We start from the raw sequence: 142,518 nt of genomic DNA, 5'->3' as shown, positions 1-142,518 counted from the left end.
AGGTAGATTCACTCATCATCATTTCTCATCCTTTGGACTGTAACAGAAAGTAAACCGGAATTGTTCTGATTAAAACACCATTCACATGAACTTTCTGCGAGTGCTTTTTCTGGAACAAGTGCGTCGGGACCCTCGCCATTCACCTCGCGTGGCAATTTCCAAAGCAAAGAATTGCCACTTCAGGCTGTGTGTCCATAACTACAAGGTTCAGCAAGGCCTCATCCAGCTGTTGCTTCCTGGACACTGATGAAAGAAAAAATGTAGGTTACATGTGTGCAACTTTTAAATCTTATTTGGATTCAACTGAAGAATAGGTTGTATTGAGTAGTTACAATACAGTTACAATACAATACCAGAAGGGTCAGCAGGGTGAGCTTCAGCTGAGGTGCTCGGCTGAGAAGTTGCTGCATGATCATGCTTGGCACGAAGATGCCGCAACATAGAGGAGGTGTTGTTTCCATACACCAGCTCTCGTGAGCATATGAGGCACTGAACCTAAATTTAAAAAAATACATTAATAAATATATTTAAATGCAATATTGAAACAATCAAGATAATATGAAGTTGAAAATATTACAAGCTATATCATAACATTCATTCATTTTCTGTAACCATTACATTCTTGCAAGTGTCGCGGGAAGATATTTTGCAATACCATATTAAAGTATATTATATTAGGCTATATTATATTATAAAACACCTACCTTGGTGGGTGACACAAGGTCGAAGTGTTCCCATCCACGGGATCGCTTTCTTCCACTCGGATTCTCCATCACTCAAGTAGGGTCGTCGCTGTCAAAGGTCTCTCAGAACGCTATGAAGCAGGGGGGAGCACTGGGCATCTCGCGTCTCGTTATAACGAATGAAGGCGCGCCAAAACTTCGAATCAGTCACCTCATTTCCGGTGGTTCGTTGTGACGTATGAAGCGTCAAACGTCATCGGTCACGTGATCGCGGAGATTTGATACAAGCCTCGACACAGCGTTTCGAACCAGCCTGCTTCAATAGAGTGAAGCAGGCTTCGGAGTCTCGGTGTCAAACTAATTAAATGGAAGAAGTTTGGGACGACCACAACTCTTCCTAGACCTGGCCGTCCAGCCAAACTGAGCAATCGTGGGAGAAGAGCCTTGGTGAGAGAGGTAAAGAAGAACCCAAAGATCACTGTGGATGAGCTCCAGAGATGCAGTAGGGAGATGGGAGAAAGTTCCACAAAGTCAACTATCACTGCAGCCCTCCACCAGTCGGGGCTTTATGGCAGAGTGGCCCAACGGAAGCCTCTCCTCAGTGCAAGACATATGAAAGCCTGCATAGAGTTTGCCAAAAAACACATGAAGGACTCCCAGACTATGAGAAATAAGATTCTCTGGTCTGATGAGACTAAGATTGAACTTTTTGGCGTTAATTCTAAGCGGTATGTGTGGAGAAAACCAGGCACTGCTCATCACCTGCCCAATACAATCCCAACAGTGAAACATGGTGGTGGCAGCATCATGCTATGGGGGTGTTTTTCAGCTGCAGGGACGGGACGACTGGTTGCAATTGAAGGAAAGATGAATGCGGCCAAGTACAGAGAGATCCTGGAAGAAAACCTCTTCCAGAGTGCTCAGGGCCTCAGACCTGGCCGAAGGTTCACCTTCCAACAAGACAATGACCCTAAGCACACAGCTAAAATAACAAAGGAGTGGCTTCAGAACAACTCTGTGACCATTCTTGACTGGCCCAGCCAGAGCCCTGACCTAAACCCAATTGAGCATCTCTGGAGAGACCTGAAAATGGCTGTCCACCATCCAACCTGACAGAACTGGAGAGGATCTGCAAGGAAGAATGGCAGAGGATCCCGAAATCCAGGTGTGAAAAACTTGTTGCATCAAAGAAGACTCATGGCTGTACTCGCTCAAAAGGGGGCTTCTACTCAATACCGAGCAAAGGGTCTGAATACTTATGACCATGTGATATTTCAGTTTTTCTTTTTTAATAAATTTGCAAAAATGTCTACATTTCTGTTTTTTTTCTGTCAAGATGGGGTGCTGAGTGTACATTAATGAGAAATAAAACTAACTTTTTTGATTTAAGCAAATGGCTGCAATGAAACAAAGAGTGAAACATTTAAAGGGGTCTGAATACTTTCCGTACCCACTGTATGTATTTTTTTTCAGGTCCATACAACCTCTGGTTGCCTGCTGTCAGTTGCCCACATTGCTCCTGCAAGTGGACGCCAGGAATCAGTGACTTCATCAGTTGCAGATACTGGCCAGCAACAGCAAGCTGCCAAATGCTGTTTAAATTTGATGTTTTTACATCATTTCAGCAAATGAAGTTGGCCAGCCCAGCTACATCCCAGAAAGCATTTATCAGAATGCTTGAACATCGGGCCCATCGCACAGGACGGGTGAGAACTCTTGCTATTTGAAATTTTGAATTCCAAATTGCAAAGTTTGGAATTAACCAAAATAATACCATCCTTGTTTTCAGACGGGCAGTATTTGCGGTGATACCTTTCACAGGGTATATCGCGAATTTGCCTTCTGCCACTGGAAGAAACAGCATCTGTGCCTGGTTGAGCCCTTCAAGTGCCCTGCATGCACACCAGACATGCTTGCCATATCTGCAGATGGTAACAGAAAGCACTACCGCTTCAAAAAGTCCAAAGGGTCAGCAAACTATTTTTCTAATCTTAGTAATACCTTTTTGTTTCGGTTCCATGGCCCTAATCCATGGCCAATAACTTCAGTAATGTTATTTATTTTTACCTCCACAGTAAATCACAGTAATATTTAACTACTCCGCTAATGTGAAATATCAGCATTCATTTCGACAGGTGACATAAAGGCTGTAAAAAATGTAGCCCTTGCTAAAGTAATGGGTGTATTTGCATTTTGATAACAATATAATGTACAGATTCATAATTCATGTGAAGTTCATTGTTTATTGATGTGTTTAAAAATGCATAAATATGGTTAAAATACAAAGGTTAAAAAAGTTAAAAATCTACAAGAAGTATGTGTTAAAAGTATAACTTCATGTCATCTCATGTCGTGTCCTAAAAGAAAAAAGAGTAAGTTCATCTGAGACAGTGTTTAAGTGTAATTACGTTATTTACACAATATTATTGGTTTTAAGAGGTGTCGATCACAAAAGTCTTTGCTGTGATTGGCTTGTGCAGAAGACTCCGGCCAATGGCGGGAGCAGTCTGACGTGAGGGGGAGGGACTTAGACTGTGTTGTGATTCCGGGAAGAAAGCAGGGAGAAGAAAAAAAGAAAAAGGGAGAGACACGAGTTAGCGCAGCAGGGGAGTGTTATCAGTCCTACACTGTTTACAATAATGATAAATGACATTTTCAACAACATACCAACAGGAATGGGAAGATCTCTGTTTGCAGATGATGGGACAGTATGGAAGAGGGGAGGCAACATAGATCACATCGTCATGAAATTACAGCAAGGGATAGATCAAGTGGAAAAATGGGGAGCAGAATGGGGTTTCAAATTTTCAGTGGAAAAAAGTAAAGTAATGTTCTTTTCAAAAAAGAAAATCAGTGAAAATAAAAAGGTAAATTTATATGGAAGGAACTTAGAAAGAGTAAACAGCATGCGATTCTTGGGATTAAGCTTTGACTCTGGATTAACGTGGAGAGAACATGTGAAGGGAATAGTTCAAAAAAGTAAGGTAGTATTGAATGTTATGAGGTGTTTGGCCGGGCTAGAATGGGGGGCGGACTTTACGTCACTAAAATATATATACATTGCACTAATACGATCTAGAATAGAGTATGGTAGTGTGGGATATGGATCAGCAGCTAAATCAGTCCTCTTACAGCTAGATGTCATTCAAGCTCGAGCACTGAGAATTTGTTTAGGAGCAATGAAAACAGCACCAGTCTGCTCCCTTCAGGTTGAAGCAGGAGAAATGCCATTATGGCTCAGAAGAAAACAGCTTACAGCCAATCACTGGATACATCTAAAAGGACACAATGAAGAGCATCCAACAAAGAGAGTTTTGGAGATGTGTTGGGAAAAGGGGAAAGAACAAAAATCAAGCTTTGGGTGGGTCAGTGAGGGAATAGCAGAACAACTAAAAATACAGCAAATAGAAGTCAGCCCAACAGTTCTGTGGACGCAAATACCAGTATGGATGCTACAAGAGACAAGCGTAGACCTAGAATTATGGAACATCAAGAGAAGAAATAAAACAGCAGACCTAGTACAGGAATTTTATAACTACACAGAGGGAAAGTATGGGGAATATGTGCACATATATACAGATGGATCAAAAGAGCCGGAAACAGGAGCAACAGGTGCAGCAGTGGTGGTTCCCAGTCATCATACCAAAATATCAAAAAGAACATCAGACCACCTAAGCATATATGCAGTGGAGCTATGCGCAATATTAATGGCAATAGACTGGGTGGAGGACAGAGTGGACAGGAAGACAGTCATATGCAGTGATTCAGTTTCATCACTCTTAAGCATAAAAAACAGGTCAGCAAAAACACATCAGGAATTATTATATGAAATACTGTTAAAAACATCCAGATTAACACAACAGGGGAGGGAAATAACGTTCATGTGGGTGCCAGCTCACTTGGGGATACAAGGAAATGAAAAAGCAGACAAATCTGCTAAGGAGGCAGTAAAGAAAGAGGAGGTGGAAGTGAAAGTGAAATTATCAAAAGCAGAGGGGAAAAGTTTAATATGGAAGGAAATAATTAATCAATGGAACCAGTATTGGAAGAGCCAGGAAAAAGGGAGACATTTATATAAATTACAGGGAGTAGTAGGAGAGATGGGGGGTTATGGAGACAATAGAACAGAACAGGTAACAATGAGCAGATTAAGAATAGGGCATACCAAACTGAACAGCACACTTAATATCATAGGGAAGCATGCAAATGGTCTGTGTAATTGTGGGGAGAGGGAAACAGTGGAACACGTGGTGATGGCATGTCCTGGATATGAAAGTGAGAGGGAGAGGATGAATAGAGTGTTGCAGAAGGTAGGAGTGAGGGAAATTAATTTTAACAGTATAATAGAATGTGGAAAATCGAGGGAAGGAAGGAGAATCATAATAAGATACCTAGTAACAACTGGGTTAATTAAAAGGATACTTAGTGTTGCATTTACCGCCATCTGCCAACTGCCATTAAAATCCGCCAATGGCTGCCAACTGCCATTAAAATCCAAAGAAGAAGAAGAAGAAGACACGAGTTAACCCAACCGCGTCGAAGTTTTGAGACTTTTTTTTAGAGGCTGAAAGTTCTTGTTTTAAGGTGAACGGACTGTTACCGGATAACACAGACTTTTGTGCCCTGTCAAGAGGATCTGCGCCCTCCGGTGTGGACGAGAGCTGTCGGACGGAATCGTTACGAGCGGACTGTGAGTTTTGGCTGCGCCTGCCGGCGAGCCGCCATTTCCCCCTCATCCCCCCGTTTCCCCACGGACTGTCGGGAGCGCATGGACTGTTGTCGGGAGCCGTGAGTAACTGTTGATTTGCACGTGCCTTTTATTTTGCTTTCAGAGAGCGAAGCGGCCAGTGTGTTTTGGGTCTCAACGCACACGAGCAACGAAACAGGCCTGCAACGGGGTTTTGGGGTAGCTTTTCCCAGACTGTTGTGGACGGTGGTGTGTGTGTGTGTGTGTGTGTGTGTGTGTGTGTGTGTGTGCGTGTGTGTGTGTGTGTGGGTGCGTGTGTGTGTGTGTGTGTGTGTGTGGGTTCATTGCATTATTCGCTCGCTTTATGTTTCATGATATTTGGTGTGAAGAACCAGTGATTGCCAGCATTTAAAGTGATTTAAAACGGGTATCATTTCTGTTGAATATTAATTTTATTGTCACTGAACCCAAGTGGTTATTTCACATTTTTTATTTTTCTATTTTGAACTAAAAAATCCTCTAACTAAAAAAGTATTTACATTTAAAGTGCTATTGTGTGTGGTTTTCATTTACTCAATTCATATTTTATTTATTAAGCATAACAAAAAGGGGAATATCATAAGTTTAACCCAGGCCCGCCCCATAGGTACATGAGACGGGTGTTACAAAAACAAGGAAATTCTTCTGATTTAACAGGACAGATGAACCACCTCTCTTTGATGGCCTGTTCATCGCTGAAGATGCCAAAGTGTCTGCCTTTGTGGATCATATTAGAAGCCAAATGACGATTGTAAGGTTTTATCCAACCTCCTACCACTTCTTTTTCTTTTTTTAACTTGTCTCTGGGCTACATATAACAGATTGTGTCTCCTTTCAGAGGACTGGTCATGACGTCTGTGGGCCGGCAACTTTTACAGCAGGGCGAGAAACCTCACGAAAGTCCAGGGCCAAGGTGGACGAGGAGGGCCTGGAAATTGCCGTTTGCAGACATGGCATTCTGCTTCAAGGCTTAAACCACTACCGTGGTGAAATCTATGCCTACCCATTGTTCCTGCAGAAAGAGCTTGCTGAAGCTGCAAACATAACGTTCTTTTGTATGGACCTCACTTGCAGGTAATCTTAACCCTTTCCAAGTCATAAATGAAGTTTTCACTGGTATTTTGCACTGTATTAATTCCTTGTAGATTGCCACAACAGGCCTAGAATCATGCCTTTTTTATGGCTGTAGAAAGTTAATATAGCTTATGTGGTATAACGTCCATGTCCTCCAGATATAAGGCATTATTATCTCTAGCATTGTTTTTGATACATGTTGTTCTTCGGTTGGTAACAGAGATTTTACTGGTTACTACCTCTGATTTATCTCCCTATAATCATGGCAGTATGCAACCTAAGCACTAAGTGGTTTTCTCTACAGGTATTGGCCATATTTGGAGAAGATGGCAGTGAAGTTGCCTGAGCTCCAAATACTTACAGCCATGAGGCCTTTCCTCTCTGTAATGCATGCCAAGGCTCACACTGGCAAATGTGAGGTACAGTGTGCAAGTTAAGAGTTTGTGTCATAAGAAGATTGACCACATTAGTGAAATCACTTAATATGTTGTAATCATGTTACGGGCTTGTCAAAGTTCCTGTAAGGCCAGAGATATACTTGCTTTTAACTAGTGTTCACCATAGCTACCTTTTTTTGCATAGTGTCATTTTGGACAGTTCTTTTGCAGCTCCTCAGAAATAAAGATGTTGTTAAGGACACACATGCTTAAAAAGGAAGTATATCTCTGGCCTAACAGTTACAACTGGTGAGGAAACAAGTACAAAAACATGCCCGGACACTTTGGTGTAAGCAAGAGAGCAAGTAAATACAGGTATTTTATAAGCAGTGCATATATTTATGTATATGTTTGTTTATTTTGGAGCAGGTGAAGTGGAGTGGCAGAAACCAGGATGGTGCAGGAAATACTGTTGGTGAGGAGGTGGAGCAGGTCAACAGTTTTCTCTCAAGGGCAGCTCTGACCACAAAATACATGACCAAGTCAGGTTGGTTCAAAAAAATGAAGTGGCATGCTTTGAAACGACACCAGATAATAAAATTGATTTGAATGTGCATATTCTCTGTTTTGTTTTATACAGGCAGAGCTGATATGATAACAATGCTTGCAATGGAATGGAACAGCAGGAAGGTGGAGAGTCTCCACAAGACACTGGCAAAGCGATTTGTCAAAGTAAGAAGTCTACACTTTTTTAACATTTACATTTGTCATTGAATGGTTAAATGGATGGTAAATGGAATGTATTTATATAGCACAGCTTTCTAGTGTTTGTGACCATTCCAAAGCTTTACAAAGTATGTCCACATTCATCTCATTGTCACACACATTCATACACGTGAATACACTGGTGACTGAAACTACTGTACAATGTGCCAGCTCCTCATCAGAATATAATTCACCTAGACAGCAATATGGGATTCAGTATCTTTCCCAAGGATACTTTGACATGTAGAATGCAAAGTATTAAGCATTTAGCAGCAGATAATTGAGTGAACATTCTTCTGACATTGTATTTTTCTGCTGAAAACATTCTAAATAGACTACACAGAGAGCAGAGTTGGAAGCTGCAAATCTTCAGCATCTCCAGGAAGACCTCAACATCACACTGGATGACACAGAACAGTGGGTGGAGGATGTGAAGCAGTGGGCAGCCACTGGTAAGCAACATTGTCGCTGACAAGTCAGTTTGGTACTGTCATTCATTTGGCTTCATTTGGTTTTCAAACTCTGCCTGTTTCTATTTTTCAAGAGAATCATGGTGCTCATAGTAGCCAGGAAGAGCTCCAGAGAGAAATAGATGAGATCATCTATTCCCTCAGAAGGAAGAAGCATGATCTCTATCGACAAAATGGTATTTAGTATTGCATCACTCAACAACTAATGCTTCTTTGTTATTCTTACTAATAATACTTTTTTTAAACTAACAGACAGCAATCAAACAAGGCAACGGAAACGGAGGAGACTGGGTGAGCTCAAGAAAAAACTAAGAGAGAAGATAATCCAGTTCAACACTGTTGCTGCTGGTCAAGACACAACTGACATAGAAGCAGCATGCAGCCTGTCTGATAATGTGGTTCTGCCTTGGGAAGTGCAAGGAGATGGTAAGCAAAGTCATCATTTTGATATTGAGCTGTGAATATTGGTTTAAAATACACTGACAAAGTCCATACATGAAAACACATTGGCCGATACCGATATCAATCCAATATGATATCAGTACGAATCATACATACTTTTATTGCTTATTTTGTAGTATGGAATGTTAGAAAAGGCTTGATTAAGTGATAGAGATCAGTCAAATAGAGAACAATAGTCAGCAACAGTAGGTATGAGGAAAAACTGACCCATTCTTTTATTAACCAATGGGCACATGAACATGGAACATGCTCAAATGTTTTGATTCTGTCACATCTGTTCTCTATTCTAAAATAGTGGTGAGCCTCCGTTCGAAGAGGCGACTTTTCGACCAAGTCATGCTGGTCGGGCGTATGGAAGAGGAGAAGCTCATAATTGTGAAGGAGATGACCCAGCATTATCAGTGCCTGAGAAAGGCATTAGATAATCTGGAGAACCTCCTTCATCACACTGAGGACAACATCAGGAACCACAGTATGTTCTACAAATATTCTATTTATTTATTTATTAAAAGAGGAGCATTCCCAATGACTGACATTTTTTTTTATTTTCCTTTTGAGTAGACAAAAACACAGCCTCAGAGTTGGGCATTCAAACTGCATTACATTTCCAAATGTATCTGCCTAATTTTAAATCTCATTCCTTTTCACTTTTCCCTCAAGCCACTCCTTGGGATATGACCGAGGCCGGATACAGGGGACCGCACGCCTGTCTTTTACAGAGAAAAGACTTTCTCCAAAACAAACTGAGTGCAGTCACAGGCACCTACGCCACTGTCAACACAGAGCCCGGTTTCTTCACAATGGAGGAAGACGTGGAAAGTGAAGAGGACAGCAGTAGTGAAGATTCTGATGAAGAAATCTAGTTGGGAGGAGAGGGAGGGGTGGGGTGGTTTACAAGACTCTTGTTTTGTAAAAATCCCACGGCGGAGGAAAAAAATGTAGATTTCTTGTAGATGTTATTATCTATGTTGTAAATATATGTTGTATATTGAAGCCATGGAAAGCCATGCCTATCAAAGCTTTTGACATCCAAACTAATCAGCGCCTTGGCGGCTACATTCATTAGCTAGCCTTTCCTTCATGTTAACTTGTCTTCAGACTTCAAGCTTCATTTTGTCAACAGGTGCCTGTTCAAAAATGATATTTTTATTCTTTTGCTATTCTTCTTTAATCAGACTTGCATTTATATAGATTTGAAAATGACAATGTTTTTTAAAAAAGCATTAAAAACAAGTTTATTATAACTTAAATATAAGTTTAGTGAATGTAGGTGAACTCTGACCTATGCTGGTTCTGAGGTCAAAGCAAATGTGTTATTTCATAAGTGTTTCAAACTGGTCGCCCTTTGTCAGATTCACGACCCAGGAAGTATCTCTCAGGGTCAATAAGGTCGGTGACCCCTGGTTTACAGTGTCATTCTTTAATCTGTCTGGAGGAGAACTTTAACATCTGGAATAAATACATGTACATTTAATCCACAACTGTGTCTTTTTTGAAACCCACCTGTTTGATATAAAAGCATCTAAAGTTTGAGTTTATTTGCACATTAAAAATGGAAATAAAGCTCATAGGCTACATGATGGCCACTAAATCTGTCCAAACTACACAGAGAAGCACATCGCTCTCTTGAAGTATGTTCACAAGCAGCAACGTTAGCTAACGTTGTTAGCTAGCGTTAGCTAACGTTGTTAGCTAGCGTTAGCTTCACTAATAATCAACCTGATTGACGTGTGGGGCACAGTCTCGATAGCCACATTATATGTAAACAAACTTTAAACCACATTATTACACCAGAACAACAACAATAGATCCAAATTACGAACCCCAGAAGTTCTTTTTTCAAACGTTGATCGAACAGTTCTGTCTTTAACGTACCCCTGTTAGTCTGCGAAACGGAGCGACAAGAATAAGTGCTAAAATAGCGCGATTAAATGTTTGTGTTAATGTATTTATTTACAAAGGCTTTCTCAAAATATAAACATATGTGACGTGGTTTGACTTTTTATGCTAAAAAATAAGCGGATAGATAATTTCTAAACCCTACGTTTAGAAACCTAACCTAACCCGGAAGAATGCTTGAAGAACGACAGTCTGGTCACGTGGTTGCTATGTGTGTGTGTGTGGTGCGCCATTTTTAATGTAGTTTTAAAGTGTTTTCCCTATTATGTGACGAGATTACAAGGAAGTTTGGAGGCTCTCCAGATGTTTTTGGTAGTGGAAAACACATATTTATGGTCAAATCTGATTTTTATTATAATTAAGAGGTTTAAATCTTGTTTTTTTCTGGGTTTTGACCCATACAGTTGCGCCCCCTGTTGGATTACCCTCTGTTATGGTAGTAGAGGTCAAGACCTTTCCAAAACTGTTGACCCCATGTTTGTAACACATTTCGTTCCCGTCCTGTAAGCATTCATAAGTGTCTCATTTTCAAGGTTCAAAGGTCACTCCTGAGAAGCAGGAACCTCACACAGTTCTCATACTGATATATGTTACTCTCTAGGCCAAGACCTTTCCAATGATATTTTCATTGTTGTCCTACGTCAAAGTTACATTTTCCATCTTGCTCCAAGCCAGCCCCTTTGAGATGGAGTTTCTCACACCCCTTTCAGGTCCAACTTGGATAAAATCAGAAGTACATCTTTTCAGGGGTATTTACTGGCCAAATGTGTTTAAGATATTGATGACTGACCTATTCACAATCATAATTATCATTTTTACCAAGTTGACATACATTTTTCTCCATCAGCAACATCATGTCTATGTAGTATGGTTTGGCCTGATCAATGTTCAAACGTCTGTATTTTATAGCAGGGGCCATTTAAAATCTTCATCCTGACAGTCAGAGAACCTTCTTCCTCCCTCTTCAACCGCTTATCCTGGATAGGGTCGCGGGGGTAACAGGTCCAGAACCATTTCATTTCATTTATGTTTAAGAAGGAATACAGCTAGCAACTCGTATATGTTATTTCAAAATATTTTATTACATATCTATCCAGATGAGGTGATGCACTGTATAGATCCGTCAGATCATTTCCTTCTCCTTCCTCTACCTTTTTTGCAGCCAGGAGACCACAGTGGAAATCAGTTTCTTGCACACATCACATTGTCACCTTGTTAAAATAATTGCCTTAGTCACTTTTTGGCAAAAATGAGTTTTTTGCCTAAATGGTCTCCACGTGTTGCTGCCAGCTGGTAAAATCACCTAATTCCTCAGTTGACAAGATCATAAAAATTCTTCCCCTTTTTCAGAACGGCCTGATGTCAAGAGAGTGTAGAGCAGTATTATTTAGTATAACTTGCAGTAGAGATGCCGATTCCCATCCTGCAGGTCTTTGGACTGTGGGAGGAAGCCGGAGAACCCGGAGAGAACCCACGCTTACACGGGGAGAACATGCAAACTCCACACAGAAGGAGCCAGGGCCGACCTGGGAATCGAACCCGGGACCCTCTTGCTGTGAGGCAAGAGTGCTACCCACTACACCACCGTGCAGCCCCCGATTTTAGTCAATTACTTTAATTAAAAATACTGGCGGTAAGAGTCAAACAAGACCACAGCATGGAGACCCAGGGGAGGATTGGCCATAGGGAGTACCGGGAGTTTTCCCGGTGGGCCGGTCAATAATGGGCCGGCAGTGGCTGCCTTTTTTTTTCTCTTTTTTTTTTGCTGCAGCCCAGGGAGAGAGACATGCACCGGCCCACAGAGCTCAGCTGCAGCCCACAGACACATTAGAGGCCCAGTGGCTTGTCTGTCTAAAGAATACCTGGCCCAGTGGCCCTATGATAGGCTACAGAGGCCCAGTAGTCCCACCCATTTTCCAGACCCCTACTAACCTGATTAATAGTTGCTTTTATTAACCACTATTTTATATTTTCATCAAAGCATGCCACACATTTGCAGATCTACAAGCTTAAAACTCACATGTTGCCATGTGGTGTGGTTTGACCACCTTGCTATCAGCCTGCCAATGCCATGAGTGAGTTAAATAAACAACACTCTTGAATCTTAAATCCTTTCTCCAGTATCCTTCTTAAGAGCAAATGAGCAACATACTGTGTAGTCATCATTTATGTTATTCAAGGCTCCAGAATATAAAGGGATATTATTCAGTATAGTAGTGTTATTAAGGGCTTGTGTGATTATATGTACAGTACATCAACGGGCCGAGTTGGCACAGTATCTGTGGCGGATTGTGGTGGGCCAGTCTGGACCAAAAAGTCCAGGGCCGAATTTTTGTCCCAGTCCAGGCCTGGGGAGACGTGCTAGGCAAGAAAGCACAAGGACTCCGGGGGAACATAGAGAGAGAGAGAGAGAGAGAGAGAGAGAGAGAGAGAGAGAGAGGCTCAGTGTGCCACTATAATCCCCCAGCAGTCTAGGCCTATAGCAGCATAACTAAGAGCTGGTCCAATGCAAACCTGAACCAGCCCCAACTATAAGCGGTGTCAAAGAGAAAGGTTTTAAGCCTACTCTTAAATGTGGGAACAGTGTCTGCCTCCCGAACCAGAACCAGAAGACGGTTCCACAGAAGAGGAGCTTGATGACTGAAAGCTCTGGCCCCTGTTCTACTTTTGGAGACTTTAAGAACTACAAGTAAGCCTTTATTCTGAGAGCGAAGAGCTCTAGCAGGACAGTATGTTTAATGAAGTCGGCAGGTCTAATGATGTCCCCAGGACCAGACTCAAATCCAGGGGGGACCGAGCCTTTGTGGGGGCTGCACCAAGGCTCTGGATCAGCCTCGGGACATTAGATCTGCCCAGACCCTGGAGGTTTTTATGTCCTCATTGAAGACTCAGCTTTTCTCTCTGGCTTTTGATTCAAACTGAGCAAGACATCCTTTTATTGTATGTTTATGTGTTCTGTCTTATATTATTGCATGATGTCTACTGTTTTATTTATTGTCCAGAACAGCACTTGTCAACTGTTGGGTGTTTTAAACACGCTTTATAAATAAAGTTTGAGTTGAGTTTGAAGGCTCTGTTAGAAGTGAGGAAACAAAGTCAATGTGCCGCTCCTCTTCCTGGAATGAACGCCAGCTTGAGAACGCCTCCCTCCTCTCTCTGCTCACACACACACACACACACACACACACACACACACACACACACACACACACACACACACACACACACACACACACACACACTTCCTTGTTCCTCCCCTTTAGATCTACCATGTGAGGAAAGTGAAACTCAGACAGTCGTCGTCGCTGAGAGGTGAAATGGCGCAGAAAGGAGTTCAGCTGGACCGGGAGACCTTGTCTTGTTCCATCTGTCTGGATCTACTGAAGGATCCGGTGACTCTTCAATGTGGACACAACTACTGCATGAAGTGTATTGGAAGCTTCTGGGATGAGAAGGAGATCCACAGCTGCCCTCAGTGTAGGCAGACCTTCATACCGAGGCCTGTCCTGCAGAAAAACACCATGTTGGCAGATCTGGTGGAGGAGCTGAAGAGGACTGGACTCCTAGCTGCTCCTGCTGGTCTCTGCTATGCTGGACCTGAAGATGTGGCCTGTGATTTCTGCACTGGGAGGAAACTGAAAGCCCTCAAGTCCTGTCTGGTGTGTCTGGCCTCTTTCTGTGAGAAACACCTCCAGCCTCATCATGAATCAGCAGCATTTAAGAAACACCGGCTGGTGGAGCCCTCCAACAAGCTCCAGGAGAACGTGTGCTCTCGTCATGATGAGGTGATGAAGATGTTCTGCCGTACTGATCAGCAGTCTATCTGTTATCTCTGCCCTGTGGACGAACATAAAGGCCACGACACAGTCTCAGCTGCAGCAGAAAGGACCGAGAGGCAGAGAGAGCTGGAGGGGAGTCGACTAAACATCCAGCAGAGAATCCAGGACAGAGACAAAGATGTGAAGCTGCTCCACCAGGAGGTGGAGGCCATCAACCACTCTGCTGATAAAGCAGTGGAGGACAGTGAGGAGATGTTCACGGAGCTGATCCGTCTCATGGAGAGAAGACGCTCTGACGTGAAGCAGCAGGTCAGATCCCAGCAGGAAAGGGAAGTGAGTCGAGTCGGAGAGCTTCAGGAGAAGCTGCAGCAGGAGATCAGTGAGCTGAAGAGGAGAGACGCTGAGCTGGAGAAGCTCTCACACACAGAGGATCACAACCAGTTTCTACACGACTACCCGTCACTGTCACCACTCAGTGAGTCCACACACTCATCCAGCATCAACGCCCGTCCTCCTCGCCGCTACTTTGAGGACGTGACGGCGGCGCTGTCAGAAGTCAGAGATGGACTACAGGAAGTTCTGACACACAGATGGACAAACGTCTCACTGGCAGGGACTGAAGTGGATGTTTTACTGCCACCACCAGAACCCAAGACCAGAGCTGGATTCTTGAAATATTCACGTGAAATCACACTGGATCCAAACACAGCATTCAGATATCTGTTATTATCTGAGGGGAACAGAAAAGCAACATGGAGTCAAAACCAGCCTTATTCTAGTCACCCAGACAGATTCACTGTTTATTATCAGGTCCTGAGTAGAGAAAGTGTGACTGGACGTTGTTACTGGGAGGTGGAGTGGAGAGGACGTGGAGTTGGTGTAGCAGTCGCATACAAGAGTATCAGCAGAGCAGGAGGAGGGAATCCATGTAGGTTTGGATTCAATGATAAATCCTGGTCTTTATATTATGACAATAACAGTTATTACTTCTGGTACAACGGTGTTCAAACTCCCGTCTCAGGTCCTCCGTCCTCCAGAGTAGGAGTGTTCCTGGATCACAGAGCAGGTATTCTGTCCTTCTACAGCGTCTCTGAGACCATGACTCTCCTCCACAGAGTCCAGACCACGTTCACTGAGACCCTCTATGCTGGACTTTATGTTAATGTTGGATGTAGTGGTGAGATCTGTAAACTCAACTAGACAGAAGTCATTTAAGAGCTGAATGACTTCACCTTCCTCCTCCTCTCCCCCTCTCACCTCCACCCTCCTCTCCCCCTCTCACCTCCTCCTCTCCCCCTCTCACCTCCTCCTCTCCTCCTCTCCCCCTCTCACCACCACCCCTCCTCTCCTCCTCTCCCCATCCTCCTCTCCTCCTCTCCTCCTCTCCCCCTCCTCCTCTCCTCCTCTCCCCCTCCTCTCCTCCTCTCCCCCTCCTCTCTTCCTCTCCTCCTCTCCCCCTCCTCTCCTCCTCTCCCCCTCTCACCACCACCCCTCCTCTCCTCCTCTCCCCATCCTCCTCTCCCCCTCCTCTCCTCCTCTCCTCCTCTCCCCCTCCTCCTCTCCTCCTCTCCTCCTCCTCCTCTGCTTAGTGATGTACTTCTATGTTCTCCTCCTCTCCTCCTCTCCCCCTCCTCTCCTCCTCTCCCCCTCCTCTCTTCCTCTCCTCCTCTCACCACCACCCCTCCTCCTATCCTCCTCTCCCCCTCCTCTCCTTCTCTCCTCCTCTCCCCCTCCTCCTCTTCCTCCTCCTCTCCCCCTCCTCTCCTCCTCTCCCCCTCCTTTCCTCCTCTCCCCCTCCTCCTCTGCTTAGCGATGTACTTCTATGTTCTCCCCCTCCTCTCCTCCTCTCCCCCTCCTCCTCTGCTTAGCGATGTACTTCTATGTTCTCCCCCTCCTCTCCTCCTCTCCCCCTCCTCCTCTCCTCCTCTCCCCCTCCTCTCCTCCTCTCCCCCTCCTCCTCTGCTTAGCGATGTACTTCTATGTTCTCCTCCTCTCCTCCTCTCCCCCTCCTCTCCTCCTCTCCTCCTCTCCCCCTCTCACCACCACCCCTCCCCTCCTTTCCTCCTCTCCCCCTCCTCCTCTCCTACTCTCCCCCTCTCACCTCCTCCTCCTCCTCCTCCTTTCCTCCTCTCCCCCTCCTCCTCTCCTCCTCTCCCCCTCCTCCTCTGCTTAGCGATGTACTTCTATGTTCTCCTCCTCTGCGTGGCTCTTTGGTGGAAACCAGCAGACCTCCTTAATCCCAGCTGCTTTGTTTTCTTTCTCTACGTTAGTAAAGAAATCTAGAATCCCACGTAGAAAGTGATTGTGTGATGAAATCATTGATCCTTTAACAGACTTCACTGATGAGATCTGTGGACACACTGAAGCTTTCCATGATGAATAAAGCAGCGTGAACAAAGTGCTTCCTCCTCGTCTTCATTCCAGGGTGTCATACAAAGCTGCTGGAGAAGAAGCTGAGTTCAATCCTGACAAGAACACACATATTGTTCTTCTGGTTCTGGTTCTGTTGGTTTTCATGCAGAGGAACGTTCAGAATGAGGCCGTCATGTTGGTTATCATCATAATAATAATAATAATAATAATAATAATAATAATAGTAATAATAATATTAATATTAATATTAATAATAATAATAAATGGAAGTAGCAGAAAAAAAGCATCCGCACACTCAGATCTGAGCAAAAGTCCTTCTTCTAAAGGCAGCTTCCCCTCAGAGACCTTCTTCAAGTCTAGAACGGTAGCAAGACAATGTAGCAGCACAAAAGGTTCAAGGATCATCACTTGATGATGCCACGTAAAATGACGGAGCGGGGTCAGCGATGCTGAGGCACAGAGGTCACAGAGGTCACCAACTTTCTGCAGAGTCAATCACTACAGACCTCCAAACTTCATGTGGCCTTCAGATTAGCTCCAGAACAGTAGAGAGCTTCATGGATGGGTTCCATTAGGGGGGAGAATCTTTGGCTTCACAGCGATTCCATTAACGATTCAGTAGAAATGTTTATTCTTTTTATTAACGATTGGATTCTGTAACTTTTAACCAAAATTCTAATTCGTGACAAGGAGTTGATCTCAGGGGCATCAGGTTTTAAGGACAGGGGGGGGGGGCTTAGCCCCCAGGAGATGCACAGAATGTGAGCGAACGTTTGGGGTGGTGTAGTGATTATTAATAATGTATTATTTTTATTATTATTATTATTATCATCATTATTATTATTATTTTCCACTGATGACAATCATACGTGAATGTGCTCAGCTCTTGTTTCACTGTGTGCATCCATGCGTAAAGTGAGAAACACAGCTGATAATCCAGAAGGAAGTCACCCCATAAAAGGAAGTCACCCCATAAAATTCCAAGACTGCCTGCATTACAAATGACTCACCTTTCCAGTAGAGGTTTCTCCCCTCTCACTCTCTCTGCTCCTCTGCCCTGACTCTTACAGGTTTGATTATTATTAGTGTATTATTATTATTATTATTATTATTATTATTATTATTACCGTATTATCATCATCATTATTATTGTCATTATTATTATTATCCACATAATCATATGTGAATGAGCTGGTTCACGGTGTGCATCTGATGCTCCAGAAGGAAGTCACCCCAAAGATAATATGAAGAGTGCACACCTAACTCTACAAACAACCAGGACCTTCACATTGCATGTCGGACTAACTAGCTAGCTACTGTAGCAGAGTCCTTTTTGAGCTGAAATGTAACTTTTGACTGCAAAACAACAAAGGTAAGACGTGCACAGAGATATACAGCATGCATCTCATGCTGCCTCCTGTACAGGGGGCTCTCAGCTACAGAGTGTGCAAGCCAGGTTTTTTTTGTCAAACAGGGAGCATTTGGCAATGACGTGGGACTTTCTGCTGTTAGCTGGGGGGCTGCAGCTAACTTATTGTTACTATCAGCAGTGATGAATACTTACTCTCTTGAAACAATTCCGTATATCCATCACGTCACGTTCTTCTCCTAATGCTGCTCTAGTCGGTTCTGTGTGCTCCGCTCCCGGTACACACACTGCAGGTACCCAGGTACCGAGTGCAACCTAGGTTGCAGGGAAAACGTGGACTGGGCTTCAGTGATGTGGGCGTGTTCTATATGAACAAGTGGAATGGACTGGATAACGACACACTGACTCTGACTCTCTACCGCTTCCACTATGAAGTGAAGGGAAACTAAGATTTATGATCACATTTAACAGATGTAGAGATGTAACATTTTTAAGCAGCTACTGAACAAAACAGCTTAAACTCATACTGTACGACACCCTCCAACAAATCCTGCATTATATCAACTGCAAAATGACCAGTGCACTGAAAATCCTGTCATGAACCAAGCACACAAGGGTTTAACCCCATAAACAAAAGGTAGAGCAGGATCTTCACTTAGTGCATTACAACGTTCAATATGAAGCTCTCTGGAGCGCAGACTAAGTCCTGGATCATCCTCAGAACAAACACACGGAATTTCTTCCTCATTTGTCAGACAGAAGCTACAAAAGTATGTTGCACTGAAAGATTCAACAAAGCCGAGCAAACTATTCAAAGCAAGATTATCTGCCGTGACTTGAATTACAGAGCCAAACACTGGTTCATCAATAAATGGGAGTTGATTCCTTCAGTTTCTAAAATGTTCAAATCGTCATTAAGAGGCTTTAATATTTCTTCAAAACCGTACGTCTTTAAATCCTGGGTGTAGAAAAGAGCTGCAAGATGTCTGTTCATTAGCACAGAGTTCACCTTGGCTGGGAGGTTTTTTAAAGGAAAATAAACACAACCAAGTTTGTGGATCCCCTTCTTAGAACCCAATGCATTAGCCATTTCTAAATCCTCCTAATAAAGTAACATTTGTAGAGCATGTCTCTGTTGTGAAGAAAGAGGATGGTTTTGGAAATCAAACCCATCATTAATGTCTTTGTATGTCCCCTTTTTACAGTGTTTCTCTTGTAAGAAGCACTCTCTTGTCTCACTGTTTCTGAAAATGGATGTAGTGTACCTAAAATGGGTACATACATGAACTTGTCTGTTACAGGAACCTGACTATATGAGTTCTATGTCTACGTGTATCCACTCTCACACCAAGGACAAATTCTTTACAATCAACTATTTCCCATTTTTCATCATAATATTTTTGGCTCTTCATCCATGTTAAATTTGGAAAAGGGCTTGTCTAATGGATTTAAACAGTGCTCTACTTTCTTATACATTTCTGACTCCTTAGTTTCAGAGGGAAATGTTTGGAGAACTGCTTCTTGTGCTCGACCTTGAACATCACTAATAACTTCCTCCATGGAACCAACTATGGTTTGGATAGTGCTTTGAGAACAAGCAGAGGTTTGTAAGTGTGCAACAACTGAACCACATTCTTTCAAGAGAGTTCTGTGTAATTACAGGGGGAACCTGTAACATGTCCCCCAGGTCCATGCTCCTATGATTTCAGTTCCACCTCTGATCACCATACATACAACACCGGACTTGGACCTCATATTCACACCAACACTTCACCCATTCCCGTAATCATTACACACCACCACCACATCAGACACTACCACACCCACTCTGTGAACTTTCATCATCTCAGACCACTCACAGAACAATCCACCACTCCAGTCAACAAACCACCTGTCACCATACACTTGGCACTTTTTAATGTTCGCTCTCTTTTAAATAGAACTTTTTTAATGAATGATGTGATTTTAGATAACAAGTTAGACTGTCTTCTTTTAACTGAGACATGGCTTGGCACTGACGCACCTGCTGTTCTCACCGAGGCTTCCCCACCAAATTTTAATTTGTAGAGAGGGTAGAAGAGGAGGAGGCACGGCATCGATTATAGATAACTCATTGACCTCAAATGGAGTGTTTTTTAACAGTTACTCATCATTTGAGCACCATGCCTTTACTTTTAGCAGTCCTCCAATTCTTTGCCTTACTATATACAGACCACCCCATCACTCTAGCTCTTTATCAGTGAATTTTATGAACTTTTATCAATTATCCACACCTCTCATAGCAGGATTTTAATAACTGGTGATTTTAATCTACACGTTGATGTTACCTCGGCCCCGATATCCAGAGAGTTTTAAAATCTTTTAAGTTGTCTTGATTTTAAGCAGCACGTCGCTCAGCCAACTCACAACAGAGGACACACCCTGGACCTGGTCATAACCCATGGCCTGTCCATCGGTGTGTCCTCTGTTGTCGACCTGGCTGTGTCTGACCACTACTGTGTATTTTTTTAACATCACCAGTTTTAAATCAAATCAAATCAATTTATTTATAAAGCACATTTAAAAACAATCAAAGTTGACCAAAGTGCTGTACAGTTCAGTGAACACACAATTACAAACAAGGTACAAAATACAAAATAGCCATGGCTGGGACAGCCAGAATGAAAAATGGCACACACTTGAGACCATCAGGGACATTTAAAGGCCTGGGAAAACAAAACGGTTTTTAGATTTGCCTTAAAGGCAGCTGCAGAGGAGGAGCACCTCATTGAAATGGGTAGGCTGTTCCATAGCCTTGGGGCTGCAATGGCAAAGGCACGATCGCCCTTTCCTTGTAGCCTAGACCGGGGAACGGTCAGGAGCAGTTGATTCGAGGATCTAAGAATCCTTGGGTTGGAAAGGGGGGAGAGTAGGTCACAAATGTATTGGGGGGCCAAACAAATAAAATAACTTTAAACTCTGTCCTGCACTTGATGGGGAGCCAATGAAGGGATGCTAGTATGGGTGTTATGTGTTCTTGCCTCCTAGTTCCTGTTAGCAATCTGGCAGCAGAATTCTGAACCAACTGTAAGCGGGATAGAGATGACTGGCTAATACCTAAATAAAGTGAGTTGCAATAGTCCAGCCTAGAGGTAATCAGGGCGTTGGTAACTGTATTAAGGTCAGAGAGGGAGAGAATTGATTTAATTTTTGCAATGTTTCGTAGTTGGAAAAAACAACTTTTCACCACAGAGTTTATTTGTGTTGGGACCTCACTAGAAGGACTACACAATGCGGCCTACAAAAGCCTACACATGCGGCCAGGACAACAGGACAAAGGGGATTAAAAACTACACCGCCATTTTAGTTTCACATCTCACCCAGGTGAGAGATGCGACGCCACACAACTGGTGCCCTATTGGCTGACAATCTTCAGGGAACCCCGGGGGTCCCCTGGAGCGGCCTGAGCTTTAGAAACCGAAGCCGCCTGGAGAACGCTCTCTTACTCTTACTCTTACTCTGACTGCTACTCTGGCGTCTCTTCCTACAACCGGCGCAACACCACGTTGCAACGGGAGGCGACCCCTCCTGCAGCGCACCGCTGCAACAAGAGGAACCAAGCCGGTTCCTGCCGTCCAGCTACCAGACGCTGTCTGAAGTAAGCTGACTAAACCGCCAAGCCGCGATTATATCGCCGCTCGTGGAAGGAGGAAACACCAACTGTTTTCTTTATTTGAGTTTGATCAACGAGAGGAAACCCGCTCCGCTCTCGTCTGGACGAAGCCGACTCATCACGTCCCCCGCTGACGCCGGGGCCCACGAACTACCTAAGAGGCTATTGTTGTGGAAAAAATAGTAAGCTTGAATATTGAGCTTGAATATGGATATTAAGCTCAAACATACGAGGAGAGTTTATAAGTTGTATCAAAAACAGCGCTTTATTAGCACAAGTATCAAGAAAGCATATTCCGGCAGTTAAACGTGCACGGACCTAATAGTCAACTCAACATAGGGTTGAGTTCACTCAAAAAGGCGCTTACAAAGAGTGCGCAGTTCAATATATCCAAAACTCCACATGAGTCTGATTGGCTCAATCAATCGAAGCAGGCGGAGCGTAATTTTAGCATTGGCGCGGCCTGGTTGGAGCGCTGGGTATTTCCACCCACACTGGCTCATACGATTCGTCCTTCCAGGCGTTGTCATCTTATGTGTGTGTGTGCATGTTGTCGAGGTGCATCTCTCCCGGTGCCATCTCTGCTAGGCACTGTATCAGTTTGCTGGCCGCTAGCCCTCACCCTTGCTCTCCCTTGCTGATGTTGGTATGTGCGTGGGCGCGTGTGTGTATGTGTGAGATTCGGACGCCATCTCTCTTGTGTGTACTGTCTCCTACATTGTAGCATGCAGGTGCCGTGCCCTGACGCAGTTTCTAACCCTTACAGTAATTTTCCACTTATCTGAACATCCGAGTCTATGTGTAGTAATTTAAAGCTGCGTGATTAGCTTATGTATTTACATTTTTCTCCACACACAGTATATAGAAAAAGTAGGCTAATAGGTTATTACATTTTTCTTCCACACTATCAGTCTGGGCAGAGACATAAGTGATAGTGTAGGACATGCTTGTAATTCTTGTTAATGTGTTTTATGTTCTGATCGCGGACCGCCGAGTCCGTTTGTTCATGTGCTGCTGTATTTGAATGCTGATCGTGATCGCCGCTGGGTTGATTTCTGTAACAGTGTTTTCGACTAAACCTCAGCCATACTCGCGAGCCCGGTAAGCGTCTACTATCAGTTAAGAGACCGGTCCCGTTGAATGGGCGCCAGTTCATTCACGCGCCCGTGTGGTAGTAACACACCTCCCGAGCCTTAGAGTATTGCGCGCGCATTCTCTCTCTCTTTGTTTGTGTCCCGCTAACGCACATACACACATTCGCCGCCCGCACGTGTCCTAAGCCAGCTGTTTCCAGCTCCGGACGCTGAGGACATAGCTCCACCTCTCGCTCTCTCTCTCCCTCTCGCGATCCTGTCGGACGTCAGTCCTGAACGCTGTGAGGAATAGCTCCATCTGGTGGCCGCACATAGCCATCTCTCCCTCTCGCTCTCTCTCTCTCGACACACACGCACCCACACACACACGCACGCACGCACACACCCACGCACACACACACTCCACGTGTGTCTCTCCTTCTGTTTAGCTTAGTTTTGTGTGTTAGGTAGTTAGGTAATAAGGCTTTGTTAATTGCAGCAATTAATTACGAGATTTTACGTCAACAACTCAAAACCTACAATAATACAGTCAAAAAGGCACAAATTTCTCATTTCTCACAACTCATCACCATCAATAAAAACAACCCCCGGTTCCTCTTCTCCACTTTTGATATTTTAACAGGCACTAATTCTAATAAAGTTTTAAAGACACCCACAGATGATCTTTGTGAGAACTTTGCAGACCACTTCAGAACCAAAATCAAGGACATCAGATCCTGCCTTTTATCCCATCAAGTTTTAACTGTTAACACTGAACTGTTGTCCTTGCCTGAGGTAACACTGGAGAGTTTTGCCCTGGTTGATGCAAGGACACTTGGTCGAGTTTTCTCCCAAGTAAACCCAACAACCTGCCTTTTAGATCCCATTCCCACATCACTTTTAAAATCGTTTCATGGATTCTTTGAGGAAAGGTTTTTAAACATCATGAATTGCTCTCTTCAGATGGGTGTCTTCCCCAGCGCCTTTAAAACGGCGGTGGTGAAGCCCCTTCTGAAGAAGAGCAATTTAGATCCGAGTGTTTTTAATAACTACCGATCTGTATCCAACTTACCATTTTTAAGTAAAACTTTAGAAAAACTGGTTTTTAACCAAGTTAACGACTTTTTAAACAGAATTAACATTTTAGAGAAGCATCAGTCTGGTTTTAGGAAAAACCACAGTACCGAGTCAGCACTTTTAAAGATTTTAAACGACATCAGGTGGAATTTTGATAATAAAAAGCTCACAGTGTTGGTTCTACTGGATCTAAGCGCAGCTTTTGATACAGTAGACCATCACATTTTATTAAATAGGCTCAGACACCTGGTGGACTTCTCTGGTACTGTTCTTAACTGGTTTTGTTCTTATCTCACAGACCGATGCTTTTATGTAAGTATGGATACATGTTCCTCAGGAACCCATGAAATTGGATGTGGGGTTCCCCTTGGGGACATCATCAGGAGGCACGGCATCAGCTTCCATAGCTACGCTGATGATACACAACTGTACATCGCCGTGTCTCCTGATGACACAGGGCCAATTGACGCCCTTTTTAACTGCATTGTAGACATCAAGTCATGGATGGCAGTGAACTTCCTACAGCTCAACCAGGACAAGACTGAGGTTTTAGTTATAGGTCCTGAAGGCCAGAGAGAGAAACTTTTACCAAAACTACAAGATCTTAAACCAGCACAGTCAGTAAAAAATCTGGGCGTGATTTTTGATTCTGAGCTGAATTTGATCCCACATATCAAAAATATGACGAAAATAGGTTTTTATCATCTTAAGAACATAGCCAGAGTCCGCCCGTTTCTCTCCCAGGCCAGTACGGAGGTGCTAATGCATGGTTTTATTTCCTGTCATCTAGATTATTGTAATGCCCTGCTCTCTGGTCTTCCCAAAAAGAGTACTCTAAATCTCCAATTATTACAAAACTCAGCCGCACGCGTGCTGACGAGGACCAGAGGGCTGGAGCACATTACACCAGTTTTAAAATCACTGCATTGGCTCCCCGTCCGCTTCAGGATCGATTTTAAGGTTCTTTTACTAGTTTTTAAATGTCTTAACGGCCTTGCGCCCTCTTATTTAGCTGACCTGCTTTTACCATATCAACCCTCACGGACCCTGAGGTCCTCCGGCACCGGCCTTTTATCCATACCAAAACCCAGAACTAAAACCCATGGTGAGGCAGCATTTAGTCACTACAGCCCCCACCTGTGGAACAGCCTGCCAGAGAGCCTCAGGACCGCAGAGACAGTTGATATTTTTAAAGGCAGGTTAAAGACACATCTTTTTAATCAGGCTTTTAACTAGTATTTTAAATTCTTCTTACGTTCTTATGTGATTCTATCTTATTTGATATTTTTGCTTCTATCTTGTTTTTAAGATGATATTGATCTTAAATAATTTTAGTTGTTTTACTTATCATTGGTATTGTTTTATTTTATTATCTTATATATTTTTATCCTTTTAAGCTGGTCACTCTATTTACTTATTTTGTAATCCTATCTTATGCTTTTAGTTTTTAGCTTTAACTCCAGTGTTTCCTCAGAGGGGTCTTCCACACTGGGAGCTGTGTCTGGGCTGCTGCAGGGGGCGCTGTCCCTGGGTCCCTTCGGCTCGGCTGACTGTTGTCTGTCGGGGTCGGGGGGCCTGGGTACTGGTGCCCCCTGTGGCACAGCGTACAACTCCTCCCAGTGTGGATGGCCCCAAAGATAGCGTTTCCTCAATCATCAGTGTCATGCCATGTCTCCCTATTGTCAGTAGTGAGACTGTGCAGGTGTGTGTGTATGTTGGTGTGTGTGCGTGTGCGTGTGTGTAGTATGGAGGGCGGGAGGGAGGGGTTTTATTTGTAGTTGTTTTTTCTATTTTCTTCACTTTGTGTTACATGTTTATGTAGGAAAAGTGCTCTATAAATAAAGTAAAGTTGAAGTTGAAGTTGAGAAGTTGTTGGCAGTTCACTTAAAGATTCAAACTCAAATGTCTTTGTGTGGCCACTTCCTGGTTAGTATGGACCAGTTCTTCATGGTTCTTATGAACAGTCTGTAGGTGCTTTCTGAAGTCATTGTATGTACAAAAAGATGAAGGACATCCTTGCTCTCCACATTTCAAACGTACGTTTTTAGCTGGATATAGTCCATGCTGGCATTTTAAATGTTGACAAAGAACTGAACAATTGTTGTGGTGCTTTTCAGAAAACAAAGCATGTGAACACACTCAGACAGTTGTTTCCACTGTGCTCTGACCTTTGTGAACTGGTGACATTTGAATGGTCTTTGGCCTTCAGGTCCTTGACTCGTGGGGTTTCCTTTGTGGTTCCAACATCCATGTTGTACATCGTTCCTTCCTGTAGTTTGAATGACACATTATGCATAAACTTAGCATAACATACTAGATACACAGAAAGAATTATTCTTACAGTCCAATCTGCACCTCACACTTCTGACACGGTAGTACAAAGAGTTGATGGTGCATACCTTAATGAATCTGACAACATGATTGGCTGCCTGTGCTGAGCTCATCTTGGGAGTTTTGTTCTTTTGATGTAGGGGCAGGAGATGCAACAGCAACAGGAGAGCAGACATATCACTATCACAGCCTTGAAGACAAATATTTGAGACAGACAACAAAAGCATTGTAAACCATTATTTCTTGCTTACTATGGATACCATTTACCATTTAACTAAAATGATTGTTTTTGTTGAAGAACAAAACTCAACTTCATATTGGTCATTATTAAAATGACTATAGAGATCAATTCATTTCTTTCAGGACCACAAATTTAGCTTGGGATGACTGTTGCATATTGGATTTATTGAAATGGGTAACAGATTGTATGTTGGAGACAGAAAAACTTCATATTTACCGTCGTCATTCTCGACCTCAAGATCAGAAGCAGCCAACAGCTCGTCAACATAAGGACTTGAGGGAAGACTCTGGCATTCTGTGATGACTCTGTGCTTGAAATCTGAAGACCACCTCGCAAGAAACCTTCCAGATACATGGTCCCCCAACATCATGGAAAAATGCTGTTCAATCTTTAAACAGAGGCACAATGTCCATATACAGCTTACTAAAATGCACTTTGCATTAGAAGGAGTCAGTTTTCAAATCATTTATCCTGAAAATAATAATCTACATATTCCTACCGGTCCGGCTGTATCAAGAAAACGAGGAAAGACGTCCAACACTGGAGCTGTTGCATCCTGGTCATGAACCAGCTTCTGTCTGTGGTCAAAGGTGGCTCTCATCTTCTGTCTAACCACACACACATTTGTCCGTTGAGTGTCTCATTATGGAGAGAGCCTCCATGCACTCCTCACCAAGGAGCTGATCACCAGTTAACAGAGATGCTCGTTGGGTTGTCGGACTGTCCTGGAAATCAGGCCTGGAACACTCAAGGAAGCCATCATGGGTGTTGCGTTGGACTGTCTTGAGTCTCCATGCAAGAGAGCCAGTATTATCCTGAGGATCATAGTAGTGTTCCTGCATGCACACACATCAGATATACAGTAGCAGAGATTGCAGATACTCATTCTGATAATGTGGGCATTTTTGACCTGATTTCAGATCATCTCTTTCCTGTAGTGAAAAAAATACATGATGCCTACTCATACCATGGTGGCCCACTGGTAGATACAGACAGAAATGAAAGGCTTTACAAAACACTCACTGGGCAGTGTAAGGACACTACTTCAACTTAGGCTATGGCTTTAATCATTGTGTGGGGCATTGGGGCATAATATAAAGCATCACTTTATTGGTTTGTCATATCAGCAGAGATGTTAGTTTTGGGCCGATGGTGATATTTCATTTGAAAGTCATTATCAGCTGATATCAAGGATGTGCCAGTAATATTGTGCATCTCTTACATAAAGCAGAAACATGGCCTAATGAAATAAGTTCTACAACACATTTTGAACTTCAAAGGCACATTAAAACGTATGTATCCATATTTTGAGTAAGGATCTTGGAGATATGGAAAAAGGGTCACAATTCCAAGTGCATAACTGGCCCGGACATGCATTTCTGGAATCCTCCTTTAGGAACAAATGATTTATTAGATGTGTCCAGTCATGTATTCCTGTGCCATTATATTAAAAATGATTTCCGTCGTAGACTGAGTACCCATTAAGGACATGAAGTTCGTCTGCCTGTCAGCAAGCCCCTGAATCTCCTGGGTCAAGGTGAAGATGTGGCTCTTAATCCTCTGTGCATGTGCCTGCAGCACAGAGCCAGTGTCCGCTGGGTCCATTGTGGCCAGTTTGTTCTGTTACAGAACGTACAGAAGACGACCCAAATGCAGGACACAGACAGAAATGTTTATTCCAAAGAAGGGTTCGGTACACGGGTAATCAGTCCAGATAAGCAAACAAGTCCAAGGGGTAAGGCAGAGGCAGGGTCGGAGAAAACAGGCAAACATCCAGTAACAGAGAGATACACTAGGACACGAGGAATAAACGCTGGAACGATAGACAAACTAAAGGAACTGGCACCGAAGGTGAAGGGGACGAACTATTTAAGCACACAGGGAGGAGGGACAATGAGACACAGGTCAAACACATCAGGTGGGGCAGGTAATCACACAGGAGGGAAGGACACAGGAACAGGAAGTGACGGACCTAGAGCAGAGACAAAGGTGAGTACCAAAATAAAATACATCAAGCACAGGACAGAAACTAACAAAATAAGAGGGGAACACTTAGCTGGGGCGATGTGACCGTAACAGACCAAATGGTGAACTCAAGGCTTCAAAAGAGTAGTCCACGAACCAATGTTTGACATCACCATGACTACGTCCACGAACCAATGTTTGACATCACCATGACTACGTCCACTTCTATACAGTCTATGGTTCCATGACGTTTGGATGAAAGATGTTTCCCATGTTCCGTTTTGCCTGCTGTCTCTCCATGTTCCCAGTAGGTGGAGCGACTGATTGACTGGGCCGGCCCCGGTAGAAAAGCCTGCTGAACCAAGATGGCTCTCTCTCTCTCCCTCCCTCCCTCCCTCGCTGTGGCAGACGCTGGCTGGCTCGCTGTACTTAAATATTTCCTTTGTTAACTTTGGTCTGTTTTATTTGTACGTATTGTTGATCTTTAATTTGATGGTTTGAGCGGTTGCATATTTTTCATTTTTCTGTCAGCTGGTGCAGTAGCCGTGTCATATTTTCTTATGTCTCACGTTTTGATTCTCAGGAAGTTTGAATTGTCCGAGCTAAAAGTCAAATAAACAAATCCGTTTGTTTTCCCCAAAACTGTTTTGGTTGTGGCTTATCATGTTATTCGTTCACAAACTTTAATGTGGATTTGTTACAGGCAACATTTCTCAAAATATGTCAACAAGACAGAGCCGGGCTCGTCGACTACATTGTTCGGGGGGCCACTTTTTCAAAGAGCTGAGGGACCGGACAGTTCCCCTGACGCCCTCGACCCTTTTCTGGCTTCATGAATTCACAACTTTTACTCTTTAAAAGTCACAGTAAATATCTGTGTCAACGACCATGTCAGTGACATCAGAATGACAAGGCCTTGTGTCATGGTGAACAGATAAGACAGTCAAATTGCTTAGTCATGTTGTCAGTATAACAGTGTACTCTGGAGGGTGTTCTGATGTAAACTATGGCTAAAGTTCTGATGACAATTATTGTAAATTGTAAGTTACACCTTAGTGTATGTGGGAGATTGATTGCAAGAGACTGGACAAGATTCACATTAATGCTTTGACTGTTTGAACTGTCATTTGTTCTTACGTTATCGTTACTGCAAAAACCTGTGCAAAAACATGTGTCGCGTTACTTCATTGAAGGCAGAAAAAAACAAATGTTACGCTATATTAAACAGAGACGTGTCAAGCACTAGGACCAAGCAGAAAACGGCCGCTGAAGCTGAAGCCTGTGATTGGCCGTCCCCGCTGTCACTCCTTCTTGCTTGCACACCGGTCTGCTAGTCTGCGGTCAGGAGTCCTACAGGAGTCCGCTACTGTAAACTGCCTGGTTCACGTCAGCTAGAAGGATTGTAATATCAGAGGTTTCATTTACATCAACGTTTGAATCGGTGTCCGTGTGCGTATGTGCGTGTGTGCGTGTGTGTGTGTGTGTGTGTGTGTGTGTGTGTGTGTGTGTGTGTGTGTGTGTGTGTGTGTGTGTGTGTTTGGTAATTAGATGCAGCCAGGATGTCTAAAAAAAGAAAAGTGGACATAAGAGACTTCTTTAGAAGTCAAAGTGTAAGTTACTCAAAGAAATGCGTTACACCCATCCTGCAACACCTTCACTGGCTCCCAATAAAGCAGCATATCCACTTCAAGATCCTCCTCATCATCTACAAAGCTCTCAATAATCTGATCAATAAAATGTATTATTATTGTTATTATTACTAATGGATTAGCATTGGGTGATAATGTTTTCCTACATGATTTACAACCAGTAAAACCACAAAAGGGAACAGTAGCCTAGACTTAAAAGCAATAGAAAACTAGAAGGACTACTAGAAAACACAGTGAACTGTAGAGTTAGTTTTATTAAAAATACTTTTGTCCCCCCCACCTCTGAAATCAAAATTTCGTCCTTGCACACAACATTACATAAAAACATACGTACAGTATGTCTACTGTTTTTTCCCCCTAATTTACACTACAAGAGTAAATATATTTATTATTTTTTTCGTACATTGCTTAATTTAGTTTCCAGAGACGGCGCCGCAAAATCTTTCAAACTGAGTGTTGTCGATCTAAAATAAAGACAGATTCAGCAACTGAATAGCTTATTTCTCGCCTAAAATGTTTTCAGAAACACATTTCAGTGAACTATTTTCGTAAAATAAGAGGGAGGTGGGAGGCTGCGAGGGAGAACAATGGGGCTCGGAGGAGCACAGAGGGGAGGGGTGTGTGTGTGTGTGTGTGTGTGTGTGTGGGGGGGGGGGGGGGTTTCAACTTTTCAAATTGTAGAATACAGCTTTAACAGTAACAGGGTTAATCACTTTAGAGATGGAAAATGGTCCCACAAACCTGGAGGAAAGCTTCCTGGATTCCACAGAGGTAAGTTCTTAGTAGAAAGCCACACTTTCTGTCCTACCAGATAAGCAGGCCCTAGAGCAACGCCTGTCCGCTGCCACCTTATACTGGTCGGAGTGGCGCAGTAGAGAGCGTCTGGCAATGTCCCATGTACAGCAGCAACAGTGGACCAGGGCAAGGGCAGATGGGACATTGTCCTCCTTTTCCAGGGCGGGGAAGAGAGGAGGCTGATAGCCATAGACACAGTGAAACGGTGAGAACCCGGAGGAGGAGCTAGGGAGGGAAGGAGTCACGGAGGTCAAGATGGATGGATGGATGGATGGATGGACAGACAGACTGACAGACAGACAGACAGACAGACAGATAGATAGATAGATGAGGTCAGCAGGTCTAATGCTGCCGGATGTCCCCAGGACCAGACTCAAATCCAGGGGGGACCGAGCCTTTGTGGGGGCTGCACCAAGGCTCTGGATCAGCCTCGGGACATTAGATCTGCCCAGACCCTGGAGGTTTTTATGTCCTCATTGAAGACTCAGCTTTTCTCTCTGGCTTTTGATTCAAACTGAGCAAGACATCCTTTTATTGTATGTTTATGTGTTCTGTCTTATATTATTGCATGATGTCTACTGTTTTATTTATTGTCCAGAACAGCACTTGTCAACTGTTGGGTGTTTTAAACACGCTTTATAAATAAAGTTTGAGTTGAGTTTGAAGGCTCTGTTAGAAGTGAGGAAACAAAGTCAATGTGCCGCTCCTCTTCCTGGAATGAACCCCAGCTTGAGAACGCCTCCCTCCTCTCTCTGCTCACACACACACACACACACACACACACACACACACACACACACACACACACACACACACACACACACACACACACACACACACACACACACACACACACACACACACACACACTTCCTTGTTCCTCCCCTTCAGATCTACCGTGTGAGGATGAGTGTAACCAACATGGCGGTGAAGTGCAGCAGCTGACAGGCCACATTCACTGCACACACACATGTTGTTGAGATCAGACCTCAGACCAGTTTCACTTCTCACAAAGTGAAACTCAGACAGTCGTCGTCGCTGAGAGGTGAAATGGCGCAGAAAGGAGTTCAGCTGGACCGGGAGACCTTGTCTTGTTCCATCTGTCTGGATCTACTGAAGGATCCGGTGGCTCTTCACTGTGGACACAACTACTGCATGAAGTGTATTGGAAGCTTCTGGGATGAGAAGGAGATCCACAGCTGCCCTCAGTGTAGGCAGACCTTCATACCGAGGCCTGTCCTGCAGAAAAACACCATGTTGGCAGATCTGGTGGAGGAGCGGAAGAGGACTGGACTCCTAGCTGCTCCTGCTGGTCTCTGCTATGCTGGACCTGAAGATGTGGCCTGTGATTCCTGCACTGGGAGGAAACTGAAAGCCCTCATGTCCTGTCTGGTGTGTCTGGCCTCTTTCTGTGAGAAACACCTCCAGCCTCATCATGAATCAGCAGCATTTAAGAAACACCGGCTGGTGGAGCCCTCCAACAAGCTCCAGGAGAACATGTGCTCTCGTCATGATGAGGTGATGAAGATGTTCTGCCGTACTGATCAGCAGTCTATCTGTTATCTCTGCTCTGTGGAGGAACATAAAGGCCACGACACAGTCTCAGCTGCAGCAGAAAGGACCGAGAGGCAGAGAGAGCTGGAGGGGAGTCGACTAAACATCCAGCAGAGAATCCAGGACAGAGACAAAGATGTGAAGCTGCTCCACCAGGAGGTGGAGGCCATCAACCACTCTGCTGATAAAGCAGTGGAGGACAGTGAGGAGATGTTCACGGAGCTGATCCGTCTCATGGAGAGAAGACGCTCTGACGTGAAGCAGCAGGTCAGATCCCAGCAGGAAAGGGAAGTGAGTCGAGTCGGAGAGCTTCAGGAGAAGCTGCAGCAGGAGATCAGTGAGCTGAAGAGGAGAGACGCTGAGCTGGAGAAGCTCTCACACACAGAGGATCACAACCAGTTTCTACACGACTACCCGTCACTGTCACCACTCAGTGAGTCCACACACTCATCCAGCATCAACGCCCGTCCTCCTCGCCGCTACTTTGAGGACGTGACGGCGGCGCTGTCAGAAGTCAGAGATGGACTACAGGAAGTTCTGACACACACATGGACAAACGTCTCACTGGCAGTGACTGAAGTGGATGTTTTACTGCCACAACCAGAACCCAAGACCAGAGCTGGATTCTTGAAATATTCATGTGAAATCACACTGGATCCAAACACAGCAAACACACATCTGTTATTATCTGAGGGGAACAGAAAAGCAACATGGAGTCAAAACCAGCCTTATTCTAGTCACCCAGACAGATTCACTGGATGGTGGCAGGTCCTGAGTAGAGAAAGTGTGACTGGACGTTGTTACTGGGAGGTGTAGTTGGTCGAGTTGGTGTAGCAGTCGCATACAAGAGTATCAGCAGAGCAGGAGGAGGGAATCCATGTTGGTTTGGATACAATGATAAATCCTGGTCTTTAAATTGTTACAATAACAGTTATAACTTCAGGTACAACGATGTTCAAACTCCCGTCTCAGGTCCTCGGTCCTCCAGAGTAGGAGTGTTCCTGGATCACAGAGCAGGTATTCTGTCCTTCTACAGCATCTCTGAGACCATGACTCTCCTCCACAGAGTCCAGACCACGTTCACTGAGACCCTCTATGCTGGACTTAATGTTTATCATGAAAGTAGTGGTGAGATCTGTAAACTCAACTAGACAGAAATCATTTAAGAACTGAATGACTTCACCTTCCTCCTCCTCCTCCTCTCCCCCGCTCACCTCCCCCTCCTCCTCTCCCCCTCCTCCTCTCCTCCTCTCCCCCTCTCCTCCTCCTCTCCTCCTCCCCCTCCTCCTCTCCTCCTCTCCCCCTCCTCCTCTGCTTAGCGATGTACTTCTATGTTCTCCTCCTCCTCTCCTCCTCTCCTCCTCTCCTCCTCCTCTCCTCCTCCCCCTCCTCCTCTCCTCCTCTCCCCCTCCTCCTCTGCTTAGCGATGTACTTCTATGTTCTCCTCCACCCCTCCTCTCCTCCTCTCCCCCTCCTCCTCTCCTCCTCTCCCCCTCTCCTCCTCCCCTCCTCTCCTCCTCTCCTCCTCTCCCCCTCTCCTCCTCTCCTCCTCTCCTCCTCTCCTCCTCTCCCCCTCTCCTCCTCTCCTCCTCTCCTCCACCCCTCCTCTCCTCCTCTCCTCCTCTCCTCCTCCTCTCCTCCTCTGCTTAGTGATGTACTTCTATGTTCTCCCCCTCTCCTGCTCTCCCCCTCCTCCTCTGCTTAGCGATGTACTTCTATGTTCTCCTCCTCTCCTCCTCCTCTCCTCCTCTCCCCCTCCTCCTCTGCTTAGCGATGTACTTCTATGTTCTCCTCCTCTCCTCCTCCTCTCCTCCTCTCCCCCTCCTCCTCTGCTTAGCGATGTACTTCTATGTTCTCCTCCTCTGCGTGGCTCTTTGGTGGAAACCAGCAGACCTCCTTAATCCCAGCTGCTTTGTTTTCTTTCTCTACGTTAGTAAAGAAATCTAGAATCCCACGTAGAAAGTGATTGTGTGATGAAATCATTGATCCTTTAACAGACTTCACTGATGAGATCTGTGGACACACTGAAGCTTTCCATGATGAATAAAGCAGCGTGAACAAAGTGCTTCCTCCTCGTCTTCATTCCAGGGTGTCATACAAAGCTGCTGGAGAAGAAGCTGAGTTCAATCCTGACAAGAACACACATATTGTTCTTCTGGTTCTGGTTCTGTTGGTTTTCATGCAGAGGAACGTTCAGAATGAGGCCGTCGTGTTGGTTATCATAATAATAATAATAATAATAATAATAATAATAAATGGAAGTAGCAGAAAAAAAGCATCCGCACACTCAGATCTGAGCAAAAGTCCTTCTTCTAAAGGCAGCTTCCCCTCAGAGACCTTCTTCAAGTCTAGAACGGTAGCAAGACAATGTAGCAGCACAAAAGGTTCAAGGATCATCACTTGATGATGCCACGTAAAATGACGGAGCGGGGTCAGCGATGCTGAGGCACAGAGGTCACAGAGGTCACCAACTTTCTGCAGAGTCAATCACTACAGACCTCCAAACTTTATGTGGCCTTCAGATTAGCTCAAGAACAGTAGAGAGCTTCATGGATGGGTTCCATAAGGGGGGAGAATCTTTGGCTTCACAGCGATTCCATTAACGATTCAGTAGAAATGTTTATTTTTTTTATTAACGATTCGATTCTGTAACTTTTAACCAAAATTCTATATCCATGAAATAAACATCAATAATACGAGTGAGACTATCTGGATTTTTCTGAAAGGTGAAAAAATAAACCACATAATTACTTATTAAACATATTTATTCTATAAAAGTAGTTCTGCATAATATTTTATGCTGAATACAAAAATGTAATCAAACATTCCACTGATCCACTGATGACAATCATACGTGAATGTGCTCAGCTCTTGTTTCACTGTGTGCATCCATGCGTAAAGTGAGAAACACAGCTGATAATCCAGAAGGAAGTCACCCCATAAAAGGAAGTCACCCCATAAAAGGAAGTCACCCCATAAAAGGAAGTCACCCCATTAAATTCCAAGACTGCCTGCATCACAAATGACTCACCTTTCCAGTAGAGGTTTCTCCCCTCTCACTCTCTCTGCTCCTCTGCCCTGACTCTTACAGGTTTGATTATTATTAGTGTATTATTATTATTATTATTATTATTATTATTATTATTATTATTATTACCGTATTATCATCATCATTATTATTGTCATTATTATTATTATCCACATAATCATATGTGAATGAGCTGGTTCACGGTGTGCATCTGATGCTCCAGAAGGAAGTCACCCCAAAGATAATATGAAGAGTGCACACCTAACTCTACAAACAACCAGGACCTTCACATTGCATGTCGGACTAACTAGCTAGCTACTGTAGCAGAGTCCTTTTTGAGCTGAAATGTAACTTTTGACTGCAAAACAACAAAGGTAAGACGTGCACAGAGATATACAGCATGCATCTCATGCTGCCTCCTGTACAGGGGGCTCTCAGCTACAGAGTGTGCAAGCCAGGTTTTTTTTGTCAAACAGGTAGCATTTGGCAATGACGTGGGACTTTCTGCTGTTAGCTGGGGGGCTGCAGCTAACTTATTGTTACTATCAGCAGTGATGAATACTTACTCTCTTGAAACAATTCCGTATATCCATCACGTCACGTTCTTCTCCTAATGCTGCTCTAGTCGGTTCTGTGTGCTCCGCTCCCGGTACACACACTGCAGGTACCCAGGTACCGAGTGCAACCTAGGTTGCAGGGAAAACGTGGACTGGGCTTCAGTGATGTGGGCGTGTTCTATATGAACAAGTGGAATGGACTGGATAACGACGCACTGACTCTGACTCTCTACCGCTTCCACTATGAAGTGAAGGGAAACTAAGATTTATGATCACATTTAAGTTAATAATAACTGGTTCATTTATTTAAACTCATATTCTGGCCAGATTGCTGTTGTCCTCAATCTTGAAGTGACTCGGTTTGTTTTACGTTCCATATATTCATAATTAAAACTCTGTATCCGATCTGACAACGTGTTCATAGAGATGTAACATTTTTAAGCAGCTACTGAACAAAACAGCTTAAACTCATACTGTACGACACCCTCCAACAAATCCTGCATTATATCAACTGCAAAATGACCAGTGCACTGAAAATCCTGTCATGAACCAAGCACACAAGGGTTTAACCCCATAAACAAAAGGTAGAGCAGGATCTTCACTTAGTGCATTACAACGTTCAATATGAAGCTCTCTGGAGCGCAGACTAAGTCCTGGATCATCCTCAGAACAAACACATTGAATTTCTTCCTCATTTGTCAGACAGAAGCTACAAAAGTATGTTGCACTGAAAGATTCAACAAAGCCGAGCAAACTATTCAAAGCAAGATTATCTGCCGTGACTTGAATTACAGAGCCAAACACTGGTTCATCAATAAATGGGAGTTGATTCCTTCAGTTTCTAAAATGTTCAAATCGTCATTAAGAGGCTTTAATATTTCTTCAAAACCGTACGTCTTTAAATCCTGGGTGTAGAAAAGAGCTGCAAGATGTCTGTTCATTAGCACAGAGTTCACCTTGGCTGGGAGGTTTTTTAAAGGAAAATAAACACAACCAAGTTTGTGGATCCCCTTCTTAGAACCCAATGCATTAGCCATTTCTAAATCCTCCTAATAAAGTAACATTTGTAGAGCATGTCTATGTTGTGAAGAAAGAGGATGGTTTTGGAAATAAAACCCATCATTAATGTCTTTGTATGTCCCCTTTTTACAGTGTTTCTCTTGTAAGAAGCACTCTCTTGTCTCACTGTTTCTGAAAATGGATGTAGTGTACCTAAAATGGGTACATACATGAACTTGTCTGTTACAGGAACCTGACTATATGAGTTCTATGTCTACGTGTATCCACTCTCACGCCAAGGACAAATTCTTTACAATCAACTATTTCCCATTTTTCATCATAATATTTTTGGCTCTTCATCCGTGTTAAATTTGGAAAAGGGCTTGTCTAATGGATTTAAACAGTGCTCTACTTTCTTATACATTTCTGACTCCTTAGTTTCAGAGGGAAATGTTTGGAGAACTGCTTCTTGTGCTCGACCTTGAACATCACTAATAACTTCCTCCATGGAACCAACTATGGTTTGGATAGTGCTTTGAGAACAAGCAGAGGTTTGTAAGTGTGCAACAACTGAACCACATTCTTTCAAGAGAGTTCTGTGTAATTACAGGGGGAACCTGTAACATGTCCCCCAGGTCCATGCTCCTATGATTTCAGTTCCACCTCTGATCACCATACATACAACACCGGACTTGGACCTCATATTCACACCAACACTTCACCCATTCCCGTAATCATTACACACCACCACCACATCAGACACGACCACACCCACTCTGTGAACTTTCATCATCTCAGACCACTCACAGAACAATCCACCACTCCAGTCAACAAACCACCTGTCACCATAAACTTGGCACTTTTTAATGTTCGCTCTCTTTTAAATAGAACTTTTTTAATGAATGATGTGATTTTAGATAACAAGTTAGACTGTCTTCTTTTAACTGAGACATGGCTTGGCACTGACGCACCTGCTGTTCTCACCGAGGCTTCCCCACCAAATTTTAATTTGTTATTTTCTACTAGAGAGGGTAGAAGAGGAGGAGGCACGGCATCGATTATAGATAACTCATTGACCTCAAATGGAGTGTTTTTTAACAGTTACTCATCATTTGAGCACCATGCCTTTACTTTTAGCAGTCCTCCAATTCTTTGCCTTACTATATACAGACCACCCCATCACTCTAGCTCTTTATCAGTGAATTTTCTGAACTTTTATCAATTATCCACACCTCTCATAGCAGGATTTTAATAACTGGTGATTTTAATCTACACGTTGATGTTACCTCGGCCCCGATATCCAGAGAGTTTTAAAATCTTTTAAGTTGTCTTGATTTTAAGCAGCACGTCGCTCAGCCAACTCACAACAGAGGACACACCCTGGACCTGGTCATAACCCATGGCCTGTCCATCGGTGTGTCCTCTGTTGTCGACCTGGCTGTGTCTGACCACTACTGTGTATTTTTTTAACATCACCAGTTTTAAATCAAATCAAATCAAATCGATTTATTTATAAAGCACATTTAAAAACAACCAAAGTTGACCAAAGTGCTGTACAGTTCAGTGAACACAAAATTACAAACAAGGTACAAAATACAGAATAGCCATGGCTGGGACAGCCAGAATGAAAAATGACACACACTTGAGACCATCAGGGACATTTAAAGGCCTGGGAAAACAAAAAGGGTTTTAGATTTGCCTTAAAGGCAGCTGCAGAGGAGGAGCACCTCATTGAAATGGGTAGGCTGTTCCATAGCCTTGGGGCTGCAATGGCAAAGGCAGAGACTGTCCTCCTCGAGAAAACGACCACATAGGTCGTGTGTCAAGCACCGAATTACGACCATGTTACGTTTCAAAATAGCGCGCCCTCTAGCGGTCAAGTAAATATCGACACTCCGGTGTCTCAGATGAGACGTCACTGATGAACTTTGACCTTCTTCTCCAATCAAAAACAACGTACTAAGAGCCGGAAGAGTTTGAGTGCGACAGGTTTGTATATTTAATTTTATTTGCCGATGTTTTATATTAATATAATCGAGTACTTGCGATTCATATGTAGCTGAGTTTAGTTTGACGGTTTTAGATCAGGTCTGAATCATATTAAAGACATGATTTTACCAATAGAGTGGCCAGACGTCCTCTTTTTCCCGGACTTGTCCTCTTTTTAAGTCCGATCCGTCCGGTTTTTTTTGTTTGTTTTTTATAAATTCATGAAAATGTCCGGGTTTAATTTTTTTTCACGGGACCAATTGGCATGTGTTGAAATTATCTGACGTTTTGCACAGAATACTACTGTAATGTGTACTGCCGCCCCCCCGCGCGGACGATCGCCCCCCGTCAATCATCGGCAGAGACCCCCCCCCCCCCCCCCACACACACACACACACACACACACGTCGACAATAATAATAAAAACATATAATAATTCACTTTATATAAAATTGTAGCTATATGTTCATTTCTGTGGCAACAAATAGAATACATGGTTGCACGACTAATCTGAGTTCATCCGTTTGGTTCATGTTGTTTTTTTTCAGGTCTTCTGAACATTAATATACATAGTATATAAATAAACCAACGGTTCTTTTAAGAACCATAACACAACGGTTCTTTTAAGAACCAGTTTCTTATCTCTGGAAATGGCATCTGAGTCCTTCAGACAGTGGCTGGAGGCGGGGAAAGTGTTGGCAGATGAATTGGCAGCAAAAACAGTAATATTTTTCATATATTTTTCTCTATTATTGCACTTAATTTTCTCAGTAAAGGCAAATATCTTTTTTTTATTTTTTTTTTACTTTTAGCCATCAAAGAAAAGGAAACAGAAGGGGACTGGAGGCTCCAATGTTTCCTGGAGGACAAGGGACCAGGATGGGTCCATTGTACCAAAATCAATGCGGAAGAACCGATCTGGTCAGAAAAATATTACATTTATTATTATAAGTTGAAGCTGTTGGTCAGCAGTAATGTTTCTTACATTATTGCTTGCAGCTAAACCCACTGGTACTATGGAGGTGCAAGAAGGTGAGGCCTCGCAGATGGATGAAATTCCGCAAGAGGTCCCAAATCTTGGTATGCATATTTAAATCTGACAACTCAAATAAAGTCAACCTTAATCTTTGAATTTGAAAATATCCGAATAGGCCTCTGAATATTGAATGTACTGCAGCAGCCATGTAGGCTATATGATGCATTGGCTGTGGCAAAGCCATATAGACCTTTTTTGTTGACTTATGACTCTCTTTGGCATGTTTTTTTTTTATACTTTATCAATTTAGATCAACATCTCCAAACATTAAGAGACTTGTTGAGTTCAGTCACCGTCCCAGCATCAGCAGAAGTGGAGGAAACAACCAGCATGTCAGAGTGGACCAAGAGGCAGCTGACCACTGGGGAAAAATTCAAGGCTGCAGTGCCAGAGCTCCTGAGTTGCTTGCTGGCTGCAGAAGGTGTTCCCCAGCATTGCTGTCAGCAGTGCAAAACAGCCAATGCTGTGGTCCGGTGCTTGGACTGTGTTCCCTCAGGAGTTCAGTTTCTCTGTGCAGAATGTGACTCAATGGTTCATAAAAAACTCATCTTTCATGACAGAGAAATCATGATAGAGAGTTTTTACAAACATATTCCTCCCACATCATCAGTGAAAATGGATGAAAGAGGCCATTATGAACTGGTTGAACAAGGTGTGTTCAAAAGATTTTGCTTTCTGTTTTTTGTCTTTAGGTTTCGATAAAATGCACTACATAAACTTGAACTGTTAGTGTTTTATATTTTGACTATAGGTATTAATTTGTGAAATTTTCATTACTCCAGTATGTCTGCTGCCCATTCCTCCACCAACACAAATGTGCTCCTGTGGCCGAGACAAAGATTACACCGTCATGCCAGGAAAGCAGACTGTCTTGGTGACTATCAATGGTACCTTGTCACTTCCTTCTACTGTTTGTATCCCATCACAAGCCAATAATGGCTCAATATTATCACTTGGTCCTGTTTTGTACCTATAATGTGAAATGGTATACAGTGGGTACGGAAAGTATTCAGACCCCTTTAAATGTTTCACTCTTTGTTTCATTGCAGCCATTTGCTTAAATCAAAAAAGTTAATTTTATTTCTCATTAATGTACACTCAGCACCCCATCTTGACAGAAAAAAACTGAAATGTAGAAATTTTTGCAAATTCATTAAAAAAGAAAAACTGAAATATCACATGGTCATAAGTATTCAGACCCTTTGCTGTGACACTCATATTTAACTCACATGCTGTCCATTTCTTCTGATCCTCCTTGAGATGGTTCTGCTCCTTCATTGGAGTCCAGCTGTGTTTAATTGAACTGATTGGACTTGATTAGGAAAGGCACACACCTGTCTATATAAGACCTTACAGCTCACAGTGCATGTCAGGGCAAATGAGAATCATGAGGTCAAAGGAACTGCCCAAGGAGCTCAGAGACAGAATTGTGGCAAGGCACAGATCTGGCCAAGGTTCCAAAAGAATTTCTGCAGCACTCAAGGTTCCTAAGAGCACAGTGGCCTCCATAATCATTACATGTAGAGATGGGCAAATGAAGCCTCGTGAAGCTTTTGAGGCTTCTTCCTGATTGTACCGAAAAAAGATTCGAAGCTTCAAAGCTTCACAGAAAGACCCTACCAGTGACATCTAGTGGTCAGCTGCAGTTATAGCAGCAATGAACCTCCAAATGATTCACACATCATTGCTTCCAGTTCCAACACAAAAGCAATAAAGTCATTATTAAGCAGTTGTGTCTTCATTCTAAGAATCATTGTTCACACATACACAACAAAGTGTTACTATATAATGTCAATTGACTAATAAAATGTTAAATGTGTTGTCCTGTTACTACCTGTAATTACTTGAAACATGTGTTTTGGAGGTGTGACTGAGTTTGTGAGAAGTTTTGATGCAATTCAGTGGAAACCACTTGTGGTGGGACATCCCAGGATTTGGATCATAAACTGATTATCATTAAGAACATGATTGTGATGTAACACATAATATGAAAAGATTCAAATGCAACATTGTAGAGGTACTTTTGTGAATATGTGGGATTGTGCTTGTGCTACAGTGTCAAAATGAAGTGATTACGTGCATAAGGGAAATGTGCTTGGGGGATGTGTTGTTGTGTTGATGTTTATGCTTGTGCAACACTTTATTACAAGTTTTTATTTAAAAACAAAATCTGCTCAATGGTGCTTGGCTTCCAACGGCTTCTTCTCTGGCTGACGATCTCGCCAGCCTTCGAAAAGATCCTCTCACAGGGGACAGAGGATGCTGGTGTGCAAAGATACTGCATTGCTACTATAAAAAGGTGTGGGTAGGCAGCCTTTTGGAGGAGCCAATTCTTTAATGGGTCCTCTGTCCTGGGCAGCAGTTTGTCCTTCAGATATCTGGATTATCATTATCATTTCAGCAAGAGATGAATACAAAACAAAATAGAAAAAGTAAAAGTACATTTTGTTTACCTCTGGACCTCTGCAATTGCACTGGCGGTACAATTTGATGGACGTTGTGCATCCACGTGGCTGTCCAGTAGGTCCCAGAGGCTGTTGCTCTGGACAGGGGATGGACCCTCTGCAGGTGCCAGTGGCAGAGCCGGTGCAGGCATTACATTGGCACATTCTCTGGTGAGCCTTTCCACCGCTGCCTGACAGCTTGTTGTGCTGCAGAAGCCCACCTCTTTGAATCGGGGATCCAATAATGTTGCAAGTGTTAATGAAGTTACCTTTTCAAGCAAGGTTGGTGTTCATGTTGTGAACCAAGTTACTGGCTATGTGGTGTGTTACTGAAGCACACTGTCTTGAAGCTTGGTGCTTCAGCATCTTTACAATGGGGATCACCTTTGATCCAGACACCCTCCTCTCTGTGGACATCTCTTCAGTGGCCTGGTGGAAGGGAGAGAGGACTGAGATGCACTGATTGATTGTTTCATATTCCTCAGCAGAAAATGGCAGGAGGGGGGTGTTAAGACTGCTGAGGGCTGCACCCAGGGGCTCCCTCTGCTCGTACAGCCGCCGGAGCATTGAGAATGTGCTGTTCCAGCGGGTGTCCACCTCTTGCACAAGTTTGTGCTCTGGTCGGCCCATCTGTCGCTGTATTTCACAGAGCTTTTCTTTAGCTGTAGTGCTCGACTTGAAATGCCCCACGATTTTACGTGCCCTGGTGCGTATGTCATCCAGGTCAGATGTCTGTGACAATGACTTCTTCACCACCAGATTTAACATGTGGGCAAAGCAGTTAATGTGACGCACATTAAGTACATTGGCACAAGCAATCATATTTGGTGCCGCGTCTGTGACCAGACACCTCACTCTGGTTCTTATTCCCCATTCTGCCATAAGAGTGGCTTTGGCCTCTGCAATATTTGCTGCAGTGTGGGACCTGGGGAATTGCTTGACACCAAGCAGAACAGTTTTGAGCTGGACCTCTTCTGTGATGAAGTGCCCAGTCACTGCCAAGTAGGCATCCATGTTAATGGAGGTCCACATATCTGCTGTTAAACAGATAGTGGATGCCTTCGAAACTTCTGCTACGGCCTGGTCTTTGGTGATCTTATATTTGTCCTCCAACATCTGTTTCAGAGCCTTCCTTCCTGGGATCGTGTATGTCGGATCCAGGAGGTGGACAAAGGCCCTAAAGCCTTCATTCTCCACCACAGACAATGGCTGTGTGTCCATGTGACAGTGTGAGCCCTCATGTCACTAAAAGGACAGCCTTTCCAGACCTATGACTCCTGATGAGGGTGCACACTTGTAAGGAGGATATGAGCAACATCAAGGTCTCAAGAATGTCCTTAATTAAATCCACCTGCTTCCCAGTCACCACACAGGGGTAAGGTGACACACCTGAGACTGGTTGTGGCGGATTGAGTGGATGCCACCATCTCTAATTTTACTTTTGTTAAGGAAGTACAAAAGATATCAAGAGAACACTATACAAGACATTAAGAGAACTTTATAAGTTACATTATGTGTATGTAAAGTCGTGTTATTATGGTGTTTGTGCAATAATGATTTAAAGACAGGGATTGTCTGCAATCCCTTTTCCCCCCCTGTCAGTGGTCTGGCCCGTTTAGTGGGAGGGGCCAAGTGGTTAAAAGGGGGTGAGCTGAGGCTTGGTTCTCTCTATGCTGCTGGTCTGTTGAGGTGCAACAACTGTCTCTGAGGAGAATGTGTTGGTCTCTTCTGTCATTGTGCACGCTAAACCACTTGGGTGAATAAACTCTGTAAAACTTCAGCGTGTCTTGCCATCCATTTAATGTCAACCCGGCTCCAAGGCCTTACACTACCCATACCTGAGGTAGAGGTGTGACATTTGGTGGCAGTGGTGGGATGGCAAGCCGCAGGGTTTATGCAAAGAAGCCTGGCAGAGGGAGACGTGGTTTACGATCCCAAGTGGCAGAGGAGGTGGCAATGACAGAGGAGACTGAAGAGGAGGCCATGGCAGGGGCTGTGGGAGGAGCAGTCCTCGCCGAGGAGCTGGAGGAAGAGGAGGGGATCAGAGATGAGAAAGGCTGGGAGGACGTTGTGGTCAAGCCAAAGATAAGGGGGCCAAGGTTGGCGGAGCCACCGATGTCGGCTGCCTCTGCTGGGGCTATGGAGCTGGTCACCTTGCTAAAGGACTTCTTGACTGGTCAACAACAAAGGGAAGATGTCGTTGTCCGTGAGATTCAGCAGTTAAAAACGGCTATGACAGTGCCTGGAGTTGGCGCAGCCTCCGTGCTCCCTGACCAAGCGGCTGGGGTCCGCCAACGCACTGTCCCTCCCATCGACCTTTCTGCTGAGGAAAGCCCCCGCCTGTATCTTCCAACCCCGGCGCCCAGAGCTGAATTACGCCGATTTTCCACACCTGTTCCTCAGCCACGCCGACCCCTGAACCCCAGTTCTATTCCACCGTCAAGTGAGTCCATGCAGGCTGTGGGCCCCACTGACATGCACCTACGACACGTCCCCAAGATGCTCCCTTTCCAACAGGGAGAGGACATTGAAAACTTCCTGGTGCGCTTCGAGCGCATGGCTCGCACCTGGGGCTGGCCGCAGTCAGAATGGGCCTGCAGACTGGTTCCTCTTTTGACTGGGAAGGCCCTCGACGCCTATTCATCAATGGATGAGGACGCCTCCAACATCTACGCTCAACTTAAAGAAGCACTCCTCGCCAAATTTGATATCTCTCCTGAGACCTACAGACTGCAGTTCCGGTCAACACATGTGCCCCTAGGTGAGGCGCCTAAAGAGACTTATAACCGACTCAAAGGACTCTACAGGAGATGGGTCAAACCTGAGCAGCGGACAAAGGAGGAAATCGCCGAGGTGATAATCCTCGAACAACTTCTTCGCATGCTGCCAAATGAAATGAGAACCTGGGTCAAGGAGCATGAGCCAGAAGATGGATTGACTGCAGCCAAGCTTGCTGGCCAGTACCTCAATGCCCGTAAAGGTCTGAAAACCCCACGAACAAGTACTAGAGTTTCTGCCGACATGACCCACAAAGGGGGGGATTACAGAACGGGTGGCCCAGGGAGCGGGCAAGGCACTTGGAGAGAGACAAAAGGGGGTGCCAAACCAAGCCCAGTCACGGAGCTCATATGCTACTATTGTCAACAGCCAGGGCATCGAGCCTCTGTCTGTCCCTTGAAAGGCCCCAAGCTGTCCAGCTTTTGTCATGTTCCTCATCCATCAAGTTCAGCTGTGGGGCCGCCACCTGCTTTAGAGTCGATGCCTGAAGCTGAACTAGAACCTGACACTGAATCCATCCTTAAGCTGGTGCTTGTTAATGGTCATCAAGTGCAAGCCCAGCTACTTGACACAGGTAGCTCTATGACACTCCTTCACCGTTCCTTTGCCCCTCTTGGTCAACTTGATTACAAGCACGCCACGGCCATCCAGTGTGTTCATGGGGATCAAAGAAGATGTCCGGTGACGGATGTCACAGTTGTCATTGATGATCAGGCTTTCTTACTCCGTGTTGGAGTCCTTGAAAACTTGCCCCATGACATGATCTTGGGAAGAGACTTGCCTGTTCTGCCTGATCTTATTTGCAGAGCACGCCAGCTGCAAGAACAGTCCTGTTCAGCCCCAGAGGTTCACAAGGCTTACCCAGTTCTTACCCGGGCCCAGGCGGTCAAGCTAGGGCTGGAGCCCCTTCCTGACTTGGATCCTTCTCTATGTCAGGGTGGACAGAAAGGGCTCCGGAAAAGCCGGCACCAGCGTCGCCTGGAGAAGATCCAAGGTACTCCTGTGTTTCGTGTCCTTCCTAACTCGAACCCCGATGAAGAGTGGCAGGTACCAGAGGACATCCGAGAGCTACAGAAGGCTGATGTCTCCCTGGCGCCCCTGCTGGCGAAAGTGAGGAATGCTGAGACCACTGGGCAGCCAGACCTAGGTGGGAAATATCTGCTTGAAGATGGAGTCTTGTATGTGGCAGATCGGCCAGAGAACCGGTTGGTCGTTCCTTCCAGTTGTAGGCCTTTAGTCCTACACCTGGCTCATTCCATCCCGTGGGCTGGTCATCTTGGGCAAGACAAGACTCTCGCTAGAGTCAGGGCCAGATTCTTTTGGCCGCTAATGGTCAGAGATGTCATTGAGTACTGTCAAACCTGCCCACAGTGCCAGAAGACCTCACCGAGGCGACCTGAAAAGGCCCCATTACTTCCCCTTCCAGCAATTGATGTCCCCTTTCGGAGGATTGCAATGGACATTGTTGGACCCCTTGAAAGGAGCAGTGCAGGTCATGAATACATTCTTGTCCTCTGTGACTATGCCACCAGGTTCCCTGAGGCCTTCCCTCTGCGGAGTATCAAGACACCAAAAATCATCGGTGCCCTCGTCCAGTTCTTCTCCCGGGTGGGTATCCCTGATGAGATAATTACCGATCAAGGTACAAATTTCACGTCACAGCATATGAAGCAGCTTCACAAACAGCTTGGCATCACTGGTATCCGGACCACCCCCTATCATCCACAAACGGACGGACTGGTGGAACGGTTTAATCAGACGCTGAAGTCCATGCTGCGGAAGTTCGTCGACGATACCGGTAAAGACTGGGACAAATGGTTCCCCTTTGTTCTGTTTGCTTATCGACAGGTACCCCAAGCCTCTACTGGGTTCTCACCTTTTGAGCTTCTTTATGGCTTCCCTATTCAAGGACCTTTGGACCTCTTGAAGAAATCCTGGGAGTCTAAGCAAACGGCACCAAGGAGTGTTTTCTCCTATGTCTTGCAGATGAGGGACCGGCTGGAGCAATACAGAGCAGAGGCAAGGCACAATCTTGGGAAAGCCCAGTTAAGGCAGAAGCGTTGGTATGACCAGACAGCTCGCCAGCGGGAGCTACAGCCGGGTCAGAAGGTGATGTTGTTGCTTCCAACCTCCAGCCATAAGCTGCTGGCTCAATGGCAAGGTCCCTATTCAGTGGTCAAAAGGATTGGTCCTGTCACCTATGAGATTTCACACCCGGATAAGGGTAAGATGTCACAAGTGTACCACATTAATCTCCTGAAAGAATGGAAGGAACGAAGAAGCCATCCTGAAGGAGCTGACATGGCCCAAACCAGTCCAAACCCTTCGAGCATGGAGCTGCGAGTGGAGAATGTAATGCTGGCTCGTGAGGTGGAGACGGACGAGACTGTATCGGAGAGTGATCTTTCCATGCTTACCACTACCCAGCCACCAGATCTTAGCCACTTGCCTGCTCAGTCTGCTCTTGAGCTCATGCGGGTGTGTGAGGAGTTCCCTGAGCTGTTCAGTGGGAAGCCAGGGAAAACACCTCTGATAGAGCATGTCATCCGCTTAAAGAAGCCCTCTCCTATCCGCCAGCGACCCTACAGAGTACCCGAGCGATTGGTGGAGCCACTCAACAATGAGATCCAGACCATGCTTGACCTTGGAGTCATAGAACCGTCAGGCAGTGAGTGGTGCAATCCCATTGTCCTCGTCCCCAAGAAAGACAACACCATCCGGCTCTGTAATGACCTACGCAAGATAAACGCTGTCTCTAAATTTGATGCTTATCCCATGCCACGAATTGATGAGCTTCTTGAAAAGCTGGGTAGAGCCGTGTTTATTACCACCATTGACTTGTGCAAGGGATATTGGCAAGTGCCGTTGGAGAAGGAGTCCAGGGAGTACACTGCCTTCCGTAGCCCAACAGGTCTTTACCATTATACCGTTATGCCTTTTGGGCTTCACGGAGCTCCGGCCACATTTCAACGGTTAATGGATCGGGTTTTAGAGGGATGTGCGCAGTTTAGTGCTGCTTATCTTGATGATGTGGTCATCTTTAGCTCTTCCTGGGAAGACCATCTGTCCCACGTGCACCAAGTCCTTGAGAAGATCCATTCTGCAGGACTCACACTTAACACCCAGAAATGTGATTGGGCAAAAAGAGAGGTTTCCTACTTAGGATACCACCTTGGTAATGGAAAGATCCATCCTCAGGTGGACAAGGTGGAGGCCATCAAAACCAGCCCCAGACCTCGAACGAAGAAACAGGTCCGTTCGTTCTTGGGTCTAACGGGCTGGTACAGAAGGTTCGTGCCTCACTTCTCCACCATTGCAGCTCCTCTTGTCAACTTGACCCTAAAAAATGCTTCCAATCCAGTGAAATGGACTGTAGAATGCGAAGCCGCTTTCAATAACCTTAAGGCTATTCTGTGCTCACCACCTGTCCTGCAAAGCCCGGATTTCACCCAGAGATTCCTTGTTCAAGTTGATGCCTCGGGTGTGGGTCTCGGTGCTGTCCTAGCACAAGGAGAACAGGATGAGGAACAACCACTTCTCTATCTAAGCCGAAAATTGCAGCCCAGAGAAACCAGGTACTCGGCTGTAGAAAAAGAATGCCTTGCCATAAAGTGGGCATTGGACAGCCTACGCTATTACCTTCTGGGAAGGACCTTTGACCTGGAAACGGACCACCGGGCCTTGAGCTGGATCAACTCTATGAAGGATAAAAACTCCCGTGTCACAAGGTGGTACTTGGCTCTGCAGCCCTATTGTTTTAACATCCGCTACCGAGCTGGAAAGACGAATGTCCTGGCAGATTATTTGTCACGTCTTCCTGAGCTCACAGCCACCGGAGAGGGGGGAGGTGATGTGACAGTGTGAGCCCTCATGTCACTAAAAGGACAGCCTTTCCAGACCTATGACTCCTGATGAGGGTGCACACTTGTAAGGAGGATATGAGCAACATCAAGGTCTCAAGAATGTCCTTAATTAAATCCACCTGCTTCCCAGTCACCACACAGGGGTAAGGTGACACACCTGAGACTGGTTGTGGCGGATTGAGTGGATGCCACCATCTCTAATTTTACTTTTGTTAAGGAAGTACAAAAGATATCAAGAGAACACTATACAAGACATTAAGAGAACTTTATAAGTTGCATTATGTGTATGTAAAGTCGTGTTATTATGGTGTTTGTGCAATAATGATTTAAAGACAGGGATTGTCTGCAATCCCTTTTCCCCCCCTGTCAGTGGTCTGGCCCGTTTAGTGGGAGGGGCCAAGTGGTTAAAAGGGGGTGAGCTGAGGCTCGGTTCTCTCTATGCTGCTGGTCTGTTGAGGTGCAACAACTGTCTCTGAGGAGAATGTGTTGGTCTCTTCTGTCATTGTGCACGCTAAACCACTTGGGTGAATAAACTCTGTAAAACTTAAGCGTGTCTTGCCATCCATTTAATGCCAACCCGGCTCCAAGGCCTTACACTACCCATACCTGAGGTAGAGGTGTGACAGTCCATAACTACAAGGTTCAGCAAGGCCTCATCCAGCTGTTGCTTCCTGGACACTGATGAAAGAAAAAATGTAGGTTACATGTGTGCAACTTTTAAATCTTATTTGGATTCAACTGAAGAATAGGTTGTATTGAGTAGTTACAATACAGTTACAATACAATACCAGAAGGGTCAGCAGGGTGAGCTTCAGCTGAGGTGCTCGGCTGAGAAGTTGCTGCATGATCATGCTTGGCACGAAGATGCCGCAACATAGAGGAGGTGTTGTTTCCATACACCAGCTCTCGTGAGCATATGAGGCACTGAACCTAAATTTAAAAAAATACATTAATAAATATATTTAAATGCAATATTGAAACAATCAAGATAATATGAAGTTGAAAATATTACAAGCTATATCATAACATTCATTCATTTTCTGTAACCATTACATCCTTGCAAGTGTCGCGGGAAGATATTTTGCAATACCATATTAAACTATATTATATTAGGCTATATTATATTATAAAACACCTACCTTGGTGGGTGACACAAGGTCGAAGTGTTCCCATCCACGGGATCGCTTTCTTCCACTCGGATTCTCCATCACTCAAGTAGGGTCGTCGCTGTCAAAGGTCTCTCAGAACGCTATGAAGCAGGGGGGAGCACTGGGCATCTCGCGTCTCGTTATAACGAATGAAGGCGCGCCAAAACTTCGAATCAGTCACCTCATTTCCGGTGGTTCGTTGTGACGTATGAAGCGTCAAACGTCATCGGTCACGTGATCGCGGAGATTTGATACAAGCCTCGACACAGCGTTTCGAACCAGCCTGCTTCAATAGAGTGAAGCAGGCTTCGGAGTCTCGGTGTCAAACGTCCCATCTCTAATTAAATGGAAGAAGTTTGGGACGACCACAACTCTTCCTAGACCTGGCCGTCCAGCCAAACTGAGCAATCGTGGGAGAAGAGCCTTGGTGAGAGAGGTAAAGAAGAACCCAAAGATCACTGTGGCTGAGCTCCAGAGATGCAGTAGGGAGATGGGAGAAAGTTCCACAAAGTCAACTATCACTGCAGCCCTCCACCAGTCGGGGCTTTATGGCAGAGTGGCCCAACGGAAGCCTCTCCTCAGTGCAAGACATATGAAAGCCTGCATAGAGTTTGCCAAAAAACACATGAAGGACTCCCAGACTATGAGAAATAAGATTCTCTGGTCTGATGAGACTAAGATTGAACTTTTTGGCGTTAATTCTAAGCGGTATGTGTGGAGAAAACCAGGCACTGCTCATCACCTGCCCAATACAATCCCAACAGTGAAACATGGTGGTGGCAGCATCATGCTATGGGGGTGTTTTTCAGCTGCAGGGACGGGACGACTGGTTGCAATTGAAGGAAAGATGAATGCGGCCAAGTACAGAGAGATCCTGGAAGAAAACCTCTTCCAGAGTGCTCAGGGCCTCAGACCTGGCCGAAGGTTCACCTTCCAACAAGACAATGACCCTAAGCACACAGCTAAAATAACAAAGGAGTGGCTTCAGAACAACTCTGTGACCATTCTTGACTGGCCCAGCCAGAGCCCTGACCTAAACCCAATTGAGCATCTCTGGAGAAACCTGAAAATGGCTGTCCACCATCCAACCTGACAGAACTGGAGAGGATCTGCAAGGAAGAATGGCAGAGGATCCCAAAATCCAGGTGTGAAAAACTTGTTGCATCATTCCCAAGAAGACTCATGGCTGTACTAGCTCAAAAGGGGGCTTCTACTCAATACCGAGCAAAGGGTCTGAATACTTATGACCATGTGATATTTCAGTTTTTCTTTTTTAATAAATTTGCAAAAATGTCTACATTTCTGTTTTTTTTCTGTCAAGATGGGGTGCTGAGTGTACATTAATGAGAAATAAAATTAACTTTTTTGATTTAAGCAAATGGCTGCAATGAAACAAAGAGTGAAACATTTAAAGGGGTCTGAATACTTTCCGTACCCACTGTATGTATTTTTTTTCAGGTCCATACAACCTCTGGTTGCCTGCTGTCAGTTGCCCACATTGCTCCTGCAAGTGGACGCCAGGAATCAGTGACTTCATCAGTTGCAGATACTGGCCAGCAACAGCAAGCTGCCAAATGCTGTTTAAATTTGATGTTTTTACATCATTTCAGCAAATGAAGTTGGCCAGCCCAGCTACATCCCAGAAAGCATTTATCAGAATGCTTGAACATCGGGCCCATCGCACAGGACGGGTGAGAACTCTTGCTATTTGAAATTTTGAATTCCAAATTGCAAAGTTTGGAATTAACCAAAATAATACCATCCTTGTTTTCAGACGGGCAGTATTTGCGGTGATACCTTTCACAGGGTATATCGCGAATTTGCCTTCTGCCACTGGAAGAAACAGCATCTGTGCCTGGTTGAGCCCTTCAAGTGCCCTGCATGCACACCAGACATGCTTGCCATATCTGCAGATGGTAACAGAAAGCACTACCGCTTCAAAAAGTCCAAAGGGTCAGCAAACTATTTTTCTAATCTTAGTAATACCTTTTTGTTTCGGGTCCATGGCCCTAATCCATGGCCAATAACTTCAGTAATGTTATTTATTTTGACCTCCACAGTAAATCACAGTAATATTTAACTACTCCGCTAATGTGAAATATCAGCATTCATTTCGACAGGTGACATAAAGGCTGTAATAAAATGTAGCCCTTGCTAAAGTAATGGGTGTATTTGCATTTTGATAACAATATAATGTACAGATTCATAATTCATGTGAAGTTCATTGTTTATTGATGTGTTTAAAAATGCATAAATATGGTTAAAATACAAAGGTTAAAAAAGTTAAAAATCTACAAGAAGTATGTGTTAAAAGTATAAGTTCATGTCATCTCATGTCGTGTCCTAAAAGAAAAAGAGTAAGTTCATCTGAGACACTGTTTAAGTGTAATTACGTTATTTACACAATATTATTTGTTTTAAGAGGTGTCGATCACAAAAGTCTTTGCTGTGATTGGCTTGTGCAGAAGACTCCGGCCAATGGCGGGAGCAGTCTGACGTGAGGGGGAGGGACTTAGACTGTGTTGTGATTCCGGGAAGAAAGCAGGGAGAAGAAAAAAAGAAAGAGGGAGAGACACGAGTTAGCCCAACCGCGTCGAAGTTTTGAGACTTTTTTTTAGAGGCTGAAAGTTCTTGTTTTAAGGTGAACGGACTGTTACCGGATAACACAGACTTTTGTGCCCTGTCAAGAGGATCTGCGCCCTCCGGTGTGGACGAGAGCTGTCGGACGGAATCGTTACGAGCGGACTGTGAGTTTTGGCTGCGCCTGCCGGCGAGCCGCCATTTCCCCCTCATCCCCCCGTTTCCCCACGGACTGTCGGGAGCGCATGGACTGTTGTCGGGAGCCGTGAGTAACTGTTGATTTGCACGTGCCTTTTATTTTGCTGTCAGAGAGCGAAGCGGCCAGTGTGTTTTGGGCCTCAACGCACACGAGCAACGAAACAGGCCTGCAACGGGGTTTTGGGGTAGCTTTTCCCAGACTGTTGTGGACGGTGGTGTGTGCGTGTGGGTGCGTGTGTGTGTGGGGGGGGGGGGGGTTCATTGCATTATTCGCTCGCTTTATGTTTCATGATATTTGGTGTGAAGAACCAGTGATTGCCAGCATTTAAAGTGATTTAAAACGGGTATCATTTCTGTTGAATATTAATTTTATTGTCACTGAACCCAAGTGGTTATTTCACATTTTTTATTTTTCTATTTTGAACTAAAAAATCCTCTAACTAAAAAAAGTATTTACATTTAAAGTGCTATTGTGTGTGGTTTTCATTTACTCAATTCATATTTTATTTATTAAGCATAACAAAAAGGGGAATATCATAAGTTTAACCCAGGCCCGCCCCATAGGTACATGAGACGGGTGTTACAAAAACAAGGAAATTCTTCTGATTTAACAGGACAGATGAACCACCTCTCTTTGATGGCCTGTTCATCGCTGAAGATGCCAAAGTGTCTGCCTTTGTGGATCATATTAGAAGCCAAATGACGATTGTAAGGTTTTATCCAACCTCCTACCACTTCTTTTTCTTTTTTGAACTTGTCTCTGGGCTACATATAACAGGTTGTGTCTCCTTTCAGAGGACTGGTCATGACGTCTGTGGGCCGGCAACTTTTACAGCAGGGTGAGAAACCTCACGAAAGTCCAGGGCCAAGGTGGACGAGGAGGGCCTGGAAATTGCCGTTTGCAGACATGGCATTCTGCTTCAAGGCTTAAACCACTACCGTGGTGAAATCTATGCCTACCCATTGTTCCTGCAGAAAGAGCTTGCTGAAGCTGCAAACATAACGTTCTTTTGTATGGACCTCACTTGCAGGTAATCTTAACCCTTTCCAAGTCATAAATGAAGTTTTCACTGGTATTTTGCACTGTATTAATTCCTTGTAGATTGCCACAACAGGCCTAGAATCATGCCTTTTTTATGGCTGTAGAAAGTTAATATAGCTTATGTGGTATAACCTCCATGTCCACCAGATATAAGGCATTATTATCTCTAGCATTGTTTTTGATACATGTTGTTCTTCGGTTGGTAACAGAGATTTTACTGGTTACTACCTCTGATTTATCTCCCTATAATCATGTCAGTATGCAACCTAAGCACTAAGTGGTTTTCTCTACAGGTATTGGCCATATTTGGAGAAGATGGCAGTGAAGTTGCCTGAGCTCCAAATACTTACAGCCATGAGGCCTTTCCTCTCTGTAATGCATGCCAAGGCTCACACTGGCAAATGTGAGGTACAGTGTGCAAGTTAAGAGTTTGTGTCATAAGAAGATTGACCACATTAGTGAAATCACTTAATATGTTGTAATCATGTTACGGGCTTGTCAAAGTTCCTGTAAGGCCAGAGATATACTTGCTTTTAACTAGTGTTCACCATAGCTACCTTTTTTTGCATAGTGTCATTTTGGACAGTTCTTTTGCAGCTCCTCAGAAATAAAGATGTTGTTAAGGACACACATGCTTAAAAAGGAAGTATATCTCTGGCCTAACAGTTACAACTGGTGAGGAAACAAGTACAAAAACATGCCCGGACACTTTGGTGTAAGCAAGAGAGCAAGTAAATACAGGTATTTTATAAGCAGTGCATATATTTGTGTATATGTTTGTTTCTTTTGGAGCAGGTGAAGTGGAGTGGCAGAAACCAGGATGGTGCAGGAAATACTGTTGGTGAGGAGGTGGAGCAGGTCAACAGTTTTCTCTCAAGGGCAGCTCTGACCACAAAATACATGACCAAGTCAGGTTGGTTCAAAAAAATGAAGTGGCATGCTTTGAAACGACACCAGATAATAAAATTGATTTGAATGTGCATATTCTCTGTTTTGTTTTATACAGGCAGAGCTGATATGATAACAATGCTTGCAATGGAATGGAACAGCAGGAAGGTGGAGAGTCTCCACAAGACACTGGCAAAGCGATTTGTCAAAGTAAGAAGTCTACACTTTTTTAACATTTACATTTGTCATTGAATGGTTAAATGGATGGTAAATGGAATGTATTTATATAGCACAGCTTTCTAGTGTTTGTGACCATTCCAAAGCTTTACAAAGTATGTCCACATTCATCTCATTGTCACACACATTCATACACGTGAATACACTGGTGACTGAAACTACTGTACAATGTGCCAGCTCCTCATCAGAATATAATTCACATAGACAGCAATATGGGATTCAGTATCTTTCCCAAGGATACTTTGACATGTAGAATGCAAAGTATTAAGCATTTAGCAGCAGATAATTGAGTGAACATTCTTCTGACATTGTATTTTTCTGCTGAAAACATTCTAAATAGACTACACAGAGAGCAGAGTTGGAAGCTGCAAATCTTCAGCATCTCCAGGAAGACCTCAACATCACACTGGATGACACAGAACAGTGGGTGGAGGATGTGAAGCAGTGGGCAGCCACTGGTAAGCAACATTGTCGCTGACAAGTCAGTTTGGTACTGTCATTCATTTGGCTTCATTTGGTTTTCAAACTCTGCCTGTTTCTATTTTTCAAGAGAATCATGGTGCTCATAGTAGCCAGGAAGAGCTCCAGAGAGAAATAGATGAGATCATCTATTCCCTCAGAAGGAAGAAGCATGATCTCTATCGACAAAATGGTATTTAGTATTGCATCACTCAACAACTAATGCTTCTTTGTTATTCTTACTAATAATACTTTTTTTAAACTAACAGACAGCAATCAAACAAGGCAACGGAAACGGAGGAGACTGGGTGAGCTCAAGAAAAAACTAAGAGAGAAGATAATCCAGTTCAACACTGTTGCTGCTGGTCAAGACACAACTGACATAGAAGCAGCATGCAGCCTGTCTGATAATGTGGTTCTGCCTTGGGAAGTGCAAGGAGATGGTAAGCAAAGTCATCATTTTGATATTGAGCTGTGAATATTGGTTTAAAATACACTGACAAAGTCCATACATGAAAACACATTGGCCGATACCGATATCAATCCAATATGATATCAGTACGAATCATACATACTTTTATTGCTTATTTTGTAGTATGGAATGTTAGAAAAGGCTTGATTAAGTGATAGAGATCAGTCAAATAGAGAACAATAGTCAGCAACAGTAGTTATGAGGAAAAACTGACCCATTCTTTTATTAACCAATGGGCACATGAACATGGAACATGCTCAAATGTTTTGATTCTGTCACATCTGTTCTCTATTCTAAAATAGTGGTGAGCCTCCGTTCGAAGAGGCGACTTTTCGACCAAGTCATGCTGGTCGGGCGTATGGAAGAGGAGAAGCTCATAATTGTGAAGGAGATGACCCAGCATTATCAGTGCCTGAGAAAGGCATTAGATAATCTGGAGAACCTCCTTCATCACACTGAGGACAACATCAGGAACCACAGTATGTTCTACAAATATTCTATTTAGTTATTTATTAAAAGAGGAGCATTCCCAATGACTGATGTAACCCAGGTTACTAGCCCCTTATTAGTAGTCCAGTTTGTTGGTGAAATAAATAAATAAATTCATATTTTTATGTGACAGATAAATAAATAGAGGGTTTGATTTTAAATAATCTTACATAGAAGGAATAAATAGGATTTAGGATTAAAATCTTAAATATGTCAATAAATAAAGAAATAAAAATTATTAATTAAACTAATGTACACAAGGTTATTTATATCTGTTAAAAAGGGTATTTCATTTCGTTTCAAGTGTGGCGAATATGCTTTTTCAGTGTGTGTACAAGATTCAGGGGACGTGAGGAGTTCACATGATGTAACGTAACCAATCAGATGCCGTCATGGCGTACGTGTCGCCGCGCGTTGTTTTTTTTTCTCTCTCTCTCTGCCGGATCGACATCGAGGTGGCTGCATGCTAATCTTCGCTGCAGATATTTTTGTTTTTGGCAAGAGAGCCAGATATTCCAACGCTTGGTCACCGTAATCATCGGAGCCGAAAGCGAAACCTTTTTTTGGCCGCGGATCGATTAAGTGGACCGTGTGTTGTGACGGAAACGAGAGAGAACGTGAGTTGTGGTTATTAGCAACCATGGCGCTAGCTTAGACCGTTAGCCACATGAACTTCGCTAAATTCCCATTGTGAAGTTACACATTGCTGAACTCCCGTGTCCCTGTTTCTTCAAAAGCGGGACCTGGACTGATGAGAGAGCTGTAACCTGCATTGTGCCGGAGTGTGTGATGCTTGAGCCTCTGGTGAGTGAACTTTACTGATATTAGTCTCATAGATGGAGTGAAATGTATATGCTGGTGTTAATGTGGAGCAACTAGGCATTAATTTCATGTATGTTGTGTTTAAAAATTGTTTATATTAAGGTGTGTATTTACATTACCCTCACTCTGCGTGTTTTCCTGTGAGAGTGAGTGGCGTTAAAAAAAGAAAAAAGAGATGAACAGAGGAGTAATGGTTCAGTCATTTTGTTTCATGTTAATATTGATAAATATGTTCAGTTCATTTGATGGACAGTGAGAATAGTTCAAATGATCATTAAGCAACAATGTCTTAATGTACATGAATGTATATATATGTGTGTTTATATGCCTATATTAATATGTAAAGGTATAGTTTTATGAGAATATTATAGTAACCCTCTTTTGGCCTATTCAGGCCGGGTCTTTTTCTTTGTATGGATCCCTGGTTCCAAGATCTGCATGAAGACTCCTTCTGCTGGGATTTTTCCTGTGCTGTAAAGGTAGAAGCTCGGTAGTTGTGGCGAGCCATTGAAAACAGGACTGTGATCCTGTCATTGATTTGAGGATTTATTTTGTGAACTGTTTAATATCTCATGTGTTTATTGAGACTTTCTATTTTTTTCCTTTTAATCAATACAATACAATATAACACTTACCCGTTGGTCATGTGAGTTTTTACTCGTCCACTCAATGCAAATTGCCAGTACCCCCTTTCTCCTATAGCGGGTCTAGACTTTTGATTTACTGGTCCACAAAGTGATTAATATACTGATAAAAATATATCTGTAGCACCCAGCCCTTACTATTGACAGTCAGAGCTGAAGAGGGTTACACTGACATTTTTTTTTATTTTCCTTTTGAGTAGACAAAAACACAGCCTCAGAGTTGGGCATTCAAACTGCATTACATTTCCAAATGTATCTGCCTAATTTTAAATCTCATTCCTTTTCACTTTTCCCTCAAGCCACTCCTTGGGATATGACCGAGGCCGGATACAGGGGACTGCACGCCTGTCTTTTACAGAGAAAAGACTTTCTCCAAAACAAACTGAGTGCAGTCACAGGCACCTACGCCACTGTCAACACAGAGCCCGGTTTCTTCACAATGGAGGAAGACGTGGAAAGTGAAGAGGACAGCAGTAGTGAAGATTCTGATGAAGAAATCTAGTTGGGAGGAGAGGGAGGGGTGGGGTGGTTTACAAGACTCTTGTTTTGTAAAAATCCCACGGCGGAGGAAAAAAATGTAGATTTCTTGTAGATGTTATTATCTATGTTGTAAATATATGTTGTATATTGAAGCCATGGAAAGCCATGCCTATCAAAGCTTTTGACATCCAAACTAATCAGCGCCTTGGCGGCTACATTCATTAGCTAGCCTTTCCTTCATGTTAACTTGTCTTCAGACTTCAAGCTTCATTTTGTCAACAGGTGCCTGTTCAAAATTTGTATTTTTATTCTTTTGCTATTCTTCTTTAATCAGACTTGCATTTATATAGATTTGAAAATGACAATGTTTTTTAAAAAAGCATTAAAAACAAGTTTATTATAACTTAAATATAAGTTTAGTGAATGTAGGTGAACTCTGACCTATGCTGGTTCTGAGGTCAAAGCAAATGTGTTATTTCATAAGTGTTTCAAACTGGTCGCCCTTTGTCAGATTCACGACCCAGGAAGTATCTCTCAGGGTCAATAAGGTCGGTGACCCCTGGTTTACAGTGTCATTCTTTAATCTGTCTGGAGGAGAACTTTAACATCTGGAATAAATACATGTACATTTAATCCACAACTGTGTCTTTTTTGAAACCCACCTGTTTGATATAAAAGCATCTAAAGTTTGAGTTTATTTGCACATTAAAAATGGAAATAAAGCTCATAGGCTACATGATGGCCTCTAAATCTGTCCAAACTACACAGAGAAGCACATCGCTCTCTTGAAGTATGTTCACAAGCAGCAACGTTAGCTAACGTTGTTAGCTAGCGTTAGCTTCACTAATAATCAATCTGATTGACGTGTGGGGCACAGTCTCGATAGCCACATTATATGTAAACAAACTTTAAACCACATTATTACACCAGAACAACAACAATAGATCCAAATTACGAACCCCAGAAGTTCTTTTTTCAAACGTTGATCGAACAGTTCTGTCTTTGAACGTACCCCTGTTAGTCTGCGAAACGGAGCGACAAGAATAAGTGCTAAAATAGCGCGATTAAATGTTTGTGTTAATGTATTTATTTACAAAGGCTTTCTCAAAATATAAACATATGTGACGTGGTTTGACTTTTTATGCTAAAAAATAAGTGGATAGATCATTTCTAAACCCTACGTTTAGAAACCTAACCTAACCCGGAAGAATGCTTGAAGAACGACAGTCTGGTCACGTGGTTGCTATGTGTGTGTGTGTGGTGCGCCATTTTTAATGTAGTTTTAAAGTGTTTTCCCTATTATGTGACAAGATTACAAGGAAGCTTGGAGGCTCTCCAGATGTTTTTGGTAGTGGAAAACACATATTTATGGTCAAATCTGATTTTTATTATAATTAAGAGGTTTAAATCTTGTTTTTTCTGGGTTTTGACCCATACAGTTGCGCCCCCTGTTGGATTACCCTCTGTTATGGTAGTAGAGGTCAAGACCTTTCCAAAACTGTTGACCCCATGTTTGTAACACATTTCGTTCCCGTCCTGTAAGCATTCATAAGTGTCTCATTTTCAAGGTTCAAAGGTCACTCCTGAGAAGCAGGAACCTCACACAGTTCTCATACTGATATATGTCACTCTCTAGGCCAAGACCTTTCCAATGATATTTTCATTGTTGTCCTACGACAAAGTTACATTTTCCATCTTGCTCCAAGCCAGCCCCTTTGAGATGGAGTTTCTCACACCCCTTTCAGGTCCAACTTGGATAAAATCAGAAGTACATCTTTTCAGGGGTATTTACTGGCCAAATGTGTTTAAGATATTGATGACTGACCTATTCACAATCATAATTATCATTTTTACCAAGTTGACATACATTTTTCTCCATCAGCAACATCATGTCTATGTAGTATGGTTTGGCCTGATCAAGGTTGAAACGTCTGTATTTTATAGCAGGGGCCATTTAAAATCTTCATCCTGACAGTCAGAGAACCTTCTTCCTCCCTCTTCAACCGCTTATCCTGGATAGGGTCGCGGGGGTAACAGGTCCAGAACCATTTCATTTCATTTATGTTTAAGAAGGAATACAGCTAGCAACTCGTATATGTTATTTCAAAATATTTTATTACATATCTATCCAGATGAGGTGATGCACTGTATAGAGCCGTCAGATCATTTCCTTCTCCTTCCTCTACCTTTTTTGCAGCCAGGAGACCACAGTGGAAATCAGTTTCTTGCACACATCACATTGTCACCTTGTTAAAATAATTGCCTTAGTCACTTTTTGGCAAAAATGAGTTTTTTGCCTAAATGGTCTCCACGTGTTGCTGCCAGCTGGTAAAATCACCTAATTCCTCAGTTGACAAGATCATGAAATTCTGCCCCTTTTTCAGAACGGCCTGATGTCAAGAGAGTGTAGAGCAGTATTATTTAGTATAACTTGCAGTAGAGATGCCGATTCCCATCCTGCAGGTCTTTGGACTGTGGGAGGAAGCCGGAGAACCCGGAGAGAACCCACGCTTACACGGGGAGAACATGCAAACTCCACACAGAAGGACCCCGGGCCGACCCGACCCGGGAATTGAACCCAGGACCCTCTTGCTGTGAGGCAAGAGTGCTACCCACTACACCACCGTGCAGCCCCCCGATTTTAGTCAATTACTTTAATTAAAAATACTGGCGGTAAGAGTCAAACAAGACCACAGCATGGAGACTCAGGGGAGGATTGGCCATAGGGAGTACCGGGAGTTTTCCCGGTGGGCCGGTCAATAATGGGCCGGCAGTGGCTGCCTTTTTTTTTCTCTTTTTTTTTGCTGCAGCCCAGGGAGAGAGACATGCACCGGCCCACAGAGCTCAGCTGCAGCCCACAGACACATTAGAGGCCCAGTGGCTTGTCTGTCTAAAGAATACCTGGCCCAGTGGCCCTATGATAGGCTACAGAGGCCCAGTAGTCCCACCCATTTTCCAGACCCCTACTAACCTGATTAATAGTTGCTTTTATTAACCACTATTTTATATTTTCATCAAAGCATGCCACACATTTGCAGATCTACAAGCTTAAAACTCACATGTTGCCATGTGGTGTGGTTTGACCACCTTGCTATCAGCCTGCCAATGCCATGAGTGAGTTAAATAAACAACACTCTTGAATCTTAAATCCTTTCTCCAGTATCCTTCTTAAGAGCAAATGAGCAACATACTGTGTAGTCATCATTTATGTTATTCAAGGCTCCAGAATATAAAGGGATATTATTCAGTATAGTAGTGTTATTAAGGGCTTGTGTGATTATATGTACAGTACATCAACGGGCCGAGTTGGCACAGTATCTGTGGCGGATTGTGGTGGGCCAGTCTGGACCAAAAAGTCCAGGGCCGAATTTTTGTCCCAGTCCAGGCCTGGGGAGACGTGCTAGGCAAGAAAGCACAAGGACTCCGGGGGAACATAGAGAGAGAGAGAGAGAGAGAGAGAGGCTCAGTGTGCCACTATAATCCCCCAGCAGTCTAGGCCTATAGCAGCATAACTAAGAGCTGGTCCAATGCAAACCTGAACCAGCCCCAACTATAAGCGGTGTCAAAGAGAGAGGTTTTAAGCCTACTCTTAAATGTGGGAACAGTGTCTGCCTCCCGAACCAGAACCAGAAGACGGTTCCACAGAAGAGGAACTTGACTACTGAAAGCTCTGGTCCCTGTTCTACTTTTGGAGACTTTAGGAACTACAAGTAAGCCTTTATTCTGAGAGCGAAGAGCTCTAGCAGGACAGTATGTTTAATGAAGTCGGCAGGTCTAATGATGTCCCCAGGACCAGACTCAAATCCAGGGGGGACCGAGCCTTTGTGGGGGCTGCACCAAGGCTCTGGATCAGCCTCGGGACATTAGATCTGCCCAGACCCTGGAGGTTTTTATGTCCTCATTGAAGACTCAGCTTTTCTCTCTGGCTTTTGATTCAAACTGAGCAAGACATCCTTTTATTGTATGTTTATGTGTTCTGTCTTATATTATTGCATGATGTCTACTGTTTTATTTATTGTCCAGAACAGCACTTGTCAACTGTTGGGTGTTTTAAACACGCTTTATAAATAAAGTTTGAGTTGAGTTTGAAGGCTCTGTTAGAAGTGAGGAAACAAAGTTAATGTGCCGCTCCTCTTCCTGGAATGAACCCCAGCTTGAGAACGCCTCCCTCCTCTCTCTGCTCACACACACACACACACACACACACACTTCCTTGTTCCTCCCCTTCAGATCTACCGTGTGAGGATGAGTGTAACCAACATGGCGGTGAAGTGCAGCAGCTGACAGGCCACATTCACTGCACACACACATGTTGTTGAGATCAGACCTCAGACCAGTTTCACTTCTCACAAAGTGAAACTCAGACAGTCGTCGTCGCTGAGAGGTGAAATGGCGCAGAAAGGAGTTCAGCTGGACCGGGAGACCTTGTCTTGTTCCATCTGTCTGGATCTACTGAAGGATCCGGTGACTCTTCACTGTGGACACAACTACTGCATGAAGTGTATTGGAAGCTTCTGGGATGAGAAGGAGATCCACAGCTGCCCTCAGTGTAGGCAGACCTTCATACCGAGGCCTGTCCTGCTGAAAAACACCATGTTGGCAGATGTGGTGGAGGAGCTGAAGAGGACTGGACTCCTAGCTGCTCCTGCTGGTCTCTGCTATGCTGGACCTGAAGATGTGGCCTGTGATTCCTGCACTGGGAGGAAACTGAAAGCCCTCAAGTCCTGTCTGGTGTGTCTGGCCTCTTACTGTGAGAAACACCTCCAGCCTCATCATGAATCAGCAGCATTTAAGAAACACCGGCTGGTGGAGCCCTCCAACAAGCTCCAGGAGAACGTGTGCTCTCGTCATGATGAGGTGATGAAGATGTTCTGCCGTACTGATCAGCAGTCTATCTGTTATCTCTGCTCTGTGGAGGAACATAAAGGCCACGACACAGTCTCAGCTGCAGCAGAAAGGACCGAGAGGCAGAGAGAGCTGGAGGGGAGTCGACTAAACATCCAGCAGAGAATCCAGGACAGAGACAAAGATGTGAAGCTGCTCCACCAGGAGGTGGAGGCCATCAACCACTCTGCTGATAAAGCAGTGGAGGACAGTGAGGAGATGTTCACGGAGCTGATCCGTCTCATGGAGAGAAGACGCTCTGACGTGAAGCAGCAGGTCAGATCCCAGCAGGAAAGGGAAGTGAGTCGAGTCGGAGAGCTTCAGGAGAAGCTGCAGCAGGAGATCAGTGAGCTGAAGAGGAGAGACGCTGAGCTGGAGAAGCTCTCACACACAGAGGATCACAACCAGTTTCTACACGACTACCCGTCACTGTCACCACTCAGTGAGTCCACACACTCATCCAGCATCAACGCCCGTCCTCCTCGCCGCTACTTTGAGGACGTGACGGCGGCGCTGTCAGAAGTCAGAGATGGACTACAGGAAGTTCTGACACACAGATGGACAAACGTCTCACTGGCAGTGACTGAAGTGGATGTTTTACTGCTACAACCAGAACCCAAGACCAGAGCTGGATTCTTGAAATATTCATGTGAAATCACACTGGATCCAAACACAGCATACAGACGTCTGTTATTATCTGAGGGGAACAGAAAAGCAACATGGAGTCAAAACCAGCCTTATTCTAGTCACCCAGACAGATTCACTGATTGGTCTCAGGTCCTGAGTAGAGAAAGTATGACTGGACGTTGTTACTGGGAGGTGGAGTGGAGAGGACGTGGAGTTGAAGTAGCAGTCGCATACAAGAGTATCAGCAGAGCAGGAGGAGGGGATCCATGTGGGTTTGGATTCAATGATAAATCCTGGTCTTTATATTTTTACAATAACAGTTATAACTTCAGGTACAACGGTGTTCAAACTCCCGTCTCAGGTCCTCAGTCCTCCAGAGTAGGAGTGTTCCTGGATCACAGAGCAGGTATTCTGTCCTTCTACAGCGTCTCTGAGACCATGACTCTCCTCCACAGAGTCCAGACCACGTTCACTGAGACCCTCTATGCTGGACTTTATGTTTCTTATGGTGGAAGTAGTGGTGAGATCTGTAAACTCAACTAGACAGAAGTCATTTAAGAGCTGAATGACTTCACCTTCCTCCTCCTCCTCTCCTCCTCTCCCCCTCCCACCTCCACCCCTCCTCTCCTCCTCTCCCCCTCTCACCTCCTCCTCCTCCTCTCCCCCTCTCACATCCACCCTCCTCTCCCCCTCTCACCTCCTCCTCCTCTCCTCCTCTCCTGCTCCTCTCCCCCTCCTCCTCTCCTCCTTTCCCCCGCTCACCTCCACCCCTCCTCTCCACCCCTCCTCTCCCCCTCCTCCTCTCCCCCTCCTCCTCTCCTCCTCTCCCCATCCTCCTCTCCCCCTCTCACATCCACCCTCTCTCCCCCTCTCACCTCCTCCTCCTCTCCTCCTCTCCTGCTCCTCTCCCCATCCTCCTCTCCCCCTCCTCTCCTCCTCTCCCCCTCCTCCTCTCCTCCTCCTCCTCTGCTTAGTGATGTACTTCTATGTTCTCCTCCTCTCCTCCTCTCCCCCTCCTCTCCTCCTCTCCCTCTCCTCCTCTCCTCCTCTCCTCCTCCTCCTCTGCTTAGTGATGTACTTCTATGTTCTCCTCCTCTCCTCCTCTCCCCCTCTCACCACCACCCCTCCCCTCCTCTCCTCCTCTCCCCCTCCTCCTCTCCTCTCCTCCTCTCCCCCTCCTCTCCTCCTCTCCTCCTCTCCCCCTCTCACCACCACCCCTCCCCTCCTCTCCTCCTCTCCCCCTCCTCTCCTCCTCCTCCTTTCCTCCTCTCCCCCTCCTCCTCTCCTCTCCTCCTCTCCCCCTCCTCTCCTCCTCTCCCCCTCTCACCACCACCCCTCCCCTCCTTTCCTCCTCTCCCCCTCCTCCTCTCCTACTCTCCCCCTCTCACCTCCTCCTCCTCCTCCTCCTTTCCTCCTCTCCCCCTCCTCCTCTCCTCCTCTCCCCCTCCTCCTCTGCTTAGCGATGTACTTCTATGTTCTCCTCCTCTGCGTGGCTCTTTGGTGGAAACCAGCAGACCTCCTTAATCCCAGCTGCTTTGTTTTCTTTCTCTACGTTAGTAAAGAAATCTAGAATCCCACGTAGAAAGTGATTGTGTGATGAAATCATTGATCCTTTAACAGACTTCACTGATGAGATCTGTGGACACACTGAAGCTTTCCATGATGAATAAAGCAGCGTGAACAAAGTGCTTCCTCCTCGTCTTCATTCCAGGGTGTCATACAAAGCTGCTGGAGAAGAAGCTGAGTTCAATCCTGACAAGAACACACATATTGTTCTTCTGGTTCTGGTTCTGTTGGTTTTCATGCAGAGGAACGTTCAGAATGAGGCCATCATGTTGGTTATGATGACAATAATAATAATAATAATAATAATAATAATAATAAATGGAAGTAGCAGAAAAAAAGCATCCGCACACTCAGATCTGTGCAAAAGTCATTCTTCTAAAGGCAGCTTCCCCTCAGAGACCTTCTTCAAGTCTAGAACGGTAGCAAGACAATGTAGCAGCACAAAAGGTTCAAGGATCATCACTTGATGATGCCACGTAAAATGACGGAGCGGGGTCATCGATGCTGAGGCACAGAGGTCACAGAGGTCACCAACTTTCTGCAGAGTCAATCACTACAGACCTCCAAACTTCATGTGGCCTTCAGATTAGCTCAAGAACAGTAGAGAGCTTCATGGATGGGTTCCATTAGGGGGGAGAATCTTTGGCTTCACAGCGATTCCATTAACGATTCAGTAGAAATGTTTATTTTTTTTATTAACGATTCGATTCTGTAACTTTTAACCAAAATTCTATATCCATGAAATAAACATCAATAATACGAGTGAGACTATCTGGATTCTTCTGAAAGGTGAAAAAATAAACCACAGAATTACTTATTAAACATATTTATTCTATAAAAGTAGTCCTGCATAATATTTTATGCTGAATACAAAAATGTAATCAAACATTCCACTGATCCACTGATGACAATCATACGTGAATGTGCTCAGCTCTTGTTTCACTGTGTGCATCCATGCGTAAAGTGAGAAACACAGCTGATAATCCAGAAGGAAGTCACCCCATAAAAGGAAGTCACCCCATAAAAGGAAGTCACCCCATAAAAGGAAGTCACCCCATAAAATTCCAAGACTGCCTGCATCACAAATGACTCACCTTTCCAGTAGAGGTTTCTCCCCTCTCACTCTCTCTGCTCCTCTGCCCTGACTCTTACAGGTTTGATTATTATTAGTGTATTATTATTATTATTATTATTATTATTACCGTATTATCATCATCATTATTATTGTCATTATTATTATTATCCACATAATCATATGTGAATGAGCTGGTTCACGGTGTGCATCTGATGCTCCAGAAGGAAGTCACCCCAAAGATAATATGAAGAGTGCACACCTAACTCTACAAACAACCAGGACCTTCACATTGCATGTCGGACTAACTAGCTAGCTACTGTAGCAGAGTCCTTTTTGAGCTGAAATGTAACTTTTGACTGCAAAACAACAAAGGTAAGACGTGCACAGAGATATACAGCATGCATCTCATGCTGCCTCCTGTACAGGGGGCTCTCAGCTACAGAGTGTGCAAGCCAGGTTTTTTTGGTCAAACAGGGAGCATTTGGCAATGACGTGGGACTTTCTGCTGTTAGCTGGGGGGCTGCAGCTAACTTATTGTTACTATCAGCAGTGATGAATACTTACTCTCTTGAAACAATTCCGTATATCCATCACGTCACGTTCTTCTCCTAATGCTGCTCTAGTCGGTTCTGTGTGCTCCGCTCCCGGTACACACACTGCAGGTACCCAGGTACCGAGTGCAACCTAGGTTGCAGGGAAAACGTGGACTGGGCTTCAGTGATGTGGGCGTGTTCTATATGAACAAGTGGAATGGACTGGATAACGACGCACTGACTCTGACTCTCTACCGCTTCCACTATGAAGTGAAGGGAAACTAAGATTTATGATCACATTTAAGTTAATAATAACTGGTTTATTTATTTAAACTCATATTCTGGCCAGATTGCTGTTGTCCTCAATCTTGAAGTGACTCGGTTTGTTTTACGTTCCATATATTCATAATTAAAACTCTGTATCCGATCTGACAACGTGTTCATAGAGATGTAACATTTTTAAGCAGCTACTGAACAAAACAGCTTAAACTCATACTGTACGACACCCTCCAACAAATCCTGCATTATATCAACTGCAAAATGACCAGTGCACTGAAAATCCTGTCATGAACCAAGCACACAAGGGTTTAACCCCATAAACAAAAGGTAGAGCAGGATCTTCACTTAGTGCATTACAACGTTCAATATGAAGCTCTCTGGAGCGCAGACTAAGTCCTGGATCATCCTCAGAACAAACACACGGAATTTCTTCCTCATTTGTCAGACAGAAGCTACAAAAGTATGTTGCACTGAAAGATTCAACAAAGCCGAGCAAACTATTCAAAGCAAGATTATCTGCCGTGACTTGAATTACAGAGCCAAACACTGGTTCATCAATAAATGGGAGTTGATTCCTTCAGTTTCTAAAATGTTCAAATCGTCAATTAGAGGCTTTAATATTTCTTCAAAACCGTACGTCTTTAAATCCTGGGTGTAGAAAAGAGCTGCAAGATGTCTGTTCATTAGCACAGAGTTCACCTTGGCTGGGAGGTTTTTTAAAGGAAAATAAACACAACCAAGTTTGTGGATCCCCTTCTTAGAACCCAATGCATTAGCCATTTCTAAATCCTCCTAATAAAGTAACATTTGTAGAGCATGTCTCTGTTGTGAAGAAAGAGGATGGTTTTGGAAATAAAACCCATCATTAATGTCTTTGTATGTCCCCTTTTTACAGTGTTTCTCTTGTAAAAGCACTCTCTTGTCTCACTGTTTCTGAAAATGGATGTAGTGTACCTAAAATGGGTACATACATGAACTTGTCTGTTACAGGAACCTGACTATATGAGTTCTATGTCTACGTGTATCCACTCTCACACCAAGGACAAATTCTTTACAATCAACTATTTCCCATTTTTCATCATAATATTTTTGGCTCTTCATCCGTGTTAAATTTGGAAAAGGGCTTGTCTAATGGATTTAAACAGTGCTCTACTTTCTTATACATTTCTGACTCCTTAGTTTCAGAGGGAAATGTTTGGAGAACTGCTTCTTGTGCTCGACCTTGAACATCACTAATAACTTCCTCCATGGAACCAACTATGGTTTGGATAGTGCTTTGAGAACAAGCAGAGGTTTGTAAGTGTGCAACAACTGAACCACATTCTTTCAAGAGAGTTCTGTGTAATTACAGGGGGAACCTGTAACATGTCCCCCAGGTCCATGCTCCTATGATTTCAGTTCCACCTCTGATCACCATACATACAACACCGGACTTGGACCTCATATTCACACCAACACTTCACCCATTCCCGTAATCATTACACACCACCACCACATCAGACACTACCACACCCACTCTGTGAACTTTCATCATCTCAGACCACTCACAGAACAATCCACCACTCCAGTCAACAAACCACCTGTCACCATAAACTTGGCACTTTTTAATGTTCGCTCTCTTTTAAATAGAACTTTTTTAATGAATGATGTGATTTTAGATAACAAGTTAGACTGTCTTCTTTTAACTGAGACATGGCTTGGCACTGACGTACCTGCTGTTCTCACCGAGGCTTCCCCACCAAATTTTAATTTGTTATTTTCTACTAGAGAGGGTAGAAGAGGAGGAGGCACGGCATCGATTATAGATAACTCATTGACCTCAAATGGAGTGTTTTTTAACAGTTACTCATCATTTGAGCACCATGCCTTTACTTTTAGCAGTCCTCCAATTCTTTGCCTTACTATATACAGACCACCCCATCACTCTAGCTCTTTATCAGTGAATTTTCTGAACTTTTATCAATTATCCACACCTCTCATAGCAGGATTTTAATAACTGGTGATTTTAATCTACACGTTGATGTTACCTCGGCCCCGATATCCAGAGAGTTTTAAAATCTTTTAAGTTGTCTTGATTTTAAGCAGCACGTCGCTCAGCCGACTCACAACAGAGGACACACCCTGGACCTGGTCATAACCCATGGCCTGTCCATCGGTGTGTCCTCTGTTGTCGACCTGGCTGTGTCTGACCACTACTGTGTATTTTTTTAACATCACCAGTTTTAAATCAAATCAAATCAATTTATTTATAAAGCACATTTAAAAACAACCAAAGTTGACCAAAGTGCTGTACAGTTCAGTGAACACAAAATTACAAACAAGGTACAAAATACAGAATAGCCATGGCTGGGACAGCCAGAATGAAAAATGACACACACTTGAGACCATCAGGGACATTTAAAGGCCTGGGAAAACAAAAAGGTTTTTAGATTTGCCTTAAAGGCAGCTGCAGAGGAGGAGCACCTCATTGAAATGGGTAGGCTGTTCCATAGCCTTGGGGCTGCAATGGCAAAGGCAGAGACTGTCCTCCTCGAGAAAACGACCACATAGGTCGTGTGTCAAGCACCGAATTACGACCATATGTTACGTTTCAAAATAGCGCGCCCTCTAGCGGTCAAGTAAATATCGACACTCCGGTGTCTCAGATGAGACGTCACTGATGAACTTTGACCTTCTTCTCCAATCAAAAACAACGTACTAAGAGCCGGAAGAGTTTGAGTGCGACAGGTTTGTATATTTAATTTTATTTGCCGATGTTTTATATTAATATAATCGAGTACTTGCGATTCATATGTAGCTGAGTTTAGTTTGACGGTTTTAGATCAGGTCTGAATCATATTAAAGACATCATTTGACCAATAGAGTGGCCAGACGTCCTCTTTTTCCCGGACTTGTCCTCTTTTTAAGTCCGATCCGTCCGGTTTTTTTTGTTTGTTTTTTATAAATTCATGAAAATGTCCGGGTTTAATTTTTTTTCACGGGACCAATTGGCATGTGTTGAAATTATCTGACGTTTTGCACAGAATACTACTGTAATGTGTACTGCCCCCCCCCCCCCGCGCGGACGATCGCCCCCCGTCAATCATCAGCAGAGACCCCCCCCCCCCCCCCCCACACACACACACACACACACACACACACACGTCGACAATAATATAAAAAAATTATGATAATTCACTTTATATTAAATTTAACTATATGTTAATTTCTGTGGCAACAAATAGAATACATGGTTGCACGACTAATCTGAGTTCATCCGTTTGGTTCATGTTGTTTTTTTTCAGGTCTTCTGAACATTAATATACATAGTATATAAATAAACCAACGGTTCTTTTAAGAACCATAACACAACGGTTCTTTTAAGAACCAGTTTCTTATCTCTGGAAATGGCATCTGAGTCCTTCAGACAGTGGCTGGAGGCGGGGAAAGTGTTGGCAGATGAATTGGCAGCAAAAACAGTAATATTTTTCATATATTTTTCTCTATTATTGCACTTAATTTTCTCAGTAAAGGCAAATATCTTTTTTTTTTTCTTTTTTTTTACTTTTAGCCATCAAAGAAAAGGAAACAGAAGGGGACTGGAGGCTCCAATGTTTCCTGGAGGACAAGGGACCAGGATGGGTCCATTACAATTACATTTATTATTATAAGTTGAAGCTGTTGGTCAGCAGTAATGTTTCTTACATTATTGCTTGCAGCTAAACCCACTGGTACTATGGAGGTGCAAGAAGGTGAGGCCTCGCAGATGGATGAAATTCCGCAAGAGGTCCCAAATCTTGGTATGCATATTTAAATCTGACAACTCAAATAAAGTCAACCTTAATCTTTGAAAAATTCAAGGCTGCAGTGCCAGAGCTCCTGAGTTGCTTGCTGGCTGCAGAAGGTGTTCCCCAGCATTGCTGTCAGCAGTGCAAAACAGCCAATGCTGTGGTCCGGTGCTTGGACTGTGTTCCCTCAGGAGTTCAGTTTCTCTGTGCAGAATGTGACTCAATGGTTCATAAAAAACTCATCTTTCATGACAGAGAAATCATGATAGAGAGTTCTTACAAACATATTCCTCCCACATCATCAGTGAAAATGGATGAAAGAGGCCATTATGAACTGGTTGAACAAGGTGTTTTATTTTATTTTATTGGTTTAGTTCAGGGACATTGCACACTAATCAACATTCAAAATGTGAGTGAGCCAGAGTTAGCCTGAGAGGCTAGTTTTCGTCTGTTGTCCCCTGCCAGATATTCAAAAGGCAACCTAAAATTACAGAAATAAAATGCATATAAACAAAGATTAAAAAACAACATAGTAGTAAGAATGAATTGACAGACAATGGCAAACCAACAATAAAATAAGCAGACAATAAAACACAGTGTACATTAAACATTATACGAAAGTGCACAAAACAGTAGATTAGAGCAGGACAAATGCACCTACAATAAAAACACATTCAGCAGCATAGAACACAAACATGCAGAACAAACATATATAGCAGCATAAAGCACAAACATGCAGCACAGACATACATCAGCCTAAAGCATAAACATGCAGCACAAACATATACAGCAGCATAAAAAACACAAACATGCAGCACAATTAACTTAGAACATGACCTGCACAGGGCAGGAGCACACAAGAGACAAGCAAGCAGGACACAGCATTTACCAAGAAGTCGGCAGGAGAAGCAATTGCAGTCCTAGTGTGAACATAATTGGTGACCATTAAGCCATATTTTCAGCTGTCCTGAAAAGGGACGGTAAGAACTAATTTCTCTAATATGAGATGGTAGTGAGTTCCATTCCTGCGACGCTGTAACTGAGAACGCTGAGTGGCTAAAGGCACTTTTTCTTAAGGGTACTACACAGTCTCCCCGGGACGAGCCTCTGGTTGTCCGGTTTGTATTTGACCTCTGAGTGATACACTGTTGAAGTGGTGGGGGGGCTTTGTTGTGCAAAATTTTAAAAATAAGGCAAAGATTTGCATACTTTATTAGGTTTTCCCAGCTCAGAAGTTTATACTTTCTTAAAATTAGACAATGGTGGTAGGTGTTTGACTTCCGGTCCAGGACTTTCAGGGTTTGTTTATACAGTGTTTCAAGTGGTTTAAGTGCTGTCTTTTTGGCTTGTGCGAAGCTGGTCAAACAGTATGTGAAATGTGACATTATCATGGCATGCATATAAATCTTTGCTGCATCAGTTGTCATTGAATTTCTAATAAAGCGAAAATTCGATAAGTTAAACTTAACCCTGTGACCAACTTTTTTTACATGAGATTTGAATGACAGTTGAGAGTCGATTAGGAGGCCAAGGTACTTGAACTCAGAGACAACTTGTAATTTTACTCCTGACAGCATTATGGCTGGCTCTGGAGTGCTACATTGCTTTTTGGAAAAAAACATGCAGACTGTTTTTGATGTATTTAGCTGAAGGCATGATTGAATTAGCCAAGTTGAGATGCGGTTCAATGCATTGGTGAGTGTTGCTGCAGCCTGAAGTTTATTGCTGCCATGTGTAAAAATCACAGCGTCATCAGCATAAAGCTGAATCTCTACATCAGAGCACACAGAGGGCAAGTCATTTATATAAAGACTGAACAGAAGTGGACCTAGTATTGACCCTTGTGGGACACCAGTTAGTGTATCCAGCGCAGAAGATTTTTGATTGCTGACATTCACACACTGGATTCTGTTCATTAAATATGATTCTGACCACTTGAGGGCGTTATTGGAGAAATTGAATGAGGAGAGTTTGGAAATGAGTACGTTGTGATTTACTGTGTCAAAAGCTTTTCTAAGGTCTAAGAATACAGCCCCAACAGTACCTCCCTTGTCCATCATAGACTTAACCTTTTCAATTAAGAGGCAGTTGGCAGTGTCTGTAGAATGATTGGCTCTAAAACCAAATTGCATGGGATGCAGTGAAAAGGGGCTGTTGTTTAAATGGGAAATGAGTTGTTCTGCTACCCACTTCTCTGCGACCTTGGACACCACGGGCAAGATGCTGATTGGCCTGTAATTACAAATAGCCTGAGAATCGCCTGACTTAAAAATAGGTGATACAACGGCTGTCTTCCAAACCTTTGGGAATACCCCTTGTGAGATTGACAGATTGATGATCTGTGTAATGGGGGGTGCCAATACATCTTTAAGATGTTTAAGCATGGCTGAGTCCATACCATAAACATCTTTTGTTGTGGAGGGTTTGAGGGAATTTACGAGCATTTGAACCTTACTGTCTGTGATGCAATTGATGTTAAAAACGGGCAAAGTAATATTAATTGGTATGAGATTCACACAAGTGTGAGGGAAACATTGTGTAATCTCAGCGACAGAATCAATAAAGTATTCATTGAATACTTTAGCCAAATCTGCTGGATCTTGCAACAGGTTACCATTGTCTTTTAGTTCTAATTGCCTGCTGCGCCTTCGATTATCCGACCCCATGAGCTTCTGGATCTGGGTCCAAATTAATTTTGTATTGCCTTTCGCCTCATTAATGATACTTATAAAGAAATTTGCTTTGGCTTTCCTCATCTCTTTAGTGGACTTATTCCGTAAAGTAACAAATATGCGTTTGTCATTCACCCGATTTGACATTAACGACCTTTTGAGCGCAAGATCCCTATCCTTCATTAATTTCAGTACTTCAGAATTCAACCATGGTAGCAACCTCTTTTGATTTTTTTTGCCTTTGACTTTTTTTGTGAAATGATGTACTATGCTCTCAATTTCATTTGTGAATATACTACAATCTTCTTCCACATTTAGCCCTGGCATTAAGTTAGTCCAATTAGTTTGATGTACAGCACTTTTAAAATTATCTAGCTCATTTTTAGGGATCCTGAATTGCTCAAATCGTGTACCACCACTTTGGAACCGTTTCTTTGTGAGTTTTCTAGATATTAGGGTAAGATTGTGGTCCGAGAGTCCAGTAATGAAGTTAAATGACTTAATTACTCTTTCAGGTCTGTTACAAAAGATAAGGTCAATCTGGGTTTTCGAAGAAGTTGTTATTCTGGTAGGCCCTTTAACCAATTGCGTTAGATCAAAATAGTCCGTAGTTTGTTTGAGGGCCTTCCTATTTTTCTTATCTTCCCAGTTGATATTGAAATCACCCATCAGTATGAGCTCTTTCCTTGAATCACATTCTTTTAGCAAGATTTTCAGATGTTCATAGAATCCAGTGTTGGAGGAGGGTGGGCGGTACAAAGCAACAAGGACAAAGGACATTTGAGGTGAAAGAGTTACAGTTACACCAATGCATTCCAGATCATTGTCAGATGACCATTTAATTTGACTACACTGATAGATGTCTTTAATGTAAATCATCACCCCACCTCCTTTCCCATAGGACCTATCGCGTCTGAATAGCTTGTAGCCTGGTACACATGTTGCAGCAGATGGTGAGTTGCTATGAAGCCATGTTTCTGACAGACATAAAAAATCCAAGTTTGACTCTGTGAGAATATGATGGACTTGGTCAATTTTAGAGATCAAACTGCGGATATTCAAATGCCCCCCTAGAAGACCTCTAGGCTTGGATTGTGGGTCCCAAATAACTTTAGACTGGTTTAGAGTTTTGAAAATATTTAATTTGCGGTGCTTTTTAAAGACCGGGTTGACTCCAGCTGGATGAGTACGAGAGTCACGGTTAACTCCGTGAGCGGTATTTGTTGACCAGCGCTGTTTGTTGTGGTAAACTCCGCGTTCGGTGCTGCCCTCGCTCGCCACGGTCGCTGGAGACAACCACATAGCCGCAGCAAGACCCCACGGCGCCGACGCTCCCTCCGCAAGCGAGCCCACCACCGAGAGAGGGAAAGAGACCGACGCCTCCGTATTCGCCGACAGACACGGGTCGCCGCCCGTCAGCACGCCAGAACGCAGGCTCTCTTCCAGAGCGGACAGTCCCGGACCACCGGTCCCGGCCGAGCACACCCCAGCCACGCCGGCCCCGATACTCCGGGCAGGCACCTCACTCCCAGCATCGCCCAGCGGGCGGAGGCGACGAGGAAAGGTAGTTTGTTGTACTTGGTCAAACGGCAGCGTGTCACTACACAGAGTGCTTACCTGAGATAAAGTTGTGTGGCATGTTACATCCGCTGTGATGTTGTTTTGATTCACCGGCTCACTGTGTAGTGGGCCGGGGCACGGATGAATATCTCCAGATAGCAGCAAACAAATCGTAATAAGAAGAGCGTCACTTTGTCGCAGTTGAGTTGGTGGTTTAAAGTGCTTCTTTAAGCGAAGGTACAGAGATGGGTAAACAATTGTTGTAGCCAAAACATGTTTCCCAAATCCGAAGTTACCTATGGCTTGGTTTGTTTGTTGACTTAGAAAGTCGGCGTTACCGTAGACGGTGCTAAACTGTTTCATGTCAACCGGTTTCATTAACAAAATGTTGTTTGCAGGACTTAAAAAGTTTAAAAGCAAACTGTATACTAACAGAGCTGTGACTGCACCTGCTCTACCTGCCGCCATCTTGCAGTGTGTTCAAAAGATTTTGCTTTCTGTTTTTTGTCTTTAGGTTTCGATAAAATGCACTACATAAACTTGAACTGTTAGTGTTTTATATTTTGACTATAGGTATTAATTTGTGAAATTTTCATTACTCCAGTATGTCTGCTGCCCATTCCTCCACCAACACAAATGTGCTCCTGTGGCCGAGACCACGATTACACCGTCATGCCAGGAAAGCAGACTGTCTTGGTGACTATCAATGGTACCTTGTCACTTCCTTCTACTGTTTGTATCCCATCACAAGCCAATAATGGCTCAATATTATCACTTGGTCCTGTTTTGTACCTATAATGTGAAATGGTATATGTATTTTTTTTCAGGTCCATACAACCTCTGGTTGCCTGCTGTCAGTTGCCCACATTGCTCCTGCAAGTGGACACCAGGAATCAGTGACTTCATCAGTTGCAGATACTGGCCAGCAACAGCAAGCTGCCAAATGCTGTTTAAATTTGATGTTTTTACATCATTTCAGCAAATGAAGTTGGCCAGCCCAGCTACATCCCAGAAAGCATTTATCAGAATGCTTGAACATCGGGCCCATCGCACAGGACGGGTGAGAACTCTTGTTATTTGAAATTTTGAATTCCAAATTGCAAAGTTTGGAATTAACCAAAATAATACCATCCTTGTTTTCAGACGGGCAGTATTTGCGGTGATACCTTTCACAGGGTATATCGCGAATTTGCCTTCTGCCACTGGAAGAAACACGTCTGTGCCTGGTTGAGCCCTTCAAGTGCCCTGCATGCACACCAGACATGCTTGCCATATCTGCAGATGGTAACAGAAAGCACTACCGCTTCAAAAAGTCCAAAGGGTCAGCAAACTATTTTTCTAATCTTAGTAATACCTTTTTGTTTCGGTTCCATGGCCCTAATCCATGGCCAATAACTTCAGTAATGTTATTTATTTTTACCTCCACAGTAAATCACAGTAATATTTAACTACTCCGCTAATGTGAAATATCAGCATTCATTTCGACAGGTGACATAAAGGCTGTAATAAAACAAGGAAATTCTTCTGATTTAACAGGACAGATGAACCACCTCTCTTTGATGGCCTGTTCATCGCTGAAGATGCCAAAGTGTCTGCCTTTGTGGATCATATTAGAAGCCAAATGACGATTGTAAGGTTTTATCCAACCTCCTACCACTTCTTTTTCTTTTTTTAACTTGTCTCTGGGCTACATATAACAGATTGTGTCTCCTTTCAGAGGACTGGTCATGACGTCTGTGGGCCGGCAACTTTTACAGCAGGGCGAGAAACCTCACGAAAGTCCAGGGCCAAGGTGGACGAGGAGGGCCTGGAAATTGCCGTTTGCAGACATGGCATTCTGCTTCAAGGCTTAAACCACTACCGTGGTGAAATCTATGCCTACCCATTGTTCCTGCAGAAAGAGCTTGCTGAAGCTGCAAACATAACGTTCTTTTGTATGGACCTCACTTGCAGGTAATCTTAACCCTTTCCAAGTCATAAATGAAGTTTTCACTGGTATTTTGCACTGTATTAATTCCTTGTAGATTGCCACAACAGGCCTAGAATCATGCCTTTTTTATGGCTGTAGAAAGTTAATATAGCTTATGTGGTACAACCTCCATGTCCACCAGATATAAGGCATTATTATCTCTAGCATTGTTTTTGATACATGTTGTTCTTCGGTTGGTAACAGAGATTTTACTGGTTACTACCTCTGATTTATCTCCCTATAATCATGGCAGTATGCAACCTAAGCACTAAGTGGTTTTCTCTACAGGTATTGGCCATATTTGGAGAAGATGGCAGTGAAGTTGCCTGAGCTCCAAATACTTACAGCCATGAGGCCTTTCCTCTCTGTAATGCATGCCAAGGCTCACACTGGCAAATGTGAGGTACAGTGTGCAAGTTAAGAGTTTGTGTCATAAGAAGATTGACCACATTAGTGAAATCACTTAATATGTTGTAATCATGTTACGGGCTTGTCAAAGTTCCTGTAAGGCCAGAGATATACTTGCTTTTAACTAGTATTCACCATAGCTACCTTTTTTTGCATAGTGTCATTTTGGACAGTTCTTTTGCAGCTCCTCAGAAATAAAGATGTTGTTAAGGACACACATGCTTAAAAAGGAAGTATATCTCTGGCCTAACAGTTACAACTGGTGAGGAAACAAGTACAAAAACATGCCCGGACACTTTGGTGTAAGCAAGAGAGCAAGTAAATACAGGTATTTTATAAGCAGTGCATATATTTGTGTATATGTTTGTTTCTTTTGGAGCAGGTGAAGTGGAGTGGCAGAAACCAGGATGGTGCAGGAAATACTGTTGGTGAGGAGGTGGAGCAGGTCAACAGTTTTCTCTCAATGGCAGCTCTGACCACAAAATACATGACCAAGTCAGGTTGGTTCAAAAAAATGAAGTGGCATGCTTTGAAACGACACCAGATAATAACATTGATTTGAATGTGCATATTCTCTGTTTTGTTTTATACAGGCAGAGCTGATATGATAACAATGCTTGCAATGGAATGGAACAGCAGGAAGGTGGAGAGTCTCCACAAGACACTGGCAAAGCGATTTGTCAAAGTAAGAAGTCTACACTTTTTTAACATTTACATTTGTCATTGAATGGTTAAATGGATGGTAAATGGAATGTATTTATATAGCACAGCTTTCTAGTGTTTGTGACCATTCCAAAGCTTTACAAAGTATGTCCACATTCATCTCATTGTCACACACATTCATACACGTGAATACACTGGTGACTGAAACTACTGTACAATGTGCCAGCTCCTCATCAGAATATAATTCACATAGACAGCAATATGGGATTCAGTATCTTTCCCAAGGATACTTTGACATGTAGAATGCAAAGTATTAAGCATTTAGCAGCAGATAATTGAGTGAACATTCTTCTGACATTGTATTTTTCTGCTGAAAACATTCTAAATAGACTACACAGAGAGCAGAGTTGGAAGCTGCAAATCTTCAGCATCTCCAGGAAGACCTCAACATCACACTGGATGACACAGAACAGTGGGTGGAGGATGTGAAGCAGTGGGCAGCCACTGGTAAGCAACATTGTCGCTGACAAGTCAGTTTGGTACTGTCATTCATTTGGCTTCATTTGGTTTTCAAACTCTGCCTGTTTCTATTTTTCAAGAGAATCATGGTGCTCATAGTAGCCAGGAAGAGCTCCAGAGAGAAATAGATGAGATCATCTATTCCCTCAGAAGGAAGAAGCATGATCTCTATCGACAAAATGGTATTTAGTATTGCATCACTCAACAACTAATGCTTCTTTGTTATTCTTACTAATAATACTTTTTTTAAACTAACAGACAGCAATCAAACAAGGCAACGGAAACGGAGGAGACTGGGTGAGCTCAAGAAAAAACTAAGAGAGAAGATAATCCAGTTCAACACTGTTGCTGCTGGTCAAGACACAACTGACATAGAAGCAGCATGCAGCCTGTCTGATAATGTGGTTCTGCCTTGGGAAGTGCAAGGAGATGGTAAGCAAAGTCATCATTTTGATATTGAGCTGTGAATATTGGTTTAAAATACACTGACAAAGTCCATACATGAAAACATATTGGCCGATACCGATATCAATCCAATATGATATCAGTACGAATCATACATACTTTTATTGCTTATTTTGTAGTATGGAATGTTAGAAAAGGCTTGATTAAGTGATAGAGATCAGTCAAATAGAGAACAATAGTCAGCAACAGTAGGTATGAGGAAAAACTGACCCATTCTTTTATTAACCAATGGGCACATGAACATGGAACATGCTCAAATGTTTTGATTCTGTCACATCTGTTCTCTATTCTAAAATAGTGGTGAGCCTCCGTTCGAAGAGGCGACTTTTCGACCAAGTCATGCTGGTCGGGCGTATGGAAGAGGAGAAGCTCATAATTGTGAAGGAGATGACCCAGCATTATCAGTGCCTGAGAAAGGCATTAGATAATCTGGAGAACCTCCTTCATCACACTGAGGACAACATCAGGAACCACAGTATGTTCTACAAATATTCTATTTATTTATTTATTAAAAGAGGAGCATTCCCAATGACTGACATTTTTTTTATTTTCCTTTTGAGTAGACAAAAACACAGCCTCAGAGTTGGGCATTCAAACTGCATTACATTTCCAAATGTATCTGCCTAATTTTAAATCTCATTCCTTTTCACTTTTCCCTCAAGCCACTCCTTGGGATATGACCGAGGCCGGATACAGGGGACCGCACGCCTGTCTTTTACAGAGAAAAGACTTTCTCCAAAACAAACTGAGTGCAGTCACAGGCACCTACGCCACTGTCAACACAGAGCCCGGTTTCTTCACAATGGAGGAAGACGTGGAAAGTGAAGAGGACAGCAGTAGTGAAGATTCTGATGAAGAAATCTAGTTGGGAGGAGAGGGAGGGGTGGGGTGGTTTACAAGACTCTTGTTTTGTAAAAATCCCACGGCGGAGGAAAAAAATGTAGATTTCTTGTAGATGTTATTATCTATGTTGTAAATATATGTTGTATATTGAAGCCATGGAAAGCCATGCCTATCAAAGCTTTTGACATCCAAACTAATCAGCGCCTTGGCGGCTACATTCATTAGCTAGCCTTTCCTTCATGTTAACTTGTCTTCAGACTTCAAGCTTCATTTTGTCAACAGGTGCCTGTTCAAAAATGTTATTTTTATTCTTTTGCTATTCTTCTTTAATCAGACTTGCATTTATATAGATTTGAAAATGACAATGTTTTTTAAAAAAGCATTAAAAACAAGTTTATTATAACTTAAATATAAGTTTAGTGAATGTAGGTGAACTCTGACCTATGCTGGTTCTGAGGTCAAAGCAAATGTGTTATTTCATAAGTGTTTCAAACTGGTCGCCCTTTGTCAGATTCACGACCCAGGAAGTATCTCTCAGGGTCAATAAGGTCGGTGACCCCTGGTTTACAGTGTCATTCTTTAATCTGTCTGGAGGAGAACTTTAACATCTGGAATAAATACATGTACATTTAATCCACAACTGTGTCTTTTTTGAAACCCACCTGTTTGATATAAAAGCATCTAAAGTTTGAGTTTATTTGCACATTAAAAATGGAAATAAAGCTCATAGGCTACATGATGGCCACTAAATCTGTCCAAACTACACAGAGAAGCACATCGCTCTCTTGAAGTATGTTCACAAGCAGCAACGTTAGCTAACGTTGTTAGCTAGCTTTAGCTTCACTAATAATCAATCTGATTGACGTGTGGGGCACAGTCTCGATAGCCACATTATATGTAAACAAACTTTAAACCACATTATTACACCAGAACAACAACAATAGATCCAAATTACGAACCCCAGAAGTTCTTTTTTCAAACGTTGATCGAACAGTTCTGTCTTTGAACGTACCCCTGTTAGTCTGCGAACCGGAGCGACAAGAATAAGTGCTAAAATAGCGCGATTAAATGTTTGTGTTAATGTATTTATTTACAAAGGCTTTCTCAAAATATAAACACATTTGACGTGGTTTGACTTTTTATGCTAAAAAATAAGTGGATAGATAATTTCTAAACCCTACGTTTAGAAACCTAACCTAACCCGGAAGAATGCTTGAAGAACGACAGTCTGGTCACGTGGTTGCTATGTGTGTGTGTGTGGTGCGCCATTTTTAATGTAGTTTTAAAGTGTTTTCCCTATTATGTGACGAGATTACAAGGAAGCTTGGAGGCTCTCCAGATGTTTTTGGTAGTGGAAAACACATATTTATGGTCAAATCTGATTTTTATTATAATTAAGAGGTTTAAATCTTGTTTTTTCTGGGTTTTGACCCATACAGTTGCGCCCCCTGTTGGATTACCCTCTGTTATGGTAGTAGAGGTCAAGACCTTTCCAATACTGTTGACCCCATGTTTGTAACACATTTCGTTCCCGTCCTGTAAGCATTCATAAGTGTCTCATTTTCAAGGTTCAAAGGTCACTCCTGAGAAGCAGGAACCTCACACAGTTCTCATACTGATATATGTCACTCTCTAGGCCAAGACCTTTCCAATGATATTTTCATTGTTGTCCATTGTTGTAAATCTTCCATCTTGCTCCAAGCCAGCCCCTTTGAGATGGAGTTTCTCACACCCCTTTCAGGTCCAACTTGGATAAAATCAGAAGTACATCTTTTCAGGGGTATTTACTGGCCAAATGTGTTTAAGATATTGATGACTGACCTATTCACAATCATAATTATCATTTTTACCAAGTTGACATACATTTTTCTCCATCAGCAACATCATGTCTATGTAGTATGGTTTGGCCTGATCAAGGTTGAAACGTCTGTATTTTATAGCAGGGGCCATTTAAAATCTTCATCCTGACAGTCAGAGAACCTTCTTCCTCCCTCTTCAACCGCTTATCCTGGATAGGGTCGCGGGGGTAACAGGTCCAGAACCATTTCATTTCATTTATGTTTAAGAAGGAATACAGCTAGCAACTCGTATATGTTATTTCAAAATATTTTACTACATATCTATCCAGATGAGGTGATGCACTGTATAGAGCCGTCAGATCATTTCCTTCTCCTTCCTCTACCTTTTTTGCAGCCAGGAGACCACAGTGGAAATCAGTTTCTTGCACACATCACATTGTCACCTTGTTAAAATAATTGCCTTAGTCACTTTTTGGCAAAAATGAGTTTTTTGCCTAAATGGTCTCCACGTGTTGCTGCCAGCTGGTAAAATCACCTAATTCCTCAGTTGACAAGATCATGAAATTCTGCCCCTTTTTCAGAACGGCCTGATGTCAAGAGAGTGTAGAGCAGTATTATTTAGTATAACTTGCAGTAGAGATGCCGATTCCCATCCTGCAGGTCTTTGGACTGTGGGAGGAAGCCGGAGAACCCGGAGAGAACCCACGCTTACACGGGGAGAACATGCAAACTCCACACAGAAGGAGCCAGGGCCGACCTGGGAATCGAACCCGGGACCCTTTTGCTGCGAGGCAAGAGTGCTACCCACTACACCACCGTGCAGCCACCGATTTTAGTCAATTACTTTAATTAAAAATACTGGCGGTAAGAGTCAAACAAGACCACAGCATGGAGACCCAGGGGAGGATTGGCCATAGGGAGTACCGGGAGTTTTCCCGGTGGGCCGGTCAATAATGGGCCGACAGTGGCTGCCTTTTTTTTTCTCTTTTTTTTTTGCTGCAGCCCAGGGAGAGAGACATGCACCGGCCCACAGAGCTCAGCTGCAGCCCACAGACACATTAGAGGCCCAGTGGCTTGTCTGTCTAAAGAATACCTGGCCCAGTGGCCCTATGATAGGCTACAGAGGCCCAGTAGTCCCACCCATTTTCCAGACCCCTACTAACCTGATTAATAGTTGCTTTTATTAACCACTATTTTATATTTTCATCAAAGCATGCCACACATTTGCAGATCTACAAGCTTAAAACTCACATGTTGCCATGTGGTGTGGTTTGACCACCTTGCTATCAGCCTGCCAATGCCATGAGTGAGTTAAATAAACAACACTCTTGAATCTTAAATCCTTTCTCCAGTATCCTTCTTAAGAGCAAATGAGCAACATACTGTGTAGTCATCATTTATGTTATTCAAGGCTCCAGAATATAAAGGGATATTATTCAGTATAGTAGTGTTATTAAGGGCTTGTGTGATTATATGTACAGTACATCAACGGGCCGAGTTGGCACAGTATCTGTGGCGGATTGTGGTGGGCCAGTCTGGACCAAAAAGTCCAGGGCCGAATTTTTGTCCCAGTCCAGGCCTGGGGAGACGTGCTAGGCAAGAAAGCACAAGGACTCAGGGGGAACATAGAGAGAGAGAGAGAGAGAGAGAGTGAGAGAGAGAGAGAGAGAGAGAGAGAGAGAGGCTCAGTGTGCCACTATAATCCCCCAGCAGTCTAGGCCTATAGCAGCATAACTAAGAGCTGGTCCAATGCAAACCTGAACCAGCCCCAACTATAAGCGGTGTCAAAGAGAAAGGTTTTAAGCCTACTCTTAAATGTGGGAACAGTGTCTGCCTCCCGAACCAGAACCAGAAGACGGTTCCACAGAAGAGGAACATCATGACTGAAAGCTCTGGCCCCTGTTCTACTTTTGGAGACTTTAGGAACTACAAGTAAGCCTTTATTCTGAGAGCGAAGAGCTCTAGCAGGACAGTATGTTTAATGAAGTCGGCAGGTCTAATGATGTCCCCAGGACCAGACTCAAATCCAGGGGGGACCAAGCCTTTGTGGGGGCTGCACCAAGGCTCTGGATCAGCCTCGGGACATTAGATCTGCCCAGACCCTGGAGGTTTTTATGTCCTCATTGAAGACTCAGCTTTTCTCTCTGGCTTTTGATTCAAACTGAGCAAGACATCCTTTTATTGTATGTTTATGTGTTCTGTCTTATATTATTGCATGATGTCTACTGTTTTATTTATTGTCCAGAACAGCACTTGTCAACTGTTGGGTGTTTTAAACACGCTTTATAAATAAAGTTTGAGTTGAGTTTGAAGGCTCTGTTAGAAGTGAGGAAACAAAGTCAATGTGCCGCTCCTCTTCCTGGAATGAACCCCAGCTTGAGAACGCCTCCCTCCTCTCTCTGCTCACACACACACACACACACACACACACACACACACACACACACACACACACACACACACACACTTCCTTGTTCCTCCCCTTTAGACCATGTGAGGAAAGTGAAACTCAGACAGTCGTCGTCGCTGAGAGGTGAAATGGCGCAGAAAGGAGTTCAGCTGGACCGGGAGACCTTGTCTTGTTCCATCTGTCTGGATCTACTGAAGGATCCGGTGGCTCTTCACTGTGGACACAACTACTGCATGAAGTGTATTGGAAGCTTCTGGGATGAGAAGGAGATCCACAGCTGCCCTCAGTGTAGGCAGACCTTCATACCGAGGCCTGTCCTGCAGAAAAACACCATGTTGGCAGATCTGATGGAGGAGCGGAAGAGGACTGGACTCCTAGCTGCTCCTGCTGGTCTCTGCTATGCTGGACCTGAAGATGTGGCCTGTGATTTCTGCACTGGGAGGAAACTGAAAGCCCTCAAGTCCTGTCTGGTGTGTCTGGCCTCTTTCTGTGAGAAACACCTCCAGCCTCATCATGAATCAGCAGCATTTAAGAAACACCGGCTGGTGGAGCCCTCCAACAAGCTCCAGGAGAACGTGTGCTCTCGTCATGATGAGGTGATGAAGATGTTCTGCCGTACTGATCAGCAGTCTATCTGTTATCTCTGCTCTGTGGAGGAACATAAAGGCCACGACACAGTCTCAGCTGCAGCAGAAAGGACCGAGAGGCAGAGAGAGCTGGAGGGGAGTCGACTAAACATCCAGCAGAGAATCCAGGACAGAGACAAAGATGTGAAGCTGCTCCACCAGGAGGTGGAGGCCATCAACCACTCTGCTGATAAAGCAGTGGAGGACAGTGAGGAGATGTTCACGGAGCTGATCCGTCTCATGGAGAGAAGACGCTCTGACGTGAAGCAGCAGGTCAGATCCCAGCAGGAAAGGGAAGTGAGTCGAGTCGGAGAGCTTCAGGAGAAGCTGCAGCAGGAGATCAGTGAGCTGAAGAGGAGAGACGCTGAGCTGGAGAAGCTCTCACACACAGAGGATCACAACCAGTTTCTACACGACTACCCGTCACTGTCACCACTCAGTGAGTCCACACACTCATCCAGCATCAACGCCCGTCCTCTTCGCCGCTACTTTGAGGACGTGACGGCGGCGCTGTCAGAAGTCAGAGATGGACTACAGGAAGTTCTGACACACAGATGGACAAACGTCTCACTGGCAGGGACTGAAGTGGATGTTTTACTGCCACCACCAGAACCCAAGACCAGAGCTGGATTCTTGAAATATTCATGTGAAATCACACTGGATCCAAACACAGCATACAGACGTCTGTTATTATCTGAGGGGAACAGAAAAGCAACATGGAGTCAAAACCAGCCTTATTCTAGTCACCCAGACAGATTCACTGATTGTTATCAGGTCCTGAGTAGAGAAAGTGTGACTGGACGTTGTTACTGGGAGGTGGAGTGGAGAGGAGGTGAAGTTGGTCGAGTTGGTGTAGCAGTCGCATACAAGAGTATCAGCAGAGCAGGAGGAGGGAAACCATGTGCGTTTGGATACAATGATAAATCCTGGTCTTTATATTGTAACAATAACAGTTATAACTTCTGGTACAACGATGTTAAAACTCCCGTCTCAGGTCCTCGGTCCTCCAGAGTAGGAGTGTTCCTGGATCACAGAGCAGGTATTCTGTCCTTCTACAGCGTCTCTGAGACCATGACTCTCCTCCACAGAGTCCAGACCACGTTCACTGAGACCCTCTATGCTGGACTTCGTGTTTATGGTGATGGAAGTAGTGGTGAGATCTGTAAACTCAACTAGACAGAAGTCATTTAAGAGCTGAATGACTTCACCTTCCTCCTCCTCTCCTCCTCTCCTCCTCTCCCCCTCCTTTCCTCCTCTCCTCCTCTCCCCCTCTCACCTCCTCTCCTCCACTCCCCCTCTCACCTCCACCCCTCCTCTCCCCCTCTCACCTCCTCCTCTCCTCCTCTCCCCCTCTCACCTCCACCCCTCCTCTCCTCCTCTCCCCCTCTCACCTCCTCCTCCTCCTCTCCCCCTCTCCCCCTCTCCCCTCCACCCCTCCTCTCCTCCTCTCCCCCTCCTCCTCTGCTTAGTGATGTACTTCTATGTTCTCCTCCTCCTCCTCCTCTCCTCCTCTCCTCCTCTCCCCCTCTCACCCCTCCTCCTCTTCATCCTCCTCCTCCACCTTTCACATCCTCCTCCTCTCCCCTTTCTCCTCCTCCCCCTCCTCCTCCCACCTCCACCCTCCTCTCCTCCTCTCCTCCTCTCCTCCTCTCCTCCTCTGCTTAGTGATGTACTTCTATGTTATCCTCCTCCTCTCCTCCTCTCCTCCTCTCCCCCTCTCCCCCTCCTCTCCTCCTCTCCCCCTCCTCCTCTGCTTAGTGATGTACTTCTATGTTCTCCTCCTCCTCTCCTCCTCTCCCCTCCACCCTCCCCCTCTCACCTCCTCCCCCTCCTCCTCCTCCTCCTCCTCTCACCCTCCTCTCCTCCTCTCCCCCTCCTTTCCTCCTCTCCCCCTCTCCCCTCCACCCCTCCTCTCCTCCTCTCCCCCTCCTCCTCTGCTTAGTGATGTACTTCTATGTTCTCCTCCTCTCCTCCTCTCCCCCTCCTCCTCTGCTTAGCGATGTACTTCTATGTTCTCCTCCTCTCCTCCTCTCCCCCTCCTCCTCTGCTTAGCGATGTACTTCTATGTTCTCCTCCTCACCACCACCCCTCCTCTCCTCCTCTCCCCCTCCTCCTCTGCTTAGCGATGTACTTCTATGTTCTCCTCCTCCTCTCCCCCTCCTCCTCTGCTTAGCGATGTACTTCTATGTTCTCCTCCTCTCCTCCTCTCCTCCTCTCCCCCTCCTCCTCTGCTTAGCGATGTACTTCTATGTCCTCCTCCTCTCCTCCTCCACTCCTCCTCCTCTCCTCCTCTCCCCCTCCTCCTCTGCTTAGCGATGTACTTCTATGTTCTCCTCCTCTGCGTGGCTCTTTGGTGGAAACCAGCAGACCTCCTTAATCCCAGCTGCTTTGTTTTCTTTCTCTACGTTAGTAAAGAAATCTAGAATCCCACGTAGAAAGTGATTGTGTGATGAAATCATTGATCCTTTAACAGACTTCACTGATGAGATCTGTGGACACACTGAAGCTTTCCATGATGAATAAAGCAGCGTGAACAAAGTGCTTCCTCCTCGTCTTCATTCCAGGGTGTCATACAAAGCTGCTGGAGAAGAAGCTGAGTTCAATCCTGACAAGAACACACATATTGTTCTTCTGGTTCTGGTTCTGTTGGTTTTCATGCAGAGGAACGTTCAGAATGAGGCCGTCATGTTGGTTATCATAATAATAATAATAGTAATAATAATATTAATAATAATAATAATAAATGGAAGTAGCAGAAAAAAAGCATCCGCACACTCAGATCTGAGCAAAAGTCCTTCTTCTAAAGGCAGCTTCCCCTCAGAGACCTTCTTCAAGTCTAGAACGGTAGCAAGACAATGTAGCAGCACAAAAGGTTCAAGGATCATCACTTGATGATGCCACGTAAAATGACGGAGCGGGGTCATCGATGCTGAGGCACAGAGGTCACAGAGGTCACCAACTTTCTGCAGAGTCAATCACTACAGACCTCCAAACTTCATGTGGCCTTCAGATTAGCTCAAGAACAGTAGAGAGCTTCATGGATGGGTTCCATAAGGGGGGAGAATCTTTGGCTTCACAGCGATTCCATTAACGATTCAGTAGAAATGTTTATTTTTTTTATTAACGATTCGATTCTGTAACTTTTAACCAAAATTCTATATCCATGAAATAAACATCAATAATACGAGTGAGACTATCTGGATTCTTCTGAAAGGTGAAAAAATAAACCACAGAATTACTTATTAAACATATTTATTCTATAAAAGTAGTCCTGCATAATATTTTATGCTGAATACAAAAATGTAATCAAACATTCCACTGATCCACTGATGACAATCATACGTGAATGTGCTCAGCTCTTGTTTCACTGTGTGCATCCATGCGTAAAGTGAGAAACACAGCTGATAATCCAGAAGGAAGTCACCCCATAAAAGGAAGTCACCCCATAAAAGGAAGTCACCCCATAAAATTCCAAGACTGCCTGCATCACAAATGACTCACCTTTCCAGTAGAGGTTTCTCCCCTCTCACTCTCTCTGTTCCTCTGCCCTGACTCTTACAGGTTTGATTATTATTAGTGTATTATTATTATTATTATTATTATTATTACCGTATTATCATCATCATTATTATTGTCATTGTTATTATTATCCACATAATCATATGTGAATGAGCTGGTTCACGGTGTGCATCTGATGCTCCAGAAGGAAGTCACCCCAAAGATAATATGAAGAGTGCACACCTAACTCTACAAACAACCAGGACCTTCACATTGCATGTCGGACTAACTAGCTAGCTACTGTAGCAGAGTCCTTTTTGAGCTGAAATGTAACTTTTGACTGCAAAACAACAAAGGTAAGACGTGCACAGAGATATACAGCATGCATCTCATGCTGCCTCCTGTACAGGGGGCTCTCAGCTACAGAGTGTGCAAGCCAGGTTTTTTTTGTCAAACAGGTAGCATTTGGCAATGACGTGGGACGTTCTGCTGTTAGCTGGGGGGCTGCAGCTAACTTATTGTTACTATCAGCAGTGATGAATACTTACTCTCTTGAAACAATTCCGTATATCCATCACGTCACGTTCTTCTCCTAATGCTGCTCTAGTCGGTTCTGTGTGCTCCGCTCCCGGTACACACACTGCAGGTACCCAGGTACCGAGTGCAACCTAGGTTGCAGGGAAAACGTGGACTGGGCTTCAGTGATGTGGGCGTGTTCTATATGAACAAGTGGAATGGACTGGATAACGACGCACTGACTCTGACTCTCTACCGCTTCCACTATGAAGTGAAGGGAAACTAAGATTTATGATCACATTTAAGTTAATAATAACTGGTTCATTTATTTAAACTCATATTCTGGCCAGATTGCTGTTGTCCTCAATCTTGAAGTGACTCGGTTTGTTTTACGTTCCATATATTCATAATTAAAACTCTGTATCCGATCTGACAACGTGTTCATAGAGATGTAACATTTTTAAGCAGCTACTGAACAAAACAGCTTAAACTCATACTGTACGACACCCTCCAACAAATCCTGCATTATATCAACTGCAAAATGACCAGTGCACTGAAAATCCTGTCATGAACCAAGCACACAAGGGTTTAACCCCATAAACAAAAGGTAGAGCAGGATCTTCACTTAGTGCATTACAACGTTCAATATGAAGCTCTCTGGAGCGCAGACTAAGTCCTGGATCATCCTCAGAACAAACACACGGAATTTCTTCCTCATTTGTCAGACAGAAGCTACAAAAGTATGTTGCACTGAAAGATTCAACAAAGCCGAGCAAACTATTCAAAGCAAGATTATCTGCCGTGACTTGAATTACAGAGCCAAACACTGGTTCATCAATAAATGGGAGTTGATTCCTTCAGTTTCTAAAATGTTCAAATCGTCATTAAGAGGCTTTAATATTTCTTCAAAACCGTACGTCTTTAAATCCTGGGTGTAGAAAAGAGCTGCAAGATGTCTGTTCATTAGCACAGAGTTCACCTTGGCTGGGAGGTTTTTTAAAGGAAAATAAACACAACCAAGTTTGTGGATCCCCTTCTTAGAACCCAATGCATTAGCCATTTCTAAATCCTCCTAATAAAGTAACATTTGTAGAGCATGTCTCTGTTGTGAAGAAAGAGGATGGTTTTGGAAATAAACCCCATCATTAATGTCTTTGTATGTCCCCTTTTAACAGTGTTTCTCTTGTAAGAAGCACTCTCTTGTCTCACTGTTTCTGAAAATGGATGTAGTGTACCTAAAATGGGTACATACATGAACTTGTCTGTTACAGGAACCTGACTATATGAGTTCTATGTCTACGTGTATCCACTCTCACACCAAGGACAAATTCTTTACAATCAACTATTTCCCATTTTTCATCATAATATTTTTGGCTCTTCATCCATGTTAAATTTGGAAAAGGGCTTGTCTAATGGATTTAAACAGTGCTCTACTTTCTTATACATTTCTGACTCCTTAGTTTCAGAGGGAAATGTTTGGAGAACTGCTTCTTGTGCTCGACCTTGAACATCACTAATAACTTCCTCCATGGAACCAACTATGGTTTGGATAGTGCTTTGAGAACAAGCAGAGGTTTGTAAGTGTGCAACAACTGAACCACATTCTTTCAAGAGAGTTCTGTGTAATTACAGGGGGAACCTGTAACATGTCCCCCAGGTCCATGCTCCTATGATTTCAGTTCCACCTCTGATCACCATACATACAACACCGGACTTGGACCTCATATTCACACCAACACTTCACCCATTCCCGTAATCATTACACACCACCACCACATCAGACACTACCACACCCACTCTGTGAACTTTCATCATCTCAGACCACTCACAGAACAATCCACCACTCCAGTCAACAAACCACCTGTCACCATAAACTTGGCACTTTTTAATGTTCGCTCTCTTTTAAATAGAACTTTTTTAATGAATGATGTGATTTTAGATAACAAGTTAGACTGTCTTCTTTTAACTGAGACATGGCTTGGCACTGACGTACCTGCTGTTCTCACCGAGGCTTCCCCACCAAATTTTAATTTGTTATTTTCTACTAGAGAGGGTAGAAGAGGAGGAGGCACGGCATCGATTATAGATAACTCATTGACCTCAAATGGAGTGTTTTTTAACAGTTACTCATCATTTGAGCACCAAGCCTTTACTTTTAGCAGTCCTCCAATTCTTTGCCTTACTATATACAGACCACCCCATCACTCTAGCTCTTTATCAGTGAATTTTCTGAACTTTTATCAGTTATCCACACCTCTCATAGCAGGATTTTAATAACTGGTGATTTTAATCTACACGTTGATGTTACCTCGGCCCCGATATCCAGAGAGTTTTAAAATCTTTTAAGGTGTCTTGATTTTAAGCAGCACGTCGCTCAGCCAACTCACAACAGAGGACACACCCTGGACCTGGTCATAACCCATGGCCTGTCCATCGGTGTGTCCTCTGTTGTCGACCTGGCTGTGTCTGACCACTACTGTGTATTTTTTTAACATCACCAGTTTTAAATCAAATCAAATCAAATCAATTTATTTATAAAGCACATTTAAAAACAACCAAAGTTGACCAAAGTGCTGTACAGTTCAGTGAACACAAAATTACAAACAAGGTACAAAATACAGAATAGCCATGGCTGGGACAGCCAGAATGAAAAATGACACACACTTGAGACCATCAGGGACATTTAAAGGCCTGGGAAAACAAAAAGGTTTTTAGATTTGCCTTAAAGGCAGCTGCAGAGGAGGAGCACCTCATTGAAATGGGTAGGCTGTTCCATAGCCTTGGGGCTGCAATGGCAAAGGCAGAGACTGTCCTCCTCGAGAAAACGACCACATAGGTCGTGTGTCAAGCACCGAATTACGACCATATGTTACGTTTCAAAATAGCGCGCCCTCTAGCGGTCAAGTAAATATCGACACTCCGGTGTCTCAGATGGGACGTCACTGATGAACTTTGACCTTCTTCTCCAATCAAAAACAACGTACTAAGAGCCGGAAGAGTTTGAGTGCGACAGGTTTGTATATTTAATTTTATTTGCCGATGTTTTATATTAATATAATCGAGTACTTGCGATTCATATGTAGCTGAGTTTAGTTTGACGGTTTTAGATCAGGTCTGAATCATATTAAAGACATGATTTGACCAATAGAGTGGCCAGACGTCCTCTTTTTCCCGGACTTGTCCTCTTTTTAAGTCCGATCCGTCCGGTTTTTTTTGTTTGTTTTTTATAAATTCATGAAAATGTCCGGGTTTAATTTTTTTTCACGGGACCAATTGGCATGTGTTGAAATTATCTGACGTTTTGCACAGAATACAACTGTAATGTGTACTGCCCCCCCCCCCACGATCGCCCCCCGTCAATCATCGGCAGAGACCCATCCCCCCCCCCCCCCCACACGTCGACAATAATAATAAAAACATATAATAATTCACTTTATATTAAATTTAACTATATGTTCATTTCTGTGGCAACAAATAGAATACATGGTTGCACGACTAATCTGAGTTCATCCGTTTGGTTCATGTTGTTTTTTTTTCAGGTCTTCTGAACATTAATATACATCGTATATAAATAAACCAACGGTTCTTTTAAGAACCATAACACAACGGTTCTTTTAAGAACCAGTTTCTTATCTCTGGAAATGGCATCTGAGTCCTTCAGACAGTGGCTGGAGGCGGGGAAAGTGTTGGCAGATGAATTGGCAGCAAAAACAGTAATATTTTTCATATATTTTTCTCTATTATTGCACTTAATTTTCTCTTAAAAACACTTAGCCTCAGTAAAGGCAAATATCTTTTTTTTTTTCTTTTTATAACTTTTAGCCATCAAAGAAAAGGAAACAGAAGGGGACTGGATGCTCCAATGTTTCCTGGAGGACAAGGGACCAGGATGGGTCCATTGTACCAAAATCAATGCGGAAGAACCGATCTGGTCAGAAAAATATTACATTTATTATTATAAGTTGAAGCTGTTGGTCAGCAGTAATGTTTCTTACATTATTGCTTGCAGCTAAACCCACTGGTACTATGGAGGTGCAAGAAGGTGAGGCCTCGCAGATGGATGAAATTCCGCAAGAGGTCCCAAATCTTGGTATGCATATTTAAATCTGACAACTCAAATAAAGTCAACCTTAATCTTTGAATTTGAAAATATCCAAATAGGCATCTGAATATTGAATGTACTGCAGCAGCCATGTAGGCTATATGATGCATTGGCTGTGGCAAAGCCATATAGACCTTTTTTGTTGTGTTAAAAAAAAACTTATGACTCTCTTTGGCATGTTTTTTTTTTAATACTTTATCAATTTAGATCAACATCTCCAAACATTAAGAGACTTGTTGAGTTCAGTCACCGTCCCAGCATCAGCAGAAGTGGAGGAAACAACCAGCATGTCAGAGTGGACCAAGAGGCAGCTGACCACTGGGGAAAAATTCAAGGCTGCAGTGCCAGAGCTCCTGAGTTGCTTGCTGGCTGCAGAAGGTGTTCCCCAGCATTGCTGTCAGCAGTGCAAAACAGCCAATGCTGTGGTCCGGTGCTTGGACTGTGTTCCCTCAGGAGTTCAGTTTCTCTGTGCAGAATGTGACTCAATGGTTCATAAAAAACTCATCTTTCATGACAGAGAAATCATGATAGAGAGTTTTTACAAACATATTCCTCCCACATCATCAGTGAAAATGGATGAAAGAGGCCATTATGAACTGGTTGAACAAGGTGTGTTCAAAAGATTTTGCTTTCTGTTTTTTGTCTTTAGGTTTCGATAAAATGCACTACATAAACTTGAACTGTTAGTGTTTTATATTTTGACTATAGGTATTAATTTGTGAAATTTTCATTACTCCAGTATGTCTGCTGCCCATTCCTCCACCAACACAAATGTGCTCCTGTGGCCGAGACCAAGATTACACCGTCATGCCAGGAAAGCAGACTGTCTTGGTGACTATCAATGGTACCTTGTCACTTCCTTCTACTGTTTGTATCCCATCACAAGCCAATAATGGCTCAATATTATCACTTGGTCCTGTTTTGTACCTATAATGTGAAATGGTATACAGTGGGTACGGAAAGTATTCAGACCCCTTTAAATGTTTCACTCTTTGTTTCATTGCAGCCATTTGCTTAAATCAAAAAAGTTCATTTTATTTCTCATTAATGTACACTCAGCACCCCATCTTGACAGAAAAAAACAGAAATGTAGAAATTTTTGCAAATTTATTAAAAAAGAAAAACTGAAATATCACATGGTCATAAGTATTCAGACCCTTTGCTGTGACACTCATATTTAACTCTCATGCTGTCCATTTCTTCTGATCCTCCTTGAGATGGTTCTGCTCCTTCATTGGAGTCCAGCTGTGTTTAATTGAACTGATTGGACTTGATTAGGAAAGGCACACACCTGTCTATATAAGACCTTACAGCTCACAGTGCATGTCAGGGCAAATGAGAATCATGAGGTCAAAGGAACTGCCCAAGGAGCTCAGAGACAGAATTGTGGCAAGGCACAGATCTGGCCAAGGTTCCAAAAGAATTTCTGCAGCACTCAAGGTTCCTAAGAGCACAGTGGCCTCCATAATCATTAAATGTAGAGATGGGCAAATGAAGCCTCGTGAAGCTTTTGAGGCTTCTTCCTGATTGTACCGAAAAAAGATTCGAAGCTTCTAAGCTTCACAGAAAGACCCTACCAGTGACATCTAGTGGTCAGCTGCAGTTATAGCAGCAATGAACCTCCAAATGATTCACACATCATTGCTTCCAGTTCCAACACAAAAGCAATAAAGTCATTATTAAGCAGTTGTGTCTTCATTCTAAGAATCATTGTTCACACATACACAACAAAGTGTTACTATATAATGTCAATTGACTAATAAAATGTTAAATGTGTTGTCCTGTTACTACCTGTAATTACTTGAAACATGTGTTTTGGAGGTGTGACTGAGTTTGTGAGAAGTTTTGATGCAATTCAGTGGAAACCACTTGTGGTGGGACATCCCAGGATTTGGATCATAAACTGATTATCATTAAGAACATGATTGTGATGTAACACATAATATGAAAAGATTCAAATGCAACATTGTAGAGGTACTTTTGTGAATATGTGGGATTGTGCTTGTGCTACAGTGTCAAAATGAAGTGATTACGTGCATAAGGGAAATGTGCTTGGGGGATGTGTTGTTGTGTTGATGTTTATGCTTGTGCAACACTTTATTACAAGTTTTTATTTAAAAACAAAATCTGCTCAATGGTGCTTGGCTTCAAACGGCTTCTTCTCTGGCTGACGATCTCGCCAGCCTTCGAAAAGATCCTCTCACAGGGGACAGAGGATGCTGGTGTGCAAAGATACTGCATTGCTACTATAAAAAGGTGTGGGTAGGCAGCCTTTTGGAGGAGCCAATTCTTTAATGGGTCCTCTGTCCTGGGCAGCAGTTTGTCCTTCAGATATCTGGATTATCATTATCATTTCAGCAAGAGATGAATACAAAACAAAATAGAAAAAGAAAAAGTACATTTTGTTTACCTCTGGACCTCTGCAATTGCACTGGCGGTACAATTTGATGGACGTTGTGCATCCACGTGGCTGTCCAGTAGGTCCCAGAGGCTGTTGCTCTGGACAGGGGATGGACCCTCTGCAGGTGCCAGTGGCAGAGCCGGTGCAGGCATTACATTGGCACATTCTCTGGTGAGCCTTTCCACCGCTGCCTGACAGCTTGTTGTGCTGCAGAAGCCCACCTCTTTGAATCGGGGATCCAATAATGTTGCAAGTGTTAATGAAGTTACCTTTTCAAGCAAGGTTGGTGTTCATGTTGTGAACCAAGTTACTGGCTATGTGGTGTGTTACTGAAGCACACTGTCTTGAAGCTTGGTGCTTCAGCATCTTTACAATGGGGATCACCTTTGATCCAGACACCCTCCTCTCTGTGGACATCTCTTCAGTGGCCTGGTGGAAGGGAGAGAGGACTGAGATGCACTGATTGATTGTTTCATATTCCTCAGCAGAAAATGGCAGGAGGGGGGTGTTAAGACTGCTGAGGGCTGCACCCAGGGGCTCCCTCTGCTCGTACAGCCGCCGGAGCATTGAGAATGTGCTGTTCCAGCGGGTGTCCACCTCTTGCACAAGTTTGTGCTCTGGTCGGCCCATCTGTCGCTGTATTTCACAGAGCTTTTCTTTAGCTGTAGTGCTCGACTTGGAATGCCCCACGATTTTACGTGCCCTGGTGCGTATGTCATCCAGGTCAGATGTCTGTGACAATGACTTCTTCACCACCAGATTTAACATGTGGGCAAAGCAGTTAATGTGACGCACATTAAGTACATTGGCACAAGCAATCATATTTGGTGCCGCGTCTGTGACCAGACACCTCACTCTGGTTCTTATTCCCCATTCTGCCATAAGAGTGGCTTTGGCCTCTGCAATATTTGCTGCAGTGTGGGACCTGGGGAATTGCTTGACACCAAGCAGAACAGTTTTGAGCTGGACCTCTTCTGTGATGAAGTGCCCAGTCACTGCCAAGTAGGCATCCATGTTAATGGAGGTCCACATATCTGCTGTTAAACAGATAGTGGATGCCTTCGAAACTTCTGCTACGGCCTGGTCTTTGGTGATCTTATATTTGTCCTCCAACATCTGTTTCAGAGCCTTCCTTCCTGGGATCGTGTATGTCGGATCCAGGAGGTGGACAAAGGCCCTAAAGCCTTCATTCTCCACCACAGACAATGGCTGTGTGTCCATAACTACAAGGTTCAGCAAGGCCTCATCCAGCTGTTGCTTCCTGGACACTGATGAAAGAAAAAATGTAGGTTACATGTGTGCAACTTTTAAATCTTATTTGGATTCAACTGAAGAATAGGTTGTATTGTGTAGTTACAATACAGTTACAATACAATACCAGAAGGGTCAGCAGGGTGAGCTTCAGCTGAGGTGCTCGGCTGAGAAGTTGCTGCATGATCATGCTTGGCACGAAGATGCCGCAACATAGAGGAGGTGTTGTTTCCATACACCAGCTCTCGTGAGCATATGAGGCACTGAACCTAAATTAAAAAAAATACATTAATAAATATATTTAAATGCAATATTGAAACAATCAAGATAATATGAAGTTGAAAATATTACAAGCTATATCATAACATTCATTCATTTTCTGTAACCATTACATCCTTGCAAGTGTCGCGGGAAGATATTTTGCAATACCATATTAAAGTATATTATATAAGGCTATATTATATTATAAAACACCTACCTTGGTGGGTGACACAAGGTTGAAGTGTTCCCATCCACGGGATTGCTTTCTTCCACTCGGATTCTCCATCACTCAAGTAGGGTCGTCGCTGTCAAAGGTCTCTCAGAACGCTATGAAGCAGGGGGGAGCACTGGGCATCTCGCGTCTCGTTATAACGAATGAAGGCGCGCCAATACTTCGAATCAGTCACCTCATTTCCGGTGGTTCGTTGTGACGTATGAAGCGTCAAACGTCATCGGTCACGTGATCGCGGAGATTTGATACAAGCCTCGACACAGCGTTTCGAACCAGCCTGCTTCAATAGAGTGAAGCAGGCTTCGGAGTCTCGGTGTCAAACGTCCCATCTCTAATTAAATGGAAGAAGTTTGGGACGACCACAACTCTTCCTAGACCTGGCCGTCCAGCCAAACTGAGCAATCGTGGGAGAAGAGCCTTGGTGAGAGAGGTAAAGAAGAACCCAAAGATCACTGTGGCTGAGCTCCAGAGATGCAGTAGGGAGATGGGAGAAAGTTCCACAAAGTCAACTATCACTGCAGCCCTCCACCAGTCGGGGCTTTATGGCAGAGTGGCCCAACGGAAGCCTCTCCTCAGTGCAAGACATATGAAAGCCTGCATAGAGTTTGCCAAAAAACACATGAAGGACTCCCAGACTATGAGAAATAAGATTCTCTGGTCTGATGAGACTAAGATTGAACTTTTTGGCGTTAATTCTAAGCGGTATGTGTGGAGAAAACCAGGCACTGCTCATCACCTGCCCAATACAATCCCAACAGTGAAACATGGTGGTGGCAGCATCATGCTATGGGGGTGTTTTTCAGCTGCAGGGACGGGACGACTGGTTGCAATTGAAGGAAAGATGAATGCGGCCAAGTACAGAGAGATCCTGGAAGAAAACCTCTTCCAGAGTGCTCAGGGCCTCAGACCTGGCCGAAGGTTCACCTTCCAACAAGACAATGACCCTAAGCACACAGCTAAAATAACAAAGGAGTGGCTTCAGAACAACTCTGTGACCATTCTTGACTGGCCCAGCCAGAGCCCTGACCTAAACCCAATTGAGCATCTCTGGAGAGACCTGGAAATGGCTGTCCACCATCCAACCTGACAGAACTGGAGAGGATCTGCAAGGAAGAATGGCAGAGGATCCCGAAATCCAGGTGTGAAAAACTTGTTGCATCATTCCCAAGAAGACTCATGGCTGTACTAGCTCAAAAGGGGTCTTCTACTCAATACCGAGCAAAGGGTCTGAATACTTATGACCATGTGATATTTCAGTTTTTCTTTTTTAATAAATTTGCAAAAATGTCTACATTTCTGTTTTTTTTCTGTCAAGATGGGGTGCTGAGTGTACATTAATGAGAAATAAAACTAACTTTTTTGATTTAAGCAAATGGCTGCAATGAAACAAAGAGTGAAACATTTAAAGGGGTCTGAATACTTTCCGTACCCACTGTATGTATTTTTTTTCAGGTCCATACAACCTCTGGTTGCCTGCTGTCAGTTGCCCACATTGCTCCTGCAAGTGGACGCCAGGAATCAGTGACTTCATCAGTTGCAGATACTGGCCAGCAACAGCAAGCTGCCAAATGCTGTTTAAATTTGATGTTTTTACATCATTTCAGCAAATGAAGTTGGCCAGCCCAGCTACATCCCAGAAAGCATTTATCAGAATGCTTGAACATCGGGCCCATCGCACAGGACGGGTGAGAACTCTTGTTATTTGAAATTTTGAATTCCAAATTGCAAAGTTTGGAATTAACCAAAATAATACCATCCTTGTTTTCAGACGGGCAGTATTTGCGGTGATACCTTTCACAGGGTATATCGCAAATTTGCCTTCTGCCACTGGAAGAAACAGCATCTGTGCCTGGTTGAGCCCTTCAAGTGCCCTGCATGCACACCAGACATGCTTGCCATATCTGCAGATGGTAACAGAAAGCACTACCGCTTCAAAAAGTCCAAAGGGTCAGCAAACTATTTTTCTAATCTTAGTAATACCTTTTTGTTTCGGTTCCATGGCCCTAATCCATGGCCAATAACTTCAGTAATGTTATTTATTTTTACCTCCACAGTAAATCACAGTAATATTTAACTACTCCGCTAATGTGAAATATCAGCATTCATTTCGACAGGTGACATAAAGGCTGTAATAAAACAAGGAAATTCTTCTGATTTAACAGGACAGATGAACCACCTCTCTTTGATGGCCTGTTCATCGCTGAAGATGCCAAAGTGTCTGCCTTTGTGGATCATATTAGAAGCCAAATGACGATTGTAAGGTTTTATCCAACCTCCTACCACTTCTTTTTCTTTTTTTAACTTGTCTCTGGGCTACATATAACAGATTGTGTCTCCTTTCAGAGGACTGGTCATGACGTCTGTGGGCCGGCAACTTTTACAGCAGGGCGAGAAACCTCACGAAAGTCCAGGGCCAAGGTGGACGAGGAGGGCCTGGAAATTGCCGTTTGCAGACATGGCATTCTGCTTCAAGGCTTAAACCACTACCGTGGTGAAATCTATGCCTACCCATTGTTCCTGCAGAAAGAGCTTGCTGAAGCTGCAAACATAACGTTCTTTTGTATGGACCTCACTTGCAGGTAATCTTAACCCTTTCCAAGTCATAAATGAAGTTTTCACTGGTATTTTGCACTGTATTAATTCCTTGTAGATTGCCACAACAGGCCTAGAATCATGCCTTTTTTATGGCTGTAGAAAGTTAATATAGCTTATGTGGTACAACCTCCATGTCCACCAGATATAAGGCATTATTATCTCTAGCATTGTTTTTGATACATGTTGTTCTTCGGTTGGTAACAGAGATTTTACTGGTTACTACCTCTGATTTATCTCCCTATAATCATGGCAGTATGCAACCTAAGCACTAAGTGGTTTTCTCTACAGGTATTGGCCATATTTGGAGAAGATGGCAGTGAAGTTGCCTGAGCTCCAAATACTTACAGCCATGAGGCCTTTCCTCTCTGTAATGCATGCCAAGGCTCACACTGGCAAATGTGAGGTACAGTGTGCAAGTTAAGAGTTTGTGTCATAAGAAGATTGACCACATTAGTGAAATCACTTAATATGTTGTAATCATGTTACGGGCTTGTCAAAGTTCCTGTAAGGCCAGAGATATACTTGCTTTTAACTAGTGTTCACCATAGCTACCTTTTTTTGCATAGTGTCATTTTGGACAGTTCTTTTGCAGCTCCTCAGAAATAAAGATGTTGTTAAGGACACACATGCTTAAAAAGGAAGTATATCTTAGACTTCCGGTTTGGCTGATGGCGGAGTAAGTCGTGTTGTGGAGTCGCTCTCCCAGGCCTAAAATAATTACTCGCCCAGCAACTCAAAACGTCAAATTTATTCAAGCAAAGGCCTGACGAGTGGAGGTAGAACCACCAAAGACGAGAGACGAAGGGAAAAAATGCCAAAAGCACAAGAAAGGAACAACTCGCCGCCGAAAGCTAACGTTAGCAACGCCGGAGCAACGTTAGCTCAAGCTAACACTCGTAGCGGAGCGGCTGCAAGCCAGAGAAACCCCGCAACAAACACGGACTCTGGGGATATCATCAAGGCGATTAATGGGCTAAAAAATGATATCAAGGGACACAATGATGACCTGAAACAGGAAATTATTCAACTGAGGCAAGATGTAGCGACAGTTTTCCTATAAAAGGTCGCTAAGAGGCTTAGGTGGGCTCCAGGCAGTTACGCGTCGTTCAAATGAATCCAAGTCCAGTGATGTTTATTGTTTGACGATTTATTATTGGTTATTTGACAATTTGACGGTAAACAGAAAATATGAATAAGGAGCGCCACTAACCCCCTTTCTCTCTTACCCCAAACCGATCCGAGTGCCCCAGTGTATAGATTAAACCACACCCATGTGTCAATCAATTGCTTGGTGTTGGAGTGTCTCTGATGTCTCCAAATACTGGATCAGTTGCAATCCTCACCTGTTTTTCAAGGTAATTGACCAGATCCCTGAAGGTAGCCCTTTGTTTGTACCTTTCCTGAAAATCACATGCCACAGATCTCCATTTATCCCTCAGTCGATATGGCAGCTTCTTAATTATAATTAGCAGGTTAGCTGACATGTTGAGCTCTTGCATGTTGTTGACATCTTCCATGGCATTGCAACATCCTCTGAGAAACAGAGTGTATGCTTGTAGTGTTTTTGTGTCATCTGGTTTAATTGACGCCCATGAAAGAGCCTTCTCCATGTAGGCTGTAGCAATTTTATGCTCGTTGCCAAAGTGCTCCTGCAGTAAGGATTTTGCCTTCCTGAATCCTCTGTCTGCTGTCATATGAAGGCAGCTCCTCACCATTTCTCTTGGTTGTGCTTCCGTATATTGTTCCAGATAATAAAGACAATCTGTGGGGTTTGGGTTCTTGCTTTCAATGTTGTGTTCAAAGGATTTTATGAATGTTTGAAATTGAAGTGGGTCACCATCAAAACGACAAATCTCCTTCTTGGGCATTAAAGAGAGAGACTGTTGTTGGACCATTAATGCAGTGATGTCATTTTGCTTTTCCATGATGCTAAGCATGTTGCTCTGTTCACCATTGTTAGGAGCAGGCAATGTTGTTGGTATTGTAACATGTGCATCCATAGTTAATGTATTTGACTGAACTGTCACTGGCACTGTGGGGAGAGATTGGGTTTGAGTACTGTCTCCGTCAGCAGTGGCAGTCATTTGTGTTTTCTTTTCACGTTGTTTTTTCTCCATATACGAGTTCATACCATCCGACACTCTTGATCTGTGGCTACGCACACCAGATCTACTTGAGGCTCCAAGAATCTTCATTTTTGCCATTGTAGCAGCAAGGTTTCCATCCAGCTCCAGTTGCTCTTTTTTCCTCCTTAGCTGCTCCTCTTGTGCTTCTATGGCATGTTTATCTTTTAGCATTTGTTGTTTTACAATAAGAGCAGCCATTTCAGCCTCAGCCTTGATGCATGCAGATGAGGTGGTGGAAAATCTTGAGCATGAAGAATGTGATTTGTGACTCCTGTTGGTAACATTTGACACACTGTCACTTGGTTTAATTTCATCCTGCATGTCAGATATTGCTTTATTCTGTTGAGAAGGAATGGCAGTTGGAACAGAGTGTGGTATATCTTCCTTTAATTCAACAGGTGCAACAGGTGCCTCCTCTTCAGGTTGAATGGGAGAGATGACTGATTGTGCAGCAAACACATCTGCAGTCACATTTCTTGCTTGCTGAAAGTGTCTTTCAGTCTCAGAGAGCCATGTTTTTACATCATTAGTGAAGTCTGTGTTGTGTTTTATTACGCATCCAAACCACACAATCACTGACTCATGTGCTGCCTTTGCATTTTCATCCAGTTGTTTGAGTTCATTCAGTTTGAATTGCACTTTCTTTGCATTTTCATCATTTTTCATGAGCTCTATAATTTCGAGTGCTTTCATTTTTGTCACATTAGATTGACGTTGCTTTTGAAGAGTTTCCATTTTGCAAGCCAGCGCTTTGGCTGTAAGCTTGACCGTTCTCTTCTCCGTATTTTCCATTTCATTTGCGTCACTCATTATGTGAACTTTCAACGTGCACAATTCACCAAAGCACTGAGCAACAGACACAATGCAATCCGTAATGACATTGCTTCAGCCACAATGCGATTTTCAACACAACAGCACAGCACGGCGGCCACTGCTCACCACACAGTCAAATCAGCCCAAACAATTGCCGATCGCGACAAACGAAGCACGCGCAACACAAGCCCAAACAAACAGTCCCCAATGGACAAAACGGCAGCCTCTCCAAACTGTGTTCCACTTCAAACAAATACACAGAAGGATCAACCAACATACCGTTTCCGATGGCTGTGATGCGCTGCTGTCACTTATGTCTCTGATCCAAGGCGTCCGCGGAAAAGAGTCCAATGTGTTGCATAGTTCGTTCAGTGCAGAACATCGAGATCCAAGCGGTAAGAGCAACGTTGAATTCCGTCCATGCCGTGGTGTTTTTGGATTGAATTTTCTGTTTTGTTGTAATTGTAGCGACAGTTTTCCTATAAAAGGTCGCTAAGAGGCTTAGGTGGGCTCCAGGCAGTTACGCGTCGTTCAAATGAATCCAAGTCCAGTGATGTTTATTGTTTGACGATTTATTATTGGTTATTTGACAATTTGACGGTAAACAGAAAATATGAATAAGGAGCGCCACTAACCCCCTTTCTCTCTTACCCCAAACCGATCCGAGTGCCCCAGTGTATAGATTAAACCACACCCATGTGTCAATCAAAACGGAAGTGACATGACCAAAAAACAGTATGAGTGACCTTTCAAAATAAACAATTTAAACAAACAGACCAAATATGGATTTTGGCCCCTACACAAGAAGTCAACGGGAAACTCGATAATCTGACAACGGCGGTGCAGAGCCTGTCGGACCGCGTTGACGAGGCAGATTCCCGGGTGGAGCAGGTTGAAGGTTGGACGGAGGAGGCAACGGAGACGCTCTGTACGTATCTCAAACAGCAAAGATCCTTGCAGAAAAAATTAACGGACTTAGAATCTCGGTCGAGAAGAAACAATATACGCATCTTCGGGGTGGCAGAGGGGGAAGAGGGAAACTCGGTACCACAGTTTATAGAGAAACTCATTAAAAGCGAGCTGCCACTATTACAAGACGTAGATCTGAAAATACAGCGGGCTCACCGGACCCTGGCGCCCAGATCGCGACCCGACGCACCCCCGAGACCCATTGTGCTCAGCTTCTTGGAGTTTACCACCAAGGAGCTGATACTGAGAGAAGCGTGGAAAAAGAAGAAAATACAAGTGGGTGAAAGATTCATCTACTTTGACCATGACTATGCGTCGGAGATTGTAAAGAAGCGCAAGGAATATAACGTGGTCAAAAAAGCCCTAAAAGAAAAAGGTATCCGCTTCCAGACACCGTACACAAACATGCGAATCCACTGGGACACGGGAGTCCGCACATACAGCACCGCACAGGAGGCACAGAGAGAGCTGAAGAAGCGCGGCTTCCCCGTGGAAGAACCGGAGCCAATCGATGGAGAGAGCTTCGCGGAGACGCGGCTTTTGGAGCGGATAGGATGGCAGCGGGTGGCTGGGCGCCGGGAGAAGGGGCACACCACGGCCCAGAGAGCGAGGGCGAAGCTTCAGGAGTTCCAGAGAGGACACACCGAGGAAACATGAACGTGGATTTATATTGCATTACCCGGTATGGAAACTTTAAACTCGAGACTCTGACGTGAGTTGTTATTTCTTTTCTTTTCTAAGCTCTACACAGAGCATGAAACGCCTGGGAGAGGCGACTTCCCCCTTTTTTTTAATTGTAAAAGTTGGACTAGTAGGATGGCTGAGTTGTTTTTTGACTCATTACCCACCCTTAACATTGGGCCCTCTCTAAGTGAGAGGCTGCTCCCTCGACCCACCAACGGGGTCGCAGTTGAGGGGCATCAAGATCTCCCCTCTTTTTTGGAGGTCTGTTCAAGTTCATGTTTGTGTTTTCTAATTGCAGTTCATGTTAAGAGTTTGTTTTGTGGGGACACCAGCTTGCTTGTTTTAAAGAGTGTACATGATACGTTCAAATAGTCTGAAATGTGCTTCCTTAAATGTGAATGGCCTGAGTAACCCTGTAAAGAGAAGTAAGGTACTTGCTAAAATGAAAAAGGATGAGGCGCAAATCATATTTCTTCAAGAGACTCATATGTCCAAAATCGAACACGAGAAGTTAAAGAGGTTTGGGTATTTAAACTCCTTTTTTAGCTCATGTGAAAACAGTCAGAAACGAGGTGTGGCTACCCTGATTTCCAACAATCTCAATTTTGAATTAATCATGGAAAAAAGTGATACGCAGGGTAGATATATAATCATTAAAGGAAGGATTGATAACATCCTTGTCACATTTGCTAATATATACGCCCCTCCAGAGAGCGATAGAAAATTCTTTAAGTCCCTGTTTCACATATTAACATCTGAAAGTGAAGGAGTATTAGTCTGCGCAGGGGACTGGAACACGGTCCTGAACCACTCTATAGACACAACAAGTATAAAAAGACATAAATGTCTTAAATCAAGAGATCTCAACTTGCTAATTCGAGAAACAGGTATGTTTGATGTCTGGAGGAACCTGCATGCATCCGAAAAAGATTATACCCACTACTCAGCTACTCACCGGGTCCACTCCAGAATAGACTTCGTTTTGATGAATATTACAGATAGACACAGGGTGAGGGAATGTTCCATAGGAACAGCGGATATATCAGACCACAATGTAATTCATTTAAATATACATCTGAACGACAGACAGAAGTGTACGCTGTGGAGACTAAATATCAGTGTTCTAAACAAGGAAACCGTTGTTAAGGAGATTAAAAGAGAAATTAGCGAATCTATAAAAGATAATATGACTGACCAAGTGGACCCGACCATTTTATGGGACACAATCAAGGCAATAATGAGAGGGAAACTCATTTCAAGAACAGCATATTTAAAAAAAATTGATGAGGTCAAAATATGATGAACTAGAGAAAACTTTGAGAAAACTAGAGAAGCAACAACCAAAAGATGAGGACGAAGGGTTAAAAAAACAGATTAAAGAGTTAAAAGTTCAAATAAATAATATCCTGAATGACGAATTGGAAAAGAAATTGAGATTCACTAAGCAAAGCTTTTACGAATCAGGCCCAAAAGCAACTAAAATTCTAGCAAAACGCCTTAGGGCTCAACAAATGAAACATACGGTACATAAAATTAGAGATCCCATAACTAATAGAATAACTTATGAACCGGATGAAATCCATAACATTTTTCAAGATTACTATGAAGCTCTATATTCGCAGCCCAAAACTGTAGATGAAGAAAATGTTATACAATATTTGTCATCGTTAGACCTCCCCTCCATAGGAGAACTTCAAAACGATGAATTAATTGTTCCCATCACAAAAAAAGAATTGGACATGGCTATCAGTAAACTGAAAGCAAATAAATGCCCTGGAAGTGATGGTTTCCCGAATGAATGGTACAAGATCTTTAAAGAGGACCTTGCTCCTGTTATGTTAGATTCATTTAATTGGACTCTAAAAAAAGCTGTGATACCACCATCATGGAAAGAGGCAGTGATATCAGCTATTCCGAAAGAAGGGAAAAACAAAGAAAATTGCGAATCATATCGTCCAATTTCTATTTTGAATGTAGATTATAAGTTGTTCACGTCTATTATCTCTAAAAGAATTGAGCATCTCCTGCCTGACTTAATTAGTGAGGATCAGACTGGGTTTATAAAAGGACGTCAAACTCAAGACAACATCAGACGAACTTTACACATCATAGAACAGATTGATAAAAAACATCTAAGTGCAGTACTGGCCAGTTTAGACGCAGAAAAGGCCTTTGATAGGGTCTCCTGGCCCTTTCTGTTTCGAGTGCTAGAGAGGCTGGGCTTCAATGGTCAATTTGTCCGGTGCATGCAGGCTCTTTATAGGGACCCAACTGCTAGAATAAAAATCAATGGCCATCTGACAGGCAGCTTTAAGCTACACAGAGGCACCCGCCAGGGCTGCTGTCTTAGCCCCGCACTTTTTGCAATATTTATAGAGCCCCTAGCACAGAGTATAAGACAAAATAAAGAACTGAGAGGAATCAGCATAGCAAATGAGGACCATGTAATAGGACTCTTTGCGGATGACATTATTGTCTATCTCCAAGATCCCAATTCAACACTCCCTAAACTCATGGTGACTCTAGATGAGTTTGGTCAAAAGTCTGGTTATAAATTGAACATAGCTAAGACACAAATACTCTCTTTTAATTATACACCAAGTAAAGATATTAGGCTGAAATATAAAGTGAAGTGGGAAGCAACATCAATAAAATACTTAGGAGTGTTAATTGGTCATAAACTCAATAAAATATATGAAATAAACTACAAAATAATAAATGACAAGATACAGGAAGACACTAAAAAATGGTCCACATTGGGGTTAGACTTTAGTTCAAGGATCGAGGCAGTGAAAATGAACCTGTTGCCAAGGTTACTGTACCTCTTTTTATCCTTACCTGTCAGAATCCCCGATTCACAGTTTTCAATGTGGGACAAACAGTTATCACGGTTTATCTGGGCTGGAGCAAGACCACGGGTAAGATTTAAAACACTTCAAATTGACAAAGAACATGGAGGCCTTGCAGTACCAAATCTAAAGGAATACTATTATGCTGCCCAGATGAGATACTTTGTCTATTGGTGCTCTCCCGAATATCAAGCAAGGTGGAAGCACATTGAACTGAACTTGGTTAATTCTCCACCTCAAACCAGGTTAGGGGGAATTCAACACACAGACTACAAGGGAGAAAACCTAATCTTGGAGAATGCTTTTAAAAATTGGTATGAGATAGTTAAAAAATATAAATTAGAAGGAGACAGTAAACTTTTAACTTGGCCTTCTCAAACATCTCTGTTTAGGCCCGCTGTAACTGACACTACATTTGCAAGGTGGAGAGAAAAGGGGATTACAGCGATGTGTACACTCTTGGAGGGGAAAACTTTCAAAACTTTTGAAAAACTCAAAAGAGAATTTGGTTTAGAAAATGGTGACCTGTTTAGATACTTACAGCTAAGACATTTCTATGAGACAGAAATCAAAAGAGGAGTTTCTACAGAAGAAAACAAAGTGATTGAAGTATTTACTAATGCATATAAACGTATGCCTGTTAAGATTGTCTCTAAGCTGTATAGAGGTCTACAAAAACAAAATGGAAGGAATTCACTGTATGTGAAATCAAAATGGGAACGAGAACTGAATATTGAACTGACTGAGTCTGATTGGCATTCTATGTGCAGAACTCAACAAACCTCCACCAGCTCAAAAAGATGGAGGGAGTTTGGATGGAAGAATTTAATTCGATTTTTCATCACACCACACATAAAAAATAAACAAATAGGTGAACAGCAGCAATGTTGGAGAAAATGTGGGCAGATGAGTGCCAATCACACGCATGTTTTTTGGTCATGTGTAAAATTGCAGGAGTTCTGGGTCAAAGTGGTTCAGATTCTGGAAAAGATTTTTTCTTACAGGATACCCAGAGACCCCCGGACTCTGTATTTGGGTTTGTTTCCAGAAGGCAGTATTCAAAAGAAGGACCTGTACCTTTTCAAAATATTGATCTTGGCATGTAAAAAGGCCATAACAAGAAACTGGTTGAAAAGTGACCCTCCAAGTCCAGGGCAGTGGCTGAATATTGTTGAGGAGATTTACTTGATGGAAAGACTGACTTACTGTCTCAGAATGAAAGCAGGGACCTTGGACCAAAGGTGGCAGAAATGGTTTGTGTATATGAAAAAAGAAGAGTCTAATATGCAGCAGACTTAATGGACAGTGATAAAAGCTGCAACCAGAGTGGTGTCCCCCACCTCTACTTGTTATTTGTTTGTTTTTGGTTTTTTAAAAGTTTTTCTTTATTCCTCCTTACTCACTTACATTCTGTTTTTCATCTTCTATCCTTTTGTTAACTTGCATTGTGGTGCAATGACTCTTGTTTATGTAAAACAAAAAAAGCAAAGTAAATAAAGAGTTTAAAAAAAAAGAAAAAAAAAAAAAAAGGAAGTATATCTCTGGCCTAACAGTTACAACTGGTGAGGAAACAAGTACAAAAACATGCCCGGACACTTTGGTGTAAGCAAGAGAGCAAGTAAATACAGGTATTTGATAAGCAGTGCATATATTTGTGTATATGTTTGTTTATTTTGGAGCAGGTGAAGTGGAGTGGCAGAAACCAGGATGGTGCAGGAAATACTGTTGGTGAGGAGGTGGAGCAGGTCAACAGTTTTCTCTCAAGGGCAGCTCTGACCACAAAATACATGACCAAGTCAGGTTGGTTCAAAAAGATGAAGTGGCATGCTTTGAAACGACACCAGATAATAAAATTGATTTGAATGTGCATATTCTCTGTTTTGTTTTATACAGGCAGAGCTGATATGATAACAATGCTTGCAATGGAATGGAACAGCAGGAAGGTGGAGAGTCTCCACAAGACACTGGCAAAGCCATTTGTCAAAGTAAGAAGTCTACACTTTTTTAACATTTACATTTGTCATTTAATGGTTAAATGGATGGTAAATGGAATGTATTTATATAGCACAGCTTTCTAGTGTTTGTGACCATTCCAAAGCTTTACAAAGTATGTCCACATTCATCTCATTGTCACACACATTCATACACGTGAATACACTGGTGACTGAAACTACTGTACAATGTGCCAGCTCCTCATCAGAATATAATTCACATAGACAGCAATATGGGATTCAGTATCTTTCCCAAGGATACTTTGACATGTAGAATGCAAAGTATTAAGCATTTAGCAGCAGATAATTGAGTGAACATTCTTCTGACATTGTATTTTTCTGCTGAAAACATTCTAAATAGACTACACAGAGAGCAGAGTTGGAAGCTGCAAATCTTCAGCATCTCCAGGAAGACCTCAACATCACACTGGATGACACAGAACAGTGGGTGGAGGATGTGAAGCAGTGGGCAGCCACTGGTAAGCAACATTGTCGCTGACAAGTCAGTTTGGTACTGTCATTCATTTGGCTTCATTTGGTTTTCAAACTCTGCCTGTTTCTATTTTTCAAGAGAATCATGGTGCTCATAGTAGCCAGGAAGAGCTCCAGAGAGAAATAGATGAGATCATCTATTCCCTCAGAAGGAAGAAGCATGATCTCTATCGACAACATGGTATTTAGTATTGCATCACTCAACAACTAATGCTTCTTTGTTATTCTTACTAATAATACTTTTTTTAAACTAACAGACAGCAATCAAACAAGGCAACGGAAACGGAGGAGACTGGGTGAGCTCAAGAAAAAACTAAGAGAGAAGATAATCCAGTTCAACACTGTTGCTGCTGGTCAAGACACAACTGACATAGAAGCAGCATGCAGCCTGTCTGATAATGTGGTTCTGCCTTGGGAAGTGCAAGGAGATGGTAAGCAAAGTCATCATTTTGATATTGAGCTGTGAATATTGGTTTAAAATACACTGACAAAGTCCATACATGAAAACATATTGGCCGATACCGATATCAATCCAATATGATATCAGTACGAATCATACATACTTTTATTGCTTATTTTGTAGTATGGAATGTTAGAAAAGGCTTGATTAAGTGATAGAGATCAGTCAAATAGAGAACAATAGTCAGCAACAGTAGGTATGAGGAAAAACTGACCCATTCTTTTATTAACCAATGGGCACATGAACATGGAACATGCTCAAATGTTTTGATTCTGTCACATCTGTTCTCTATTCTAAAATAGTGGTGAGCCTCCGTTCGAAGAGGCGACTTTTCGACCAAGTCATGCTGGTCGGGCGTATGGAAGAGGAGAAGCTCATAATTGTGAAGGAGATGACCCAGCATTATCAGTGCCTGAGAAAGGCATTAGATAATCTGGAGAACCTCCTTCATCACACTGAGGACAACATCAGGAACCACAGTATGTTCTACAAATATTCTATTTATTTATTTATTAAAAGAGGAGCATTCCCAATGACTGACATTTTTTTTTATTTTCCTTTTGAGTAGACAAAAACACAGCCTCAGAGTTGGGCATTCAAACTGCATTACATTTCCAAATGTATCTGCCTAATTTTAAATCTCATTCCTTTTCACTTTTCCCTCAAGCCACTCCTTGGGATATGACCGAGGCCGGATACAGGGGACCGCACGCCTGTCTTTTACAGAGAAAAGACTTTCTCCAAAACAAACTGAGTGCAGTCACAGGCACCTACGCCACTGTCAACACAGAGCCCGGTTTCTTCACAATGGAGGAAGACGTGGAAAGTGAAGAGGACAGCAGTAGTGAAGATTCTGATGAAGAAATCTAGTTGGGAGGAGAGGGAGGGGTGGGGTGGTTTACAAGACTCTTGTTTTGTAAAAATCCCACGGCGGAGGAAAAAAATGTAGATTTCTTGTAGATGTTATTATCTATGTTGTAAATATATGTTGTATATTGAAGCCATGGAAAGCCATGCCTATCAAAGCTTTTGACATCCAAACTAATCAGCGCCTTGGCGGCTACATTCATTAGCTAGCCTTTCCTTCATGTTAACTTGTCTTCAGACTTCAAGCTTCATTTTGTCAACAGGTGCCTGTTCAAAAATGTTATTTTTATTCTTTTGCTATTCTTCTTTAATCAGACTTGCATTTATATAGATTTGAAAATGACAATGTTTTTGAAAAAAGCATTAAAAACAAGTTTATTATAACTTAAATATAAGTTTAGTGAATGTAGGTGAACTCTGACCTATGCTGGTTCTGAGGTCAAAGCAAATGTGTTATTTCATAAGTGTTTCAAACTGGTCGCCCTTTGTCAGATTCACGACCCAGGAAGTATCTCTCAGGGTCAATAAGGTCGGTGACCCCTGGTTTACAGTGTCATTCTTTAATCTGTCTGGAGGAGAACTTTAACATCTGGAATAAATACATGTACATTTAATCCACAACTGTGTCTTTTTTGAAACCCACCTGTTTGATATAAAAGCATCTAAAGTTTGAGTTTATTTGCACATTAAAAATGGAAATAAAGCTCATAGGCTACATGATGGCCACTAAATCTGTCCAAACTACACAGAGAAGCACATCGCTCTCTTGAAGTATGTTCACAAGCAGCAACGTTAGCTAACGTTGTTAGCTAGCGTTAGCTTCACTAATAATCAATCTGATTGACGTGTGGGGCACAGTCTCGATAGCCACATTATATGTAAACAAACTTTAAACCACATTATTACACCAGAACAACAACAATAGATCCAAATTACGAACCCCAGAAGTTCTTTTTTCAAACGTTGATCGAACAGTTCTGTCTTTGAACGTACCCCTGTTAGTCTGCGAAACGGAGCGACAAGAATAAGTGCTAAAATAGCGCGATTAAATGTTTGTGTTAATGTATTTATTTACAAAGGCTTTCTCAAAATATAAACATATGTGACGTGGTTTGACTTTTTATGCTAAAAAATAAGTGGATAGATAATTTCTAAACCCTACGTTTAGAAACCTAACCTAACCCGGAAGAATGCTTGAAGAACGACAGTCTGGTCACGTGGTTGCTATGTGTGTGTGTGTGGTGCGCCATTTTTAATGTAGTTTTAAAGTGTTTTCCCTATTATGTGACGAGATTACAAGGAAGCTTGGAGGCTCTCCAGATGTTTTTGGTAGTGGAAAACACATATTTATGGTCAAATCTGATTTTTATTATAATTAAGAGGTTTAAATCTAGTTTTTTCTGGGTTTTGACCCATACAGTTGCGCCCCCTGTTGGATTACCCTCTGTTATGGTAGTAGAGGTCAAGACCTTTCCAAAACTGTTGACCCCATGTTTGTAACACATTTCGTTCCCGTCCTGTAAGCATTCATAAGTGTCTCATTTTCAAGGTTCAAAGGTCACTCCTGAGAAGCAGGAACCTCACACAGTTCTCATACTGATATATGTTACTCTCTAGGCCAAGACCTTTCCAATGATATTTTCATTGTTGTCCTACGACAAAGTTACATTTTCCATCTTGCTCCAAGCCAGCCCCTTTGAGATGGAGTTTCTCACACCCCTTTCAGGTCCAACTTGGATAAAATCAGAAGTACATCTTTTCAGGGGTATTTACTGGCCAAATGTGTTTAAGATATTGATGACTGACCTATTCACAATCATAATTATCATTTTTACCAAGTTGACATACATTTCTCTCCATCAGCAACATCATGTCTATGTAGTATGGTTTGGCCTGATCAAGGTTGAAACGTCTGTATTTTATAGCAGGGGCCATTTAAAATCTTCATCCTGACAGTCAGAGAACCTTCTTCCTCCCTCTTCAACCGCTTATCCTGGATAGGGTCGCGGGGGTAACAGGTCCAGAACCATTTCATTTCATTTATGTTTAAGAAGGAATACAGCTAGCAACTCGTATATGTTATTTCAAAATATTTGATTACATATCTATCCAGATGAGGTGATGCACTGTATAGAGCCGTCAGATCATTTCCTTCTCCTTCCTCTACCTTTTTTGCAGCCAGGAGACCACAGTGGAAATCAGTTTCTTGCACACATCACATTGTCACCTTGTTAAAATAATTGCCTTAGTCACTTTTTGGCAAAAATGAGTTTTTTGCCTAAATGGTCTCCACGTGTTGCTGCCAGCTGGTAAAATCACCTAATTCCTCAGTTGACAAGATCATGAAATTCTGCCCCTTTTTCAGAACGGCCTGATGTCAAGAGAGTGTAGAGCAGTATTATTTAGTATAACTTGCAGTAGAGATGCCGATTCCCATCCTGCAGGTCTTTGGACTGTGGGAGGAAGCCGGAGAACCCGGAGAGAACCCACGCTTACACGGGGAGAACATGCAAACTCCACACAGAAGGAGCCAGGGCCGACCTGGGAATCGAACCCGGGACCCTCTTGCTGTGAGGCAAGAGTGCTACCCACTACACCACCGTGCAGCCCCCGATTTTAGTCAATTACTTTAATTAAAAATACTGGCGGTAAGAGTCAAACAAGACCACAGCATGGAGACCCAGGGGAGGATTGGCCATAGGGAGTACCGGGAGTTTTCCCGGTGGGCCGGTCAATAATGGGCAGGCAGTGGCTGCCTTTTTTTTTCTCTTTTTTTTTTGCTGCAGCCCAGGGAGAGAGACATGCACCGGCCCACAGAGCTCAGCTGCAGCCCACAGACACATTAGAGGCCCAGTGGCTTGTCTGTCTAAAGAATACCTGGCCCAGTGGCCCTATGATAGGCTACAGAGGCCCAGTAGTCCCACCCATTTTCCAGACCCCTACTAACCTGATTAATAGTTGCTTTTATTAACCACTATTTTATATTTTCATCAAGGCATGCCACACATTTGCAGATCTACAAGCTTAAAACTCACATGTTGCCATGTGGTGTGGTTTGACCACCTTGCTATCAGCCTGCCAATGCCATGAGTGAGTTAAATAAACAACACTCTTGAATCTTAAATCCTTTCTCCAGTATCCTTCTTAAGAGCAAATGAGCAACATACTGTGTAGTCATCATTTATGTTATTCAAGGCTCCAGAATATAAAGGGATATTATTCAGTATAGTAGTGTTATTAAGGGCTTGTGTGATTATATGTACAGTACATCAACGGGCCGAGTTGGCACAGTATCTGTGGCGGATTGTGGTGGGCCAGTCTGGACCAAAAGTCCAGGGCCGAATTTTTGTCCCAGTCCAGGCCTGGGGAGACGTGCTAGGCAAGAAAGCACAAGGACTCCGGGGGAACATAGAGAGAGAGAGAGAGAGAGAGGCTCAGTGTGCCACTATAATCCCCCAGCAGTCTAGGCCTATAGCAGCATAACTAAGAGCTGGTCCAATGCAAACCTGAACCAGCCCCAACTATAAGCGGTGTCAAAGAGAGAGGTTTTAAGCCTACTCTTAAATGTGGGAACAGTGTCTGCCTCCCGAACCAGAACCAGAAGACGGTTCCACAGAAGAGGAACTTGATGACTGAAAGCTCTGGCCCCTGTTCTACTTTTGGAGACTTTAGGAACTACAAGTAAGCCTTTATTCTGAGAGCAAAGAGCTCTAGCAGGACAGTATGTTTAATGAAGTCGGCAGGTCTAATGATGTCCCCAGGACCAGACTCAAATCCAGGGGGGACCGAGCCTTTGTGAGGGCTGCACCAAGGCTCTGGATCAGCCTCGGGACATTAGATCTGCCCAGACCCTGGAGGTTTTTATGTCCTCATTGAAGACTCAGCTTTTCTCTCTGGCTTTTGATTCAAACTGAGCAAGACATCCTTTTATTGTATGTTTATGTGTTCTGTCTTATATTATTGCATGATGTCTACTGTTTTATTTATTGTCCAGAACAGCACTTGTCAACTGTTGGGTGTTTTAAACACGCTTTATAAATAAAGTTTGAGTTGAGTTTGAAGGCTCTGTTAGAAGTGAGGAAACAAAGTCAATGTGCCGCACCTCTTCCTGGAATGAACCCCAGCTTGAGAACGCCTCCCTCCTCTCTCTGCTCACACACACACACACACACACACACACACACACACACACACACACACACACACACACACACACACACACACACACACACACACACACACACTTCCTTGTTCCTCCCCTTCAGATCTACCGTGTGAGGATGAGTGTAACCAACATGGCGGTGAAGTGCAGCAGCTGACAGGCCACATTCACTGCACACACACATGTTGTTGAGATCAGACCTCAGACCAGTTTCACTTCTCACAAAGTGAAACTCAGACAGTCGTCGTCGCTGAGAGGTGAAATGGCGCAGAAAGGAGTTCAGCTGGACCGGGAGACCTTTTCTTGTTCCATCTGTCTGGATCTACTGAAGGATCCGGTGACTCTTCACTGTGGACACAACTACTGCATGAAGTGTATTGGAAGCTTCTGGGATGAGAAGGAGATCCACAGCTGCCCTCAGTGTAGGCAGACCTTCATACCGAGGCCTGTCCTGCTGAAAAACACCATGTTGGCAGATCTGGTGGAGGAGCTGAAGAGGACTGGACTCCTAGCTGCTCCTGCTGGTCTCTGCTATGCTGGACCTGAAGATGTGGCCTGTGATTCCTGCACTGGGAGGAAACTGAAAGCCCTCAAGTCCTGTCTGGTGTGTCTGGCCTCTTTCTGTGAGAAACACCTCCAGCCTCATCATGAATCAGCAGCATTTAAGAAACACCGGCTGGTGGAGCCCTCCAACAAGCTCCAGGAGAACGTGTGCTCTCGTCATGATGAGGTGATGAAGATGTTCTGCCGTACTGATCAGCAGTCTATCTGTTATCTCTGCTCTGTGGAGGAACATAAAGGCCACGACACAGTCTCAGCTGCAGCAGAAAGGACCGAGAGGCAGAGAGAGCTGGAAGGGAGTCGACTAAACATCCAGCAGAGAATCCAGGACAGAGACAAAGATGTGAAGCTGCTCCACCAGGAGGTGGAGGCCATCAACCACTCTGCTGATAAAGCAGTGGAGGACAGTGAGGAGATGTTCACGGAGCTGATCCGTCTCATGGAGAGAAGACGCTCTGACGTGAAGCAGCAGGTCAGATCCCAGCAGGAAAGGGAAGTGAGTCGAGTCGGAGAGCTTCAGGAGAAGCTGCAGCAGGAGATCAGTGAGCTGAAGAGGAGAGACGCTGAGCTGGAGAAGCTCTCACACACAGAGGATCACAACCAGTTTCTACACGACTACCCGTCACTGTCACCACTCAGTGAGTCCACACACTCATCCAGCATCAACGCCCGTCCTCCTCGCCGCTACTTTGAGGACGTGACGGCGGCGCTGTCAGAAGTCAGAGATGGACTACAGGAAGTTCTGACACACACATGGACAAACGTCTCACTGGCAGGGACTGAAGTGGATGTTTTACTGCCACAACCAGAACCCAAGACCAGAGCTGGATTCTTGAAATATTCACGTGAAATCACACTGGATCCAAACACAGCAAACACATGTCTGTTATTATCTGAGGGGAACAGAAAAGCAACATGGAGTCAAAACCAGTCTTATTCTAGTCACCCAGACAGATTCACTGATTATTATCAGGTCCTGAGTAGAGAAAGTGTGACTGGACGTTGTTACTGGGAGGTGGAGTGGAGAGGAGGTGAAGTTGAAGTAGCAGTCGCATACAAGAGTATCAGCAGAGCAGGAGGAGGGAAACCATGTTGGTTTGGATTCAATGATAAATCCTGGTCTTTAGATTGTTATGATGACAGATATATCTTCTTGTACAACGGTGTTGAAACTCCCGTCTCAGGTCCTCGGTCCTCCAGAGTAGGAGTGTTCCTGGATCACAGAGCAGGTATTCTGTCCTTCTACAGCGTCTCTGAGACCATGACTCTCCTCCACAGAGTCCAGACCACATTCACTGAGACCCTCTATGCTGGACTTTATGTTTATGGTGGAAGTAGTGGTGAGATCTGTAAACTCAACTAGACAGAAGTCATTTAAGAGCTGAATGACTTCACCTTCCTCCTCTTCTCCCCCTCCTCCTCCTCCTCTCCCCCTCTCACCTCCACCCCTCCTCTCCCCCTCCTCCACCCCTCCTCTCCTCCTCTCCTCCTCTCCCCTCCACCCCTCCTCCTCTCCCCCTCTCCTCCTCTCCCCCTCTCACCTCCACCCCTCCTCTTCCTCCTCCTCCTCCACCTTTCACATCCTCCTCCTCTCCCCTTTCTCCTCCTCCCCTTCCTCCTCCCACCTCCTCTCCTCCTTTCCCCCTCTCCTCCCCCTCTCACCTCCACCCTCCTCTCCTCCTCTCCCCCTCTCCTCCTCTCCTCCTCTCCCCCTCCTCCTCTGCTTAGTGATGTACTTCTATGTTCTCCTCCTCTCCTCCTCTCCCCTCCACCCCTCCTCCTCTGCTTAGCGATGTACTTCTATGTTCTCCTCCTCCTCCTCCTCTCACCTCCACCCTCCTCTCCTCCTCTCCCCCTCCACCCCTCCTCCTCTCCCCCGCTCACCTCCACCCCTCCTCTCCTCCTCTCCCCCTCCACCCCTCCTCCTCTCCCCCGCTCACCTCCACCCCTCCTCTCCTCCTCTCCTCCTCTCCCCCTCTCTTCCTCTCCTCCTCTCCCCCTCCTCCTCTGCTTAGTGATGTACTTCTATGTTCTCCTCCTCTCCTCCTCTCCCCTCCACCCCTCCTCCTCTGCTTAGCGATGTACTTCTATGTTCTCCTCCTCTCCTCCCCTCCCCCTCCTCTCCTCCTCTCCCCCTCCTCCTCTGCTTAGTGATGTACTTCTATGTTCTCCTCCTCTCCCCTCTCCCCTCTCCCCCTCCTCCTCTGCTTAGCGATGTACTTCTATGTTCTCCTCCTCTCCCCTCTCCCCTCTCCCCCTCCTCCTCTGCTTAGCGATGTACTTCTATGTTCTCCTCCTCCCCTCCCCCTCCTCCTCTCCCCCTCCTCCTCTGCTTAGCGATGTACTTCTATGTTCTCCTCCTCCTCTCCCCCTCCTCCTCTCCTCCTCTCCCCCTCCTCCTCTGCTTAGCGATGTACTTCTATGTTCTCCTCCTCTCCTGCTCTCCCCCTCCTCCTCTGCTTAGCGATGTACTTCTATGTTCTCCTCCTCTCCTGCTCTCCCCCTCCTCCTCTGCTTAGCGACGTACTTCTATGTTCTCCTCCTCTCCCATCCACCCCTCCTCTCCTCCTCTCCCCCTCCTCTCCTCCTCTCCCCCTCCTCCTCTCCTCCTCTCCCCCTCCTCCTCTGCTTAGCGATGTACTTCTATGTTCTCCTCCTCTGCGTGGCTCTTTGGTGGAAACCAGCAGACCTCCTTAATCCCAGCTGCTTTGTTTTCTTTCTCTACGTTAGTAAAGAAATCTAGAATCCCACGTAGAAAGTGATTGTGTGATGAAATCATTGATCCTTTAACAGACTTCACTGATGAGATCTGTGGACACACTGAAGCTTTCCATGATGAATAAAGCAGCGTGAACAAAGTGCTTCCTCCTCGTCTTCATTCCAGGGTGTCATACAAAGCTGCTGGAGAAGAAGCTGAGTTCAATCCTGACAAGAACACACATATTGTTCTTCTGGTTCTGGTTCTGTTGGTTTTCATGCAGAGGAACGTTCAGAATGAGGCCGTCATGTTGGTTATGATAATAATAATAATAATAATAATAATAATAATAATAATAATAATAATAATAATAATAATAAATGGAAGTAGCAGAAAAAAAGCATCCGCACACTCAGATCTGAGCAAAAGTCCTTCTTCTAAAGGCAGCTTCCCCTCAGAGACCTTCTTCAAGTCTAGAACGGTAGCAAGACAATGTAGCAGCACAAAAGGTTCAAGGATCATCACTTGATGATGCCACGTAAAATGACGGAGCGGGGTCATCGATGCTGAGGCACAGAGGTCACAGAGGTCACCAACTTTCTGCAGAGTCAATCACTACAGACCTCCAAACTTCATGTGGCCTTCAGATTAGCTCAAGAACAGTAGAGAGCTTCATGGATGGGTTCCATTAGGGGGGAGAATCTTTGGCTTCACAGCGATTCCATTAACGATTCAGTAGAAATGTTTATTTTTTTTATTAACGATTCGATTCTGTAACTTTTAACCAAAATTCTATATCCATGAAATAAACATCAATAATACGAGTGAGACTATCTGGATTCTTCTGAAAGGTGAAAAAATAAACCACAGAATTACTTATTAAACATATTTATTCTATAAAAGTAGTCCTGCATAATATTTTATGCTGAATACAAAAATGTAATCAAACATTCCACTGATCCACTGATGACAATCATACGTGAATGTGCTCAGCTCTTGTTTCACTGTGTGCATCCATGCGTAAAGTGAGAAACACAGCTGATAATCCAGAAGGAAGTCACCCCATAAAAGGAAGTCACCCCATAAAAGGAAGTCACCCCATAAAAGGAAGTCACCCCATAAAATTCCAAGACTGCCTGCATCACAAATGACTCACCTTTCCAGTAGAGGTTTCTCCCCTCTCACTCTCTCTGTTCCTCTGCCCTGACTCTTACAGGTTTGATTATTATTAGTGTATTATTATTATTATTATTATTATTATTATTACCGTATTATCATCATCATTATTATTGTCATTATTATTATTATCCACATAATCATATGTGAATGAGCTGGTTCACGGTGTGCATCTGATGCTCCAGAAGGAAGTCACCCCAAAGATAATATGAAGAGTGCACACCTAACTCTACAAACAACCAGGACCTTCACATTGCATGTCGGACTAACTAGCTAGCTACTGTAGCAGAGTCCTTTTTGAGCTGAAATGTAACTTTTGACTGCAAAACAACAAAGGTAAGACGTGCACAGAGATATACAGCATGCATCTCATGCTGCCTCCTGTACAGGGGGCTCTCAGCTACAGAGTGTGCAAGCCAGGTTTTTTTTGTCAAACAGGGAGCATTTGGCAATGACGTGGGACTTTCTGCTGTTAGCTGGGGGGCTGCAGCTAACTTATTGTTACTATCAGCAGTGATGAATACTTACTCTCTTGAAACAATTCCGTATATCCATCACGTCACGTTCTTCTCCTAATGCTGCTCTAGTCGGTTCTGTGTGCTCCGCTCCCGGTACACACACTGCAGGTACCCAGGTACCGAGTGCAACCTAGGTTGCAGGGAAAACGTGGACTGGGCTTCAGTGATGTGGGCGTGTTCTATATGAACAAGTGGAATGGACTGGATAACGACGCACTGACTCTGACTCTCTACCGCTTCCACTATGAAGTGAAGGGAAACTAAGATTTATGATCACATTTAAGTTAATAATAACTGGTTCATTTATTTAAACTCATATTCTGGCCAGATTGCTGTTGTCCTCAATCTTGAAGTGACTCGGTTTGTTTTACGTTCCATATATTCATAATTAAAACTCTGTATCCGATCTGACAACGTGTTCATAGAGATGTAACATTTTTAAGCAGCTACTGAACAAAACAGCTTAAACTCATACTGTACGACACCCTCCAACAAATCCTGCATTATATCAACTGCAAAATGACCAGTGCACTGAAAATCCTGTCATGAACCAAGCACACAAGGGTTTAACCCCATAAACAAAAGGTAGAGCAGGATCTTCACTTAGTGCATTACAACGTTCAATATGAAGCTCTCTGGAGCGCAGACTAAGTCCTGGATCATCCTCAGAACAAACACACGGAATTTCTTCCTCATTTGTCAGACAGAAGCTACAAAAGTATGTTGCACTGAAAGATTCAACAAAGCCGAGCAAACTATTCAAAGCAAGATTATCTGCCGTGACTTGAATTACAGAGCCAAACACTGGTTCATCAATAAATGGGAGTTGATTCCTTCAGTTTCTAAAATGTTCAAATCGTCATTAAGAGGCTTTAATATTTCTTCAAGACCGTACGTCTTTAAATCCTGGGTGTAGAAAAGAGCTGCAAGATGTCTGTTCATTAGCACAGAGTTCACCTTGGCTGGGAGGTTTTTTAAAGGAAAATAAACACAACCAAGTTTGTGGATCCCCTTCTTAGAACCCAATGCATTAGCCATTTCTAAATCCTCCTAATAAAGTAACATTTGTAGAGCATGTCTCTGTTGTGAAGAAAGAGGATGGTTTTGGAAATAAACCCATCATTAATGTCTTTGTATGTCCCCTTTTTACAGTGTTTCTCTTGTAAGAAGCACTCTCTTGTCTCACTGTTTCTGAAAATGGATGTAGTGTACCTAAAATGGGTACATACATGAACTTGTCTGTTACAGGAACCTGACTATATGAGTTCTATGTCTACGTGTATCCACTCTCACACCAAGGACAAATTCTTTACAATCAACTATTTCCCATTTTTCATCATAATATTTTTGGCTCTTCATCCATGTTAAATTTGGAAAAGGGCTTGTCTAATGGATTTAAACAGTGCTCTACTTTCTTATACATTTCTGACTCCTTAGTTTCAGAGGGAAATGTTTGGAGAACTGCTTCTTGTGCTCGACCTTGAACATCACTAATAACTTCCTCCATGGAACCAACTATGGTTTGGATAGTGCTTTGAGAACAAGCAGAGGTTTGTAAGTGTGCAACAACTGAACCACATTCTTTCAAGAGAGTTCTGTGTAATTACAGGGGGAACCTGTAACATGTCCCCCAGGTCCATGCTCCTATGATTTCAGTTCCACCTCTGATCACCATACATACAACACCGGACTTGGACCTCATATTCACACCAACACCTCACCCATTCCCGTAATCATTACACACCACCACCACATCAGACACTACCACACCCACTCTGTGAACTTTCATCATCTCAGACCACTCACAGAACAATCCACCACTCCAGTCAACAAACCACCTGTCACCATAAACTTGGCACTTTTTAATGTTCGCTCTCTTTTAAATAGAACTTTTTTAATGAATGATGTGATTTTAGATAACAAGTTAGACTGTCTCCTATTAACTGAGACATGGCTTGGCACTGACGCACCTGCTGTTCTCACCGAGGCTTCCCCACCAAATTTTAATTTGTTATTTTCTACTAGAGAGGGTAGAAGAGGAGGAGGCACGGCATCGATTACAGATAACTCATTGACCTCAAATGGAGTGTTTTTTAACAGTTACTCATCATTTGAGCACCATGCCTTTACTTTTAGCAGTCCTCCAATTCTTTGCCTTACTATATACAGACCACCCCATCACTCTAGCTCTTTATCAGTGAATTTTCTGAACTTTTATCAATTATCCACACCTCTCATAGCAGGATTTTAATAACTGGTGATTTTAATCTACACGTTGATGTTACCTCGGCCCCGATATCCAGAGAGTTTTAAAATCTTTTAAGTTGTCTTGATTTTAAGCAGCACGTCGCTCAGCCAACTCACAACAGAGGACACACCCTGGACCTGGTCATAACCCATGGCCTGTCCATCGGTGTGTCCTCTGTTGTCGACCTGGCTGTGTCTGACCACTACTGTGTATTTTTTTAACATCACCAGTTTTAAATCAAATCAAATCAAATCAATTTATTTATAAAGCACATTTAAAAACAACCAAAGTTGACCAAAGTGCTGTACAGTTCAGTGAACACAAAATTACAAACAAGGTACAAAATACAGAATAGCCATGGCTGGGACAGCCAGAATGAAAAATGACACACACTTGAGACCATCAGGGACATTTAAAGGCCTGGGAAAACAAAAAGGGTTTTAGATTTGCCTTAAAGGCAGCTGCAGAGGAGGAGCACCTCATTGAAATGGGTAGGCTGTTCCATAGCCTTGGGGCTGCAATGGCAAAGGCAGAGACTGTCCTCCTCGAGAAAACGACCACATAGGTCGTGTGTCAAGCACCGAATACGACCATATGTTACGTTTCAAAATAGCGCGCCCTCTAGCGGTCAAGTAAATATCGACACTCCGGTGTCTCAGATGAGACGTCACTGATGAACTTTGACCTTCTTCTCCAATCAAAAACAACGTACTAAGAGCCGGAAGAGTTTGAGTGCGACAGGTTTGTATATTTAATTTTATTTGCCGATGTTTTATATTAATATAATCGAGTACTTGCGATTCATATGTAGCTGAGTTTAGTTTGACGGTTTTAGATCAGGTCTGAATCATATTAAAGACATGATTTGACCAATAGAGTGGCCAGACGTCCTCTTTTTCCCGGACTTGTCCTCTTTTTAAGTCCGATCCGTCCGTTTTTTTTTGTTTGTTTTTTATAAATTCATGAAAATGTCCGGGTTTAATTTTTTTTCACGGGACCAATTGGCATGTGTTGAAATTATCTGACATTTTGCACCCCCCCCCCCCCCCACACGTCGACAATAATAATAAAAACATATAATAATTCACTTTATATTAAATTTAACTATATGTTCATTTCTGTGGCAACAAATAGAATACATGGTTGCACGACTAATCTGAGTTCATCCGTTTGGTTCATGTTGTTTTTTTTTCAGGTCTTCTGAACATTAATATACATAGTATATAAATAAACCAACGGTTCTTTTAAGAACCAGTTTCTTATCTCTGGAAATGGCATCTGAGTCCTTCAGACAGTGGCTGGAGGCGGGGAAAGTGTTGGCAGATGAATTGGCAGCAAAAACAGTAATATTTTTCATATATTTTTCTCTATTATTGCACTTAATTTTCTCAGTAAAGGCAAATATCTTTTTATTTTATTTTTATTATTATTACTTTTAGCCATCAAAGAAAAGGAAACAGAAGGGGACTGGAGGCTCCAATGTTTCCTGGAGGACAAGGGACCAGGATGGGTCCATTGTACCAAAATCAATGCGGAAGAACCGATCTGGTCAGAAAAATATTACATTTATTATTATAAGTTGAAGCTGTTGGTCAGCAGTAATGTTTCTTACATTATTGCTTGCAGCTAAACCCACTGGTACTATGGAGGTGCAAGAAGGTGAGGCCTCGCAGATGGATGAAATTCCGCAAGAAGTCCCAAATCTTGGTATGCATATTTAAATCTGACAACTCAAATAAAGTCAACCTTAATCTTTGAATTTGAAAATATCCGAATAGGCATCTGAATATTGAATGTACTGCAGCAGCCATGTAGGCTATATGATGCATTGGCTGTGGCAAAGCCATATAGACCTTTTTTGTTGTGTTAAAAAAAAAACTTATGACTCTCTTTGGCATGTTTTTTTTTTTTATACTTTATCAATTTAGATCAACATCTCCAAACATTAAGAGACTTGTTGAGTTCAGTTACCGTCCCAGCATCAGCAGAAGTGGAGGAAACAACCAGCATGTCAGAGTGGACCAAGAGGCAGCTGACCACTGGGGAAAAATTCAAGGCTGCAGTGCCAGAGCTCCTGAGTTGCTTGCTGGCTGCAGAAGGTGTTCCCCAGCATTGCTGTCAGCAGTGCAAAACAGCCAATGCTGTGGTCCGGTGCTTGGACTGTGTTCCCTCAGGAGTTCAGTTTCTCTGTGCAGAATGTGACTCAATGGTTCATAAAAAACTCATCTTTCATGACAGAGAAATCATGATAGAGAGTTTTTACAAACATATTCCTCCCACATCATCAGTGAAAATGGATGAAAGAGGCCATTATGAACTGGTTGAACAAGGTGTGTTCAAAAGATTTTGCTTTCTGTTTTTTGTCTTTAGGTTTCGATAAAATGCACTACATAAACTTGAACTGTTAGTGTTTTATATTTTGACTATAGGTATTAATTTGTGAAATTTTCATTACTCCAGTATGTCTGCTGCCCATTCCTCCACCAACACAAATGTGCTCCTGTGGCCGAGACCAAGATTACACCGTCATGCCAGGAAAGCAGACTGTCTTGGTGACTATCAATGGTACCTTGTCACTTCCTTCTACTGTTTGTATCCCATCACAAGCCAATAATGGCTCAATATTATCACTTGGTCCTGTTTTGTACCTATAATGTGAAATGGTATACAGTGGGTACGGAAAGTATTCAGACCCCTTTAAATGTTTCACTCTTTGTTTCATTGCAGCCATTTGCTTAAATCAAAAAAGTTCATTTTATTTCTCATTAATGTACACTCAGCACCCCATCTTGACAGAAAAAAACAGAAATGTAGACATTTTTGCAAATTTATTAAAAAAGAAAAACTGAAATATCACATGGTCATAAGTATTCAGACCCTTTGCTGTGACACTCATATTTAACTCTCATGCTGTCCATTTCTTCTGATCCTCCTTGAGATGGTTCTGCTCCTTCATTGGAGTCCAGCTGTGTTTAATTGAACTGATTGGACTTGATTAGGAAAGGCACACACCTGTCTATATAAGACCTTACAGCTCACAGTGCATGTCAGGGCAAATGAGAATCATGAGGTCAAAGGAACTGCCCAAGGAGCTCAGAGACAGAATTGTGGCAAGGCACAGATCTGGCCAAGGTTCCAAAAGAATTTCTGCAGCACTCAAGGTTCCTAAGAGCACAGTGGCCTCCATAATCATTAAATGTAGAGATGGGCAAATGAAGCCTCGTGAAGCTTTTGAGGCTTCTTCCTGATTGTACCGAAAAAAGATTTGAAGCTTCAAAGCTTCACAGAAAGACCCTACCAGTGACATCTAGTGGTCAGCTGCAGTTATAGCAGCAATGAACCTCCAAATGATTCACACATCATTGCTTCCAGTTCCAACACAAAAGCAATAAAGTCATTATTAAGCAGTTGTGTCTTCATTCTAAGAATCATTGTTCACACATACACAACAAAGTGTTACTATATAATGTCTATTGACTAATAAAATGTTAAATGTGTTGTCCTGTTACTACCTGTAATTACTTGAAACATGTGTTTTGGAGGTGTGACTGAGTTTGTGAGAAGTTTTGATGCAATTCAGTGGAAACCACTTGTGGTGGGACATCCCAGGATTTGGATCTGTTACGGTCTGGCTCACAGGACCACAACAAAAACGATCAAGGGAGGACGGAGGAACGATAATAAAGATATAATTTATTTACAAATAATAGAATGTGTCACATAACCATAACCAAACAGAAACCAAACGAAAAAAGGAAACGGTGGCTCGGACGGAGCTTCGCTGGCGGCAGGCAGAGAGCGACCGAGCAGACTGCAACTCTCTAATATAGACACAGGTCACAGGTGTTTCCCCATCAGGGCCCCGCCTCGCCATCAGCCACTGCAGGGGGGGGAAGGGAAAATGCAGAGAGAGAGCACATAGACCGGCCTGGGCCGTCACACCCCCCCCCCCCATCAAAACAGGGTCCCACCAGGAACCCTGTGGACCAACCAGCCACAACAAAATTACAACAATAATAGATATATATAGAGAGTACATTACCCAATAACCACAACATAATAGGCTATACATTTCCCAATACCCAGTTTTCAACATGTGAGGAAAACACCATTTACTCCCAATTCTAGACATCACCTGCGTGACTCCCATCCCTCCCAGCAACTGGTACCTGGAAGCAATTTAAGAGAGAGAGAGAATACACAACAGAGAAGCAAAAAATCAAACAGGAGCACGAGACAAAGCGTCGGCCACCAAGTTGTCCTTCCCTTTAATATGCCTTATATCCAAAGTATAGGCCTGGAGAGACAACGACCAACGAATGAGCCTCTGATTTGCACACCGCAGTGAGTTCAAAAATGTGAGAGGGTTATGATCTGTATAGATCACCACTGGACCTGAGCCCACATACACTTCAAACTGTTGTAAGGCCCAAATGAGAGCCAAGGTCTCTTTCTCCACCACAGAGTAGTTCAGTTGGTGTTTGTTGAACTTCCTAGAAAAGAAACACACAGGTTTGTCAACAGCAACATCATCTTCTTGTAAGAGCACTGCACCAGCACCGACAAAACTGGCATCAACCTGCAACTTAAACGGCCCATCCAACCGAGGTGCAGCCAAAACAGGAGAGTCGCACAAAATCGCCTTGACATTCTCGAACGCCTGTTGACACAAAGGAGACCAGATAAACTTTACTTTCGCCTTCAACAGGTCCGTCAACGGCGCAACAACAGTAGAAAAATTGCGACAGAAACATCTGTAATAACCAACCAAACCCAAAAACCTCATCAACTCCTTTTTTGTCAGCGGTGGAGGATAATCAGCGACAGCCTGAACCTTCGCCAGCAGAGGGCGCACCTGGCCCTGCCCCACCTGCTTACCCAGGTAAGTCACTGTGGCCTGAGCAAACTCACACTTTGCCAAGTTCACAGTAAACTGCGCCTCGGACAAACGGACAAACAGCGCCTGGATGCGGTCAATATGGACAGACCATGAATCAGAAAAAAAAACAACATCATCCAGATACACTGCACACCCTTCCAGATCACCAACCACTTTATTCATCAAACGCTGGAAGGTGGCAGGCGCGTTTCTTAAACCAAATGGCATGACCTTGTAAGAATACAACCCAGCCGGAGTGACAAAAGCAGAGATCTCCCGCGCTCTCTGGGACAATGGGACCTGCCAGTACCCTTTTAAGAGATCGAATTTGCTGATAAACCTGGCAGAACCCACCTGATCTACACAATCGTCCATTCGAGGCAAAGGATAGGAGTCTGGTTTGGTTATACTGTTAACTTTCCTATAATCTGTGCAAAACCGCTGCGTATTATCCGGCTTTGGAACAAGTACGCACGGTGACGCCCAAGCGGAGGACGACGGTTCCGCAATGCCATTTGACAACGTGTAAGCAATTTCTGTATCTATCAACACACGCTTCTCTGCACTTACCCGATAAAAACGTTGTTTTATCGGCTTGACTTCACCGACCTCAATATCGTGCTCCAACACACTGGTGCAGGACGGAGTGTCCCCAAACAGACAGGGACATTTTTGAATGATGCCAACCAACTCTGTGCGCTGCGCCTCCGACAGATGCCCCACAACGAGATCCAAGTTTGCCAACATCTGGGAATTTTTCAACCGACCAGACATCACCGCAGAGTCAAGCTGAGGTAAACCATCCTCACAAAGCCTGTCACCAGAAACATTCAGTGTGTTACCAACACAAACTGGATGCGCACCAACATCTGGCACAACATCAGCTGACTCACCCTGCGACGGACTCTCCCGAACATGGTACGGCTTCAACAAATTTACATGACAAAGTTGATTATTTTTTCGACGATCAGGTGTGGAAATCAAGTAGTTCTGTTCTGACAGCTGCTTGACCACTGTATACGGACCCATAAACTTTGCCTGAAACGGTGACGTCACCAAAGGCAACAGCGCCACAACCTGGTCACCTTCAGAAAAATTGCGACACTCAGCTCGCCGGTCATAAATGCGCTTCATTTTCTTTTGGGCTGAGACCAATTTTTCCTTCGCCAATTCAGTAGCGGCATAAAGACGATTTTTGAACCCATTAACATAATCAATTAGATTCTGCGGAGGTTCTGCCTCCTCCCAGCCACTCTTCAGCGCAGCCAGTGGACCTCTCACCGTGTGGCCAAAAACCAACTCATTTGGACTGAACCCCGTGCTCTCTTGTGTAACCTCCCTCGCTGCCAGCAACAACCACGGCAAACCTTCCTCCCAATCAGCATTCAACTGCACACAATAAGCCCGCAACAAAGATTTTAATGTTTGATGGAACCGCTCCAGTGCTCCCTGGCTCTGTGCGTGATATGCCGAGGACTGGTTGTGCATGACGTGTAGTTGTTTCAACACTTGAGCAAACAGGTGCGAGGAAAAGTTTGACCCCTGGTCACTTTGAATGATCCTTGGAATACCAAATATAGAGATGAACTGGCTGAGCGCACGCACCACCGCCTTGGCTGACAGCGTGCGCAACGGATACGCAGCAGGGTACCTGGTACTTTGGCACATCACAGTCAACAAATACACTGAACCAGATTTAGAGGGGGGAAGAGGACCAACACAATCAATTATCAGATGTTCAAAAGGTTCACATACTGCAGGAATGGGACACAACGGAGCCACTTTAATTATCTGATTCGGTTTTCCTGTCATTTGACAGGTGTGACACGTTTTTATGTATGCTGAAACACTTTTCTTAACCCGTGGCCAGAAAAATGTACGCAGGATCCGGTCATAAGTTTTTGCTACGCCCATATGACCGGACTCATCATGCGCAACACTGAGAACCACATCACGGAATTTTGACGGTACCACAACCTGATACACTGGTTCCCCCATGAAACCCTCTCCGTGCGGCACCCACTTCCTCAGCAACACTCCTTTCTCCACAAAATAACCCTGTGCCAGGTCCTTTACCTCACCCACAGGACGCACAGACTCAAACAGCTCTGCCAATGTGGAGTCGGCCTTCTGTTCCTTCACCAAGTCACTGCGAGATATAGAAAATGGAGAGTTAGATACACGTGACAACAATGATTCAGCAACAATGAGTTTTTGGTCAGCCTGATCCGCGCCACCGGCGTCCGGACCAGCTCTCATCATTGCACGGGTCACAGCGCATGCCTTAAACACCTCCGGGAACCTCTTCTCGTTTTCATCTGGGCCCCGAGTACCAAGCGGTACCGGGACAACCAGCGGACGAGCCGGCTGATCCGGCCAGACACGGCCCCCTGCAACATCGTTGCCCAAAATGACCTGGATCCCTTCTACAGGCAGAGCAGGACGCACACCCATGTTCACTATTCCACTGAACAGATCAGACTGTAGGACCAGTTTGTGTAATGGCACACGAAAAACTGACATCCCCATGCCTCTTATGGGAACAAAAGAACCCGTATCCGACTCCTCGGAAAACGGCAGAGTAGACCCCACAATGAACGAATCAAATGCCGCTGTATCCCGCAACATTATCACCGGGACTTTGTCCTGGCTGCCCACCAGAGACACATAACCTTTTGAAACAAACGGCAAAAATGATTTCAAATCAGGATTCCACCGAACTGACGACGGAACATCTCCACACTGCCTCACATCACCAGAAACGGGCGCAGCCATGGCAGCTGGCTTCACAAATCCGCCACCAAACTTAGTGCGCGTTTTACGCACAGGGCACTCGTTTTTCCAGTGTCCTTTTTTGTGACAGAAATGACAAAAATCCTCATTCTCGCGGCCCCGATCTGGCAGCCAACTGTTATGACCCCGATCATTCCTCCGAGCCGGTGAAAACCCAGCTCGAGGCCTGTCCCAGGAGGACACACCCCCCACTGGACCATCAGCACAGACAGGGAAATCTCCTCTGCCTCTCTTATGTGTCAACAAGTAATCATCAGCAAGCGCGGCCGCCTCCGCCGCCGTACTCACGTTCTTTTCGCTGATGTACATTGCCAACCTCTCAGACACTGAGTTTTTGAACTGCTCAAGCACAATCAGGTCACACAGCCCAGCAAAATCTGTTACACCGGCAGCTGCACACCAGCGGTGAAAATGCGTTCCCAACTCACGTGCAAACTCCAAATGAGACTTGTCCCCTTTTCTCCAGCTCCGAAACCGCTGTCTATATGCCTCCGGAACGAGCTCATAACTTCTCAAAACCGCGGCTTTAACCTTAGAGTAGTCACCGCTGTCAGACGCCGGCAGCGAGGACAATGCTTCCTGCGCGCGCCCTGTCAACACACACTGTAACAGCACGACCATGTCCGCGTTGCTCCAATCTCTCGTATTGGCTACACGCTCAAACAAGACAAAAAACGTGTCCACATCTCTTTCATTAAACTTCGGGACTAACCTTAAACTATTCAAAATATCACCGGAGTCACCACTTCGACCCCCAACAAATTTACCGTCGCTCATAAGATTCAACCTCTGAGTTTCCAAGTCCAATTTAGTCAACTCAACATGCTGCCTTACTTTTTCCAGGGTCACCGCCTTCTCCAAATCAGCCTTTTGCCTCAGCTGCTCCAATTCCAGTTCCTTCTCTGTCTCTAACCGGAACCTTAACGTAAGCAACTCCTTCTGTTGTTCAAACGTTAACTTTGAGTCTGCAACCTGTGCACTGACACTACCGGCAGCCTTTCCCTCCGCAGGTGGCCCCGACGCACACGTCAACACCCCCTGATCATATAAATTCGCCAACACAATTGCCTTCACATTTTCTTTCAACCTTTTATCAGAGACATATATCTTATAAACCTCAGCGAGTTTCAGCAATTGCTCCTTTGTGCACTGCTCCACAAATTCCTCTGAAGGTGCCCTCACAAAATCCTCTACTCCTGCCATGATAACAGACGTGCAAAGACAAACTCACCAAGGAAACAAAAAAGAAGACACGATTATGGCCTCAATCCCAGCGGATGAACCCCCCCCCCCTAACTGCCTATCCATTTCTACCTAAACTCAACCCTAGTCTTCAGGGGATACTGATGGCGGGTACTTACGCACTCTCTACCACTAGTGTGACCAAGCGACCAGCAAGCTGGCAACCCGTCCGCACTATGGACGTGCTCCCGAGACAACCGCTCCAACCACTTTCACCCCACACTACAGTGGCACCACGAAACCCAAAGGGGAAACGCGCTTAACCTGACGGGGAGACACCACACTGATTACGAAAACGAGGCCAACACGCAACTTCTCCCTGTATCCTCCTACAATCCTCACCTACGAGCGTTCCGACGGGGAATCCCTCACGGAACCCCCAGAATGACGTCACAGCAATCAACGCGCGAACATCAAACAAAGCGCTTCGCAAACATCAATCATCAATCTCCGCAGAAGCAACATTACGCAACAACTTACACCAATCGGACGAGCCCCCATTTGTTACGGTCTGGCTCACAGGACCACAACAAAAACGATCAAGGGAGGACGGAGGAACGATAATAAAGATATAATTTATTTACAAATAATAGAATGTGTCACATAACCATAACCAAACAGAAACCAAACGAAAAAAGGAAACGGTGGCTCGGACGGAGCTTCGCTGGCGGCAGGCAGAGAGCGACCGAGCAGACTGCAACTCTCTAATATAGACACAGGTCACAGGTGTTTCCCCATCAGGGCCCCGCCTCGCCATCAGCCACTGCAGGGGGGGAAGGGAAAATGCAGAGAGAGAGCACATAGACCGGCCTGGGCCGTCACAGATCATAAACTGATTATCATTAAGAACATGATTGTGATGTAACACATAATATGAAAAGATTCAAATGCAACATTGTAGAGGTACTTTTGTGAATATGTGGGATTGTGCTTGTGCTACAGTGTCAAAATGAAGTGATTACGTGCATAAGGGAAATGTGCTTGGGGGATGTGTTGTTGTGTTGATGTTTATGCTTGTGCAACACTTTATTACAAGTTTTTATTTAAAAACAAAATCTGCTCAATGGTGCTTGGCTTCCAACGGCTTCTTCTCTGGCTGACGATCTCGCCAGCCTTCGAAAAGATCCTCTCACAGGGGACAGAGGATGCTGGTGTGCAAAGATACTGCATTGCTACTATAAAAAGGTGTGGGTAGGCAGCCTTTTGGAGGAGCCAATTCTTTAATGGGTCCTCTGTCCTGGGCAGCAGTTTGTCCTTCAGATATCTGGATTATCATTATCATTTCAGCAAGAGATGAATACAAAACAAAATAGAAAAAGTAAAAGTACATTTTGTTTACCTCTGGACCTCTGCAATTGCACTGGCGGTACAATTTGATGGACGTTGTGCATCCACGTGGCTGTCCAGTAGGTCCCAGAGGCTGTTGCTCTGGACAGGGGATGGACCCTCTGCAGGTGCCAGTGGCAGAGCCGGTGCAGGCATTACATTGGCACATTCTCTGGTGAGCCTTTCCACCGCTGCCTGACAGCTTGTTGTGCTGCAGAAGCCCACCTCTTTGAATCAGGGATCCAATAATGTTGCAAGTGTTAATGAAGTTACCTTTTCAAGCAAGGTTGGTGTTCATGTTGTGAACCAAGTTACTGGCTATGTGGTGTGTTACTGAAGCACACTGTCTTGAAGCTTGGTGCTTCAGCATCTTTACAATGGGGATCACCTTTGATCCAGACACCCTCCTCTCTGTGGACATCTCTTCAGTGGCCTGGTGGAAGGGAGAGAGGACTGAGATGCACTGATTGATTGTTTCATATTCCTCAGCAGAAAATGGCAGGAGGGGGGTGTTAAGACTGCTGAGGGCTGCACCCAGGGGCTCCCTCTGCTCGTACAGCCGCCGGCCGGAGCATTGAGAATGTGCTGTTCCAGCGGGTGTCCACCTCTTGCACAAGTTTGTGCTCTGGTCGGCCCATCTGTCGCTGTATTTCACAGAGCTTTTCTTTAGCTGTAGTGCTCGACTTGAAATGCCCCACGATTTTACGTGCCCTGGTGCGTATGTCATCCAGGTCAGATGTCTGTGACAATGACTTCTTCACCACCAGATTTAACATGTGGGCAAAGCAGTTAATGTGACGCACATTAAGTACATTGGCACAAGCAATCATATTTGGTGCCGCGTCTGTGACCAGACACCTCACTCTGGTTCTTATTCCCCATTCTGCCATAAGAGTGGCTTTGGCCTCTGCAATATTTGCTGCAGTGTGGGACCTGGGGAATTGCTTGACACCAAGCAGAACAGTTTTGAGCTGGACCTCTTCTGTGATGAAGTGCCCAGTCACTGCCAAGTAGGCATCCATGTTAATGGAGGTCCACATATCTGCTGTTAAACAGATAGTGGATGCCTTCGAAACTTCTGCTACGGCCTGGTCTTTGGTGATCTTATATTTGTCCTCCAACATCTGTTTCAGAGCCTTCCTTCCTGGGATCGTGTATGTCGGATCCAGGAGGTGGACAAAGGCCCTAAAGCCTTCATTCTCCACCACAGACAATGGCTGTGTGTCCATAACTACAAGGTTCAGCAAGGCCTCATCCAGCTGTTGCTTCCTGGACACTGATGAAAGAAAAAATGTAGGTTACATGTGTGCAACTTTTAAATCTTATTTGTATTCAACTGAAGAATAGGTTGTATTGAGTACTTACAATACAGTTACAATACAATACCAGAAGGGTCAGCAGGGTGAGCTTCAGCTGAGGTGCTCGGCTGAGAAGTTGCTGCATGATCATGCTTGGCACGAAGATGCCGCAACATAGAGGAGGTGTTGTTTCCATACACCAGCTCTCGTGAGCATATGAGGCACTGAACCTAAATTTAAAAAAATACATTAATAAATATATTTAAATGCAATATTGAAACAATCAAGATAATATGAAGTTGAAAATATTACAAGCTATATCATAACATTCATTCATTTTCTGTAACCATTACATCCTTGCAAGTGTCGCGGGAAGATATTTTGCAATACCATATTAAAGTATATTATATTAGGCTATATCATCTTATAAAACACCTACCTTGGTGGGTGACACAAGGTCGAAGTGTTCCCATCCACGGGATCGCTTTCTTCCACTCGGATTCTCCATCACTCAAGTAGGGTAGTCGCTGTCAAAGGTCTCTCAGAACGCTATGAAGCAGGGGGGAGCACTGGGCATCTCGCGTCTCGTTATAACGAATGAAGGCGCGCCAAAACTTCGAATCAGTCACCTCATTTCCGGTGGTTCGTTGTGACGTATGAAGCGTCAAACGTCATCGGTCACGTGATCGCGGAGATTTGATACAAGCCTCGACACAGCGTTTCGAACCAGCCTGCTTCAATAGAGTGAAGCAGGCTTCGGAGTCTCGGTGTCAAACGTCCCATCTCTAATTAAATGGAAGAAGTTTGGGACGACCACAACTCTTCCTAGACCTGGCCGTCCAGCCAAACTGAGCAATCGTGGGAGAAGAGCCTTGGTGAGAGAGGTAAAGAAGAACCCAAAGATCACTGTGGCTGAGCTCCAGAGATGCAGTAGGGAGATGGGAGAAAGTTCCACAAAGTCAACTATCACTGCAGCCCTCCACCAGTCGGGGCTTTATGGCAGAGTGGCCCAACGGAAGCCTCTCCTCAGTGCAAGACATATGAAAGCCTGCATAGAGTTTGCCAAAAAACACATGAAGGACTCCCAGACTATGAGAAATAAGATTCTCTGGTCTGATGAGACTAAGATTGAACTTTTTGGCGTTAATTCTAAGCGGTATGTGTGGAGAAAACCAGGCACTGCTCATCACCTGCCCAATACAATCCCAACAGTGAAACATGGTGGTGGCAGCATCATGCTATGGGGGTGTTTTTCAGCTGCAGGGACGGGACGACTGGTTGCAATTGAAGGAAAGATGAATGCGGCCAAGTACAGAGAGATCCTGGAAGAAAACCTCTTCCAGAGTGCTCAGGGCCTCAGACCTGGCCGAAGGTTCACCTTCCAACAAGACAATGACCCTAAGCACACAGCTAAAATAACAAAGGAGTGGCTTCAGAACAACTCTGTGACCATTCTTGACTGGCCCAGCCAGAGCCCTGACCTAAACCCAATTGAGCATCTCTGGAGAGACCTGAAAATGGCTGTCCACCATCCAACCTGACAGAACTGGAGAGGATCTGCAAGGAAGAATGGCAGAGGATCCCGAAATCCAGGTGTGAAAAACTTGTTGCATCATTCCCAAGAAGACTCATGGCTGTACTAGCTCAAAAGGGGGCTTCTACTCAATACCGAGCAAAGGGTCTGAATACTTATGACCATGTGATATTTCAGTTTTTCTTTTTTAATAAATTTGCAAAAATTTCTACATTTCTGTTTTTTTTCTGTTACGATGGGGTGCTGAGAGTACATTAATGAGAAATAAAACTAACTTTTTTGATTTAAGCAAATGGCTGCAATGAAACAAAGAGTGAAACATTTAAAGGGGTCTGAATACTTTCCGTACCCACTGTATGTATTTTTTTTCAGGTCCATACAACCTCTGGTTGCCTGCTGTCAGTTGCCCACATTGCTCCTGCAAGTGGACGCCAGGAATCAGTGACTTCATCAGTTGCAGATACTGGCCAGCAACAGCAAGCTGCCAAATGCTGTTTAAATTTGATGTTTTTACATCATTTCAGCAAATGAAGTTGGCCAGCCCAGCTACATCCCAGAAAGCATTTATCAGAATGCTTGAACATCGGGCCCATCGCACAGGACGGGTGAGAACTCTTGCTATTTGAAATTTTGAATTCCAAATTGCAAAGTTTGGAATTAACCAAAATAATACCACCCTTGTTTTCAGACGGGCAGTATTTGCGGTGATACCTTTCACAGGGTATATCGCGAATTTGCCTTCTGCCACTGGAAGAAACAGCATCTGTGCCTGGTTGAGCCCTTCAAGTGCCCTGCATGCACACCAGACATGCTTGCCATATCTGCAGATGGTAACAGAAAGCACTACCGCTTCAAAAAGTCCAAAGGGTCAGCAAACTATTTTTCTAATCTTAGTAATACCTTTTTGTTTCGGTTCCATGGCCCTAATCCATGGCCAATAACTTCAGTAATGTTATTTCTTTTTACCTCCACAGTAAATCACAGTAATATTTAACTACTCCGCTAATGTGAAATATCAGCATTCATTTCGACAGGTGACATAAAGGCTGTAATAAAATGTAGCCCTTGCTAAAGTAATGGGTGTATTTGCATTTTGATAACAATATAATGTACAGATTCATAATTCATGTGAAGTTCATTGTTTATTGATGTGTTTAAAAATGCATAAATATGGTTAAAATACAAAGGTTAAAAAAGTTAAAAATCTACAAGAAGTATGTGTTAAAAGTATAAGTTCATGTCATCTCATGTCGTGTCCTAAAAGAAAAAAGAGTAAGTTCATCTGAGACAGTGTTTAAGTGTAATTACGTTATTTACACAATATTATTTGTTTTAAGAGGTGTCGATCACAAAAGTCTTTGCTGTGATTGGCTTGTGCAGAAGACTCCGGCCAATGGCGGGAGCAGTCTGACGTGAGGGGGAGGGACTTAGACTGTGTTGTGATTCCGGGAAGAAAGCAGGGAGAAGAAAAAAAGAAAAGAGGGAGAGACACGAGTTAGCCCAACCGCGTCGAAGTTTTGAGACTTTTTTTCAGAGGCTGAAAGTTCTTGTTTTAAGGTGAACGGACTGTTACCGGATAACACAGACTTTTGTGCCCTGTCAAGAGGATCTGCGCCCTCCGGTGTGGACGAGAGCTGTCGGACGGAATCGTTACGAGCGGACTGTGAGTTTTGGCTGCGCCTGCCGGCGAGCCGCCATTTCCCCCTCATCCCCCCCGTTTCCCCACGGACTGTCGGGAGCGCATGGACTGTTGTCGGGAGCCGTGAGTAACTGTGGATTTGCACGTGCCTTTTATTTTGCTTTCAGAGAGCGAAGCGGCCAGTGTGTTTTGGGCCTCAACGCACATGAGCAACGAAACAGGCCTGCAACGGGGTTTTGGGGTAGCTTTTCCCAGACTGTTGTGGACGGTGGTGTGTGCGTGTGGGTGGGGGTGTGTGTGTGTGTGTGTGTGTGTGTGTGTGTGTGTGTGTGTGTGTGTGTGGGGGTGTGTGGGGGTGTGTGTGTGGGTTCATTGCATTATTCGCTCGCTTTATGTTTCATGATATTTGGTGTGAAGAACCAGTGATTGCCAGCATTTAAAGTGATTTAAAACGGGTATCATTTCTGTTGAATATTAATTTTATTGTCACTGAACCCAAGTGGTTATTTCACATTTTTTATTTTTCTATTTTGAACTAAAAAATCCTCTAACTAAAAAAGTATTTACATTTAAAGTGCTATTGTGTGTGGTTTTCATTTACTCAATTCATATTTTATTTATTAAGCATAACAAAAAGGGGAATATCATAAGTTTAACCCAGGCCCGCCCCATAGGTACATGAGACGGGTGTTACAAAAACAAGGAAATTCTTCTGATTTAACAGGACAGATGAACCACCTCTCTTTGATGGCCTGTTCATCGCTGAAGATGCCAAAGTGTCTTCCTTTGTGGATCATATTAGAAGCCAAATGACGATTGTAAGGTTTTATCCAACCTCCTACCACTTCTTTTTCTTTTTTTAACTTGTCTCTGGGCTACATATAACAGATTGTGTCTCCTTTCAGAGGACTGGTCATGACGTCTGTGGGCCGGCAACTTTTACAGCAGGGCGAGAAACCTCACGAAAGTCCAGGGCCAAGGTGGACGAGGAGGGCCTGGAAATTGCCGTTTGCAGACATGGCATTCTGCTTCAAGGCTTAAACCACTACCGTGGTGAAATCTATGCCTACCCATTGTTCCTGCAGAAAGAGCTTGCTGAAGCTGCAAACATAACGTTCTTTTGTATGGACCTCACTTGCAGGTAATCTTAACCCTTTCCAAGTCATAAATGAAGTTTTCACTGGTATTTTGCACTGTATTAATTCCTTGTAGATTGCCACAACAGGCCTAGAATCATGCCTTTTTTATGGCTGTAGAAAGTTAATATAGCTTATGTGGTATAACCTCCATGTCCACCAGATATAAGGCATTATTATCTCTAGCATTGTTTTTGATACATGTTGTTCTTCGGTTGGTAACAGAGATTTTACTGGTTACTACCTCTGATTTATCTCCCTATAATCATGGCAGTATGCAACCTAAGCACTAAGTGGTTTTCTCTACAGGTATTGGCCATATTTGGAGAAGATGGCAGTGAAGTTGCCTGAGCTCCAAATACTTACAGCCATGAGGCCTTTCCTCTCTGTAATGCATGCCAAGGCTCACACTGGCAAATGTGAGGTACAGTGTGCAAGTTAAGAGTTTGTGTCATAAGAAGATTGATAGTGAAATCACTTAATATGTTGTAATCATGTTACGGGCTTGTCAAAGTTCCTGTAAGGCCAGAGATATACTTGCTTTTAACTAGTGTTCACCATAGCTACCTTTTTTTGCATAGTGTCATTTTGGACAGTTCTTTTGCAGCTCCTCAGAAATAAAGACGTTGTTAAGGACACACATGCTTAAAAAGGAAGTATATCTCTGGCCTAACAGTTACAACTGGTGAGGAAACAAGTACAAAAACATGCCCGGACACTTTGGTGTAAGCAAGAGAGCAAGTAAATACAGGTATTTTATAAGCAGTGCATATATTTATGTATATGTTTGTTTATTTTGGAGCAGGTGAAGTGGAGTGGCAGAAACCAGGATGGTGCAGGAAATACTGTTGGTGAGGAGGTGGAGCAGGTCAACAGTTTTCTCTCAAGGGCAGCTCTGACCACAAAATACATGACCAAGTCAGGTTGGTTCAAAAAAATGAAGTGGCATGCTTTGAAACGACACCAGATAATAAAATTGATTTGAATGTGCATATTCTCTGTTTTGTTTTATACAGGCAGAGCTGATATGATAACAATGCTTGCAATGGAATGGAACAGCAGGAAGGTGGAGAGTCTCCACAAGACACTGGCAAAGCCATTTGTCAAAGTAAGAAGTCTACACTTTTTTAACATTTACATTTGTCATTGAATGGTTAAATGGATGGTAAATGGAATGTATTTATATAGCACAGCTTTCTAGTGTTTGTGACCATTCCAAAGCTTTACAAAGTATGTCCACATTCATCTCATTGTCACACACATTCATACACGTGAATACACTGGTGACTGAAACTACTGTACAATGTGCCAGCTCCTCATCAGAATATAATTCACCTAGACAGCAATATGGGATTCAGTATCTTTCCCAAGGATACTTTGACATGTAGAATGCAAAGTATTAAGCATTTAGCAGCAGATAATTGAGTGAACATTCTTCTGACATTGTATTTTTCTGCTGAAAACATTATAAATAGACTACACAGAGAGCAGAGTTGGAAGCTGCAAATCTTCAGCATCTCCAGGAAGACCTCAACATCACACTGGATGACACAGAACAGTGGGTGGAGGATGTGAAGCAGTGGGCAGCCACTGGTAAGCAACATTGTCGCTGACAAGTCAGTTTGGTACTGTCATTCATTTGGCTTCATTTGGTTTTCAAACTCTGCCTGTTTCTGTTTTTCAAGAGAATCATGGTGCTCATAGTAGCCAGGAAGAGCTCCAGAGAGAAATAGATGAGATCATCTATTCCCTCAGAAGGAAGAAGCATGATCTCTATCGACAAAATGGTATTTAGTATTGCATCACTCAACAACTAATGCTTCTTTGTTATTCTTACTAATAATACTTTTTTTAAACTAACAGACAGCAATCAAACAAGGCAACGGAAACGGAGGAGACTGGGTGAGCTCAAGAAAAAACGAAGAGAGAAGATAATCCAGTTCAACACTGTTGCTGCTGGTCAAGACACAACTGACATAGAAGCAGCATGCAGCCTGTCTGATAATGTGGTTCTGCCTTGGGAAGTGCAAGGAGATGGTAAGCAAAGTCATCATTTTGATATTGAGCTGTGAATATTGGTTTAAAATACACTGGACAAAGTCCATACATGAAAACATATTGGCCGATACCGATATCAATCCAATATGATATCAGTACGAATCATACATACTTTTATTGCTTATTTTGTAGTATGGAATGTTAGAAAAGGCTTGATTAAGTGATAGAGATCAGTCAAATAGAGAACAATAGTCAGCAACAGTAGGTATGAGGAAAAACTGACCCATTCTTTTATTAACCAATGGGCACATGAACATGGAACATGCTCAAATGTTTTGATTCTGTCACATCTGTTCTCTATTCTAAAATAGTGGTGAGCCTCCGTTCGAAGAGGCGACTTTTCGACCAAGTCATGCTGGTCGGGCGTATGGAAGAGGAGAAGCTCATAATTGTGAAGGAGATGACCCAGCATTATCAGTGCCTGAGAAAGGCATTAGATAATCTGGAGAACCTCCTTCATCACACTGAGGACAACATCAGGAACCACAGTATGTTCTACAAATATTCTATTTATTTATTTATTAAAAGAGGAGCATTCCCAATGACCGACATTTTTTTTTATTTTCCTTTTTAGTAGACAAAAACACAGCCTCAGAGTTGGGCATTCAAACTGCATTACATTTCCAAATGTATCTGCCTAATTTTAAATCTCATTCCTTTTCACTTTTCCCTCAAGCCACTCCTTGGGATATGACCGAGGCCGGATACAGGGGACCGCACGCCTGTCTTTTACAGAGAAAAGACTTTCTCCAAAACAAACTGAGTGCAGTCACAGGCACCTACGCCACTGTCAACACAGAGCCCGGTTTCTTCACAATGGAGGAAGACGTGGAAAGTGAAGAGGACAGCAGTAGTGAAGATTCTGATGAAGAAATCTAGTTGGGAGGAGAGGGAGGGGTGGGGTGGTTTACAAGACTCTTGTTTTGTAAAAATCCCACGGCGGAGGAAAAAAATTTAGATTTCTTGTAGATGTTATTATCTATGTTGTAAATATATGTTGTATATTGAAGCCATGGAAAGCCATGCCTATCAAAGCTTTTGACATCCAAACTAATCAGCGCCTTGGCGGCTACATTCATTAGCTAGCCTTTCCTTCATGTTAACTTGTCTTCAGACTTCAAGCTTCATTTTGTCAACAGGTGCCTGTTCAAAATTTGTATTTTTATTCTTTTGCTATTCTTCTTTAATCAGACTTGCATTTATATAGATTTGAAAATGACAATGTTTTTTAAAAAAGCATTAAAAACAAGTTTATTATAACTTAAATATAAGTTTAGTGAATGTAGGTGAACTCTGACCTATGCTGGTTCTGAGGTCAAAGCAAATGTGTTATTTCATAAGTGTTTCAAACTGGTCGCCCTTTGTCAGATTCACGACCCAGGAAGTATCTCTCAGGGTCAATAAGGTCGGTGACCCCTGGTTTACAGTGTCATTCTTTAATCTGTCTGGAGGAGAACTTTAACATCTGGAATAAATACATGTACATTTAATCCACAACTGTGTCTTTTTTGAAACCCACCTGTTTGATATAAAAGCATCTAAAGTTTGAGTTTATTTGCACATTAAAAATGGAAATAAAGCTCATAGGCTACATGATGGCCACTAAATCTGTCCAAACTACACAGAGAAGCACATCGCTCTCTTGAAGTATGTTCACAAGCAGCAACGTTAGCTAACGTTGTTAGCTAGCGTTAGCTTCACTAATAATCAATCTGATTGACGTGTGGGGCACAGTCTCGATAGCCACATTATATGTAAACAAACTTTAAACCACATTATTACACCAGAACAACAACAATAGATCCAAATTACGAACCCCAGAAGTTCTTTTTTCAAACGTTGATCGAACAGTTCTGTCTTTGAACGTACCCCTGTTAGTCTGCGAAACGGAGCGACAAGAATAAGTGCTAAAATAGCGCGATTAAATGTTTGTGTTAATGTATTTATTTACAAAGGCTTTCTCAAAATATAAACATATGTGACGTGGTTTGACTTTTTATGCTAAAAAATA

General features: G+C 43.6%; 10 protein-coding genes, 3 long non-coding RNA genes and 1 pseudogene across 14 annotated transcripts; 13 read left to right on the top strand and 1 right to left on the bottom strand.

The window, feature by feature from the left end:
* Positions 1–5,217: 5,217 nt before the first annotated feature.
* On the top strand, positions 5,218–10,031 carry LOC311030252 (uncharacterized protein). Its single transcript, XM_084035906.1, has 11 exons — positions 5,218–5,471; positions 6,067–6,160; positions 6,248–6,483; positions 6,788–6,902; positions 7,290–7,407; positions 7,501–7,592; positions 7,960–8,077; positions 8,170–8,271; positions 8,348–8,521; positions 8,853–9,029; positions 9,218–10,031. Exons 1-11 carry the CDS (start codon positions 5,452–5,454, stop codon positions 9,418–9,420), a joined length of 1,449 nt encoding a protein of 482 aa, XP_083892032.1. The 5' UTR covers positions 5,218–5,451; the 3' UTR covers positions 9,421–10,031.
* A 3,712-nt stretch (positions 10,032–13,743) lies between these two features.
* On the top strand, positions 13,744–16,123 carry LOC311030248 (tripartite motif-containing protein 16-like). Its single transcript, XM_084035903.1, has one exon. It carries the CDS (start codon positions 13,774–13,776, stop codon positions 15,433–15,435), a length of 1,662 nt encoding a protein of 553 aa, XP_083892029.1. The 5' UTR covers positions 13,744–13,773; the 3' UTR covers positions 15,436–16,123.
* Positions 16,124–26,249: 10,126 nt separating this feature from the next.
* LOC311029494 lies at positions 26,250–26,952 on the bottom strand. The gene is made up of 3 exons (XR_014598886.1): positions 26,851–26,952; positions 26,568–26,739; positions 26,250–26,300 (listed from the first exon to the last, which is right to left on the bottom strand). It is a non-coding gene; the product is annotated as an uncharacterized lncRNA (long non-coding RNA).
* Positions 26,953–31,615: 4,663 nt separating this feature from the next.
* On the top strand, positions 31,616–33,689 carry LOC311030250 (tripartite motif-containing protein 16-like; annotated as a pseudogene). Its single transcript has one exon. The product of its transcript is annotated as a tripartite motif-containing protein 16-like (transcript).
* A 19,018-nt stretch (positions 33,690–52,707) lies between these two features.
* On the top strand, positions 52,708–59,100 carry LOC311030256 (uncharacterized protein). Its single transcript, XM_084035911.1, has 13 exons — positions 52,708–53,001; positions 53,549–53,642; positions 53,730–53,965; positions 54,270–54,384; positions 54,772–54,889; positions 54,983–55,074; positions 55,442–55,559; positions 55,652–55,753; positions 55,830–56,003; positions 56,335–56,511; positions 57,259–57,325; positions 57,738–57,822; positions 58,287–59,100. The coding sequence occupies exons 3-11, from the start codon at positions 53,949–53,951 to the stop codon at positions 57,285–57,287; spliced, it is 942 nt and encodes a 313-aa protein (XP_083892037.1). The 5' UTR covers positions 52,708–53,001; positions 53,549–53,642; positions 53,730–53,948; the 3' UTR covers positions 57,288–57,325; positions 57,738–57,822; positions 58,287–59,100.
* Positions 59,101–62,722: 3,622 nt separating this feature from the next.
* On the top strand, positions 62,723–64,660 carry LOC311030247 (tripartite motif-containing protein 16-like). The gene has a single exon (XM_084035902.1). The coding sequence runs from the start codon at positions 62,857–62,859 to the stop codon at positions 64,519–64,521; it is 1,665 nt and encodes a 554-aa protein (XP_083892028.1). The 5' UTR covers positions 62,723–62,856; the 3' UTR covers positions 64,522–64,660.
* A 12,278-nt stretch (positions 64,661–76,938) lies between these two features.
* LOC311030265 lies at positions 76,939–78,267 on the top strand. The gene is made up of 4 exons (XR_014598956.1): positions 76,939–77,060; positions 77,148–77,383; positions 77,688–77,802; positions 78,190–78,267. It is a non-coding gene; the product is annotated as an uncharacterized lncRNA (long non-coding RNA).
* A 136-nt stretch (positions 78,268–78,403) lies between these two features.
* LOC311030259 (uncharacterized protein) lies at positions 78,404–80,930 on the top strand. The gene is made up of 6 exons (XM_084035914.1): positions 78,404–78,492; positions 78,860–78,977; positions 79,070–79,171; positions 79,248–79,421; positions 79,753–79,929; positions 80,117–80,930. The coding sequence occupies exons 1-6, from the start codon at positions 78,412–78,414 to the stop codon at positions 80,317–80,319; spliced, it is 855 nt and encodes a 284-aa protein (XP_083892040.1). The 5' UTR covers positions 78,404–78,411; the 3' UTR covers positions 80,320–80,930.
* A 3,698-nt stretch (positions 80,931–84,628) lies between these two features.
* Positions 84,629–86,638, top strand: LOC311030254 (tripartite motif-containing protein 16-like). Its single transcript, XM_084035908.1, has one exon. The coding sequence runs from the start codon at positions 84,635–84,637 to the stop codon at positions 86,306–86,308; it is 1,674 nt and encodes a 557-aa protein (XP_083892034.1). The 5' UTR covers positions 84,629–84,634; the 3' UTR covers positions 86,309–86,638.
* Positions 86,639–99,527: 12,889 nt separating this feature from the next.
* LOC311030266 lies at positions 99,528–100,579 on the top strand. The gene is made up of 3 exons (XR_014598957.1): positions 99,528–99,649; positions 99,737–99,972; positions 100,277–100,579. It is a non-coding gene; the product is annotated as an uncharacterized lncRNA (long non-coding RNA).
* An 8,534-nt stretch (positions 100,580–109,113) lies between these two features.
* Positions 109,114–110,101, top strand: LOC311030416 (uncharacterized protein; the record flags this gene model as incomplete). Its single annotated transcript, XM_084036153.1, has 4 exons — positions 109,114–109,229; positions 109,323–109,414; positions 109,782–109,899; positions 109,992–110,101. Exons 1-4 carry the CDS (start codon positions 109,217–109,219, stop codon positions 110,099–110,101), a joined length of 333 nt encoding a protein of 110 aa, XP_083892279.1. The 5' UTR covers positions 109,114–109,216.
* Positions 110,102–110,167: 66 nt separating this feature from the next.
* On the top strand, positions 110,168–111,846 carry LOC311030261 (uncharacterized protein). The gene is made up of 3 exons (XM_084035916.1): positions 110,168–110,343; positions 110,675–110,851; positions 111,040–111,846. Exons 2-3 carry the CDS (start codon positions 110,716–110,718, stop codon positions 111,240–111,242), a joined length of 339 nt encoding a protein of 112 aa, XP_083892042.1. The 5' UTR covers positions 110,168–110,343; positions 110,675–110,715; the 3' UTR covers positions 111,243–111,846.
* Positions 111,847–115,474: 3,628 nt separating this feature from the next.
* Positions 115,475–117,871, top strand: LOC311030249 (tripartite motif-containing protein 16-like). Its single transcript, XM_084035904.1, has one exon. It carries the CDS (start codon positions 115,664–115,666, stop codon positions 117,323–117,325), a length of 1,662 nt encoding a protein of 553 aa, XP_083892030.1. The 5' UTR covers positions 115,475–115,663; the 3' UTR covers positions 117,326–117,871.
* A 19,257-nt stretch (positions 117,872–137,128) lies between these two features.
* Positions 137,129–141,997, top strand: LOC311030257 (uncharacterized protein). The gene is made up of 10 exons (XM_084035912.1): positions 137,129–137,436; positions 138,038–138,131; positions 138,219–138,454; positions 138,759–138,873; positions 139,255–139,372; positions 139,466–139,557; positions 139,925–140,042; positions 140,135–140,486; positions 140,819–140,995; positions 141,184–141,997. The coding sequence occupies exons 1-8, from the start codon at positions 137,417–137,419 to the stop codon at positions 140,242–140,244; spliced, it is 903 nt and encodes a 300-aa protein (XP_083892038.1). The 5' UTR covers positions 137,129–137,416; the 3' UTR covers positions 140,245–140,486; positions 140,819–140,995; positions 141,184–141,997.
* The last annotated feature ends 521 nt before the right edge of the window (positions 141,998–142,518 follow it).

Source organism: Eutrigla gurnardus (genome assembly GCF_963514095.1).
Source record: "Eutrigla gurnardus genome assembly, chromosome: 19".
Taxonomy (NCBI): Eukaryota; Metazoa; Chordata; class Actinopteri; order Perciformes; family Triglidae; genus Eutrigla; species Eutrigla gurnardus.
Note: the sequence above shows the minus strand (reverse complement) of the source record. Positions and strands in the feature narration are given on the sequence as shown.

What these genes read in the sequence shown, in the direction of transcription:
- LOC311030252 (XM_084035906.1), top strand. Translation starts at nt 5,452, where the DNA reads ATGGACTGTTGTCGGGAGCC. An exon ending in TGGCAAAGCGATTTGTCAAA is followed by an intron (nt 7,593 to 7,959) that starts GTAAGAAGTCTA and finishes CATTCTAAATAG; the next exon opens with ACTACACAGAGAGCAGAGTT. An exon ending in GAAGCAGTGGGCAGCCACTG is followed by an intron (nt 8,078 to 8,169) that starts GTAAGCAACATT and finishes CTATTTTTCAAG; the next exon opens with AGAATCATGGTGCTCATAGT.
- LOC311030248 (XM_084035903.1), top strand. Translation starts at nt 13,774, where the DNA reads ATGGCGCAGAAAGGAGTTCAGCTGGACCGGGAGACCTTGTCTTGTTCC.
- LOC311030256 (XM_084035911.1), top strand. An exon ending in CTCACACTGGCAAATGTGAG is followed by an intron (nt 54,385 to 54,771) that starts GTACAGTGTGCA and finishes CTTTTGGAGCAG; the next exon opens with GTGAAGTGGAGTGGCAGAAA. An exon ending in GGACAACATCAGGAACCACA is followed by an intron (nt 56,512 to 57,258) that starts GTATGTTCTACA and finishes TTTCTTCAAAAG; the next exon opens with CGGGACCTGGACTGATGAGA.
- LOC311030247 (XM_084035902.1), top strand. Translation starts at nt 62,857, where the DNA reads ATGGCGCAGAAAGGAGTTCAGCTGGACCGGGAGACCTTGTCTTGTTCC.
- LOC311030259 (XM_084035914.1), top strand. Translation starts at nt 78,412, where the DNA reads ATGATAACAATGCTTGCAATGGAATGGAACAGCAGGAAGGTGGAGAGT. An exon ending in GAAGCAGTGGGCAGCCACTG is followed by an intron (nt 78,978 to 79,069) that starts GTAAGCAACATT and finishes CTATTTTTCAAG; the next exon opens with AGAATCATGGTGCTCATAGT. An exon ending in TTGGGAAGTGCAAGGAGATG is followed by an intron (nt 79,422 to 79,752) that starts GTAAGCAAAGTC and finishes ATTCTAAAATAG; the next exon opens with TGGTGAGCCTCCGTTCGAAG.
- LOC311030254 (XM_084035908.1), top strand. Translation starts at nt 84,635, where the DNA reads ATGGCGCAGAAAGGAGTTCAGCTGGACCGGGAGACCTTGTCTTGTTCC.
- LOC311030261 (XM_084035916.1), top strand. Translation starts at nt 110,716, where the DNA reads ATGCTGGTCGGGCGTATGGAAGAGGAGAAGCTCATAATTGTGAAGGAG. An exon ending in GGACAACATCAGGAACCACA is followed by an intron (nt 110,852 to 111,039) that starts GTATGTTCTACA and finishes TTTTCCCTCAAG; the next exon opens with CCACTCCTTGGGATATGACC.
- LOC311030249 (XM_084035904.1), top strand. Translation starts at nt 115,664, where the DNA reads ATGGCGCAGAAAGGAGTTCAGCTGGACCGGGAGACCTTTTCTTGTTCC.
- LOC311030257 (XM_084035912.1), top strand. Translation starts at nt 137,417, where the DNA reads ATGGACTGTTGTCGGGAGCC. An exon ending in AAAATACATGACCAAGTCAG is followed by an intron (nt 139,373 to 139,465) that starts GTTGGTTCAAAA and finishes TGTTTTATACAG; the next exon opens with GCAGAGCTGATATGATAACA. An exon ending in TGGCAAAGCCATTTGTCAAA is followed by an intron (nt 139,558 to 139,924) that starts GTAAGAAGTCTA and finishes CATTATAAATAG; the next exon opens with ACTACACAGAGAGCAGAGTT.